Genomic DNA, 144,179 nt, shown 5'->3' with positions numbered 1-144,179 from the left:
TTTGTTGGAATAACAACAGATGGAGCGCCATCAATGACAGGGAGGAAACATGGACTGGTGGCACAAAACAAACTGGAAGAGGAAGGCGTGGAGGAGGCCATTGCTCTGCACTGCATCATCCATCAGCAGGTCCTTTGCAGCAAATGCCTGAAGTTTGACAATGTGATGTCTATTGTTGTGAAATGCATCAACCAAATCAGATCCAGGGGCTTAAAGCACCGAAGGTTCTGTGCTTTTTTAGAGGAAATGGAGTCAGAATATGGGGATGTGCTCGACTTCACTGAGGTACGTTGGCTCAGCAGGGGAAATGTATTAAAGAGACTTTTTGAGTTGAGAGCAGAAGTGAAGCCTTCATGGAGAAGGATGGAGTTAGTGTTCCTGTGCTAACTGATCCCAAATGGCTCATGGACTCAGCTTTTCTTGTTGATATGACACATGAGCTTAATGTACTGAACAAGACGTTACAAGGCCAGGGGCAACTTGTCAGTGCTGCCTATGACAACGTGAGAGCATTCTCCACAAAACTGGCGCTCTGGAAAGCTCAGCTCTCTCAGACAAACCTTTGCCATTTCCCAGCATGCAAGGCACTCGTGGATGCAGGCACACCATTCAGTGCTGACGAGTATGTTGATGTCATTTTGAGGCTACAGGAGGAATTTGATCACAGATTTGCTGACTTCAAGACACACAGAGCCACCTTTCACATTTTTGCGGACCCCTTCTCCTTTGATGTGCAAGATGCCCCTTCTGTGCTTCAAATGGAGCTCATTGAGCTGCAGTGCAACTCTGAACTCAAAGCAAAGTTCAGGGAGGTGAGTGGAAAAGCAGACAAGCTTGGACAATTTTTGAGAGACTTGAGCCCTAGTTTCCCTCGGCTTTCCCGAATGTTCAAGCGGACCATGTGCCTTTTTGGTAGCACATACTTGTGCCAAAAGCTCTTCTCCACTTTGAACTTCAATAAGTCCAAGTACAGGTCCAGACTTACGGATGATCATCTTCAAGACATACTGAGGGTCGCAACTGCTTCCTCCCTCAGGCCAAATCTGGCTCGGCTATGCGGGAGGAAACGCTGCCAGGTCTCTAGCAGCAAGGAGTAGGCAAGAGAAGCCATGTTCAGAAGAACAGTTCATTTTCTACAGTGTTCCATTCATGTTCAGAAGAAGGTTATAGAACTGTTAATACAGACATTTCAATCTAAACACAGCAGATATAGAAGACTGAAAAAAACACACAAGTTCACTGACTAAAAATATCTTATTATTATTTTATTTATGTATTACAGATTGATTTATTTTCTTATTAATTCTTAATTTGTTTATTTATTTTTCATATTTTGTGTTAAAAAATAAAAATAAAGAGATTTGAGAAGATTGGAATTTTTTAACCATGTCTTTCTTGTGGAAAACCTAATGCGGCCCAGCCTCACCCAGACTCTGCCTGCAGCGGCCCCCAGCTAAATAGAGTTTGAGACCCCTGTCCTACACCATAAATCAGTAAGAGAGGGTACGACCTCTCTCATGGCCCCAAGTGCTGTGTGCATGCCAGAGCACTCTGGAAGGCACACAGAGTCTTTACAGACTACTCAGGATCAAACCTCTATCATCATGCAATCGATTATACAACTCTAAGCATATATGAGTAAATATTTCTAAGCATCAATCAACAATATAAACCTTACAGCTGGTTTTAATAACAGAGTTCATTTGTTTCTCAAATGAGAAAGAGCTATCGAGAAACACTCCTAAATCTTTAGTTCTGAACTTTTCCAGTGGGCCAAGGTCAACATTATTAGATAATGCTAATTCTTTTCCCTTACATTATAACAATGTGAGGAGTTAATGCTAAGTATACTGCCATTAGCGGCTAATTCTAATTAGGGGTGAATAATTATTAGTAGCTAATGCTAATATCGTTTTCTCTTCCCTTTTAACAATGTGAACAACTAGTGCTAGGTAGGCTGATGCTAGCAGCTAATGCTAATTTGACGTGAATTAGCATTATATTAGTGAGGCGTTAATGCTAAGTAGGCTGCCATTAGTGGCTAATGCTAATTTTAGATGAAAAAGCATTAGCAGCTAATGCTCATATTGTTTTCCTTTGCTTTGTAAGAACGACAGCAGCTAATGATACGAAGTCTACCATTATTAACAATTGTTAATTTGATGTAAATTAGCATTATCTGATAATGGTAACCCTTTTCCCCTGCATTATAACTATGTCAGGAGTTAATGCTAACTAGGCTTCCATTAGGGGCTAACTCTAATTAGGTGAATAATTATTAGCAGCTAATGCTAATATTGTTTTCCCTTCCCTTTTAACAATGTGAGCAGCTAATTCTAATTTGATGTGAATTAGCATTATATTAGTGAGCAGTTAATGCTAAGTAGGCTGCCATTATTAACTAATGCTACTTTGACGTGAATTAGCATTATGTGCTAATACTAATACTGTTTTCCCTTACTTTTTAACAATGTGAGCGGCTAATTCTAAGTACGCTCTTGTAAATAGCTAATTCTAATTTAGTGTGAATTAGCATTATTCAATAATGCTAACACTGTTTTCTCTTACTTATTAAAAATGATAGTAGCTAATACTAATACTCTTTTCCGTTGGGTAACAACGATGTGAGGAGTTAATGCTAAGTAGGCTGCTTTTAGAGGCTTATTCTAATTAGGGCTGAATAATTATTAGTAGCTAATGCTAATACCGTTTTCTCTTTCCTTATAACAATATGAGCAGCTAATGCTAATTTGATATGAATTAGCATTATATTAGTGAGGAGTTAATGCTAGGTAGGCTACCATTAGCAGCTAAAGCTAATTTGAGGTGAATAAGCATTAGTAGCTAACGCTAATACCCTTTTCCCTTGTGTTATAATGATGTGAGACGTTAATGCTAAATAGGCTTCCATGAGTGACTCCTTTCCCTTGCATTATAAAGATGTGAACAGTTTATGCTAAGTAAGCTGCCATTAGCAGCTAATGCTAATACTGTTTTCCCTTTCTTTATACAACTTGAGCAGCTATTGCTAAGTAGGCCACTTTTCTCTGCTAAGGATTTGTGTGACCATGATGGAAACTCTGATAAGCTAATGCTACTAAGCTAATGCTGTTTATGGGCCCTGTTAGAATCAATATTTCATTCTCATTCTGTTGTTTGAGAACAATAACAGAAAAATGTGCACTTGAGAACAAATTTATTGTGACTTCAGTTGTGAATGTACAGTTTGTCATTATTTAAGCTTCCATTTCCAAATGTTAGCTGACACTTTATTAGGTACACTGGTATCTATATCAGGTACACCTGTGACCTAAATGTTCCTGCAAACAGACTCCTTGGAGACCCCTACATAAATATCCATGAACTATCCAGCTAGACTAGTGTGTCTGTCCCTGAAAATATTCCTGCATGTGTGATTGTTCATGTCTCATCTGCAGGAAACAAACAGGAAGTGAGTGAAAGACACGGGAAATGTTTCCAGCTCTTCCTCCTCTATCAGATTTTCTCTCCATACCTGAGAGTGTCCAGTCTCCAGCCTGGATCCTTCAGTCCAGCCGACAGCAGCTTCATTCCTGAGGGACCTGGATGATTGTAACTCAGGTCCAGCTCTCTCAGATGGGAGGGGTTGGAGCTCAGAGCTGAGGCCAGAGAAGTACAGCCTTCCTCTGTGATCAGACATCCTGAAAGACTGCAAACACACAAAACAACAATCTATCTGTCAACAGTTGTTTTCTCTTTGTCACAATAACATCTATCCATTTACATCCATTCAATGTAACTTTATTTATAAGTGACAATACCCAACAGACAACAACAGTCATCTGAAGCTGTTTAACAGTGTAAGGTGACCGCCTCCACTGTGAGCAGCACTTGGTGATGGTGTGAAGAAGAACTCCCTTTGACACAAAGATCCTCCCAGTGAAAACAGGCTCCAGGAGGAGCATCTACCATGACTGGTTGCAGGGTGAGGGGAAAGAGAAGAGATGAGCTCAGAGAGACAAGAACAAAACAGAGAGACAAAAGTTAAGGACATGCAGTAGTGACATATAAAAGCATCAGGAGTGAAAAGTGGGGAGAAGAAAGCAGAGCATCATGGGAAGTCCACCAACAGCCTGAGCCTATAGCAGCATAACTAAGGGATGGTTCAGGGTCACCTGATCCAGCTCGAACTATAAGCTTTATCAAAAAGGAAAGTTTGAAGCTGATCTTCAAAGTAGAGAGGGTGTCTGTCTCCTGAACTCAAACTGGGAGCTGCTTCCACACCCAGTCCAACATAGCCAGGCTTTCTTTGCTGCTTTGACAAAACCTCAAATCCCAGTCAGAGATGATGAGCATCATCACAGTGATGATCATTTCTCTGTAACCCAGGCTTTCTGCTTCAGGATCTGTGCACGCTCACAGAACAAGGAGACCTTTAAACATCTTTTCACTAAATGGATGGACTGAGCTCAGCCTACAGATGAACTGGTGCCAGAGATCATAAAGAACATCAAACAGTCAAATTCAACACTTTTAATGGAAATATGAGATTAATGCTGCAGACAATCATGAACCTGCTGAATTCATGAACATCAAGAATGCAGCGAGTGGTAAAATAAAGATTTGACCTCAGTGTGCTCAGTGTTCCTGTCTATTCCTAACATATTCCTAACATGATAGCTGCACTTTAGAGCTCTAAAACTGGAACTGACACATGTTTAAACTCTACATGTTACTCAGTACATTCAGCTCTGACACTCGCCCACAGTCCAACAAAGGAAACATGGAGATCACATCAGTTTGTCACCAAAGTCTAATTATTAGGGCAACTTAACCTGTTATAATCTCGTTAACTCATTAACTGATTAACGTCAGCAATTATTTTAATCACAGTTTTTAAAATCATGATTATTGTGAAAGTGCTCACTGGCTCTGAATATAAAAGCCATGGGTCACAGGAGGGATGTTGATCAGTGCTGGCTTGAAATGGGCGTCATTATGCGTCTCAGCCAATGGGAGCATTGAGGGTGGGCCTAATACTACTGCAGCGCTCACATGACCCAGGACAGAGAGAAAGGGGCGGGGACAGAAACATGGAGACAGGTACAGATCTTTGACATGTTCATTTTAAACTGTTCCAGGAGGCAGTGTTGATACAACTAAAGTTATCTGTTGTTGAAGAAGTCGGTCTGAGGAACGTTCTTAGGATCAACAAATGACGGCATGTATGAGCCTCAAGACGCAGCATCACAAGAAGAACACATGAGCTGTAGAAAAAGGAGAGACTACGAAAGCCACGGCGTTACAACATGAACCAGCTGTTGGTCTCTCTGGACACTACTGGACGTAGCTGTGTAACCATGGTTACCTGGGAGTTACAGAAACGTGCAGAACATGTGATTCATGTTGCACAGCAGTGGGACATTTGAAATAAAGTCAGCACACTCAGTACAGATAGTGCATCAAATATGATGCTGCTGCCAGACGTCTGCCTTTGAACACGTCCCTGCATCGCGCACAACACCAAGGTTGCCATGGCGATCACAGCTGACAGGGACAAAGTGCACAGCTGGAAGCCTGCAGGTATATTTAACATGATGTATTTCTCAGTGTCCTGTCTGTGTGTGAGAGACAAACAGCCTCTGTATGTGTGTGTAAATACAGCATGAATATGTAGAGGACATGTTTGTGGATATAAGTAAATGAAAGCTCTGCGTCATTTGAATCTTCTTGTTTCTGTTGCAGGTCTGTGACTGAACTTCTGGGAGGAGAAACGTTGGTTTCATGCTCTGTGATTCTGTGTTTTGTCATCTCTCTCAGGTGATGGACAGCTCAGATGATGACCCCGCCTACGTGGTCAAATTCAAGTCTACATTCAGAACAGACCTGGAGACACGCAAGCAAAATGCCAACATTGTATATGTGAAAACTGCTGCTGGAGCCAGATTCAAGGAGCTCAAGTGTTTACCCAGATCTTACTGAACTCACTGCAGGAACAGAGGGTTGTTGGAGGGAAACCTGTGGAAGCAACAACATCCGAGCCACCAGAGAAGAAGTTGGCCCTGTTGGTGCTTCATCAGAGTGTGAACAGGAGGAAGACTCAGCTGAGAACAGTGTGGTGGATACAGAGCAGAGCCCACCATCAGTACAGAGGCCTGTCCATTAGAGTGCTGCTCCAACATGCAGCACATGTACTTGGCCACAGCTGCAACATCTGTACCTGTGAAAGCTTCTTCTCTGTTGCTGCTCATATTGTGCAGAAGAAGAGAGTTTCTTTATCATCAGAAAATGTCAATGAGCTTGTGAGTCTTAGCAGCTGGCTCGGTGCAGAGGAGGAAGAACATGTCAGTCAGAGGAAGATAAATGCAGTTCATGTTGTCAACTCAACCTGGACTGTTGAAAGAGTTTTTCTTTGTCTGGTTTCTGACTGAGATTCTCCAAAGGAAATCCAGCACAAACACACACTTCACACACTCAAAGTCCTGCACAGTAAATGAGCTGATGAGCGTTTGTGCTGCTGCCTGATAACAGAACAATAGTTCTGCTGCTTCCTGTTCTGGAAACACACATTTATAAATGTTCACTTGCTGTTGATCAAAGGTATGTTGGTGGCTCTGGACGCTGAGGGAACTTTGTAAAAAACTAGATCAAATGTTAACGTCCTGGCAGAGGCAAAGAACTTTGATTTGATATTTGATTAGATTCATGTTTCAGCTCAGACTGACAGAAATATTTGAACTGCTGCTGTGTTAAAGGGAACACTGCTGTTAGAAAGCACCTGATCTGTTTCTGCACACTGAATGATGAGGAATCCAGGAGCAGTGGGTGGATGGCAGCATCAGCATGAAGGATCAGTGTGAGAACACATCATCATCCACAAAGGAAACCAGTCTGAGTGTCTGACGCTCTTGTTAGAAAGACGCAGTCCCAGCAGTTAGCTTGTCTGCTAGTTAGCTGAGAGCTAGCTCAGTTGTACATTGAATACCAAACTGTGTAAACCAGGGGTGTCAAACATATGGCCCGTGGGCCAAATCCAGCCCTTGAGATAATTTCATATGTCAAATATTGATGAATTTTCAGGCTTGCTGATAATCAATGTGAGCACGGCTGAGATGTTATTCTGATGAGCAAACCATGTGGCCAAACACTTTAAGAGACAGACTGGGATCATACCATTATGTGAAAGAGGACGGAAATGTCCCATAGACAGCAAGGGTAGTGGTAGAGACCAGTACACAGAGAAATGGGAGCTGTACTGAAATGCAAGCGTGTCAGGAAAGAGTGAAAAAGCAAAATGAGCAGCATCTGGCTGCATTTCAGTGATATTGGAGACCACAAAGCTGAGTGCAACATTTATACAGGAGATATACAGGAGACGCTGAGAGTAGAACTGATAAAATTAGGAGCTGGCTAAAGTGAGACCCATTTTTATTTCCACCCATTTTCCACTGTGGAGGACAAAAGGTTTCAAACTGGTCCAGGTCTTAAACCTCACGTGTTCTTCCTAATAGCAGTAAATGGATAAAAATAAGGCTTTTATGAAAACACTGAATAAAACTTGCTGCCTTTAAAAAGACTAAATGTACAGTTCAGTATTGAATACTACATAAAATAAACTATATATAAAGTGTGTCTGAATGGCAGAGATGCAAAAATATGTGCATGTAGCACAGAGCCACGGCTCAGTGTCTGAATGAGTCTCACAGACCTGAATGTGCTGTTGAAGCCATTTATAATTATAACGTAATTCTTTACTCGTTTGATCTGCTCCTTACCACAAGCCACCAGACGTAGAAGGTTTTGGACTTTTAACTATATTTTCTGAAGTTTTACAACTTTTCTTACTGTTAAAAACCTCGTTATGGCCATTCATGCTGTACAAAGTAATTAGACATGTGTGGTATCTACAGAAACGTCAGAATCTCAGCTAAAAGTTCACAAAACCATCTCAACAACCACCAAACAGCTAAAACAGCAGGTGAACAGATCACACAAAAAAGATGTAAACACAAATCCCCCTGATCATCTGTTTTTTAAACATGAAGCGTCGTTTTGGACGTTCATTTACTGCTGGTTCAGTGAATTTTGGTTGGACAGTGATGAAACCTGCAGCCTCAGAATCTGTGAGAAGTCTGCTTCCAGCACGCAACAGCATTGTTGTGTTGTGTTCTGTGGATCCACCTCTGCAAACTCATCACTGTTTCACCATCATGTTTCTACTTAGACAATAACAAAGGAAGCAGTTCCCAGGAACTACTTCCTGTCTTGTTAACATAAGAGTACGTTGCCCTTCAAAACACCTCCACTTCTCCTCTTATTAGAGGACTGCCTTATTATTAATCTGCTAATTCTGTCAGTTGATGAAAGAAAAATGCTTGATCTCACCTGAGAGTTTCCAGTGTACAGTGTGGACTCTTCAGTCCTTCAGACAGAAGCTTCACGCCTGAATCCTTCAGGTTACTGTTACTCAGGTCCAGCTGTCTCAGATTAGAGGTCTGAGAGCTGAGACCTGAGGCCAGAGCTTCACAGCTTCTCTCTGACAGGTCACAGTGACTCAGTCTGAAAAATAACAGATAAACAATTACAAAAATAAAACACTTATGTTGAAGTGTAATGAGATACTATTATATTTAGCAATATTTCATCTTGTTTTGTCAGGAAACTGAGCACTGATGCAGAGCAACATGTGGAGAGAATCAGAGGAGAAGAAGTGAAGAGAGAACAGCAGTAAAACAACACTGAATTGTTCAGTGTGCTTTTGATATCAACAAAATGTGTCAAACTTCTTTATTTTGTATTTGTTTTAGTAGAATTGATGATTATCACTTAGATAACAACCACAGGCCAGGTCTAAATTGCACTTTGGTGACAGTTACACCCAGAAATATTTCAGAAACGTGGACAATTTGTGCTCCAATGTATTCAGTATTGAACAAACTGAGTACCGATGACCACTTAATATTTTTGATATTTTATTTGAGTTGTTCCACCTGATCTGTGTTAACTAGAATAAACATTTAAAAGCTAAAGCTATGATCACATATGTACTTACAGAGCTTTGTTGGAGGCTTTGACCACTGGCAGCAGCCTCAGAAGAGCCTTTTTAAAGGCTCATGTTCTCACTTAGATCATTTATTTCTACTTACATTTCATTCTGGGAAAAATGGGGATTACTTTGAAAATGGGAACTATTTTCCCCAAAAATCAGCCCTGGATTAGTAAATCACTCCAACATGTTCTCAGGCAGAAGAAGCTGTCTTGTTATGAGGGAGAGAAGAAAAGCAGCTAAAATCAGGTGTAAAAGTAAAGCAGAGGATGAGCTGAATAAAGGACACTCAAGGCTGGCTTGGAAAGGAATGAAGTCCATGGTGGGGATGCAGAACAAGGAGCAAAGATGAATGTGATGCTGAATCAGCAGAAGACTTGGACTCATATAATTCCAGCTTTGATATCATTGATTTCAATGAAGAGCTTTGTGATTGTAGCAAAGGGCTGGTAGCTCTGAGAGTCCCACTGATGAGGTGTTTGTGAAGGTTCGCAGTTATCTAAAGAGCTTAGAAAAAAAGGCATCTGGACTTCTTTAAGTTCTTTGAAGACGTTTCGCCTTTCACCTCTCATCCAAGAAGCTTCTTTATTTCTAGGGTCAAATGGTGGAGAGTCCCAGATTAGCCTGTGTACAAACAGACTTCAGCCATATGAGAGTGAGTGTGAGTGAATGAGAGCACACACAGGACACTCTGATCTCTGAATGTGTGTGACGCAGTGAAAAAGAGGATTGTACTGGATATACTGTGACTGACAAACAGAGTTTAAAGAGAAAGGTGTTTGGATTAAAATGGATTATGCTAAAGTGAACGTGCTAATGAAATCTGAACTGACTGAAATGTGAAGTGAAGATAATTCAGATGTAAAAGAGAGAAACTGATAATAAGGTGGGGCTGGAGATCAGTGAATCAGAATCAGAATACTTTATTGATCCCTGGGGGAAATTATTTTTTGTTACAGTGCTCCATTTTAAACCAACATTAAGACAAGACAGACAATACGCTAACTAAGAATAGTACAATATATACATATATATATACATACATACATAAGTCACTCATAAATAAATAGTTGGAAAAGAAACGTGTAGTTGTAGCAGCAAACAGTGTGTTAAGTGGATGCGTTGTACAGGGAGATGGCCACAGGCAGGAATGATTTCCTGTGTCGTTCAGTGGTGCTTTTCGGTAATCTCAGTCTCTCACTGAACGAGCTCCTGTGACTGACCAACATGTCATGGAGTGGGTGGGAGGTGTTATCCAACATTGTCTTTATCTTGGACAGCATCCGCCTCTCCGACACCACCTTGAGGGAGTCCAGCTCCATCCCCACAACATTGCTGGCCTTACGGATCAGTTTATTAAGTCTGTTGGCATCTGCGACCCTCAGCCTGCTCCCCCAGCATGCAACAGCATAGAGGATCGCACTGGCCACAACAGACTCATAGAAAATCCTCAGCATTTTCTGGCAGATGTTGAAGGACCTCAGTCGCCTCAAGAAATAGAGACGACTCTGGCCCTTCCTGTAAAGTGCTGTGGTGTAGATGATGGCGTCCTCTGTTCCGAGACGAGGCTGATAAGCGAACTGAAGGGGATCCAGATGTGGTCTTACTATGGGTCGCAGCTGGTCCAGGATGAGCCTTTCCAGGGTCTTCATGATGTGGGAGGTCAGTGCCACGGGCCTGTAATCCTGGGGGCCACTGGGACGTGGCGTCTTTGGTACAGGGACGAGGCATGATGTCTTCCACATCACCGGGACCCTCTGCAGACTCAGACTCAGCATAAACAGTTTATGAAAGACTCCACACAGCTGGGGGGCACAGGTCTTGAGGACAAGGGGACTCGCTCCGTCTGGTCCAGCAGACTTGCCTGAGTGAAGTCTCCTCATTTGCATCTCAACCTGGTATTGAGTGAAGGTGATGGGTGGGGGAGGGGTGTCAGGAATCTCACAGGAGGCAACAGCGCCATGTGAAGAGAGAGGCTGGCACAGTGGTGTGGCTCTGGATTCCAGGCTGACTACAGGTGAGGTTGTGGGGGTGGAAGCAGACACTGTGGTGTCGAATCTATTGAAAAACAGATTCAACTCATTGGCTCTATTCTCACCTCCCTCAGCTCCCCTTCTGTTGGTTGGCCTGAATCCAGTGATGGTCTTCATGCCCCTCCACACCTCTCTCATGCTGTTCTGCTGGAGTTTCCACTCCAGCTTCCTCCTGTAATTGTCCTTAGCCTCTCTAATCTTGTCCTTTAGTAACACCTGGATCTTCCTCACCTCCTCTTTGTTGCCCCCTCTGAAAGCCCTGAAGGGCATGTAAACACCTGATTGGTTGAGTAGATATCAGATCGACAGTTTCACAGTTTTCCCTGTGGATTATAACTTTAAGAAGATGTGACATTCATCAAGGAATCCTGCTCTCCAGATTATTTCCACGAACACTGATCTGGATCACATCTACAGTGCTGGAAGTGCCCGTCTCACCACCAACCTCTCTGTGCACATTCACTTTTCAACCCTTTGTGAGACACTAAAGGTGTAAATCTGAGTATTTATCTATGTTAGTGCGAACACCTCTAATAGGTTGGTTTAGTCTTTCCAAGTCATATCTTCCCTTAGATCTGCGGTCCAGGCTCCTAAAATCATCCTAGTTTAACAAACACTACAATCTAGAGGAGAGCTGCACTAACAGGTGTGACTGATGAGATCTGACCTGCAAGGATACTCATGTTTACGTGTATCAGGACAAGCAGGGAAGACCTGGACATCAACTCTGTCAGGCTGCCCGAGTCCTCTCACCCACATCAGCTCATCAACTCTAAACAGGAACGAGCAGCTCATTTCAAAATAAAAGGTTGGAATTGTAAAGAAAACAAACAGAGCTCATAAACTGAAACTGATTTCATTTTTTCAGCTGGAACATTTTAGTTGTTCCTTTTTCAATACATACATAATTATATTTACAGTAAGTCTTATCAATCCCCTTTTCCCTGCCAGTCACCGCCAATGTTCCCTCTAATGTTTCATGTGTCTGAGCGAACACACAAACTCCCTGAGCGTCCCTTGGACCACTGTGAGCAACAGCAGACGTGTGCACTGTGGTCACGCCAGCATCTTATCCATCCAAGTTACATGGTTTATTAAAGTAATCAAATTACAGCATTTACATTTATGTTAGACTACTTTTAATTAACTGCTTTAGCCCACTTACAATGAAAATTAAAAACAACCTTGTTCATGACCTGTAGCATGTTAACACTATATGAAGTAAAAATAACTTGAACTCCAATTTTTAAAACACAACTTTATTTTTTCTATTTTTATAAAGCTCTGACTTGTATTATGAGTCTGTGGTCTGGGAGAGAGTCTGTAACTCTGTCTGCAAAATACAGGATATAATGACCAATGTTGGACAATTAATTATATAGTTACTTCTTCAAACAAGTTACTGAGTTTTGCAAACAACAAAGTTTGTTGCAATAAATACTGAATACTATCGTTGTTATAAAAAACGATAGTATTCAGGAAGAAAACCAAACATTGCAGATATTTTATCATAACTCTGGTTTTACGTGGCCGATCAACACAACTTAAAAACTGGTATAAAGTCCACACTTTGTCCGTCAACATGCAGCTACCAACCCAAATGGTGAGGAGGTGGTTAGTTATTACTGTTGTTTATGACCCCCTACATTATCCTACATTGAAATATATTCTCCAGCTACAATAGTGTTTGTGTTCTTAAAAGAATTTCATGAATGTGTTATTGTTCATGTCACATCTGTATGAAACAAAGAGGAAGTGAGGTTTATCCTTCATGATCACAAACTGTTCCAGCATGTAAACCTGAGATCTGTGTGGAGCAGCTGACCTGCACGATGTGCTCAACACAAACATTATTTACCATCAGTTACTGTGTGACTGAACCACGTGGGTGTATGAAACATCGCTTTCAGTTTTAATAGCACATGGCAACATTCAGACGTGAATCTATACAGTAACACTTTGATTTGTTACAGTGAGGAGACTGTTGAAGGAACGATGAGGGGAAACCTTAACAGCAGCAACAGAAACCAGGAGACAAAGCTGAGGTCTGGGTTCCTCTATGCTACACACAGCCTCCTGCTCCTGGACTTTAGTAAACACATAAATGTCTCCAAGTACACTTACTTCAGAAACTCTATTAAACTCATTACAAGTTTACTTCAGCTTTAAATTACTCACAACATCAGCACACATGAGTAAACAAAGCAACTCACAGCTACTGTTCAAGTTTAGTCATCTTTAATACAAATATACCTCATTATTATGAATCTCACAGCTACCTGCTCATTGAACTGAACAATAATTCTGTTTGACCATTAAAACAAAATATGTGACTGTAAAAAAATGTTCAGACAGTAATTAAGAATCTCCTAAGCAATCCAAAGATAAAGAAAAGTTCACCTGCCAATTCTATAAAGCTTGGTTGTTTAAACAATGATATCATTTAATGATATGTTTGGATCCTGACCTGAGAGTTTCCAGTGTACAATGTGGACTCTGCAGTGCAGCAGACAGAAGCTTCACCCCTGAATCCTGCAGGTCATTGTTACTCAGGTCCAGCTCTTTCAGACTAGAGGACTGGGAGTTGAGAACTGAGGACAGAGCATCACAGCTTCTCTCTGAGAGGTTACAGCCACTCAGTCTGGAAGAAAACAAACAAACAAACAATTAAATCAGTCAAATGAAACATTTTTAATGCCAGCATGCAATACAATTATTGGTTAACTAAATAGCTTCATTAAAACACAACTCTTCTTCTATAGCAGCACTTACTCCTTGTAAGCTCCACCTGCTCCACCTTCTGAGTCAGAAGACATGAAAACAAACTGTAAATCTAGTAGAAACAAGATTGGAAATCTTCTCAGATCCATTTGTACATTTAGAGCCTGATCCTGAAATATAGCAGCACGGACATTCACAGCAGCAAAAGGTTCTTGCTGATCTGAGCTGGCTTGGCCCTGGCTTATTGAAGATTAAAGAAAGCAGAATCAGCTGTTCAAACCCCCACAAGGCTGCCAGCTGTGACTGAAACAATGGGACGGGTCGTGACTTCTCAAAATGGGCTCATTGAACGCAGCACGGATAAGATCTTGAAGAAGCTCATGGTGGTCATGAGTTCTCAGACTTTGCTCTTTGAGCGCAAAACCAATAACCTCTCGGAGAAGCTCGTGGCTCTCCAACGGGAGATTGAGAGACGAGTGACGGACTGTTAGATCAGCTGTGAAATTGACATGCAGTTGTTCGCACCAAAGAAAGCCTCCATCATTTCATGCGGCTAACATACCGGTGCCAGTTGTGGTCTCAAGGCTGGAGCTGAACATAACAAATCTCACCCTGATAACAGACGGTGTTTAGACTGTTCCTTCCCATCCTAAGCATGCTTATCCCCTCCCGGTGCAGACGGTGGGTCGAGCGGACCAGCGCAAATGCTGCAGGCCCGGGTGCGCTGTCTACACCGGCTGTCTCTCACCTTTTACCCATCCCTGTTGCTTGTCATGTGTTTCTATGGCGCATTAAGAGTTTTCATGTGCTCTGCGCTAAGGTCATTTTTTTTGTCTGTTCTCAAACTGATCTCCCTGTTGGAGCTCAGTCTGGGGGGAGTTCTTTTTTCTCCTCATCTTTCCTGGTGTTGTGCATTTTCTGCTGTTCGGTTCCAGGTCCCTGCTCTAGTGGCTGACCGGCCAGCTACCTAGCCTGACCTGTCTCCCCAATGTGATGTATTTGTGTATTGTATGTACGGTTGGAAAGCTCAGTATCCTAATTGCCTCTTGAAAATAAATACAGTGTTCTGAATCTGAATCTGAAAAGATTACAGAAGATGACTCTGTTCAGTAAATATTACGCTCATGCTGTCACGAAATACCAAAGGTAGGTAAAACTCTGGTTGTTGCAGCCATCCAGTATGACATGCTTTGTACTGTCCTGCTGCAGTTTGTGACACCTGGTTGATGAGTTGTGAAGGATGATGAAACAAACACTTCACTCAATGTTTGTCTTCTAAACTGGATGTAATTTGGGCAGCCGATAGTTTTTCTTAATCTATCCCAGCTGCAAATAGGAACACAACAAATAAATAACTTTACCCACTTGGATCCTTATCATTCAAGATTGTGAAAAGATTCTCTACTCAGAGAATACTGGAGATTTTAGATGAGAGAGATGATTTGGAAGATGATGAAGGGGAAGAGTTTTCACAACTTGAGGCCTTTTGTCTTCACTGCATAGGACAAAGAAGACAGGAAGGGAGGGAGAAGTGAGGAGAATAACACAGGAAATGGTCTTGGGCAGACTCAAACCAGGCCCTGGAGTCACAACTCTAACCTTCAGTGCATGGGTCACCTGCTCAGCCAGGTAAGCTACAGCAGTCAGCAGTGTGTGAGTTAATTTGAAGACAATGATGACTATAAGTCAAAAAAAAAAATACTATCATCAACCAACAAGGGGAAAACAGTGAGCTTGAATGACCAAGCTTTGACCAAGGGTGGTTCACTCCTCGGTCTTCTTGCCCAAGGAGTGAACCACCCTGCATGGCTATCAATGTGGTGCAATGAAGGCCATCATACAGTACAGGCCATCCAAGCTGATTTTAACTTTTCCTCCCAGATACCACCTTAGAAATCATCTAGATTAGGATATGTTGGCTGTTCTAGATCCAATCACAACAAACAGAGAGCTGTTGTGTGTCCAAGGTGAACAGGAAGAATATATACATGCATAAAGTCAATAAAGTCAGAAGGTTTGCTTTAGACTGTGCTGCAGGTTATCATCAAAGACAAACAGGCACCATGCTGCCAACAAATGGCATCAAGTCTGACTTGAGGTTTTTTGTTCTTTTTTTTTTAAATCAAGATTAAATTTTATAGCAACCACAGCAGAGATGACCAGGGAAGGTGTGCTTGAGGGGATATAGCTACAACAGCTGGTTTCAGACTGAAGATGAACTGAGGTGCTGCACCCAAGTCTGCAGGTTCAGGGAGGGACAAACATCTGCTGCAACCAGATTGGAGTGAGAGGAGAGAGCAGGCCAACAACAACAAAGAAACAACAAACACACTGTGGAAGACCGAAGCAGAGTTTAGTTTAAAGTGGAACTAAGGATGTTTCTCTGGCTGCCAGGATTCACTGAGTAATTCAAATGCTTTCTTTAATGCAGGACCCACCATGCATGTAAAAGCAAGTGTTTCACCAACATTTGTGACTAAAATAGACCTGCAGTAGAAATGTATCTAGGATCATGCATGTGAATATAAAGTATCACAACATCAGGCACATGCAGCCTAAGTGTTTAAACAAAGACTGATAACATAACAGCAGCAGTGATGATCAGAGTTTATGGTGAATCCAGCGTCTCGAGTTCTGGAGGCATCAAAGAGGTCACAGTTGTATTGGAGAAATCCCAAAACTTTAGGATACAATTTCATACAGAGACAGAAAGCCTGGTGAAATAAATTACTGACACAGTTGGATGTTAAAAGTAAAGACATGAGTACAAATGTACTCACAGAGCTTTGTTGGAGGCTTTGACCACTGGCAGCAGCCTCAGAAGAGCCTCCTCTGAAGCAGAGTATTTCTGCAGGTCAAACACATCCAGATCTTCTTCTGATGACAGTAAGATGAAGACCAGAGCTGACCACTGAGCAGGAGACAGTTTATCTGTGGAGAGACTTCCTGATCTCAGGGACTGTTGGATCTCCTCCACTAGAGAACGATCATTCAGTTCATTCAAACAGTGGAACAGATTGATGCTTTTCTCTGCAGACAGATCCTCACTGAGCTTCTCCTTGATGTACCGGACTGTTTTCTTATTGGTCTGTGAGCTACTTCCTGTCTGTGTCAGCAGACCTCGTAGGAGAGTCTGATTGGTCTGCAGTGAAAGACCCAGGAGGAAGCGGAGGAACAAGTCCAGGTGTCCATTTGGACTCTGTAAGGCCTTGTTCACAGCACTGTGGTGGAAGTGTTTCTCTACAGATTTTACTTCTTTTTCAGGTTTTTGTTTCCAAAACAATATAGACCATATGGACTTTGTTTGTTGTTGTTCCAGCAGATTGAGTCCAGAGTTGATGAAGGTCCGATGGACATGAAGAGCAGCCAGAAACTCCTGAACACTCAGATGGATGAAGCAGAACACCTTGTCCTGGTACAGTCCTCTCTCCTCTTTAAAGATCTGTGTGAACACTCCTGAGTACACTGAGGCTGCTCTGATATCGATGCCACACTCTGTCAGGTCTGATTCATAGAAGATCAGGTTTCCTTTCTGCAGCTGATCAAAAGCCAGTTTTCCCAGAGACTCCATCATCTTCCTGCTCTCTGGACTCCAGTGTGGATCTGTCTCAGCTCCTCCATCATACTTGACCTTCTTCACTTTGGCCTGAACCACCAGGAAGTGGATGTACATCTCAGTCAGGGTCTTGGGCAGCTGTCCTCCCTCTCTGGTTTCCAGCACATCCTCCAGAACTGTAGCAGTGATCCAGCAGAAGACTGGGATGTGGCACATGATGTGGAGGCTTCGTGATGTCTTGATGTGGGAGATGATCCTGCTGGCCTGCTCCTCATCTCTGAATCTCTTCCTGAAGTACTCCTCCTTCTGTGGGTCAGTGAACCCTCTGACCTCTGTCACCATGCCAACACAGTCAGGAGGGATCTGATTGGCTGCTGCAGGTCGTGTGGTTATCCAGAGGCGAGCAGAGGGAAGCAGTTTCCCCCTGATGAGGTTTATCAGCAGCACATCCACTGAGGTGGACTTTCTAGGGTCAGTTAGGATTGTAGTTTTGTGGAAGTCCAGAGGAAGTCGACACTCATCCAGACCATCAAAGATGAACACAACCTGGAAGTCTTCAAAGCTGCAGATTCCTGCTTCTTTGGTTTCAGTAAAGAAGTGATGAACAAGTCCCACCAAGCTGAACTTTTCCTCTTTCAGCACATTCAGCTCTCTGAAAGTGAATGGAAATATGAACTGGATGTCCTGGTTGGCTTTGTCTTCAGCCCAGTCCAGGCTGTATTTCTGTGTTAAGACTGTTTTCCCAATGCCAGCCACTCCCTTTGTCAGCACTGTTCTGATTGGTTCATCTCTTCCAGGTGAGGCTTTAAAGATGTCTTCTTGTCTGATGGTTGTTTCTGGTCTGTCTGGTTTCCTGGATGCTGTTTCAATCTGTCTGACCTCATGTTCATCATTGACCTCTGCAGTCCCTCCCTCTGTGATGTAGAGCTCTGTGTAGATCTGATTCAGGAGGGTTGGGTTTCCTGCTTTAGCGATGCCCTCAAACACACACTGGAACTTCTCCTTCAGCTTAGACTTAAGGTTACGATGACAAACAGCAGCTGGAAGTTCTGAATGAGAAGAAAAATAAACACTCAATTCCAAAAAGAACTAATCTTTAAAACATGTTGCTCCATCTTCCATCTCTGGAAAATGTTCATTTATCCAGCAGCTTAAATCTTTAGATAAATCCTCTTACGTCTCTGCAGACGGTCAGCCAGCTCCTCCTGCTTCATTCTCCTCAGGAAGTCCACTGTGATCTTCACAAATGCCTCTCTGCTGCTGCTCCTCTGACTCTCTAAGCATTCTGGGTAACCTGGACTCAGAACCTTCTGGATCTTCTTCAGCTCGTTCTTCACAAAAGTGATGATGTTGTCCTCCAGCAGCTGGAACAGAATATTTATGAATGAGCCAATCAGACTGAAATCATGGAGCCAAACATCAGATCCATGTTGGACACACTGACGATCCACTGGTCTACAAAGAGCAGCATGGAGATGACTGTGAACAGAACAGATGTAACAGTAGTTGTTGTACATGTACAGACCATAAATATGGAGTCCAGCTGTGTTTGATGCTGCTGGGCAGACTGACCACTGGGAACCTCTGAGCTCTGCTGGTCCACTCTGTGGAGGAACCATGAAGGATTAGATCAACACAGGATAAAGATCCAGGAGTTTCTGCTCAAATAACTTCATCTGAATCAAGTCTGTCAAGTTTTAAACTCTCAGATTGTGAACATATCAGTAATTTTCAGTCTGTTTTCATGGACGTCCTTTCAGTGGTGATGTCAGGGATGATTTTGAAGAAGCTCATCAAACTGAACCATCAGCAGATCACTGCTCCAAAACCAGAACATGATCCGAGGTCTCCCTCCACCACCAGAACACCAGCTTTACTAACGTGGTAGATCAGTGTAGTATAGATCAATAACTGATGAGTCATTTGATCAAAATCACTGAGTGCTTCACGTCTGACCCTCTGATGCTTCTGTAGACATTTTGCATATTTAATGAATGTCTGACAGTTTTACATTCATTCTATGAACACAGTGGAAATGTTGTGTTATAGTCTCCATGTTGTTTCCAGCATCATAAATTCTTAAGTTCAGAAAATTAGATTCTTTCTTCACAGCTGAAAAACAACAACATTTATTCTCTATTGAAATCTGCATCGTCCACTCCAAAGGTCACAATCTGAAGGTAACATCTGGTTTTGTTCCCTGTGGTTAACTCTGAGCATCAGTATGGTGGGATTTATCCACTACATCCACACCACTGTGGTTCAGTGTTGTCCTGATGGAGTAACAGCAGCCAGTATGATCCAGGCTTTAGCTGCTGGGTCTCTGTGTGACCTCTCAGACTGTTTAACAGATCAGACACAAAGAGAATCAGAGCAGCTCTGTTCTTTAAAGACAAACATGAACCCACTCAGGTCACACTTTCCCCACAGATATGAGCATCACTGTCCTCAAACAGCAAATGACCAAGTCGAACATTTGGATCTTTTCTCTTTCATTGTTTTCTTTTTAATGAATCTTTGTAACAATCTGAGGATGTTTCAGGTCATATTTATCCAGGAAACACAAACATGTAAAGGAGTCATCACAGCTCTCTGACCTCGTTGCTCCAGGTTCACCACTGAAGTCTGGAATGCTACCTTTGGACCAGTCACTCCTCACAGACGGACAGCTGGACCCTGCAGACTGTGACCTCTGACCTCTGCAGACACAAACATGATTGAAGCAGCTGTGATCACACAGACTGCAGATAATGCAGCTGTTTCCTGTCAGTAACATCCTCTTAGATTAGAGTTCAGCTTTTTACAGGAAAACTGGACAAAACTGATTTTTGTTACAAACTCATTTTCATTTCCTCTCAGCTCACAAACACAGTCAGACAATCAACCAGAGTCAACACTGATTATAATGTCAGTGCAGAATTATTTCTGTTACTCAGTGAGTTCAGCTCTCTGACCTCGTTGCTCCAGGTTCACCACTGAAGTTTGGATTTCGATCTTTGGACCGGTCACTCCTCACAGACGGACAGCTGGACCCTGCAGACTCTGCTCTGTCCTCCTCTTCCTCCATCATCATCTTCAGTCAGTCTGAGAGGTAAACCACAAACACTCAGTGAGTTCACATTAACAGGAGGAACTGAGTTACAGTCGCTGACCTCTGACCTGTCATGTGACCATGAAACCAGGTCAATATGTCTGTAGGTTCAGTCATCCAGGTCATGTGATCTAAGGAGCTTGGAGAGAAAAGAGACGCCTTTAAGTTTCTGGAAGACGTTTCATCAGAGAAGCTTCTTCAGCTCTAAAACCAAACGGTGGAGAGTCCCAGATATTTAAACCTGAGAGGGAAAGAAAGCATGTCGCTGACCCACCACTGATGTTATTTCAAGGAGGAAACTGAGAGCCTTTGCACCAGGAGCACAAACATCAGCTCCAGCAATGATCCACTGATGTGTTTTTATTCCATGTATGAATGTTGTTATTGACAGAGATGACGTTTGTGTGTCAGTGATGCAGTGACTGTTGTTGTTACCTGTACAGGCTGGTTAGACTCTATGAAACAGATCATACAGATCTCTGCATGTTAGAAGAGACTATTAAAGGTCATGAATGAGACAAAGGCAGGGAGGCGTCCTTTACAGCTAAACAGCAGAGTGAGAGAACAGCCAGCACCTCTACATTTATCACATTATACAGCACATGTATGATACTGACAGGGATGAGAAGAATTTAGTGATTCTGATCCCATCATTGATATTACTTATTGATTCTCAGTAGCTCTGCTCTGACAGTCACCACCATCACTGAGCAGCATATCAAAGACATTTGTGCACATTAACTGCATGTTGTGGCTCAAATGTTTGTGCATGTTGGAGGCATTTCCTCTTTGTTGTGATCAGTGTTGGTCATTACTCAAAACAGTCATTATTACACATATTACACAGAACACTTTGATTAAAAGTAATGGAGTACGTTACTTCATTACTCCTCATAATATTACTTTGATGTTACTGTGTGAAATGAACAAATGAGCATGTAACAACATAAAGCTGAGGTACAGCCCCACACACCAACACAGATCCTGATGAGGTCACGTGATGTTTCTCTGAGTGTTTATGAACACAAATCAAAGATGAAACAGCACAAAGACACTTCAAAGTGATTCTACTGTAGAAACATGAACAGGTAGAAACCTGCAGCCTGACTGCTCATCACTTTGTTACCTGTTCAAGTTCAGCAGCAGCAGCTCACCTTATCACGGTGCTGGTCTGGGGTCAGTGTTTACTCAGCTTTAACCTCACTCTGGGTTCTTGGCTAGCTTAGCGTTAGCTTAGCGTTAGCTTAGTGTTAGCTTAGCGTTAGCTTAGTGTTAGCTTAGTGTTAGCTTAGTGTTAGCTTAGTGTTAGCTTAGTGTTAGCTTAGTGTTAGCAGCTGTGTGGCTAGCTTAGCGTCAGAGCTCTGCAGGTGTCTCGTGTGTAAATATTAATCACAGTGACAGTAAAGGAGGTAAAGGGCTGTGACGTCATCACGTACGCTGCGTCCTCTGTGGGCTCTGAGTGAACTCAAAGTACAAACTACAAGTACACAAACACGAACGTAGCTCAGAGTGGCGGACACACTCGGCCTCGTTGGTCCAGCTGTGAGTCCGTTACCGTGAACTATGGAGCGGCAGATTTGTGCTGAACTAAGCTGCACACAGCTGATGTTAGCCAGGAAACATTACACACTGACTTTAATGGAGAGACCGGAAATACAAACACACACAGTTTGTTGTGTGAAGAAATCAAACACGAGCTGAACAAACAGTAAAGTTCCTAAAGACAAACTGTTAAAGGAGGAAACAAAGCAAACTTACAGTTTCTTCACACCAACAACAAGCTCCACTGCACGAAGTTCAGGAAGTGAAATTAAACTTTGAGCAGGAAGGAAACACCCAAAGAGACGTTTGAGGACAATCAGGAGCATTGGAACACTGTGCTGCGTTCAGGTGCACCTGGGAAACTCCAAACCTCTGGCAGGCTGTGATTTATTTCTGCTGGTTTTCCTGTTTGAAGCACAAACATCCGTCATCACTTTGTTGTTGTTCTTCCTGCAGCGTTTAAATATTTCAGCACTGAACTGATGTTTCTTCAAAGCTCATTTCAACCTGTTGAAGTCATGAATGAAAGTGCAGACTGAGAGTGGATCACATGATGTTTGAGGTGTGTCATGTGACATGTTCAGTATTGTCACACATGTCTAGATTGTCCCTGATATCATAACTGCTCAAACACTGATGATTATATTTGAAGAATTATTCCTGATGGCAGCAAAGTTTGAATGGAGCTCTCTGTCTGTGCTGATTTGTCGCCCTCTGGAGGTCAAAGCACAAACTGCATGATGTCACTGTAACCACCACAGAGACAGGAAGTGTTTTTATGACTGAAACACTAACGGCTGTCGTTAGGCTCACTGACAGCAGTGCTGATGTGTTCATGTCAAACACTGGCTCAGGTCAGACTCCTTCATCCTTCTCCAGCGTGAGGCCGCCCTCAGACCCACAGGAGCCCTGACCTTTGACCTCCTGACCCTAACCATTTTAGTCTTGTTGCATCTTTAAATGCAAATCCTGTGAAATGGTCAGGGGCGGCTCTAGAGAAATTTTCTTAGGGTGGCAAAATCAAAGCCTTTTTCCTCCAAACACATATGCAGGTGGTTACATATGGTTAAAATGATTCAAATGCAGTAAGTATGCACGTTTTTCATATAAATATAGTCTATAACTTAATTATTGTCTGTAGCCCACATGATTACACACTTTAGTTACATGAAACATGTGAGTTTTGATGTTATGTACTGTACAGCCTGTATATTAAATACATATGTAGCCCAATAAGTATAAACTCCAGAAAGCTACACAACATGGGGCGCTTCATTTACAAACACAAGTCTAACTTAAGTTTCACTGTTTTTGTTAGAAAACAGTCACATTGTTGCAGCTTAAATGACACAAAATGTCAGAAATCTGCACTGTCATGAACAAACATGTAAACCTCATTTTTCATGATTTGTTGGATTCACCCTCTGAGGTCTGAAACACAACCGGACATTTGTGACTCCTTTGAGTTTACGTTTGTATTTCACCCTCAGATTGTTTCATTTTATTTTTTCCTCCTCTTGCTTTGTTTGGTATCTTTTCAGCTCAACTGAATTTAGTTGTTTTTTCACTGACATACTGCATTAGTATTACTATTACTATTAATGTAACTATTACTGATCTGAAATCACACAAAGAACCTAAAATCCTAGCAGTATTTTTTACTGTAAAAAAACCACAGACGTGTTGGGTAAATGTTTATAACTTGAAATGCAAATATAAATTGTACATTTTGTAAACAGATACAACTATTTATCTAAAAATGCAGCCAATACACCTGCTGTTTTTTCATTTTCTACAACCATTTAAAATAGCACTCACCTTCCTTCCATTTCCACAGTGTAACATCCACCCACCTGTGTAAAATCCAAAATTCCCATGGTGTTGTTCAAAATGTGCTCTGGCACAATCATAAGCATCGCTTGCTGCTGAAAACAAGAAAAAAGCCGTCCTGCTATGGGCTGAACCATTTGTTAATGTGGAGGGGGGGACACTATGGAATATATCCAGTTCTAGCATTTATATTCACTGCTGACTGTAACTACGCTCAAACTGTTAAACTTATTTTAATAAACAACACTGTCATATGCAAAACTGGGGTGGCACTTTGGGTGGCAAGGGATCATTTTAGGGTGGCACTTGCCACCCCATGCCACCCTTCTAGATCCGCCCCTGCTGATGAAGCCAACAGGTTCGCTTCATTTGCAAAAAGCAGATATGAGTTTCTGAGGCCACAGTCTTCTGTGGCAGAAGGGGAATCAGGGGAAGCCCTGGAGGAGTCCACCACCCACCAGAAACAGGTCTGAGCTCTCACTGCAGTTGTAAAGGGGCTACACAGCCCACATGAGGCTGAGGGATGCAGCCTTCTGTCAGACTGTCACTAACACAGAGAAACACCCGTGTACACTCATACTCATGGGCACATACACCAATCAGCCTCGACCCTTTCTTCCTTTGCATTTGTGGTTTGGTGCCATAAATGCACAACATAGAAGAGCCACCTCGACGGGACAACACTCAGCGGTTCATCTGTCTCTCTTCCACAGCATGTCTTTATCCTGTCTTCCTTCTCTCACCCAAACCAATCACAGCAGATGGCCCCGCCCCTCCCTGAGCCTGGTTCTGCTGGAGGTTTCTTCCTGTTAAAAGGGAGTTTTTCCTTCCCACTGTCGCCAAAGTGCTGCTCATAGGGGGTCATATGATTGTTGGGTTTTTCTCTGTATCTATAATTGTGCGATCTACTGTACAATATAAAGCGCCTTGAGGCGACTGCTGTTGTGATTTATATAAATAAAATTGAATTGAATTAAGAAGCTCAGAAACAAAAGTGTCTGGACTTTTTTAAGTTTCTTGAAGACATTTCATCTGAGAAGCTTCTTCAGTTTTACACTGTGTGCACAATTATTATGGCAGAACTATTTTTGAGGATTAATGTCATTATGGACCAAGGACAGTACTCTGGGTCTCCTGCAGAACAACTCGAGCTGTGATACCTGAATGAAGAGCCTCTGCTGCTTTAAAGAAGGAGGCTCGAGGCAGAGGTGAGGTGCAGACCAACCAGCTTTTATTCAGCAACTTTAACAGAAGGATGAGAAAAATAAAACTATACAGCACAGTGATGCTGACTGAAGCCACAGCATTAAACTAAACAAGCATCGGATCATCTTTAACAACATCTAATAAATAATGACAACTATTTAATCCTGTATTTCCTACAATAAAGCCTGTTCAGATATTTGTTGCTGATGGAAATGTAAAAGGCTCCCAGGAACCAAAGGACAAAAACAGAGGCAACAGTCACAGCTGCAAAGGATCCCCTAACACATAAACTGGTTCGAAGATATTTTCTAGCTCTGCAGAGGAGCTTGATTGCACGGACAGTAAAAAGTGGATTCAATAACAGCAGCGAGCGCTGAGTGATATAACGGTGCTGCGAGCAGCAGTGCAAAGGCTCACACAGAGACAGCAGCTACACTGTGTGTGGATGTGATCCACAGTCACAGCTGTGGGTTTCAGTCAGTGTGTCTCTAACTTCATGGTCACATTTCAAAGCTTATTGGAGCCAGAAGATGTTCAAGTAAAAGATTTATTGCTGTACTCGTCTACCAGGATAACAGGAGGTTCATAAAGCTGTGTAATACTTCAGCTTTCCATCATGGAGTAGTAGTTGTGTCCCTTTGTGTTTATTAGTGTGTTCACACGTCTACTTTAACTTCACTCTGTAATGAAAGGATTCAAATCACTGATAAATACATACATGCTGACTCTGAGTCTCAGTGAAGGAGGAAAGGATGGATGAAGGCAGCCTAGTGTGGGTCATGTGTGTCCAGCAGTCATCCAGGGCCTGGATCCATCTGTAACAGGAAGACAAAGTCCAGCCTGTAATCATCCTATCAGGCACAGCGTTTCCATCCAGCATCCTGACGACGCTAACAACCCGTCAAACGTCTCCTCTGGTCCACAGAAGTCACACTTCCTGTGTCATGTTTACCTTTTTAAGTGTGCTATTCAAGCCTGTGTGACCAACTCTGACTCTCCAGATTCCATCCTGGTCTCTGCTGCAGCTTCTTCTACACGACTGTTTTCTGTATAATAATATCTGCCTTTCCCGTCTCTGTCCCAGTGTGCCTGCCACTCGTCCTTCATCTTTACCTTCATTATACTCTTCACCTCACTTTCACTGTATTTTATAGTCAAACCTGCACGACTTCTTCTTGCTGCACCTTTTTAAACTTATCGTCCTGTTCATTGCATCAACACCGATATTCACAGGGAGCCATAAGAAATCCACTTCTATCCCTCTGTGTTTGATTCTATACAGTAAATGAAGTATATCAAAAACAATATGTTGCCTAGAGTCTGAAGACATATCACCTGTGCTCACTAGCACGCTGCTAGAGTCCCAGCAAACCACATACCTCCATATTAGTGCGTCCTCCACCCAGTTCAAGCCAGTAACATCACTACCAGCTCCCAGTATAAACTGCCACATCATCTGTAATTCTTTTACTCATCACCAAACTTATTTGTGGGAGAACAAATGCAGCAGCCGTTCTTTTATCTGACAGTGTTGACGCATCAGTAAATATCCTCACATGACCTGAGGACTTTCCCACTATATGAACCTGCTTTTAGTCGCCCCTCCTCCCTCGCCACAAGCTTCCTTTACAACATGACTTATAAAAAACAACTTTATTGACAATCAGCAATAACAATTACAGACAGTCTAGAAGAAGAATCACATGATCAAGGAGCAGAAGTTTATGGTTTTAATAGCTTTTACATTTTGGGAAAGTTTTAAAAACATTGTTTGGTTTTCTTTCTAAAGCGTTGAAAGGACGGCTTTGCATCAGAAAAGTAAGATCAGCAAATGAATCCATTAAAGTTCTTTTGCCTTGTTTGCAAAAGAAGCCAAACAACATTTGTGTCACAAAGAGAGACTTCAGAACAGATCAAAGATCACAAACATCAGGCACTGATGGAAACAGCCAAACACAGAAACAGAGGCACCAGCAGGTGAAGGAGGCCTGTTGTAGAAATGACTCTGAGTGCTCAGGTAGAAACGCATGAAGAACCAGTGCGTCTAATATTTGGAAACCAGTCTGTGTTTGAGCGTCCTGGATGAAACACAGATCATGTTGCAGAGCGAGGACGTCGTCTTTCCTCCCGAGTGTGTAACTACAGGATGTGTGCAGAAGGTTTAATCGTCCTCCTGACAGTTACTGATGAACGAGTCCTTCAGGGAGGCTCCAGGATCACTGTGGCTTTTACCAGCTGCTGCTAAACTGAGAGGTGTTGCTGCTTCATGTGTGAAGATGTTTGCATGGCTTTAACAGTGCAGACGTTCCTCATGTGCACCCATTTCATATGTTTTATTGTGATGTTTAGTAACATCTGCTTTCCTCCTTCAGGCAGACGATAAAGTGAGCTCAGCCTTAAACATGTGGAGAGAACGTTTGACCGACAGTCCTGGGACGACTGCAGAACAATGGTTTGTTTTTAATGATAAAGTTTCATAATGGAAATAAATGCTGAGCCTGTTTCATGATGTTGGCCCTGCAGCATCAGGCAGGATTAATACTGTAACAAACGTGTGTCACAGTTATAATGACTTTAAATGAAGACTTGGGTTGGATGGAGATGTCAGCTGGATTTGTGCTGACTGTCACTTTAAATGTTTTCAGTTCAGCTTCTAAATCTACTTTTGTATAATGTTTGCTGAGTTTTGCACTTCATGACGCTTTTAAGAAGAGCCAATAAATCCTGACTTTACACCAAAATAAAGGTTTAATGTGTTTAGTGTGACAGTGGAGGAGAGCGCACATAATAAGAGTCATTAACAGAATGGTGACAATTATAATCTGTCTCATTTTAGGAGCAGCTCACAGGCACAACAGACTACAGAGCAATCAAAGCACCAGTTAAACGTCCATGTGACCGGCTTACAGCCAATGAACAATCAGTCCCCACTGTCCCCACCAACATCACTGTACTGGAAAGACTGTGCTGCCATGGTCAGAGATGAACTGGTACTAAAATGTAAGGCAGCTGATGTGTGTGGCCTTAGCAGCACAAATGCATCACGGCTGCAACGCTGCAGTGTGTTTAAACATTTGAACATTTCTGTGGCTTCAAACCAGCAGCTGCTCTGTACTCAGTCGTGTTTGTGTGTCTGTCAAAGTGATTGTTGTCTCTAAAAAGCCTTTTGTGTTGAGTTTTGTGAGCAGTGCCGAGCTTCTCTGTAGTCTAAGCTGAGTCGATATATTTGATTCCATGTTTGGTGTGATTTTCAAAGTCAGCAGCAGCAAACGCTGAACAAGCAAAGTTTGGGCCCATCAGAGACAGCAGTGGATCTGCTGACCTGTAGGTGTTGGAGGTGTTTGTGTGCAGCTGTGGGTCAGTCAGCTTTATTTCACTTATCCATGACAGAGCGCTGTTAGCTGTGAGTTAGCATCCACTGAGCTGTTTCATCTACTCTGTCACTGCCAGCAAGCAGAGCCCAGGGTTGGCTTCATAAGCTGGACGTGGCCTTGCTCAAGGGCACTTTAGCAGCACGTTCCCAGCAGTAACAGAGGGATTCAAACTGGTGACCCTGGAGTAGGAATCACCCAGAAAAGTCACCTTATGCCAGAAGTTTTAGTGAGACGGGAACAACATTACAGCTCTGATGTCATTGACCTGTGCAGTGAGGACATATTGAACTGTGAGGACACAGCTTATAGGTTCAACACTGACCCTGGGTCAGCATGTGCAGGTGACATGGTGTTGGTGTCACCACTACAGACAGCTCAGGTTCAACTGGTTCTTCTTTGATTTGCTTCTATAGCACAAAGGTTGACAGCAGTCTGGTCCAGTTAGCATCTGAATCCATAAACGTGTGAGCTCGTCCCACCAGAGGACGTCAGCATCATGGGGATAATGTCTACAGCAGGAAAACACAGGGACAGTTGGGTTTGCTGCACATCTGGAACACACAGTTAGCTCAGATATGTTCATGTCGCTAACACCAATACAGTGACTGAGTGCTCTATAGCAGCTAATGCTAACAACTGTAACACTGCTGTTTGTCATGGTTTTCAGACCAAATGATAACAAAACGTTGGGAAAAGTGAAATATTGGAACATGAAATCATAAATTATTACATTTAAACAACAATAATACAGCTAAATTTCCCCTGTTGGCTCATAAGCTGCTCACCTGGATGCTACATCAGTGCAGTCCTCTCTGAACATTAGATAATCAACACACACACACTTATTGTTGAGAGGCTGACTTCACTAAACTCACAGAAACTCTTAAGAAGCTCCTCAAATGATGACTTTGGAGTTTTGTGTTACTGTCAGTGTATAAAAGCTAGAAAAGGAAGAAAAACAGGAGAAATGATCAAAGTGCTGCTGTGTGCAGGAAGAACTACAACATGTTAGTGAGAAACACAAACAGGGTGTGAAACACACTCCAGAGGAAACGCTGTGTGCAGGCTGTCTGTGACTTCCTGTATCTCTGCCACAGACTGGGACAGACACCAGTGAAACCAGTCACTGTGGTCATGTGCTTGTAGCCAGCAGCCTGTGATGTGAGGCTGCTTGAGTCAGTCGTCTGCTTCCACCATGTAAACCTTGGTGTCTCCTACATGCACAGATGTTTCCTGCAGACTGTGCTGCTCCAGCTGTCACACAGATGTTGAATAAGCAACATCTGCTGTCACGTCCTCCCTGGTCCCACAGATAACAGGCTGCATACAAGAGGCTCACCTCTGCTACCTGCTGCTCCACTCCCCATCGCTGTTTTGGCCACGCCTCCCGTTGGTCAGCAGGTAAAGGTGAAGCCTGGGACATGGAAGCCTTTACAGCAGAGCTTCATGGGCCTGTCCAACAGCAGGCTGAGGAGAGAAAGGTGACAGAGTTCGCTGTTACAAACAGTTTCTCAGCTTTGATCTAAAAGAGCTTCTTTCCTGTTAAAGCAGCTGAGAGTGAGCACATGTTCTCCCCCTGAGGTTCTCACGACAGAGGAAGAACTCACAGCTGAGGAGGACCAGGATCTCCATCCACTCACAGTCCCTGCAAACAAAACCACCATTTGAACTTTAACATTTGCTACGTGTGCACACAGTAAGTGATGGAGGATGAACTGGTCCTGTCTCTGTTGGTGGGCTCGTATACTGGCAGGAAGGAAGCTTCTCTGGGATTTCTCAGGCTTTTCCCCGCAGCACGCCGTGTGATAAATACTCACAAATACTCACAAACGTGTCGTTTCATGCGTCGGTCAAACACTCGACGCCCAGCTGGAAACACTTCAGGGAAGTTCATCTGCCCGAGATTCAGAAAAGTCACAGAAAATGTCAAATTGTTGTGATATAGATGTTTATCAAATCAAATCACTTTTGTTGTCACATCACATGTGCAGGTACACTGGTACAGCACATGTGGGTGAAATTCTTGTGTGCGAGCTGCACAAGCAACAGAGGTGTGCAGGACGATAGGATATGATCATGGTCACAGCGCAGCCCCAGTGATGTTAAACACAGAGGGTTCAAACCTGTCGTTGCTTCATCAGTGTGGACGTTTAACGATGGATGTAACCATGTAATTATGGTTACATCCATAATTAAACTCACGATCGGCCCACATATTGTTGTCTTTTGTTGCAGACACCAAGTGTTGAGATCCTGTCTCAACCTCCTACATTCTTCCAGCAGGTTACACATTATTTTTTGTATTTGGAATCAAATATATGTGTCAGTTGGGCCTAGTGCAGGGGTCAGCAACCTTTAACACCCAAAGAGCCTTTTGGACCCGGTTTCCACGCAAAGGGTCAGGGTTCGGGAAAACACTGGGAGCCGCAAATACTTTGTGACATCTAAAATGAAGATAACACTGTGTGTATTGTTTTTACCTTTATGCTTTGTGTGAACAACTACAGTGTGTTGCTTATGAAATCCATGAAGTGCTACAGAGAAAATTACATTTGATTTATGTAATGAACACATTTTGAGCTCTTAAAGAAATATAACAAAGGAAAGCTGAACTACAATGATCCATGTAGCAAACACAAACTGTTATATCGCCTTTGGGCTTTTGGAGCCTTGACCTGACTTTTAAAAAATAATTGGAAAAAAGCTCTATGCTGCTACAAAATGAAAAATAGATATTTGCAAAATTCTGCCCAAGTATGTATTTTACCTGGTTACTGCGTGTTGTGGGCGTGGTCTGCAGTGCCGCTGCAGGGGAGGCGGACGCACCTGAGCGGCACCCGCAATCACGCCTTAACGTCTGTGCTCTCTCTGCTGTTGTTGGTGTGTGTCGGGCTGTGAGCTGCAAAGCTACAGCCGGCTGTGTGCGCACAGCAACCGTGTGTGTAAAGTGGTCAATAAAGAGATGCTGAAAAGCGCGTTCATGCAAACATCGTCGGGTCTGCCGTGATATGTTTACAACGGGACTTCTGCTCCTGAACCTCTGCGCACAGCGTCTGCAGGTCGGGGCTGTACGAAGTCACTTTATCTCTACAGACTGTAAGCTGTCGTCTGTGAGGCGTCAGCGTGTTTGTTTGAACACAGTTCACGGTGGAGAACAGCTGCTGACATAATGTGGATCCAAGATCCATAACTGGCCTACCTGGGGCTGAAAGTCTCCATAAATGCAGGCGTTTCGGCGGCTACACCGGCTTCCACGAGTGTGACGCTTATTTTGAGAAAATAATAGAATATAAATGTATTTTTATATTTCAATATCACAATAATCTTCCAATGTAGAACTACAAGTTAAAAAAGAAGTAACATAAATCAAATCCACTTCAGCTAAATACTTCTCATTTATTTCCATCTTACATGCTGTGACTGCAGCCATTCCCACATCTCTGTGAATGGGACTCATGGACATGGATCAGTGGTTGTTGATCAATGGTCCTGAGAATCTGCATAATTAAGATGAAGGAACGGAGCTCCCAGCCCATCGTTCCTGCAGCTGCTTTCAGTCTTTATGCAAATGTCCTGTTTGTAAGACTGAAACCTGCAGCTGAGACTGAAGACGTCACCTGATGATGACGACACGTTTCTCCCACAAAACGCTGCGTCCAGATGAACAGAAGCAACAGACTCACTTTCCTGGATGATTGAGATGCATCAAGACTTCATTGTGTGTTACTTCTCATTCAGCACAGACACATTATTCCTGTTAGGTCATGTCAGCTGTCACTCAGTACAAGCACAACTGTGAACAACACAAACTTCTCTTCAATGTGTCACAGAAACACTAAGTGTGAGAGCCTGTATGACACACAGGACAGACTGTAAGCTCTGCTGGCTGCACAGCACTTTGTAGCAGTTTTCCAACATGTCCTCCACCCGTGATGTCAGTGGTGGGACCCCAGTCACAGCACTCAGCACCACCTCCTTTAAATGGATTTTATAGCAGTTACTCCCGTTACTCGGTGCAACGCTTCTTAAATGTGTTTTTGCAGGATAAAACACAGCAGGTGGTGTAGAGAGGACGTCAGCTGACGGAGCAGAGGGAGGCAGACTGTGGATAAATGACAGAGTGAGAGGAGAGCAACCATGACAGAAGCACAGGTGTGGCAGATAGAAGTGGCTTTATAGACACTTATTGTCAGTCCTCGTGCATGCTGTGGAAATAAGTGTCTGTGTCATGAGGTGACATGTGAGCTTATCTTTGGTCAATAAAGCTGAACGACCAGTTTTCACTTTGCTTGTTACGCTTGTTTAGTGACGTCTGGGTTTCTGTGGAGCCCGAATTTTGATGAGTTCTGGTGAAATCATCTGAGATCATCTGAGCATCGGTGAAGAGTCAGCAGAGAAAGTGTGGGACAGAAGTTTGCTTTGGACACATGGACTGAAATCAAAAAGTAACAAACAGGATTTCCAATGGACAGTATGGAGAAGTGAAAGTACACAAAGGCTGTGCTGGAACACGTGTGTTACACTTTTTGACAGCTGAGAACAAAACACAATATTTTGCATCATCTCTGCAGTGTCTCTTCTTTCCTCTGCTGTTGTGCTTTTAGCTCCAAACTGTTTCAAATGGTTTGTCAGCAAGCTGACCTCTGACCTCTGCAGTACTAACTCCTGACCCGTACAAAGAGCGGGCGTTTCTGACCTTTGACCTGCAGCTGTATGTCTCTCAGTCTCAGTTCTTCTCTCCGTCACTGATGGAGCAGGTGTAGTTGCTGCTGACAGTCAGTCGTTTGTTTTCTCAGAGTGAGGCTGAAGTCTGAACTGTTCAGAGCATCAGGTCTCATCAACGTGCGCTGCTGTAACGCCGCTTTGTCCTCTGAGATCACCAGGTATGAAACCTGAGTGCTGACAGAGCAGCATGTTCCCCCTCATTCACCTCCACCACCACAGCCAAGGCATGCTGGGAAACTGAGGACACACAGACGGAGAACTGAAGTGTCTGCTGTGTGTTCATCTCAGAGTCCTCACAGGTGACACATTAGCTCCAGAACACCAAGCCAGGTGTTTGAAGCCTGACAGGGATTCTTCCCATCCAGAGGGAGGATTTAGCTGCACAACAATGAACATTAGTGTGTAGTTTAGAAACACAGACTGTGCCTGCACTGCATCTAGTGAAGAAAAGTGTTACTGCGAGAGAACGAGGCTCCTTTAAAGCAGCTGATATTAAGGTTGAAAAATCAACAATAAGCTGATGTAATCAACGTTTCACAAAATGGTCAGCAGCTAAAATCTGGAGCCGTTCTTTGGTGGTAATTAACAGTTTGTTCTTGTTAGCTAATTATGTCATTAAAGGTAGCAGCAGAAGCCTTGTGTTGAAAGCCCATTCACTCACACATTCACACAGTATGTGTGTGTCTGTGTTACACTGTGGACATCCCTTCTGTTGGAGCGCCATCTTGTGGCAGGTTTAAGAAATGTTCTTCTTGTAAATCCAAACTGATGCACCTCCATAGCAGACTGTGGAGGCTTTCAGTGACATGAAGACTTGATTTATACTGTCATATTCTCCTGTTACACAAAGCACAGCACGCTGAACATGGATGAACTGAAACTCCCAGCATCTGACTGAGGAAAAGCACAAATCATTCTCACACTGACTCCTGCTTGATTTTAGATTTGCTTTCAAATCCTCACACTTTCATATGAAGCACTAAATGGGCTCCAGACTGTTTATCTCAGCTTCCTGTCAAACACACTGCTGCTCACACCGAGGCTCAGTTTACTCCTCCAGCCTGGCTTAACCTGCTGTCTGTTAAAAACAGTCCCACACTCCTCTGTTTAATCCTTCTGATCAGACTCTTTGATTTTGTATTGTTTTTACCTGAAGTTGTGTTTTTGACATGGTTCTGTCTGTGAAATAAAGCTCACACACACACTGCTACAGTCCTTCATACACTTAGAAACGAAGCTGCTCCTTTCCTCAGTGCTGACACATAAAGAAGAGTTGCTTTTATATCCAACACGTCTCTGTTCCAGAAAACAGCTTCAGCAGCCTCTGAGTCTGAACTTGGAGTTGGTTATAAGCCACAGGCCTGTGTGCACAGCAATGAGGAAATATAATGCAGTAAGTGAAACATGGATGTGTGGAACAGATTATCCCAAAGGTTGATTCTGTTCATCTGGACGTTCTCAGTGAAACATTTGGTCTCTCGGTCAGGTGACTCCTTTAGTCTCAGCTGACTGCAGCTTTCCAAACCTTTGTCACTGGATCACTCACTTCATCTCCAACGTGTCCCTGACACAGACAGCTGGAGCCGTTACAGCAAAATCATTGATCATCGTTTTTAGAACATTAGCTGGTGTTGGTGGGCAGGCTAGCAGTGCTAATTGTTAGCACTAGTTCTGCTGCTCTCCCTTTGTCTCTGTTATTGTTGGTCTTTAGTGAACAATAGAAAGTGTCTTCATGAGACTGTTGCCTAATGTTCAAATGTAGATAACACCACCTGCACCAACCTGTTACACAGCACAACCCTCTGGTGTAGCTTTGCCCATACGGTAAAAAAATATATTTTAAAATACATTTTAAAATATATTTATATATTTAAAATGTATTTTAGCACATATATTTTTTGGCCATTTTTTGTATATTTTGAAATATATTAATAAAATATATTTCAAAATACAATTTAAATGTATTTAAAATCATTCAAAAAAATATAAATTTAACCCTTCATATATTTCTAAGAAAACACATTCACATGTAACATCTGAAAGAAATCTTTATTTGATGTTTAAAACATACATATAGCATATCAATCAAGCAAGGAATATTCATTTTATAAGTTTATTCTCATTACATAATTAAACATTCTAAAAGAAACACACACACATATACATATATGTGTGTATATAAAAAACACCCAGCACGCCCCTGCGGGCGGTTTATCCTTCAAGCTCGGGTCCTCTACCAGAGGCCTGGGAGCTTGAGGGTCCTGCGCAGTATCTTAGCTGTTCCCAGGACTGCGCTCTTCTGGACAGAGATCTCCGATGTTGTTCCCGGGATCTGCTGGAGCCACTCGCCTATCTTGGGAGTCACCGCACCTAGTGCTCCGATTACCACGGGGACCACCGTTACCTTCACCCTCCACATCCTCTCGAGCTCTTCTCTGAGCCCTTGGTATTTCTCCAGCTTCTCGTGTTCCTTCTTCCTGATATTGCTGTCATTCGGAACCGCTACATCGATCACTACGGCCATCTTCTTCTGTTTGTCTACCACCACTATGTCCGGTTGGTTAGCCACCACCATTTTGTCCGTCTGTATCTGGAAGTCCCACAGGATCTTAGCTCGGTCATTCTCCACCACCCTTGGGGGCATCTCCCATTTTGACCTCGGGACTTCCAGGTTATACTCCGCACAGATGTTCCTGTACACTATGCCGGCCACTTGGTTATGGCGTTCCATGTATGCCTTGCCTGCTAGCATCTTGCACCCTGCTGTTATGTGCTGGATTGTCTCTGGGGCATCTTTACACAGCCTGCACCTGGGGTCTTGCCTGGTGTGATAGACCCCAGCCTCTATGGATCTTGTGCTCAGAGCTTGTTCTTGTGCTGCCATGATTAGTGCCTCTGTGCTGTCTTTCAGTCCAGCTTTGTCCAGCCACTGGTAGGATTTCTGGATATCAGCCACCTCCTCTATCTGCCGGTGGTACATACCGTGCAGGGCCTGTCCTTCCATGATGGTTCCTCATCTCCCTCCTCTTTCTTGGGTTTCTGCTGCCTGAGGTATTCACTGAGCACTCGGTCAGTTGGGGCCATCTTCCCAATGTATTCTTGGATGTTCGTTGTCTCATCCTGGACTGTGGTGCTGACACTCACCAGTCCCCGGCCCCCTTCCTTCCGCTTAGCGTACAGCCTCAGGGTGCTGGACTTGGGGTGAAACCCTCCATGCATGGTAAGGAGCTTTCTTGTCTTTATGTCAGTGGCTTCTATCTCCTCCTTTGGCCAGCCTATTACCCCAGCAGGGTACCTGATCACGGGCAGGGCGTACGTGTTGATGGCCCGGATCTTGTTCTTACCATTCAGCTGACTCCTCAGGACTTGCCTGACCCTCTGCAGGTACTTGGTGGTTGCAGCTTTTCTAGCGGCCTCTTCATGGTTCCCATTCGCCTGCGGGATCCCCAAGTACTTGTAACTGTCCTCTATGTCTGCAATGTTGCCTTCTGGTAGTTCAATCCCCTCAGTTCTGACTACCTTCCCTCTCTTTGTTACCATCCGACTACACTTCTCCAGTCCGAACGACATTCCAATGTCATTGCTGTATAGCCTGGTAGTGTGGATCAGTGAATCGATGTCTCGTTCACTCTTGGCATACAGCTTGATGTCATCCATGTACAGGAGGTGGCTGACAACTGCTCCGTTCCGTAGTCGGTATCCGTAGCCAGTCTTGTTAATGATCTCACTGAGGGGGTTCAGGCCTATGCAGAACAGCAGTGGGGACAGAGCATCTCCTTGGTAGATCCCGCACTTGATGGTGACTTGTGCTATGGGCTTGGAGTTGGCCTCTAGTGTTGTACGCCACATCCCCATTGAGTTCCTGATGAAGGCTCTTAGGGTCCCATTGATCTTGTACAATTCTAGGCATTCCAGTATCCAGCTGTGGGGCATTGAGTCATAGGCCTTCTTGTAATCAATCCAGGCAGTGCACAGGTTGGTCAGTCTGGTCTTGCAGTCTCGGCTGATTGTTCTGTCTACCAGTAGCTGGTGTTTTGCGCCTCTGGTATTCTTGCCAATTCCTTTCTGTGTCCCGCTCATGTATTGACCCATGTGCCTGTTCATCTTAGCCGATATGATGCCTGACAGGAGCTTCCATGTAGTACTGAGGCAGGTTATTGGTCGGTAGTTGGAGGGGACCGGTCCCTTCTTGGGGTCCTTGGGGATCAGGACCGTCCGGCCTTCAGTTAGCCATTCCGGGTGTCTCTCGTTAACTAGCAGCTGGTTCATTTGTGCTGCCAGACGCTCGTGGAGTGCAGTTAGCTTCTTCAGCCAGTAGGCGTGAACCATGTCGGGCCCTGGTGCTGTCCAACTCTTCATACTGGAGACCCTTTCTTGGATATCTGCCACTGTGATGGTTACTGGACCCTGTTCAGGGAGGTCGCTGTGGTCTGCCCTCAGATCCTCTAGCCACTGAGCATTGCCGTTATGGGTTGCATCCTTCTCCCATATGCTCTTCCAGTATTGCTCCGTCTCCAGCCTTGGTGGTGCTGTTCTCTTATTGTTCCCTTGCCACTGAGAGTACACCTTTGCTGGTTCTGTGGAGAACAGCTGGTTTATTCTCCTGCCTTCTATCTCTCTGGTGTACCTCCTCAAGCGGCTGGCCAAGGCTGTGAGTCTTTGCTTGGCAGTTTCCAAGGCCTCAGGTATGGACAGCTTGCTGTATTTCTTAGGCACCTTATTCGTCGCACCTTTCTGCAACTCCGTTAGTTGGCTAACCTCTCTCCGTGCTACTTTGATCTTGCCCTCTAGCCTCCTTCTCCATGGAGGGTACTGCCCCTTGTGGCTGTTCAACTTGTAGCCAAGCATCTCACTGATCACTGCTGCCGTATTGTAGATCAGCTTGTTAGTGTCGGTAATCGTGGTTGTAGGTATTGTCCGTAGTGCTGCATTAACATCATCTAGCAGACCTTCTGAGGGTACTTCACGTAATCTTGGTAACCGGCTACGGGGGATCCAGGTTTCAAGCTTGGCCATGATCCTATTTTTCAGGTCAGTTCCTCTCGCACTCAACGATCCTTCTCCTATCGCACTTGGGGCTATGTACCCAATCTCGGGTGGGGGTGATGATATCTCCCCCCTGACCTGGCGTCCTGACTCCTCCTTGCCGTAGCATTTGTGTTGTACCTCGTCAATCTCTAGCTGTGAGAGCAGTCCCTTCTTTCGAATGTTGGAACACTGAGCTACTAGTTGTTTCGCCGTCATTGTGGATGTTGGGTATCGAAGAATCCATAGGTCCCTCATCCTATTCATGTAGCCCCTTCCGCCGGGGTTACTTGCGTAGTAGCATTCCAACAACGCCCTGTTTTCGTCCCTTGCCCACCGATGCCTTCTTGTTCCAGTAGCCCACTTTTCGTCAGGGTGCCCTGGTTCCTCAACACCTGACGCGGACCTTGTTGATCCGGGCGACGTCCGAGCCGGCATGCCTTCATATTTATCTGTCTCGCTCATGTCTGCGGTAGGCTTGCTTAGCATAGGGGGTCTAGCCTTAGGACCCTTACTGGATACAGACGCCCCAGGCAGGAATCGAACTTGCGATCCTCTGTTCCAAAGGCGTGTAGTCTAACCACTACGCTATCCAGCTGCATATATATATATATATAGCCTGCACCTGGGGTAACCCCCGGCGGAAGGGGCTACATGAATAGGATGAGGGACCTATGGATATATATATATATATATATATATATATATATATATATATATATATATATATATATATATATATATATATATATATATATATATATATATATATATATATATATATATATATATATATACACACAGTCTCAGTTCCCCCAGCTTTCACGGCAATCCTCAAAGCCCTTCTGGACACGCTGGGAAACCCCTTCCTTACCCCCACTGTAACAAACAAAAGTCACAGTTCTATTACTTTTATCAGAGTTAAAATAAAAATGTGATTTATGTTAGCTGGCTTCATTTAGCAAACAGATATTTCTGTTTATATAGATACAGATATTAATACAGATATATTTTACGCATAATTTTACCTCTTTTTTTTCCTAGATGGGAAGTCTATCCAGTTCACATTACAGTAATGCTAACACCCCTTTTGGTCGTCTCTCCTTACCTTCCAGCATTCATAAATCTGTTGACCTTCTTTGTCTGAGACCAACCACTACAATGCATCATCACCTATTTGTATTGGTAACTTACTTTACAACCTATTTTAATGGTTGCAAAGTAAGTTACTTGTGGTGTATGCAATTTTAGATACACAGAAAGTCTTCACATACTATATATGGCTGTCATAGTGTCCTTATCAAGGGCAGTTCTTCACTCTGCGCCGATGTCCGTTTTGCTCTGTCCTCCTATAAAAAGCATGAACATTTGAGTGTTTGACTAGTTTTAGATTTCCAAAAATTTGATATTTGTACAACTAAACATTTGAACTACAATTATATGCTATTGAGCGATACTTTTATGGGTAATTTTTGGTAAAGAAACTGGTGACAGAGTTGTAGGCTTTTTAAAGTACTATTAGCTAACCATTTGAACTGACTTTCAAAGCTGATTACCTTTTAAATTGCTGTGGATCAAAACCTCCAGTGGGAAGGCGGCCATTAGAAGAACACGCACCATTGAACCTGAAAATAACAAAAACAAACAAAAAACAGAACAATATATAAGAGTCCGGTAGGGTAATAAATCTCTTCTGAAGCAATATAGTTATGTTGGGTGAAAAACAAAACATTCCTCTAAAATATATATACTGACATCAGCAATCAACATCATGATTGTAATTATTTCCTTTTTAGTACATCTACTGCTGTTTGCATGTGTCAAGCACTACGACTGTATCTATGCATATAAATTCACCATATATATCCAGCAAAAATGTTTTGTTATAGGAAAACAAACAAAGGCATTCAATCAGAGGTGAGAAATTAATTGGGAATATGAATTATAGGTGAACTATTCTTTACCTACTAGCAATCAAGCTTCTTTAACCAAGAAGCTTGAAATATTTGAATGTAAAATAAAATAAATAAATAAATAATAATAAAAATAACATGATGTAATTAAAATGCACAACTTACATTAAGGAAATCTGCATTTGTATCCACAGGCTAAAAGTAAAACAGTAAATGTGTTAGTAATAGTACAGGTATTTGTAAAAAAAAAAAAAAGAGGCAGTAACTGTGACGCTTCTAGTGGGATGCTAAATGCAGAGATTTATATTTACAGTATAATACTGCATGTACGGGTAACTGTGTTGTGAACTGTAACTGAATATTAGAGAATCTCAGAGAAATTAAATGTATTTATTTTTTTAATTTATCAATCATAAAACTGTGTGTTTTGAAGGCCTGTTACGATAACGACTTTTTGTTGGTCGGTATATTGCCCCATAAACAATTGCGACAAGTTATGTCATTGTCATTTTAAGACCATTTTATGTCTTTGAATGTATAATCATAATATAACACCACCATAATGCAAGATCTACACACTTTCAATTGACAAACCAACATCTAATTCTTAAAGTATTTAGATCATTGAAATTAGGAATCAAAATATTAGATACCTTAAAAACTTGAATAAATAGTAAATTTTCTAACAAATAGAAAACAATGTTATTTAATGTTATTGTTTTGTTATCATTATATTTTATTTTTGTAAATATAATGGCAGATAAATTACATCATCAACAATTATTGAGGTCATGTACATGTACTGTGTGTTAAGTCGATATATCGATTATTGTGATAGGCCTACTGTTTTGGTATCATAACGAGCTTGTCAAACATGCATGACCACTAAACAATGTCTAAGCAGTAGTATTGGTCTGAATGACAACAAACATAACTAGTGTTTTGGAAAATCTGTTAGAAAACAGTTATTTCAATAATTATGATTAGCATGTGACACAGACACCGCATAAAAAACCACAACAACAAATACTTACTTTAGGAGGATGGGGGAGGGCAGCATGAGATTGAGACTTTGACATCTGTAAGAAACAAATTCATGTATTACAAACAAGTCACTTGAAAATACATTAATGTGGCAGACTGTTCCCTGTTCAGATGCAGTGTATAAGTACAATCAGGGCTGTCACAACAATGGGGTGGGGCCAAGTGGCTGCAACCCTAGGTACAATGTGCAGGTATATATAATTACATATAATATATGTGAATAAAGCAAGAATCTGTTTAGGTTAGTCACTGTGCTGACTGATGTTTGCTAGGTTTATATGATTGCAAACTGCACAAAAACAACAACAGCAACAACATTAATGACAATGACAAACAAAATTACTTACATTTATGTAAATCTCACATTAGGAAGATCTGCATTCGATTTCATGGGCTGAAATAAATAGGCAGAAACATTACTGCTAAAAAAAATAAAAAACAAAAACTCTAAAAAGCCTAAAAATGACTTAAAAAGCAAGGAAATGTGGAACATTGTAATTAGCGAACATTAATAAAGCATAACTGTTCTTTGTTTCTAACCTTGGTAAGTACTCTGTAGCCAGAAGGAGAGGTAGGATTTCTGTGAAAGCCAAATTAAATGTGAATAGGCTTTGATAGTTATTGAGAAGGCAGAATAATAAGAAAAGGCAAAAGTACGTCACAATATAATTAATTAAGTTACATATTTTGATTACCAAATTATGGAAGCGTGGAGCTGCCACCCAGGCAAAAGAAAAATAGAGCTGTATCACGTTATGACGTGAAATGTTTATTGTTCTAACATTATGCTTTTCATGTTTGTATAATACAGTGGTTCTTAACCTTGTTGGAGGTACCGAACCCCACCAGTTTCATATGCGCATTCATTGAACCCCTCTTTAGTGAAAAATAAAGTGTGTTTTTTTTTCAAATTAGACGTAGATATGTTTTTTACTGGTGCACAAAATGAGCCGTGCACGTCACAGCGGAGGCTCTGCCGAACCCCTGAGACCAACTCACCGAACCCCTAGGGTTCGATCGAACCCAGGTTAAGAACCACTGGTATAATATACTATCACATTATTATAATATACATAATTGTCACGTTCGCACAATATTGTACGGATGTGATAATTATGTACATTTTTCGTACAATGTTGTTCAAACATGTTGTTCAAACATGATAGTATATTGTTAGAACGATAAACTTTTCACGTTATAACGTGATATACTTATATTTCTCTTTTGCCTGGGTGGCAGCTCTACGCTTCCGTTCCAAATACACGAGAATAAAGTAATATTATATGGGAAAAGGCACCTGCTAGCTTGATGATGGAGGCTTCTTAGACTGGCCACCCGCCTTGGCTTCTTGTCGCCACTCCATGAAATAAAGGTCCGTTTCCTCCATGCCGGCTAATTATTCATCCTCATTAAAATCTCGTATATGTTCAGTTGGCAGAATTGAGAATTTTACATCTTCCAACCACTTAATTAACGCGAACATAATCGGCTTGTTTCTTCCCGTCTCCTGTATCCGGCCGTTCCTCTCGCTGTCAGATTTCGTGCCTCAGAGACGTCGTTATTTTTCAAAAAAAAAAAAAAGAAGAAAGAAAGAAAGAAACAGCAACAACTACTAAAGAGAGTTTTTGCACGTTCATTGCACATTTGTGGGAATGTTTAAATATTTAATTTTTATTAATTACTTTTCATTATATCTTTATTTTTTAAACCACCGTGGTAATGCGCATGCGCATACACTCCTGCACGCAAAGGGCTTTGGAGTTGACGTAATGTCGCAATGCATTGTGGGAGCGCAGCACCATCTTGGCAGGTCACGAATCAAAACAAGTTTGCTACGAACCATTCTGAAACGTAGCTCAAAAGAAAATGACGGTATAGAGACAGATTCTGTCCAGATGCAAAGAGACGGTACTTGATTGTTGAAATGTGGACCCGTATGAAATATAGCCGTGGAGTAGAAACCCTGAAGACCAAACCGCTATTGACTTAGCATGATCTACTCTCATACCTTGTCTGTGGAGTCAGAGCATACATGGCGCACCAATTTCGCAATTATAAATCTCTGGAGGCGCACATCCAATTCACCAAGGACTGGGTACAAGATTTGGCTATTTTTAAGCCTCCACATTGTGAGTACGCCGTCATTCAAGCAAAGGTAAGTCAGCTTGAGTACTGCGAGTAAAATGCGTTTGATTCCCCCCAACATTCAAATTAGTGCTAGCAAAAATTCATTCGTGAGGGGGAAATTACAGTGAGAACATGTAGAGGCTCTGTTAGAGGGATAACATAGTGAGTTCAGTGCATTGATGTGACATTGTCCTGAAGGATTTAGTTATTCTTTATGGTTAAAGAAATTGCCCTAATTAATTCATATTTATTATAAATAATCCTAATTACACATCTTGCTTCCTTGTTTGTGTCCTGTGTCACTAAAAATACATTCTGTTTTAGTTTTATACATTGATTAATGACCTGCAGAATCTCCTTGTCATATTAGGTGTCCATAGTTGTCACTTAAAGTCGAACTTTATGTTTTCTCCCTCTTGAAAGTGATTACATCCTTGCATTACATACTTTAGGTTCATTTTTTGCTGATAGGTTTCTAAAAAGAAACATGCAGATTTAGAATATAACATGCAGCGTTCTATAGATGGATACATAAAAACACTTTATTTGTTACATTTATGATAAATGGATTTGAAAGTAAATAAAACACATTTGTGTCGGACTTGGCTCATAGTTCTTGTCTTTAAATGAACTTTGTCTGTGTGTGTTTTAGGTCCTGCACTCTTAAAGACTGAATTGCAGCATTGCAGCCACAGGTCATTGTGAGCATCACAGGGAAGGTTGAAGCCGCCCACTGCAGCTGTATGGCTAGAGTCGTGGAGACTTGCAGCCATGTCATTGCTCTTCTGTTTAATGTAGAAGCAACAGTGAGGATCTGTGGCACAAGGACTGTTACAGATGAACCTGCATACTGGGTTTTGCTGGGTAATATGACCAAGATACAGCCAGAGGTTGGCCATAAGATAGACTTCTCCTCTTCAGCTGCCCAAAAAAAAGGTTCTTGATCAAAACATAGACAGACCATCTGTAGTGACAGGTAAAAGAAGCCATCCTCAAAAAAGAAAAGTTCCACCTGCTACTGTGGAGGAGTTGGATCAACTGATGGGACAATATTTTTCCAAGCATAGTTCTGTTCTGAATAACCCATAATGTTTTAATTTAGGGGGCCATGTAAATACTTTGCATTTACTGAATATGTACTTACTAAATACCACTGTTCAAAAGTTGAATAAAGAAACAAAGAAATGTTTGCCTATTTTTAATTAAAAGCACTTTGTCGAACATCACATCAGTTACAATGTAGAAAAAATGTTATGTATAGTTTACAAATGACAAAATGTTCACATAAAATCATGACAGCATTTGTATAATATCACCCACTACTAGCATTCTGTAATTTACTGTCTCTTTTGAAAACTTATCACTTATCACATGGAGAAACCTTTGGAATGCAAGCATGCTGATCCACACAGGTATGCACACAGGTGTACACATGGGTATTCACAGACGCGGACTACAGCTTTCTTGGCTGCTGCCTCAAAGCACACTGTGCGCTGTCTATCCTGCGTGCTGCACAATATCGTTTATTATTTAGTAACTATTGATATCTATGGCTAGCTAGTTTATTGTGATGGTGCTTTTTTTTCTATTATTATGTTGCTCTTTGTTGTTTGCTGTCTCCTCTGTTTGTTTGTTTTTCTCCATACAGGTGACCCAGGAGTTTTTTTTTTGTTGTTTGTTTTTTTTTCTCTCTTCCCCCCCTTCTCACCGTCTCTTCCCCCCTTTGGTTTTCTTTCTTTCTCTCCCTCTCTTTCTTTCATTCTTTCCCCCTGTCCTGTCCCACAGTTATGTCTGTCCCGTTTGCAACTGAAAATAAAATAAATTCATAATTATAATAAAGGTCAATCAAATGGACCAATATGGCAAGGCCATGATGATCCACTTGGTAAAATAAATCCACTTGCCATCTTTCTTGGCCTCAAGACAACAATTCTGATGGCTATAGATCCAAACGGGACAAAAAAAAATAAAAAAATAAAGTAGTCTCAGAATAGTGAATTAAACCAACATTTATTGTTGATTTTTTTTTTAACAAGAAAAACATTTTTCAACTGAATAAAAACAATGCCAATAACCAAAATAAATAGAAGCGTACATGAAAACTACACAGTCCTTCACCTTTCTGTCTGATTTTTTTAAGGAAAACAGTTTTTCATTCCACTAAAAACAGGACAAACCCACCAGCATGAACATTAAATAAACTATTACAATTGTAAAACAAAACTCATTTACAAAATGTAATAATTATCAGTGGGTCCCAGGAAATAGAATGTGACATGGGATTTAGATTTCCATTACCAGGATGGTCGGGTTCAGCGTAGTCTTTATCACCACCTGTCAAAGACACATCATCAATATTCATGTTTGCTCAGGTTATTCACTTGTTCACATCTGTCTGAGATCATTCATACTGTTGTATGGATGTGTGTACAGTATGTATATAATTATCAGCTATGTAAAAGATATTATCATCTCTGTTCTTACCTAGTTGGAAGTCCTCCATTCAAACTCAGAGAGCCGCTGGAGGAAGGTGGTGATCCGAGGGCTGATTCTTGTAACCTTCCTCTTTACGACACGACCTGTCTTGCGGCTTGTACCAAGTTTTGCAGGGCATTTTGTTCCCATGTCTGGATTGATCCTCACAAAGAACCTTTTAACGGAAAAAAGGCTGCTTTAATTTCAAAATTAAAACATACGTTACAGCAATCACCTATATGTTTCTGCAACTGTAAAAAGAGAAGGAGAAAAAAAAAGAGAAAAAAGGAAAAAAAAAAAAAAAAGAAAGAAAACTTATCACTACATAAACAGCACAAGACTTAAGAGTATTTAACAAGAGCATTTTTCCCTGGTTTTACTACCACACTGGGGCACATGTTCACCAAAACGCAGCAAACCTTTGCCATCTTATCCAGGAAGGTCACCTTTTTACCCACACATGGAAGAAGTAATCTGATTGGCATGGTGGTATGTAGCATGTAGTTTGAAGCAGGGATTTCGTAGTGCCCCATGTGTAGTGTTGGAACCCAGTCAGGATTTGTTTCATTCATTTCATAGGCTGGTTTGTTGCAATAATGCCAAATAATTAGCAACTCTATAAATAGAAGGTAGTTCTGCATGTTTGTTCTAAGTTTGTGCTATGATCTCAGAGCGCATTGAAAATAAAATTAACAGGCTATAAAGAATAATATGAACTTATTTAGAACTTACCTGAATGAAAATACTGGAGCACACCAACAGATATCTGTGGCTGGTAGAGAACTGAATATCAGCTCGTCTCGCAGCTGCTATCCAGGCTAGACGCCTTCTTTTGGTAACATCCAACACATAAGCTCCCTCATGATGTTTCCAGGTGAGGAAACAATGAAAAGAGAGCCTGTTTTCAAGCTTATTCCTTTGTCGGTAGTGCAATCTAACATTACAACCGACCGCACAGCAAGCATTTGTTTGGCCTGCTAATATGGCGCCTTGACCAAAAATCCTGGCTACGCCCCATCCCGTAAGATCACGCTCCAGAGCCCTATTAACGTACGGATCTAGAAAGAAGACGCTGCATTTTTAACTCTGAGGGAGATGGAGAATGAGCCTATTTCCAAAACAGTGGAGTGTGTTCCTTTAAATACTAAATTGTATATATTGTCAAAAACTAAAGTGTACATAGCAGTTGTTGTATCTTGTTTACTGTATCACTGACAGATAATTTCAAAGTCAATGAACGCTACATTATAGTGAGATATTGTGTAATGTGAAATACTGTAAGCAAATGAATAAACAACCTAATTCGTGATAGACCTTTGACTCTGTTTTGTTTGAATCCAACTGTTTTTTGCAGATGTGCATAAAACATGTTACTTTTAGTATTGTTATCATTATCATTATCATCATTATTGCACTAAATATATTTTAAATAAAGGATACTTTGATATACATTCTACTGTAAGGTTGGAAATGTATTTTCTTCACCCTAAAATATGTTTTGAAATGTATTTTGGTTTGAAAGAAATATATTTTCAATTTCAAAAATATATTTTTTTGGAGCATCACAAATACAAAATATATTTACCATATATTTGAAATATATTTTGGCCAGGAAAAATGTATTTTTTTACCGTATGGGTTTGCTGCTGCTGACTTTGAAAATCACACCAAACATGGAATCAAATATATCGACTCAGCTTAGACTACAGAGAAGCTCGGCACTGCTCACAAAACGCAACACAAAAGGCTTTTTAAAGACAACAATCACTTTGACAGACACACAAACACGACTGAGTACAGAGCAGCTGCTGGTTTGAAGCCACAGAAATGTTCAAATGTTTAAACACACTGCAGCGTTGCAGCCGTGATGCATTTGTGCTGCTAAGGCCACACACATCAGCTGCCTTACATTTTAGTACCAGTTCATCTCTGACCATGGCAGCACAGTCTTTCCAGTACAGTGATGTCGGTGGGGACAGTGGGAACTGATTGTTCATTGGCTGTAAGCCGGTCACATGGACGTTTAACTGGTGCTTTGATTGCTCTGTAGTCTGTTGTGCCTGTGAGCTGCTCCTAAAATGAGACAGATTATAATTGTCACCATTCTGTTAATGACTCTTATTATGTGCGCTCTCCTCCACTGTCACACTAAACACATTAAACCTTTATTTTTGTGTAAAGTCAGGATTTATTGGCTCTTCTTAAAAGCGTCATGAAGTGCAAAACTCAGCAAACATTATACAAAAGTAGATTTAGAAGCTGAACTGAAAACATTTAAAGTGACAGTCAGCACAAATCCAGCTGACATCTCCATCCAACCCAAGTCTTCATTTAAAGTCATTATAACTGTGACACACGTTTGTTACAGTATTAATCCTGCCTGATGCTGCAGGGCCAACATCATGAAACAGGCTCAGCATTTATTTCCATTATGAAACTTTATCATTAAAAACAAACCATTGTTCTGCAGTCGTCCCAGGACTGTCGGTCAAACGTTCTCTCCACATGTTTAAGGCTGAGCTCACTTTATCGTCTGCCTGAAGGAGGGAAGCAGATGTTACTAAACATCACAATAAAACATATGAAATGGGTGCACATGAGGAACGTCTGCACTGTTAAAGCCATGCAAACATCTTCACACATGAAGCAGCAACACCTCTCAGTTTAGCAGCAGCTGGTAAAAGCCACAGTGATCCTGGAGCCTCCCTGAAGGACTCGTTCATCAGTAACTGTCAGGAGGACGATTAAACCTTCTGCACACGTCCTGTAGTTACACACTCGGGAGGAAAGACGACGTCCTCGCTCTGCAACATGATCTGTGTTTCATCCAGGACGCTCAAACACAGATTGGTTTCCAAATATTAGACGCACTGGTTCTTCATGCGTTTCTACCTGAGCACTCAGAGTCATTTCTACAACAGGCCTCCTTCACCTGCTGGTGCCTCTGTTTCTGTGTTTGGCTGTTTCCATCAGTGCCTGATGTTTGTGATCTTTGATCTGTTCTGAAGTCTCTCTTTGTGACACAAATGTTGTTTGGCTTCTTTTGCAAACAAGGCAAAAGAACTTTAATGGATTCATTTGCTGATCTTACTTTTCTGATGCAAAGCCGTCCTTTCAACGCTTTAGAAAGAAAACCAAACAATGTTTTTAAAACTTTCCCAAAATGAAAAAGCTATTAAAACCATAAACTTCTGCTCCTTGATCATGTGATTCTTCTTCTAGACTGTCTGTAATTGTTATTGCTGATTGTCAATAAAGTTGTTTTTTATAAGTTATGTTGTAAAGGAAGCTTGTGGCGAGGGAGGAGGGGCGACTAAAAGCAGGTTCATATAGTGGGAAAGTCCTCAGGTCATGTGAGGATATTTACTGATGCGTCAACACTGTCAGATAAAAGAACGGCTGCTGCATTTGTTCTCCCACAAATAAGTTTGGTGATGAGTAAAAGAATTACAGATGATGTGGCAGTTTATACTGGGAGCTGGTAGTGATGTTACTGGCTTGAACTGGGTGGAGGACGCACTAATATGCAGGTATGTGGTTTGCTGGGACTCTAGCAGCGTGCTAGTGAGCACAGGTGATATGTCTTCAGACTCTAGGCAACATATTGTTTTTGATATACTTCATTTACTGTATAGAATCAAACACAGAGGGATAGAAGTGGATTTCTTATGGCTCCCTGTGAATATCGGTGTTGATGCAATGAACAGGACGATAAGTTTAAAAAGGTGCAGCAAGAAGAAGTCGTGCAGGTTTGACTATAAAATACAGTGAAAGTGAGGTGAAGAGTATAATGAAGGTAAAGATGAAGGACGAGTGGCAGGCACACTGGGACAGAGACGGGAAAGGCAGATATTATTATACAGAAAACAGTCGTGTAGAAGAAGCTGCAGCAGAGACCAGGATGGAATCTGGAGAGTCAGAGTTGGTCACACAGGCTTGAATAGCACACTTAAAAAGGTAAACATGACACAGGAAGTGTGACTTCTGTGGACCAGAGGAGACGTTTGACGGGTTGTTAGCGTCGTCAGGATGCTGGATGGAAACGCTGTGCCTGATAGGATGATTACAGGCTGGACTTTGTCTTCCTGTTACAGATGGATCCAGGCCCTGGATGACTGCCCTGGATGACTGCTGGACACACACTGGAGTCAGCATAGAGGGAAACCTATCCTGGAGTGTGAATACCTCTGAGCTACTGAAAAAGACACAACAGAGACTGTACTTTCTGAGAGTGCTTAGGAAGAACAACATCACACAGAGACTGCTGGTGTCTTTCTACAGAGCCTCCATCGAAAGCATACTAACGTACTGCATAGGCATATGGTACGCTAGCTGCACAGTGGCTCAGAGGAAAGCACTCCAGGGAGTAATCAACTCTGCCCAAAGGACAATCGGCTGCCCTCTCCTCAAACTGAAAGACCTACACAGTTCCCGCTGCCTCAAAAGAGCCCATAACATCATAAAGGACACCTCACACCCTGGACACTCCATGTTCGAACTGCTGCCTTCAGGTAAACGGTATAGAACAACATACACAAGGACTAACAGACTCAAACACAGTTTCTACCCAATTGCAATATCATGTCTCAATGCTACTAAAAGCAGATGACTTTCATTGCCCCTGTTGTCATTTGTGCCCTTGATGTTGGAATGCTTTCAGACATGTTTTGTTGGATGCGCTAACAAATTGACTGAGTGATTGATTGTTTGAGTGATATATCAACTAGGTCGTATGTTGAGTGTCTGTATGGGGCCTTAGGCCTGGATTGCTTGGGTGTATCTACGGTATGAGTATACTGTATTTTATATGTATTTCTATCTTTTATATCCTATCATTATAGTTTTTAAGTATTTAATTATAGTTTTTAAGTATTTATCTTTTGTGATGTTGCACTGACCAGAGACATCTTTCAATTTCATTGTACCTGTGACAATGACAATAAAGAATATTCATTCATATTCATATTCACATGACCCACACTAGGCTGCCTTCATCCATCCTTTCCTCCTTCACTGAGACTCAGAGTCAGCATGTATGTATTTATCAGGGATTTGAATCCTTTCATTACAGAGTGAAGTTAAAGTAGACGTGTGAACACACTAATAAACACAAAGGGACACAACTACTACTCCATGATGGAAAGCTGAAGTATTACACAGCTTTATGAACCTCCTGTTATCCTGGTAGACGAGTACAGCAATAAATCTTTTACTTGAACATCTTCTGGCTCCAATAAGCTTTGAAATGTGACCATGAAGTTAGAGACACACTGACTGAAACCCACAGCTGTGACTGTGGATCACATCCACACACAGTGTAGCTGCTGTCTCTGTGTGAGCCTTTGCACTGCTGCTCGCAGCACCGTTATATCACTCAGCGCTCGCTGCTGTTATTGAATCCACTTTTTACTGTCCGTGCAATCAAGCTCCTCTGCAGAGCTAGAAAATATCTTCGAACCAGTTTATGTGTTAGGGGATCCTTTGCAGTTGTGACTGTTGCCTCTGTTTTTGTCCTTTGGTTCCTGGGAGCCTTTTACATTTCCATCAGCAACAAATATCTGAACAGGCTTTATTGTAGGAAATACAGGATTAAATAGTTGTCATTATTTATTAGATGTTGTTAAAGATGATCCGATGCTTGTTTAGTTTAATGCTGTGGCTTCAGTCAGCATCACTGTGCTGTATAGTTTTATTTTTCTGATCCTTCTGTTAAAGTTGCTGAATTAAAGCTGGTTGGTCTGCACCTCACCTCTGCCTCGAGCCTCCTTCTTTAAAGCAGCAGAGGCTCTTCATTCAGGTATCACAGCTCGAGTTGTTCTGCAGGAGACCCAGAGTACTGTCCTTGGTCCATAATGACATTAACTTTGATTCATGTCAACATGAAGCCTGAACGTCTGTGATGAACACACTATCAGCATCACTGACATATTTCATCATTTAAAAACACTTCCTGTCACTGTGGTGGTTACAGTGACATCATGCAGTTTGTGCTTTGACCTCCAGAGGGCGACAAATCAGCACAGACAGAGAGCTCCATTCAAACTTTGCTGCCATCAGGAATAATTCTTCAAATATAATCATCAGTGTTTGAGCAGTTATGATATCAGGGACAATCTAGACATGTGTGACAATACTGAACATGTCACATGACACACCTCAAACATCATGTGATCCACTCTCAGTCTGCACTTTCAGTCATGACTTCATGAATTTATGATCAGTTTACTCCTGAAATATTCAAATGCTGCAGGGTGAAGAACAACAAAGTGCTGACACATGTTTGTGTTTCAAACAAGAAAACCAGCAGAAATAAATCATCTTTGCACAACATGACAGAGATTAGTGAGTTTCCAACTTGCACTTGAATGCAGCACAGACAGATTCTGATGTTCGTGGTTGTAAACGTGTCCTCAAACGCCGCTCTGACTCTTTCCTTCCTGCTCAAAGTTCCTCTTTTCTGAACTTGGTGTTTGTGCCTGACGCTGATCGTCTCCGTGTGGAGCTCCGTGTGAAGGTAACGTTAGCAGTGTGTAATGTTTCCTGGCTAACATCAGCTGTGTGCAGCTCAGTTCCAGCACAAATCTGCCGCTCCATAGTTCACGGTAACGGACTCATGAGGTCGACCGTTAAACGCTCTCCCGCCATTTTGTCTGTGTGCGCGGATGTGTACGTTTTTGTTACCACTGTCATCTCATCAATAGCCTATTGGTAAAAGATCTCTGTTCATAGTTTAGTTGGATTTTAAAACTCTGTAGTTGGACAGTTTTATTTTGGACTGATGCTAAAATTCTTGCTGATTGTTTCTGTCGAGGTTTTGTACTTGACATCCGCCATTTTGGATGTGATAAGCTGTAGAGAGTGCGTCCAAAAAGAGAAACCAGAAAGAGAACCTGTTTTATTAATAACCTCTTGCAAATAGAAGAATATGAAAAAAACAACAACAAATAGGATAAAACCTTTAAATTACTTGAATTTCTAAAATCACCATCATCTGTTAACACAAATTTGATCATTTCAAATTTTTGTTTTCATTTTCTCTTCCCAGTTACTTCTTTCTCATTCTCTTCATTCTCCTTGTCACCTTACGTCTCACTCCTTAACTGAAGTTATAGTTCTAACATAAGAAGTCCCACCAACGTCCTTTATTTAATCTCTGTGTTGTCACAGTTATTATCATCAGATCAGACATGAGACCCAGACAACAACATAAGTTTACAAGCTAACATCATGTCAGCTAACATTAGACGATAGCATCATAAACTTTAAATTACTTTGCCTCTGATCAACAGTTTGATTACATTCTCACATCACAGGTTTATTTGCTAAGTGTGAGTCCGCCCACATTAGATCCACTTTTCAGCAGGTGGAATAATTTGTAGTATATAGGTAATACATCAACAATGCTGCCGTGGCTGAGTTAGGAATATTTATAATGTCATTTCCAAAACTTGCATATGATCTGCAATTTGTAGCAGATCTACTGACTGTCACAGAGCAGCTGGAGCAGTCTCGAATGCAGGTCAGTCCACTGCTGCCCCCTGTGGCCAAGTGCCATAGCTACTGCTGGATGAACTCGTGACACATCTGCACCTGTTTCTATGAACACATTGAGTCTGAGTGGCTGCACTTACACTGGTGCATTCAAACATATTGAAAGATGGCAGCAATGTGGATTGTCAAGACTCAAACCAACCATTGAGCAAAGACAGCAGCATCACTTGTTTCTGTTTGTTATACAGCCAGATTTACTCGTGACACACATGTGCAGCTGCTTTATCACCTATTCTGAATTTGTTTCAAGCACAATACATTTGTTACACATGTTGGGATATTGTGTTTGTTTTAAATGTTATATACCTGTGTGGTATGTGACTTGTGTTGCCATGACGCCAGGTCTCTCTTGGAAATGAGATTTTTAATCTCAATGAGATTTTTTTTTACCTGGATAAATAAAGGACTAATTTATAACTTTCAGTGTTTTCCGGTCTTCCAAAAGAAAAAAAACCTTCAACTACATGACATGCAGTTGTGTATTTGTTTTCACCTTATCATACACTTGAAGTTTTACAAATCCCCACTTCTTTAGTTAATATCATTTCAGTCTCAGACAATCTCGTTTCTCTTACAGAGGTTGAATGCACCTTCTGCGGATGGCGGTACCACACAGTGTGCGTGGACTTCCCCTGCACAGAAGGCAACTACAAATGCTGTGAATGCTAAATAAACAGAAACAAATGATCCCTGTTGTCTTTGCTTGATGATTGGTTTGAGTCTTGACAATCCACATTGCTGGCGTTGCATCTTTGGCAGGTATCAGTGCTCAAAGCTTTTGTGTTTGTTTCCAACAAGTTGCCCACCTCGGGAAACAAAAATGTGTTCTTTTACTTGTCAGATGAACATATGAGACACTTTGACTCTTCAGTGCAGTGTGGAGCCTAACAAAGATCTGTTTTGTGTCCCAGCTGATCAGCAGGAGGAGGAGAGTCTGACGGAGCAGCAGAGGAACATTTTCAGCTACTTGGACTCAGCTCAGCCACTACAGAGGAAACAATGAGCTCAACACAGAAGGTGACAGACAGAGCAGGACCATATGACCAAAGATATTTATCACCATATACATTTGAACATTTGCCATAACGATGTAGCTGACGATAGAATTGACACCAGACAAAATACTTTACAGCTGCACAACTTTATTAAAAAGCCATCAATGTATTTTCACTGAAACAAGCAGCTGTTGTTTATGTGCATTAAAGTTATATAAAAATGTAACAGTGCAAATGCAAATTCCTCGCTGACAGTTTAACCAAAAGGCGTTTCCAGTGGAAACTGGCCGACACATCCTGAGCATAACCATGTATAATATCCACTAAACTTCAGAAGAGGTTATACAGTCGTGGCCAAAAGGTTTGAGAATTGCATAAATATTGGAACCTGGAGAAGTTGCTGCTTAAGTTTTTATAATAGCATTTTGCCTGCACTCCAGAATGTTATGAGGAGTGATCAGATGAACTGCATCGTCCTTCTTTGCCATGAAAACGAACTTAATCCCCAAAACGCCTTACCACTGCATAGGGCTGCCACAAACGATTATTTTGATAGTCGACTAGTCACCGATTATTTTTGCGATTAGTCGACTAATCAGATCATCATCCATTGGACGTAAAACGTACAGCTTATTGCACCAGCAGCATCTGCTCTTATATAACTATCATTAGCTTACAGCTTTAAGTGTTTAAGGTATGTGCTAACTAAAAATAAAGACAAGATGGTAGTTTATTAAATTTTAATTAAATGTGCAGATTGTTTTGGTGAAGTTTAATAAACTCAGCCGAATTACTCAGGAACAAATAAAATACTGAAAAAAGCCAAACAATAACATTTTTAAGTTTATCTAAGTGACTTATATATCATGTTTAACCTGAGTAGGGCGGTGGGTTTGAAAACGATCTGCCGGGAGTCCGGTGCTCTCATGGCCCCCGGCTAGCTATCGAGCTAGTGGGTAACAGACGTCTCCGAAAACGTCGGAGCGCTTTTGAAAATATGTGATGTCTTGATAAACTGAGCCGATATTTGAGGTTTACACAGCTACATTCTCGCCTGAAAATATGTTAAACGTTTATTTTGTGACCCAGAAAGAATAATAAGAGTAATATTAAAACTAACTAGCTGCCGCCATTGTTGGAAACTGCGCTGGGCCGCGCTATGAATTCTGGGACAGAGCTTCTTCTTCTTCGGGGTTTAACGGCAGCTGGCATACTTGTACATGCAGTGCTGCCATCTTCTGTTTCAGTCCGTTATTACACTCTTAAATCCTGCTACTTATTCCTGCTTTTGGGATCTTACAAAGCTTCAAACGACGCGTCGACTATTAAATCAGTCGTCGACGATTTTGATAGTCGACGTAATCGTGACTAGTCGACTAATCGTGGCAGCCTTACCACTGCATTTCATTGCTGTCATCAAAGGACCTGCTGAGACCATTTCATTGATCGTCTTCTTAACTCAGGTCAGAATGTTGGCGAGCACGAGGCTGGAGATCATCATGGCTGTATCCCGATTCAGGTTCTGCAGCTTTAAAGTCCTCAAGGGCCGCAGACTCAAAGACCGCTAAGGCCGAAGTGCGAGGCTCGTAGGTTCGTGAAATGGGACGTCTAACCTCCGTCGCGCTGCCCAGGTTGCCTAGCAACCATGATACTAACAGTTATTTATATATATATATTTATATTATTTCTGAGAGTGTATCATGTAACACTATAGATCAACTTAGCTCAGAATATATAAAGCATATAAACAGTTACAGCAATATGATGCAACAAACACAGCAGCTGCTGATCCAAAATACTCAAAGCTTCATAGAACTGAAACCAACATTTATTTTTAGCTCCATCCTGCTGCTGATACATACTTTAGGTTTCTGAACATTAAACTTGTTGCTGCCTTTCATAGTGTGTAACTTGAAGGCCCTGAGTACTTTCTCCCACACTGAAAACACTGGGATGATCACATTATTTGAACATTACCTAATAAGACTGATTCAGCACAGACAGTTATGTTAAACTTTTCTAGCAGTCCTTCACAAACAGGGAACAGTCTGTCTATTCCCTCCATCTGTCAGCTGCTGCTGGCTCTTCCTCCTCCTCTTCCTCACACACTGCTGAGTTTGTCCTGGTGGATCATCAGGGCTGCAAAGCCTCACAGATGATGTGCAGCAGTGGCTCCCTCAGTCTGTCCTCACTCTGGACACTTGCAGTCGTCACACATGGAAATCAAATGTGTGATAAGCTGCAGGATTCAAACACAAGTGTAACTTATAAACACATGTTCATACTTTTATTCCACAATCAGAGAGAAAGAAACAGAGAGCGAGTGCAGGACAGACAGACAGGTGACAGTCTCAGGTGTACACACTGCTACACAACAGCACCAGAGAAGCAGGATTTAGTGTTTGTGTTATTACGAGTGTAAACAAGAAGAGTTCCAGATGGTGCAGTGGACACATGTGTGACTGCTGTGATTAAAGCATCTTTCTTTCAGCTTAACGAGTGAACCGTCAGCTCGTTCAAACACACGTTAAAGTGCGTTTGGCTCGACACCACCGAACAGAGGCAGCAATATAACACAGCTAACATTAACAGTGCAGTGAATCCTGCTTGTGCCGTGATGTTCAGGACTGCAAACCGAGCAGCATCACTGACTTTCAGCTTGTTGTGTTTGTGGATATATGACTGACTTTAATTATCCACAAAATCATCACATTCTCTGTCAGATTAAGGTCGACTATTGAACGGCGTATATTTTAAAGGCTTTAAAACCAAGTTAACGCTGAAAGTACAAACATCACTAATGTCACATAACTCTGCCGACAAGGCATAGCTATGGCTATGAAATGCTCTTTGTGTATCACTTCTTCATTATGAAAGATGTCATTAATGCACTAGTAATGTCTCATCTGGAGTATTGTTCAATCATTTGGTCAGCAGCTAATAAGACAGATCTTAACAGACTTCAGTTAGTCCAGAATAAGGCGTCCAGATTAGTGTGAAGATGTTCATACTATACTAATATTGATCAAATGCATAATAACCTTTCTTGGCTTCCTGTACAGGCTAAAATATTCTATGGCTTACTTGTAGTTCTAAAGAAAGCAATTCTGTTAAACACACCACATTTATTCTGCTCAGCTGCAGTATCCAGATGAAATACATCATCATATTACACAGTTTTCAACAAGCTGCAATTTAGTAAATGCTCGAGTTAAAAGTAACGTTTTGTAAAACTGTTATATTTAGAGCAACTTTTAAGTGGAATAAGTTGCCTTAAAAAATTAGAGAATTATTCAAAACTTCAATGAACACTTAAAAGCCGATTTACAGAGCTTTTAGTTCTTGTAAATATTGTAAGACATGATTTGTTTTTGAAATTTGTGTAATGTGCCTCAATGTTATTGATATTATTATTATTATTATTATTATTGATTGCTTATATTTGAACAATTGTGAAACCTCACTGTGGATGTAAGAGTGAAATTATGTGGATATCTTGAATCCACTTTATTGTGTAATATTTTATGTGAGTATTTGACGGAAGATGAGCAACATCTGTTGTGGAAGCTAACGGGGTTCCTTTAGAATAAACAAACATAGGATTTATTATCACTGAATAATTCTGTATAAATCTATACAAATTATAGAAATATGTAATAGGAAACAACAAAATAATCTAAATTATAAAATAATGTGTGTGTGTGTGTGTGTGTGTGTGTGTGTGTGTGTGTGTGTGTGTGTGTGTGTGTGTGTGTGCATGATTTTAGTGTTTGAACAGTCATGAATTATCTTTAACAGCAGGTTGGATGTAATGTGGTAGAACTACCAGCAGGTGGGGATAAGAGACCTTTAAGGTGTTTGGTGCCACGCTCCACCTTCAGGTTTAAAACTAGTGTTAATGGAGTTTGAAGGTTGAGTTTGTTCCACGACTGCATTTCACTCACTGCCTCTGTTTGTATCTCTGTCACTGCAGGACCAACATGGAGCCAGAAGTCAGCGCTCTCAGGAGGCCGACAAACCTCACAGAAGAAAGGGAGAGAAAAAACACACCTGTGACGAGTGTGGGAAGGGTTTTACTGTGAGGGCTAAACTAAAACAGCATCAGGTCATCCACACTGGAGAGAGACCGTTCAGCTGTGACTTGTGTGGAAAGTCTTTTTCCTGGAAGGGTTACCTAAAAACACACCAACTCATCCACAGTGGAGTTAAAGCGTACAGCTGTGATCAGTGTGGCAGAGCTTTTACTCACAGTAGCCACTTACAGAGTCATCTAGTTACCCACTCTGGAATTAAGGCATACAGCTGTGACATCTGTGGAAAAACTTTCAGCCAGAGAGGGCACCGAAATAAACACCTACGCATTCACACCAGACATGATGTGTACTGCTGTGAACAGTGTGGCAAATACTTTACAACAGACGCACAGTTACAACAACACATGTTTACCCACACTGAGGAGAGGCCTTATCAATGTGACCTGTGTGAGAAGACTTTTAAATCTCCACGTCACCTGAGACGACACCAACAGATCCACACCAGAAAGAGACTCTACAAGTGCAGCTACTGTGAGGTATGTATTTATATTGTTATCTTGTCATTTTAGCCTGACTGTTTGGAACAACTCTGCTCATTAAACTGTGTTAGCATGTTAGCAATTCTACTGCATGGAAAAGCAGCTCTGAGTGATTATTCAGATTTTCCTTTCAGTTATGATTTTAGTATTACTGTAGTATTATGGTGGTAGTATTGTAGTTATTGCAGCCCAGTAAACTGAGTGTGTTAACTGAAACAGTCAAATGTAGTTGGACGTCTGCAGAGATGCTCTTTATTTCAGGCGACGTTCAGGATACAAATGTTGAAGGACTGACTTACACTGTCTTTGTGTCTTTGTTTAGAAGCAGAGCGACACAGATGGATCCAGTTCTCAACCCTGTCATCACTGTGGTGGTGGGAAAGACTTTCATTGTGACCTCTGTGGAAAAACTTTCAGTCAGCAAATTACCCTAAAAGTACATCAACGTAGACACACTGGAGACAAACTGAAATACTGCAAAGAATGTGGGAGAAGCTTCACCACAACACATCACTTAAAAAAACATGAACTGATTCACAGTGGGGTTAAAAAGCACCTCTGTGATCAGTGTGGGTCATCCTTCACCACTGCAAGGGACCTTAAATTACACAAACGAGTCCACACAGGAGAGAAACCACACAAGTGCAGACACTGTGACAGAAGCTTCTCACAGTCAGGTAATCGTAACATTCATGAACGTGGACACATGGAAGGAAACTACAGCTGTGACCAGTGTGACAAGAGCTTCAGGAATCTCAGTTCATACTCTGAACACAAACGATCCCACGTTACTAATAAACTGTTTCACTGTTACCAATGTGCCCAAACATTCACCTCATTGTCTGCTCTGTGCAAACATCAGCGCGATCACTCAGGGCTGAAATCACTCCCATCACTGGATCACAGTGAATCTGAAGACACAGAAAGATCCTCTGGTTTCTGTGTCAGACTCAAAAAGCTTGAGATCAGGCTCCACAGAGTTCAGATAGAATCATTTAAACTTGTGTTGAACTGAACTGGTTGCTGGGCTGAACTTCTACATAATACAGATCTACATGGGATCTTCTTTTCTGTTTTTTACTGAGTCAGTTTTGTCCTTTTTTCTCTGTCCTGGTTTTGCTCGTCTGTAAATGATTGAAACTCAGTCAAATAGTTCATTGTTCTCCAGCAAAACGTTTTGGAAACTCATGTTTAACCTTTAAAACTCTGACATGTTTTAGCACACAAGGCTTCATCGGGGAGTTCACTCATGATTGGACCATGAGAACAAAGGTTTTTAGTTCTTTCAAAGAGAGTCTTGGAGATGTTTGATGTTTCTGTTTTTCTGAAACCACCTGAAAGAAAAACTATTTTTCTTGCTTTATGTAGTGTGGAAGTTTTTAATGTTTCTTCATCTGTGATGTTCTTGAATGTGTTCACGTGAAGATGGTATAAATAAACTGTCCTTTCAGCTTTAGCTCCTAATTTATTCATTATTTATGGATGTAGCACAGCAGCCGTCTCTTGATTAACACATGGAGGGCTCGGGATCTGATGGTGTCGTTTCCCTAATTTGCCCACTCAGTAAATCTCACTCATGGCCAAGAAATTGAAATAAACCTTGTTTCCCTGATGGATGCGGAGGCTTGTGCAGAGCAGTTCCAGACTGTTGCTCGCAGGTGGAGAATTGAGGAGAAGGTGACAACAGTAGGCACGGACAGTGCGCGCAATATGATCGCTGCGGCTCGCATCATGCCATTCAATCACATGCCGTGTACCGCGCACATTCTACAGAGATGCATCACAGTGAGTCTCGCAGACAGTGGCTTTGTCACTGCGCTGGCCAAATGCCGCAAAATTGTTGGCCATTTTAAGCACAGCCCAGCAAACACAGCAGAGCTGAACGCAGAGCAGGTGTCACTGGGGCGCAAGCAGGAGCCGTTGGCCCAGGACGTGCCTACGCGCTGGAACTCCACGCTGGAGATGGTGAAGCGCTTGATCCGCAACCAAACTGCAGTAACCGCGACTCTGGATAAACAAAAGCATAAACTTGTCCTCCTGACGCCTCCAGAGTGGGACAAACTCCAGAGACTGGAGACACTTCTAGAGCCCTGCAGGTGAGCCTGTCATTGTGACCATAATTGTAGGTTTAGATTAAATGTATCAAACATACATCTTAAATCAGTTTTGTTATTATGAAAATGTCTTAATACCTAGTAATAAAAAGCTTTTTTTAATTTGCTGTCTTATCTGTGTGTGTGTGTGTGTGTGTGTGTGTGTGTGTGTGTGTGTGTGTGTGTATTCCACTGCAGATATGTGACTGAACTGCTGGGAGGAGAGGCCTACGTCTCCTGCTCTGTAGTTCTACCAGCCTTCTGCCACCTGCGCCGTGTCATGGAAGTAACTGATGAGGACCCTGCATATGTGGTGAGGTTTAAAGAGAAGTTTAAGGAAGACCTTGCTTCCCACCAGGAACATACCAACTATGCATGGCTCCAGATCGCAACTGCACTGGACCCACGTTTTAAAGACCTACACAGTGTGCCCAAGACTGACAGAGAAGCAGTGTGGACCACACTGGCAGGCATGCTGCATGAAGACTCTCCTAGAAGATCACACACTGCAGAAGAAGGTCCAGCCAAGAAGAGGCTGAGCCTGCTGCAGATGGACTCTGACTCTGAGTCAGAGGAGGAGGTACAGCAGGACAGAGCCATACAGCGCTACAGAGCAGAGCCCTGCACTGCCTTAGAGGACTGTCCCTTACAGTGGTGGGCAGCTCATGCAGGAGCCCACAGCCAGCTGGCCCGCCTTGCTCGCAGATACCTGGCCACTCCTGCCTCCACAGTGCCCTGTGAGAGGCTGTTCTCTGTAGCAGGGCACATTGTGAACAAGAAGAGGTCTGCTCTGCACTCAGAGAACGTGGACAAGTTGGTTTGTCTCAGCAACTGGCTGAAGGATGAGTAGACCAGAGGACCGTGTGTTTAAAGCTTGTTCTATGGTTGAATGTGATTTAAACAATACTTTTCACTGTTGTTCATATTCTTTTGCACTAATCTACCTTACCCAAAAGGATGATTGGAGATTTTTTCTATTTTGCCTGTTGAATTAGGCCTATGTTCTGTGAACTTGAAGATGTATATGGATAAAACAATGTGCTAGATTTAAACGGGTGGAAAACATTCAGTAAAAATCCCTCACAATTATTTGAAGCCCTGTTCTGCTTGTACTGTTTGTACTCACAATTAATAATAAATAAAACAAACAAGTGTGTTAAAAACCACTATCTGTCCCGATTTTTACACATATATACACATATATTTCGAGTTGCGATTAATCAATTTTTAGGCTGTGATTAATTCGCTTCCAGCACAACACCCAGCCTACGTCAGACCACGCTGAGTGAACGCAGGCCACTCAGCGTGGTCTTAACATTAAATAACACTAACAAGTGTGTAAAAATCCGCTATCTGTCCGTATGTTTGCACACATTTTGGTCATATTTCGAGTTGCAATTAATCATGATTAATTGATTTTTAGGCTGTGATTAATCTGATTAAAAATTTTAATCATTTGACAGCCCTAGTTTTTAATTCAGTTAATGTCAAACTGTCATCAACACCTCTGTGTTGTCTCCGTCTCTGAGCAGATTCAGGCATTACTCAAATAATAAAGGCTTTTTTTCACTATTATACTTTTCATTAGTCTCCAGGTTGATGATTATAAACAGAATTATTAAAGTTTTTATCATTTCAGGCTGAAAATCAACATGAATTTGGTTCTAATCAAAGAAGCTCCTTTAATGTGTGTCATTAAAATCCTCACACAGACTTAAAAAGGCGACATTAACATTAAAATAAATGAAAGAAGCTTCAGCTGAGAGCTTCATGCAGTCATCATCAGCAGCTCATAGCAGTCACAGCTCTTTATTACGCAGCTTTGCAGGAATTAAAGTGGCTGAAGTGTCAGAGTTTGTGTGAGAAGCTGCTTCATGGACAGCTGTACACACGTCTTTATTATTTCTTCATAAATCAAACACACAGGTTTGTCTGCAGATGATTTAAAGTGTGTCGTTGTGCAGTTAAAGCTGTTTGTGTGACGCCCTGACCTCCTGTGAATGAAACAGCCAATCAGATCCATCAGAGAGAGAGCAGGAAGTGTTGTGTGTTTGTGACAGAACAAGGAAACAGTGATGATGATGAACATAAAGGTCCTCTGATGTTTCCTGTTACAGTAACGCTTGTTCATCTGTTGCTCTCCTACACTTTCCTATAAATAAAGGAGAAAAAGTGCATTTAGTTTCATTTCCTACAGCTCAGAGTTACACTTCACATTCCTGCTGTCACATCAAAAAGCTTCACTTTGGTCCAACATTTACATGTTAACATGAAACACAGACAGACTCAGAACATCTGGAACATCTGCACTTTGACCCAAACTGTTATAGCAGGATATTTTCTGCATATTTCTTATGTTGGACCTGTTTGAACTGTAAACGACCTGTAATCATCTGTAAATGGTGTGAGACACACTGAGGCCACCTACAGGGCAGCTGGGGAACAGCAGGGATCTGAAATCATATGAGACGTTAGTGAGTGAGAAGAACAAACAAACTTAAGATGGCTCGAAGTGATCAAAGTTGGTCTAAAACAGAAGATAAATCCACTGATTCTTTGTAAAGTTCATCTGCTGCTCACATGAATCCATGAAAGATTTATTTCACTGAATGTTTCTTCAAAGCTCATTTCAACCTGTTGAAGTCATGAATGAAAGTGCAGACTGAGAGTGGATCACATGATGTTTGAGGTGTGTCATGTGACATGTTCAGTATTGTCACACATGTCTAGATTGTCCCTGATATCATAACTGCTCAAACACTGATGATTATATTTGAAGAATTATTCCTGATGGCAGCAAAGTTTGAATGGAGCTCTCTGTCTGTGCTGATTTGTCGCCCTCTGGAGGTCAAAGCACAAACCTACAGGGCAGCTGGGGAACAGCAGGGATCTGAAATCATACGAGATGTTAGTGAGAAGTTAGAACAAACGGACTTAAGATGGCTCGAAGTGATCAAAGTTGGTCTAAAACAGAAGATAAATCCTAAGCAGCATCAGATGAATGTTACCATTTCCAGTTACGGTGCCCTTCATCTAATATGGAAATGTGTTGGGTTTTTTTTAGCCGTGTTGTTGTTCTTCCTATTGTGTTTAGGCCAGAGATGCTCTTCAAACAGCGGACAGACATGACCACATTACAAGAACATGGTGTGAGTCCGATTTGATATTCCAGTCAACGCTGAGAGACCTTAACCAGGAAGTCAGAGGTCAGCTGATGCTGCGAGCAGGAAGTGAACCAAGGGAAAGGTTCACTCTACTCAATCTCAAAGAAAATATGCTGGTGTTTGTTGATGTTGATGGTACAATAAAAATATATAATAAATAATAAAATATCATGTGATGATGAGATGTGTTGTTGGTGTTTGTATTTTCTGTAAATGTCTTTTTTAATGTAAATGCTTTGTTCCAGACGGACAGGGAATCAGTTGCTGTACGATGACATCATCTTGATGTTGACGAGGAGGGCGAGAAAAACTAGTTTTGTCCTGCAGATGGCGATCTTGCACCGTGTTCAGAGAGCCGACACTTTGATGGTGCTGCTCTACTCAGCTTACTTTAGCCTGGGTTGGACTCTATATGAGCAGCTTCCACTCTGGTTTCACTCTTAAACACACTTGTTTGATTTCACTTGTAAAAGTTAAAGAATAAATATTTTATTACAAAATTATTTGTTGATGCATTTTTTAGGGTCAAATATCTTGTTTGATTTGAGGAATGAACTGTTAGGGTGGAAAAAGTGAATCAGGTTAAAATAGTGGTGCTTTATATCAGTGAAGATGTATAATGTAATTTAAAATGTTGATGATGGGTTGTAGTGGGCTTGTACTTACAAAACTGTCTCATTTTATTGGAACGATCCACAGTTGCATCCATTCACGGATGACATCTGACATCATTTGACATCTGGTCTGAACACGTTTGTACACAAGATGCCTCAGTTCTGGATGTTCCCACAGACTCCTCTGTGCACCTAAAGAAAAGGTCAAGGGTCAGCAGCACATGTAGTTGGGACAATTCTTCAGTCGCACAAACTACACAATGATTTTCCTCCAATGACGACTTTTCACTTGCAGAAATGGTCCTGTGTGATTTCCAGGCTGTGATATAAAAACTAGTTCCTAATGGCAGCGACTCACTCAGTAAACATGTGTTTCCTTCACCAACCTCACACACAGATCCAATAAGATCAGGAAGTGGGCAGTATAGTACAATATGTGTTATTCTGTGCTGCACTGCCCAAACTAAAGATCTGCTGAAGTGTTGGAAATGATCCAGATGTTTATTTTGGACGATACAGCAGAAGATCAGACATGAAAGTGGAGATAACACAGAAGACCTGCAGCAAAGGTCAGAGGTCAGACTGGGCCCTGGATTCAACAATGAGCCAATGATCATCAAGCAGTGACTAAAGCAGAGCCCTGACGTTCTGACATTCATCACACAGTCAGAACAAATGTCTGCTGATGACTTCATCTCATGAAACGACTGATAGATGTCAGTTCATTGATCAGCTGAGCTGCTGATCTTCATCGTCACAGAAACATTCAGCTTGTTTCAATCAGTAAATAACTCCCACTACTCCCAGTTTGAACTGTTCCCACTCAAAATGCTGTGAGAACAATGATCATTGTAGAACTTCACAAACATCACGTGTTGTTTTCCACATGTAAGATCAGCAAACACACAGAAACTTCCTGTTGCCACACACGGCCTCTAAAATCTCTTCCACGCTTTCTGTCTGAAGTCCACTCTCTGTGTCGGATCCACAGGAAACAACAAGATCTTATTAACATGGTTTTCAACGTGTCTCCTTCCAAAAAGTCCAACCAATGAACAAATGTGTGTATTTGTGGAGGCCGAACAAAAGCATGACACATTTCTCTGTTTCTATAAACTGGAGTCAAACACAAACATGAAGAGTTTCACTGACAGACTCCAAAATGCCCCCACAGTGGATCAAAGGGAAATCCTACAGTGTGGCCAGAGACTCTTAATGGCTCCAACATCAACACATCCACAATGTTGGATCCAGTTCTGCCTCACAGAGTTACTAAGACACACCCTCTGCCAGCATCACAACAGCTCCACCTGCTTCACCTGCCTCCTCAGCATCTGTACACCTGAAGAGAAAAGAAAGGCTCCAACAGCTCAAATCTACAAAGGATTCATGAAGTTTCATCCAACAATAACATGTTTGCCTTCCACAGTGTGCTGTTAGACACCACTGTACCTCTGCCATTTCAAAAAGAGCAGCTTGGGAACATTTTGGCTCCAAACACTTTGTGTTTAAGTTCTTTGTTTTCTTTGTGAAGCCGACAACATCTGGAGCTTTGTGACTCATAGAAACATCATTTTGTTCTTTCGATGACAGCAGATTGGGACTGAATAATCAATCACTATCAAACCAATAAAGACAAACATGCTGATTTTACAGGAACTTTGTTGGAGAAGCTGCAAAGACATGAAACTGGTGGAGATCCCAAACCAGTTGATAGTGCTGGTTATTCCAAATAAAGCTGTTTCCCTTTGAGATGAAATGACTTTGTGTCCTGATATATAATAAAGATGTTGTTGTTTTTGAGCCCCTGTATTAAAAGTAGTTTAAAGTCAGCTTGAGTTTGATGTCTTTATGTCAAAGCTGCTCATGATGTTGAGCTGCTGATGGAATAAAAACAATATAAAAGCATGTAGTCCAGACTTAAATGCAGCCTGTTGTTAGCTGAGGTCCACACACAGTGTTTGACAGTGTAAAGTGTGTGAAAGGGCTGCTGGTGGAGCTCACTAGGATGAGCAGGTGACCACGAGGTGGAGAGCAGCTGGCCTGGCTTTGACCCGGGCCACGCCCCCTTTCTCTCTGCTTTGCTGTCACTTATCTTCACTGCTCTGTCCAATAAAGCTGAAAAAGGCCCCGAATCAAAGAAATCTGCTGCAGCCTCTGAAATGTCTTCTGTTTCCTTCCCGACGGCTTTTTCACCGTCAGCCCATCAGACAGTCCAGCAGCATTTATGATGATGTCATGATGTTGAAGAGGCTGCTACGGTGGCCTCCCATGACCCCCAGCCTCATCACAGCTGAGATGCAGACATTTGAAAACATTCAGCAGACAACTGAATAACAGTCCAACACAACAGTCTGTGTGCAGACACACACTGACCTTTCATATAGTCAAACACAGCTGGTTGAGTCATTTCTCTGTGAGTCTAAAGTGAATCTAGTATTTGAAAGTCCACTTCCTGTATTTGTTGTTGAAGACTTCTTCAGCTTCTTCTCAAGGACATCAGCTGCTTGTTTGGCAGCAGAGGCAGTTAAGAAGCTTCCTGAAAAACACTGAACAGTGAGTTCACTGTGGCATATGACAGATTCAGCTTTCTGTGTGCAAACGTGTCTGTGTCGACCTTTCAAATGCTGTTGAATCCAAAACATCAGCGGCTCCTCGGCTGCTCACTTCATGCACTTCTGTCTGTGTGACAGTCCAATGACATCACAGCTGTTTCCAGCCCCAGTGTCTCAGGACTGGACACCTTTAAACATGTCGAGGATCAAACAGCGTCCAGCTAAACACACATGAAACTATCAGAGCTGACAATCATTCCAATAACATCTAATGGTTCATGTATGTAGACACAGGACTACAAGGAAATGGCTCTCAGCATCTGGCTGTGGGAACACATGAGTCCCTGTTTGTGTTCAGATTGTGTGCATGTTTTAGACGTGTGTCACATGTAGAAACACAACAATCCCACAATGACACACAGATGTGTTTGACACAGCTGTGCAGCTGTAAGTTGTTTCTAATGATTCATTGAAGCTCTTCTAACATTCTGGAGACGATCAGTACATGAATCTGTTCAACACGACAACAATTTGACTTCAGTGTGAACGTTTGCATTAAATAACCTTCTTCATCCAGCTGACAGCATCTTCATCCTATGATGTGAACAGTTCCTCCTGTTGATGACAAACCTCTGACAGGATCTGCTTGAGGAGCTTTTTCATGTGCAGCTCTCTGAGCTCAGGGCTGAGCTGCTGTTTCATCTTTAAGAGCTGCTGCCTCCTCGCCGGACTTGTTCTCCTCTTCTTCTCCTAATGACACCATTTCTGCTTCATATTAAATTCAATAAAGATGCTGACATGTATCTGTAGCAGCAACATCATTGAATCTGTAACAACTGGAGCCAAACCAGTGGCTCTGCTGGGATCACTGGTGAGCCAACACTTCCTTGTTGATGCAGATTTCAGGGCTTCCTTTTGCTCCTCCGTTATAACTGTTCTCTCTTCTCAACACATGATGACACAAAGGAATCAGCAGTGACAAAGATGATGCTGAAGAGAAGCACACACTTCACACATATAACAGAGCAGTGCAGTTACACACACCTCTGCTCGACATCAGGCCTCAAACAAAGACACAAAACACTAACTTGACTCTAAACAGAAGAAACGAGCAGCTGTTTCTGTTCTGAGCTTATTTATATTTGACACACATGCTTCTCTTTGTGCAAACACACATCGCACTATAAGGGTAACCTCGCACACAATGATTGGACAGCACAGTGATGATGCTGGGAGATCCTATACGCAGCAACACAGAAACACTGAGAACTTTAAACAATGATGGAAAGTGTTATAAATGACTTGTTGGCCTCTGATCTGTCACAAACAGCTGAAACGTGTCTCTCATGAGTCACATGAAGGTTTTTGACAGAAAGGACAAAAAGTAGCTGCAGTCAGTTTGTGTCATTTTTATATTTATTCATCTGGGAGAAAAATCTGAGGGACATTAAAATGTGTTTTCAACAGAGACAAGAACATGAATATAACAGAACAGGTAAATGAACATGTTTCAAGTAAACAGCTGGACTGATCAGGTCCAAACACAGAGTGATAAACTTGTCAAACAGCTGTCATATCTTTATATAGAAGCTCTTTATAAATGCTGCTCACTGCAGGCTGTTTACTAATAATGTCAAAGTGTTAGAAACACAGAAACATCAGAATGGTCTTTGTTCACAGAAACCTGTCTGGGATCCTTTGTTGTTCTTTTGATGCAGAGTTACATTATAAATATAAAGAGTTATTTCAGAGTCTCATCAGTTTTCCTGCATGTCTTTATTTAACACATCAGCAGGGCTGAAGCTCTCATGTTAAACACACACTGATCTATGGACACGTTCATGTGTTTCTAACAGAACCAGGCTGTTATCAGCCTGCACTAACATTATGTCACACACACTGAATGTAACAGTGACAGTTTACATCATCACACAATCAGCTGTGATTGTTTCACTGTCATCAAACGAGTCAACAGGAAGTAGAATCAATAGAAACCAATCATTTACTGACAGCATGTCTGATGGAAATAAGTGCAGATTATGTATGAAGTCTAACTGCACACAGTAACTGTGTTACAATAAGGACTTAACAGCGCCCTCTGCTGGAGTGTTTCAGTACTGCGTTAACTAGAATACACCACCTCCTCCTCACACCACCTGCTACAGCTCTACTCTTCTATGACTACAGTCATCCACAGCACTGATGTGAGGTCACATGGTTCATATGTAAGGAGCACAGCTGACCTCAGGTCAGTTTAATGACTGTGAGCAGCAGCTGTGTTATTGTCACTGTGACAGGGAGACACTCTCAGACACAGCGCTCATGTCAGCTTGTTCTCATGCAGGAGGATCAGGAGCTCCATGTTTGTCTTTCTGTTTGAATCATGATGTGTTTGTGCCATCAGAGTCTGTCATGAGTACTCAGGGTTTCACAGCAGCTCTTCTGGATGCTGACGAGGACTCCAACCTCATGTTTCACCTCTCTGAGCTTCTGATGTCTGTGAACACTCGTGTTTCTTCTCTGGGCTCATCTGGACAAAAACACCTTTCTGTGTTTGGCTGCAGCCTCATTCTGACTGACAGGAAGTGTGTTATCCATGAGCTGCACTTCTGTGAGGAAGTTTCCTGCTGTGTTTCCTGTCTGTGGACAAACACGAGTGTTCCAGCTGAGGACTTGGTTCCTTCCACCTGTCCATACAGGACATCACGCTGTCTGCAGCTCTGTAAATGCAGCTCCAGGTCCTTCCACGTGCTGCTCTGTATTTGTGCAGTTTGTAGTGTGTCCTGGGAAACGTAGCACACATGGTGTTCTTCTGCTGTTTCCTCCTTTCACTGAGTGTGAAACACTGACGCTGTGCTGTTGTTCACAGAGGGGAGCTGATTCTAGCTGCAGCTGGACTCTGTCATCTAACTGAATGTGTTGGTGCTGATCACGGGGCTCTGAGGGGGGAGCAGCAGGAGGACTCTGGATGCTGACGTCAGTGTATCTGTGGAAGCTCCCACAGCGTGTCTGTCATTCAATATTGTGCTGTATATTGTATCTATGCAAAGATGAACAGACTGTGTGTTCACTGGTCTCTGTGCTGCAGCTCTGATGTCATCATCACTCCCTCCTCCACCCTCAGCAGTCCCAGCATGCTGCTGTGGTGCACCCCACCCTCACTCTACACCTGAGCCACAGACCACACCCTCCACCTCAATATACACCACAGTTTTCTCTGCTGTGGAAATGAGATCAGGAGGAAATCATCATTATTATTATTTAATAAACGCTCACATTAATGTGGGCTTATTTGTTTCATATTAGAAACATTAGTTGAGTGTTTTTAGTATAAAATGGTCAAAGTCCCTCTTTTTGCTCCTCCCCTCACCTGTGGATGGGCGGTGCTGTTACCGTGGTGACAGCTTGGATGTGTTTCAGTCCTGCCTGGTTATCACTGCAGGAATCTTTCACATTTATTACAGGTAATAACTCTGATTTTTCTGTGTATTATGAACCAAATGTATCCTGATACACACAGAGATGGATGAGCAGAGGGTTTTTTTGCAGTTTATGTAGTTACTATGGACTTAATGCACACATATTATTAAAATTAAGGCTATAACAGTTGTATTGATGTATAGCAACTTGAAATGCTCCCACAAATGGCTCCACAGCATGTAAAAATATAACAAAAGCTCTGGCGGACTTGGTTCTGTGGTCAGTCTTAAAGGGTGAAGTTAAACTCTGTAATCTTCACTGTGTCACAGAGTTCAGTGAGTCCCGTTATTCACAGTATCAATCAGATCATCAGAGAACAGCTGATCAGCAATCAGTGGTGCCAACAGCGCCTCCTGTGGTGAGAGGATGCAATAATGCAATGTAGCATTTTTCCACTCAACACTTGCAGTCATGGAAACTGTCTGTTGGATCTGTGTGACGTTGCTTTCTTGGTTAGAGTTCCTCACAAATGTCCAGATGATTCTTCTAATGAGGCGTCGACCATGTTTGCAGCTCTTTGGAAGAAAACGTCGCCCTTTGCCATCCTTACTTTTCTTTGACTTCTTCAAATGCAGCTGAACTCCAGCTGGTATTTTCTTGGACTTTGCAGCTGTTTCTGGTCATCAGTTCATTCCTGCAAACCTCTGAAGCTGAACAACAATGATGCTGCATTGCTGGCTGATCCCAAAAGGTTGATTCTGTTCATCTGGACGTTTTCAGAAACGTTTGCTCACTGATCAGGTGACTTCTTCAGTCTCAGCTGACTGCAGCTTTACAAGCTTACAAACAGCACATTTGCACAATGACTGAAAGCAGCAGCACCTGATATATATGATACTAATATAATACATATACATATATAATCCATACTAATGATGAAGGAACTGAGCTCACAGTCCATTGTTCATTCAGTGAACTACTCAGTTTATTTTGGGCCTCAGAAATGCTCACTCTGTTTGTACATCACTGTCAGCAAGACTCATTCTGCTGTGTGGACAGGAACACATGTGACATCACTTCCTGTTTGTTTGTGACTGAAGAAGTTTACAAGGAATCATTTAGAAGAGTTTCAAACATCAACTGATTGAATCCATGAATCTGAAAACGTGTTTGTGAGTGAAAGAGACAGACATGTACAGACTGAACTATCTGTTCAACAGTCAGAGTGTTTCTGTAACAGGAGACACTCTTTACACTCCACTCAGCACAGGGACACTGAGGAACCAGACCAGACCATAAACCCAGGATAAAGAGTTTGAGTGAATGTGGTGTTGAAGGTGTGGAGGTGGATCAGAGTGTCAGAGGAGACTCTGTAGAAGGACAGAGTGCCAGCAGGACAGTCCACATACACTGCTGCTCTGTTAGAGACAGAGGAGGAGGAGGAGGAGGAGATGGATGAGTTTTGTATGTATCAGAATCAGAATCAGAATCAGAATACTTTATTGATCCCTGGGGGAAATTATTTTTTGTTACAGTGCTCCATTTTAAACCAACATTAAGACAAGACAGACAATACGCTAACTAAGAATGTATTGTGTGTAACACAATAATGTGTTTAATATGCAAAAGAAGAAGAAGAAGTAAACACATATGGGACAAATGGAGACCATTGCAGCTCATCCACTTTGTCACACAGTAACAGTATAACTGGAACACATTTGCAATTTAGATCCAATGTTTCTGAGAGAAAGAAAAACTGATAGAGATATATGCATGTGTTATTATATTTATGTGTCCCAGATAATTGTTTTTCATCTAGTCATGGGACACCCACCCCTTCCTCCCAAGTTAACTGCAGCCAAAGCGAGCTAGTGGGGGTATTTAGACACTCACAACCAGTGGGGTAAAAAGAGCAACCAAGAAAGTGGCAGCCTGCACGGCCACAGATGTGCTGGAGGAGCTAGAAGCTCTACCCATGGAGAAACTCCTGGAGAACCTTGCTAAGCCTAACAGGGGACAGGTACTTCTGCCCAACCTGGCAGCCACAAAGTGAACTCATTTAGGTAAAGATAACCACATGCACCTAACCAGCCTGCACCAGCCTGACATTTCTTCCTCCTAAGTAAAAACCAATGGATGGATTGAACTTAGAGTCTCAGCTCAGTTTTCTATTTTGACCACCTACACCCCAAGATACTCTTTTAAAAAGTGTTGTTTTCAGATCCCTTTGAAGTTCATAAAGGGCCTGTTCATTTTCATTCAGATGTTTTATTACATAAATGTTACTGTTTTCTTTTGATTTATGCTCCCACTACACTGCACCTCTACAAACAACAATGCCACGGACTGTCAGCTGCTTTTACATGCTGTGAACATGAGTAGGTTTGATCAGAGTTTCAATTATCAAAGAAAAGACAAACTGAGCAAAAAGAAGGAAAAAAAGACCAACTTCTTCCCAACTGACAAGAAAAATACTCGTCATGTTTTCATAATAAAGGATCAGGCTCCCCATTTATGACAGCTTGGACCAATAATGTATGTTACACTGATGCTACTGTAGAGACAGGGTCAACATCTCTATTTAAATATAATTAATATACAAAACACAATCAAAGTTATACATGAATTATTCATTATTTTTACTATTGATAAAATTCATGTATACTAATCAAAGTTATACATGAGTAACGACATTATTAATAATGATTAATAATAATAATTCTAATGCCAACATGATGACTGTTCATAGCTCCTGCTTTGAAATACTGAACTTAAACATTGACCTGATGAAAGATCACAATTCACAGTGGCCCACTGTCAGAATCATTCTGAATATAAACTCATCGAGTTAATCTGAACCTTTCTCAAATGTGCTGTGAATAAATGCTGCTGCAAGCCACTGTGGGAAAGCTGTGTTATTATCATGGAAACATCTGTGACACATTCACAGAGGACGAGGACACAAAGGGACGACACGCAGAGGCTGTGTTAAAGTCAAAAATCCAAATCTTTAGTCCTAAACAGGCAGTGGTTACAAACAGGAAGACGAGCAGTCCATTAAACAGTCTACAGGGTCAAACATACAGAGAATTCAAACAGCTATTAAAAACAAATAACTGGACACTGAAAAACTTCAGTGATGTGTGAGGCACCAAAGGGAAGCAGCTGAGTATATTCAATGAATTATCTTCAAATACAAAGACAGAAACTCCTACAGGCAGCATGCAAACTGAGCAGGATACACAAAGATCAGAGATTACAAAAGAAATCAGAAAAGATTTCAAACTTACTGAGAGCAAGGCCTCTGTTACAAATCTGTCTAATAGAAAAACATGCTGTACAGATACAATACGCTCAGTGTTCATGGTCATTTAAAAACTGGCTCTACCTGAACCACTTCAATATTTTATGAAGTCACTGAGTCGACCATTTCTACAGTTTGTTTCCTTCATTGCAGTTAGAGTGCGGCTGGTAAGGATGAAAACACACACAGAGCGTAAATTGTCTTTGTTAGTAACAAACGTCAGCAAAGAAAAGACAAAACACACAAACACTCTCATGATATTCATGAATCATTAGAAAGCATCCAAACATTCTGCTCGTGGACTTTTACAGTCTTATTTGCACTCGCTCATCTTCATAATCATCCTGATCAATACATGACAGGGGAGGCTTTGAGGTAGGCGGGGCTCTCTGCTGATGTCAGCATGAAAGGCAGGACCAGCGTCTGCCACATGTTGGTGAAACATCACAGTACACTGGCGTGGTTTCCTTTCCAGATGTTGGACGTTTGACACTTCAACGTTGAGGCCAACAAGAAGACACAGTTTTGGGTCGGGTTGCTGCAGGGTTTCTAACTGAGCAAAAGCAGAAGCACACAGACCAACAGGGATCAGATGCTGAGTGTTAGAGGAACATCTGTGCTGATCACTGAATGCTGCTGTGCTCTCTTGTTGAAGTTGGCTGGTGGGACAGTCTAATAGTGATATCCTGCCCATCGGAGGAACACTTTTAAAAACACATGCAATACTTTGTTTGTATTACAGTCACAGTTTATCTTATTTTTGTCCTTTAAAAGTGTTGCTGTACTATAAAGTCCTATAATTTGAGGCTAAAATGGCTCAGAGAGTCTCTCTCTCAGAGGATCTCCTTTGAAAGTGGAGACGGCTTTATCCGCTGATCCACGTCACTTTACCTGGATGTTTTCTTTGAAGCTGGATGAAGACTCCTCTCCCTCACTCCTGCTGCAGCTGTGTGGTCCAGTTGGCCTCTGAGGTCACAGTCAACATCTGTAGCAGAAGAGGGGAAATAAAAGTCCAGGTTACCAAAACTGGGAGCTTTTCCAAAATAGAGCGTAACTGGACTTTTTCAGCCTTACAGGCAGATAGTCGTCTGAAGCTGCAGCTTTTTCTTTTTAGCTTTTTCCAATCTCTGCTCTCGGCTTTCTTTGAGAACATGTCTGCTTTCTTGGCATGGGTCTGTCTGCTGTTGGTGAAGAGACTAAATCCACATACTCGCTACTAAGATCTCCTCAAGTAGTCTCAACCAGATTACAGTTTAAGAGTAAATGTCTCCTGAGAGTTTCACCTTGGGGAGATGCTGTCTTGCTAACATGCAATCATGAGCATTAATCTATGAGGTGAAAAAGTCATTTTAAAAGCTCCAGCCACAAGTTTTATTTCATCTGTGTTTTGGTCAGAGTCCCATCAGACCTCCAGAATGGTGTCAGAGTGTTTTCTATCCACGTGATGAGCACAGGCCTCAGGTCCAGACCTCCAGGGGCACCATAGCCTCTTTGGAGCTAATAGGTGCAAGAAGGTTTTGTTGGGATAGGAACTGAAGAGGAAACTGACGAGGAAGGCAAGGATCTTCTTCAGCTCCTCCGAGCCGGGACCTCTTTGTGTAGGCCAGCATTGGCCAGGTAGCCCTCCAGCATCGCTGGATGGCCGACAGTGGAAAACCTGGAGGAGTAGGAGAGAAACAGCAGCTTGGAGCATGTCTTTATACTGTTTAGTTTTTAGAGCCACAGACTTTCTTTTAATGTCATTGTTCAGGATCTATGACTGATTATGTATTTATTGTATTCCTCCATGACTGTGTGACAGCAAGTGGAAAAAACCAGCTTCACCTTTGTTGATATGCTTGTAATTTTAATATTGATTAAATGGCCCATGAAATAATAGAAAGCTCATATATGAAAATGTATTTTAAGAAGTAAAATGTTAATCTGAGTACAAAGGAGTACACTCACCTTCTGGTAGATGGAGGTGTAGCGAGCGCTGGTGAACATCCAGGCCTCCTCGTAGAACTGATCACTGATTGGATCCAAAACATCGATGGAGGATCTGTGTAAGCGCTGAGGATCGTCCTGATGGACAGAACAGAAGGAGAGTGAGACAAGTGAAGATATACTAAACAACACTGTGACATGAACTGAGCCACACACAGTTTGATTCACAGGTGATTGACACATTATTTGACCACGAGCAATCTTTTCTGGTTTGACGCCGTCTTTGTAGCCAGAAACCAGCTCTCTCCTCGGCTTCCTCCACTACACGCTTCCCCCACGCCAGTCTCCTCCGTCACTATAAAGGGGAGAGTCATGAGCTCCATCACCCTCACCTGTGCCGTCCAACGTCCCGCCACCAGCCTCCACTGCAGCAGGCCAGAGACCACACCCCTGCCACAATAAGTAAAAGTACATCCTTGCTGTACCCTTAATGCTAAATGTGCTAAATTAACCGCTGCCTTTGCCCCTTTGGGATTATTCTTATGTCACTGGGATGTTGACCTTTGACCTTCACATTAGAGACATGGGCAGACATAATTAGTGTATGAATTTTAAAGTAACAGGTAATAAAGAGAGTGCAGCAAATGTAGTCAGGTTTATTACTCTGTATCACACATGAGTGCCCGAGGGAGGCGGGGCTGACTGGGGAGACACAGGAAACAGAGAGACAGGGCTGACTCGACATGAAACGATGAAACGTGGGACACGGGAACAGAAACTAAACACAGGCTGAAATGAACACTGAGGGAGGGAGAACTAAGATTACTGAGAGCCTGATAAATAAGAAGAACAAAAACCAAGAAAAACAAGAGCCAAAGAAAACCAAAAACACAAAGCATTGGGCCAGGACCCACTGCTGTGACATTTATATGTGATAAAAACATTAAAAACTGCTCAGATGTTGAAATCTTTCTACGTATACTTTAGGTTCAGCTCTCCAGCCTGGCATTTGGTTAAGCATGATTCAAACATTTGATTTTGTTTAACTGGTTTTAATTATAGTTACTTTTTGTGAACATTTGTTGCAGCATTTAAAAATACATCATTTATTTTCAAACTTTTATTTGATTTAGAGCATCATATTTGACCAACGTAAATGTTTTAATTTCATATAAAATAACTGAAACAGTGAACTAAATATCTGAAATCTTTCCTTCCTTAAAAGTTATAATCCTACTTAAGTTATAGTGCAAACGCTTAAGCAACAAATATACTTGATGCTAATTAATTAATATTTCCCTTTGATGTTGCAACTATGCGGTCACTTCTGTCTTTAAACAAAATAATATTTTCCAGTTACAGAAATCATAAAGTCCAAACTAAAGTGCTACTGTTGCTATATGCATTTTATATAAATCATGGATGATGGTCCTGACATGAAGGAAGAGAAAGTTACAGGTTGCATCCTTTGACTTTGTCTCCGTGCCTTTGGGCGATTTTCAGAAGGACAGATGTTTCTGTTCAATTCTTAAATCAATTTTTTCAAACACAAACACTATTTTAAAGCTTCTAGAGAGTAAAATATTCATGATAATTATAATAACAATAATAAAAACAAAAGCTCTCAGATCCATCAAACCAAGCAGCAGAAAGAACAATAACTGAAGAGAAAACTTTAACCTTGTAGACTTCATTATGTTCCAGCTGCTCTACAGACGCTGTGACCTCGAACTTAAGCAGGTCGTAACGTATGTGCAGCTCAATAACTTCATAATCAGACCCTGTGGTATTTAGGCAGCAGAACAACTAAGAATAACAACTACAAATAATGTTTTTAGGTTTCTGTTGTACTGCAAGGTTCTGTACAGGAGAACCAAACCAAGAGCAAATATTACGTCTCATTTACACCTGAGCACGAAGAGCCATCAACATTTAGCAAATTGAATCATCTTTGTTTAGATGCAAGAAGAATCATATAGAAATGAAAAAGTAGAAATAGAAATCCAGAGCAAAGATATCCTCTAATTCAGCGTAGCACATGTGCAGCTGCTGCGATTCACGTAAGCATTCGGCTCGTCGCTGTTGCAGATTTTTCTCTCGCTGTTCTGGCTCACAGCGCTGCAAACACAAAAATAAATATCCCCAAAGCTGTGAAAGGCAGCTAATTAGTAAGAGTATTGTTACTCTCCGCAGGAGTCGTCCAGCAGTAGAAATCAGTCCAATAACAAGGTGTGTAACATCTAGCAGGGTGACAGAAAAACCCAGGGTAACTTCTAAGGACCTCAACGTCTCTCTCACATTGTGTTTTTTAAACATGCTTCCATTTGTCACTTCAGTCTTTACTCTGAAATACAGGAAGAGAAATCATGGCTGAAACAATTTCTCATGAAACCAGGGGTGTGGTCCAACAGTCAGTTTGGTGAGGAAGGTTCCTAACTGAGAGAAGTGACCCAGAAGTATCTGTGTAGCAGCCACAATGAATCCAGATCATGAGCTTTATTAACTGATCAAAGTCTCTTCTTTCATCTTCTGTATCATTCAGTTTGCATTGGTAATGCCCATTATTGTAATGCTTTTTTCAGACGAGCAAAACTTTATTTCACTTTGGGTTAGCTGGGATAAGTGATGGATGGAGGGAATTTTACTTCAGCCACAGAAATCCTAAACAGGAAGGAGGAGCAGAGTTACAGTGGATCACTATCCAGCAGGGAAACAAGGTTTATTTCAATTTCTTGGCCATGAGTGAGATTTACAGAGTGGGCAAATTAGGGAGACGACACCATCAGATCCCGAGCCCTCCATGTGTTAATCAAGAGACGGCTGCTGTGCTACAACCATAAATAATGAATAAATTAGGAGCTAAAGCTGAAAGGACAGTTTATTTGTACCATCAGTGAAGATATTTTACATTTGAATTTTTTATTTAACATTTGCAAGATTCAATAACATAAAGAACCTGAACAAGAAAACATTTATGTGGATCAAAATACATTAAAACAAAAACTTTATAATAATAAACTTTATAATGTTGAAACTTTTCAACCAACTGATGAAAACAAAGCTAACCACTTGACATGAACACTACAGTAGGACAGTTTTGAAAGCTTAAAATGGAACTAGGGGAAGAGTTTGATTCACAGCTGCCTCATCAGATTTTTACAGGAGATTCTATCTGAACTCTGTGGAGCCTGATCTCAAGCTTTTTGAGTCTGACACAGAAACCAGAGGATCTTTCTGTGTCTTCAGATTCACTGTGATCCAGTGATGGGAGTGATTTCAGCCCTGAGTGATCGCGCTGATGTTTGCACAGAGCAGACAATGAGGTGAATGTTTGGGCACATTGGTAACAGTGAAACAGTTTATTAGTAACGTGGGATCGTTTGTGTGCAGAGTATGAACTGAGATTCCTGAAGCTCTTGTCACACTGGTCACAGCTGTAGTTTCCTTCCATGTGTGTACGTTCATGAAGGTTACGACTATGTGACTGTGAGAAGCTTCTCTCACAGTGTCTGCACTTGTGTGGTTTCTCTCCTGTGTGGACTCGTTTGTGTGATTTAAGCTTCCATGCAGTGGTGAAGGATGACCCACACTGATCACAGAGGTGCTTTTTAACCCCACTGTGAATCAGTTCATGTCGTTTTAAGTGATGTGATGTGGTGAAGCTTCTCCCACATTCTTTGCAGTATTTCAGTTTGTCTCCAGTGTGTCTACGTTGATGTGTTTTAAGGGCAGCTTGCCGACTGAAAGTTTTTCCACAGAGGTCACAATGAAAGTCTTTCCCACCACCACAGTGATGACAGGGTTGAGAACTGGATCCATCTGTGTCGCTCTGCTTCTAAACAAAGACACAAAGACAGTGTAAGTCAGTCCTTCAACATTTGTATCCTGAACGTCGCCTGAAATAAAGAGCATCTCTGCAGACGTCCAACTACATTTGACTGTTTCAGTTAACACACTCAGTTTACTGGGCTGCAATAACTACAATACTACCACCATAATACTACAGTAATACTAAAATCATAACTGAAAGGAAAATCTGAATAATCACTCAGAGCTGCTTTTCCATGCAGTAGAATTGCTAACATGCTAACACAGTTTAATGAGCAGAGTTGTTCCAAACAGTCAGGCTAAAATGACAAGATAACAATATAAATACATACCTCACAGTAGCTGCACTTGTAGAGTCTCTTTCTGGTGTGGATCTGTTGGTGTCGTCTCAGGTGACGTGGAGATTTAAAAGTCTTCTCACACAGGTCACATTGATAAGGTCTCTCCTCAGTGTGGGTAAACATGTGTCGTTGTAAGTCTGTGTGAGTTATAAACTCTTTGCCACACTGTTCACAGCAGTACACATCATGTCTGTTGTGAATGCGTAGGTGTGTATTTCGGCTCCCTCTCTGGCTGAAAGTTTTTCCACAGATGTCACAGCTGTATGCCTTAATTCCAGAGTGGGTAACTAGATGCCTCTGTAAGTGGCTACTGTGAGTAAAAGCTCTGCCACACTGATCACAGCTGTATGGCTTAATTCCAGAGTGGGTAACTAGATGACTCTGTAAGTGGCTACTTTGAGTAAAAGCTCTGCCACACTGATCACAGCTGTACGCTTTAACTCCACTGTGGATGAGTTGGTGTGTTTTTAGGGAACCCTTCAAGGAAAAAGACTTTCCACACAAGTCACAGCTGAACGGTCTCTCTCCAGTGTGGATGACCTGATGCTGTTTTAGTGAAGCCCTCACAGTAAAACCCTTCCCACACTCGTCACAGGTGTGTTTCTTCTCTCCCTTTCTTCTGTGAGGTTTGTCGGCCTCCTGAGAGCGCTGACTTCTGGCTCCATGTTGGTCCTGCAGTGACACAGATACAAACAGAGGCAGTGAGTGAAATGCAGTCGTGGAACAAACTCAACCTTCAAACTCCATTAACACTAGTTTTAAACCTGAAGGTGGAGCGTGGCACCAAACACCTTAAAGGTCTCTTATCCCCACCTGCTGGTAGTTCTAACACATTACATCCAACCTGCTGTTAGAGATAATTCATGACTGTTCAAACACTAAAATCATGCACACACACACACACACACACACACACACACACACACACACTTACTTTTATAATTTAGATTATTTTGTTGTTTCCTATTACATATTTCTATAATTTGTATAGATTTATACAGAATTATTCAGTGATAATAAATCCTATGTTTGTTTATTCTAAAGGAACCCCGTTAGCTTCCACAACAGATGTTGCTCGTCTTCCGTCAAATACTCACATAAAATATTACACAATAAAGTGGATTCAAGATATCCACATAATTTCACTCTTACATCCACAGTGAGGTTTCACAATTGTTCAAATATAAGCAATCAATAATAACAATATCAATAACATTGAGGCACATTACACAAATTTCAAAAACAAATCATGTCTTACAATATTTACAACAACTAAAAGCTCTGTAAATCGGCTTTTAAGTGTTCATTGAAGTTTTGAATAATTCTCTAATTTTTTAAGGCAACTTATTCCACTTAAAAGTTGCTCTAAATATAACAGTTTTACAAAACGTTACTTTTAACTCGAGCATTTACTAAATTGCAGCTTGTTGAAAACTGTGTAATATGATGATGTATTTCATCTGGATACTGCAGCTGAGCAGAATAAATGTGGTGTGTTTAACAGAATTGCTTTCTTTAGAACTACAAGTAAGCCATAGAATATTTTAGCCTGTACAGGAAGCCAAGAAAGGTTATTATGCATTTTATCAATATTAGTATAGTATGAACATCTTCACACTAATCTGGACGCCTTATTCTGGACTAACTGAAGTCTGTTAAGATCTGTCTTATTAGCTGCTGACCAAATGATTGAACAATACTCCAGATGAGACATTACTAGTGCATTAATGACATCTTTCATAATGAAGAAGTGATACACAAAGAGCATTTCATAGCCATAGCTATGCCTTGTCGGCAGAGTTATGTGACATTAGTGATGTTTGTACTTTCAGCGTTAACTTGGTTTTAAAGCCTTTAAAATATACGCCGTTCAATAGTCGACCTTCATCTGACAGAGAATGTGATGATTTTGTGGATAATTAAAGTCAGTCATATATCCACAAACACAACAAGCTGAAAGTCAGTGATGCTGCTCGGTTTGCAGTCCTGAACATCACGGCACAAGCAGGATCCACTGCACTGTTAATGTTAGCTGTGTTATATTGCTGCCTCTGTTCGCTGGTGTCGAGCCAAACGCACTTTAACGTGTGTTTGAACGAGCTGACGGTTCACTCGTTAAGCTGAAAGAAAGATGCTTTAATCACAGCAGTCACACATGTGTCCACTGCACCATCTGGAACTCTTCTTGTTTACACTCGTAATAACACAAACACTAAATCCTGCTTCTCTGGTGCTGTTGTGTAGCAGTGTGTACACCTGAGACTGTCACCTGTCTGTCTGTCCTGCACTCTCTCTCTGTTTCTTTCTCTCTGATTGTGGAATAAAAGTATGAACATGTGTTTATAAGTTACACTTGTGTTTGAATCCTGCAGCTTATCACACATTTGATTTCCATGTGTGACGACTGCAAGTGTCCAGAGTGAGGACAGACTGAAGGAGCCACTGCTGCACATCATCTGTGAGGCTTTGCAGCCCTGATGATCCACCAGGACAAACTCAGCAGTGTGTGAGGAAGAGGAGGAGGAAGAGCCAGCAGCAGCTGACAGATGGAGAGAATAGACAGACTGTTCCCTGTTTGTGAAGGACTGCTAGGAAAGTTTAACATAACTGTCTGTGCTGAATCAGTCTTATTAGGTAATGTTCAAATAATGTGATCATCCCAGTGTTTTCAGTGTGGGAGAAAGTACTCAGGGCCTTCAAGTTACACACTATGAAAGGCAGCAATAAGTTTAATGTTCAGAAACCTAAAGTCTGTATCAGCAGCAGGATGGAGCTAAAAATAAATGTTTGTTTCAGTTCTATGAAGCTTTGAGTATTTTGGATCAGTAGCTGCTGTGTTTGTTGCATCATATTGCTGTAATTGTTTATATGCTTTATATATTCTGAGCTAAGTTGATCTATAGTGTTACATGATACACTCTCAGAAATACGAGAGAGAACAAGGAGAGAGAAGAGAGAAGAACATTTTTGGTCTTTAAATATTTGGTCTATAGGAACATACTGGCGTTTAAAAGTCCAGAAATGCCCCTTTAAAGGTTCAATCTGAAATAAAGTACAAATCTGTATTATAAAATCTTAAGCAGCAACTTCTCCAGGTTCCAATATTTATGCAATTCTCAAACCTTTTGGCCACGACTGTATAACCTCTTCTGAAGTTTAGTGGATATTATACATGGTTATGCTCAGGATGTGTCGGCCAGTTTCCACTGGAAACGCCTTTTGGTTAAACTGTCAGCGAGGAATTTGCATTTGCACTGTTACATTTTTATATAACTTTAATGCACATAAACAACAGCTGCTTGTTTCAGTGAAAATACATTGATGGGTTTTTAATAAAGTTGTGCAGCTGTAAAGTATTTTGTCTGCTGTCAATTCTATCGTCAGCTACATCGTTATGGCAAATGTTCAAATGTATATGGTGATAAATATCTTTGGTCATATGGTCCTGCTCTGTCTGTCACCTTCTGTGTTGAGCTCATTGTTTCCTCTGTAGTGGCTGAGCTGAGTCCAAGTAGCTGAAAATGTTCCTCTGCTGCTCCGTCAGACTCTCCTCCTCCTGCTGATCAGCTGGGACACAAAACAGATCTTTGTTAGGCTCCACACTGCACTGAAGAGTCAAAGTGTCTCATATGTTCATCTGACAAGTAAAAGAACACATTTTTGTTTCCCGAGGTGGGCAACTTGTTGGAAACAAACACAAAAGCTTTGAGCACTGATACCTGCCATTGCTGCCATTGAAAGACGCAACGCCAGCAATGTGGATTGTCAAGACTCAAACCAATCATCAAGCAAAGACAACAGGGATCATTTGTTTCTCTTTATTTAGCATTCACAGCATTTGTAGTTGCCTTCTGTGCAGGGGAAGTCCACGCACACTGTGTGGTACCGCCATCCGCAGAAGGTGCATTCAACCTCTGTAAGAGAAACGAGATTGTCTGAGACTGAAATGATATTCACTAAAGAAGTGGTGATTTGTAAAACTTCACATTTTGATCCGGGACGTACTCTGCATGAAAACAAGCGCTCACTCTTCCTGCTCAACAAATGACAAGGGCGGAGCCTTATACCACGTGATACAGAAGCTGTGCCGTGTGATGCTAAAATTAGCAGGGAAACAACAACGGAGAGCACGTCAGGGACTGTGCAAAACGAGGGATTTAGGAAAAGGAAGAGAGAGAGCAAGCAAGAGAGAGAAATAAAAGAGCAAGAGAGAGAGATGGAAGAGCAGGAGAGAGAGATGGAAGAGCAAGAGAGAGAGATTGAAGAGCAAGAGAGAGAGAGCCAGGGCATCGATTATGGTTAGTTTGAGTCTTGACAATCCACATTGCTGGCATCTTTCAATATGTTTGAATGCACCAGTGTAAGTGCAGCCACTCAGACTCAATGTGTTCATAGAAACAGGTGCACATGTGTCACGAGTTCATCCAGCAGTAGCTATGGCACTTGGCCACAGGGGGCAGCAGTGGACTGACCTGCATTTGAGACTGCTCCAGCTGCTCTGTGACAGTCAGTAGATCTGCTACAAATTGCAGATCATATGCAAGTTTTGGAAATGACATTATAAATATTCCTAACTTAGCCACGGCAGCCATGTTGATGCATTACCTATATTGGCTGAAAATGTTCATTTGCAGAGAAAAGACACAGGCAGACTGTGCTTACAGGACAACAACAACAACAATCTTTATTTATAGAGCACATTTAAAAACCAACGGCATGCCAAAGTGCTTAACATAGAACAAATTAACACAAGTATAATCAGAGTCATAAAAATAAAAGTGTAGAATTATGTTCACAGGAAAAAGCCACCAATAGAAAAAATATAACTATAGCACATAGCTATAGCACAATATAACTGTGCCATCAACACACAATGGGGATAAGACATACACAGTGCAAATAAAAAGCAAGATAGGAAAATTAGTAAAATAAATCACTGCAGACAAGGCCAGCATTTAACCGGTAGAAAACGCAAGATTAAACAAATACGTTTTAAGCCGTGATTTAAAAGATTGAATAGAGTCAGACGCCCGAATGCCAATGGGAAGGTTGTTCCACAACTCTGGTGCGGCCAGGGCAAACGCTCGATCACCTCTAGACTTCAGCCGAGATCTAGGCCGCACCAACAGTAACTGTGAGGATGATCTTAAAGCCCTAGCAGGACATATAAGCTTAAGAGTTCCTTAAGATAGCTCGGTGCTGTGTTATTAGTGATTTTAAAAGTAAACAGCAGAATTTTAAATTGGATACGGTATTTCACAGGCAACCAGTGCAAATCAGCTAGGACGGGAGTAATGTGGGCAAACTTCTTAGTTTTGGTTAGAATGCCTGCAGCAGCATTTTGGACTGTCTGTAATCTATGGAGGAGGGAGAGTGGAGTCCAAAATAGAGTGAATTGCAGTAATCCAGCCTCGAAGTTACAAAGGCATGGATGAGTTTTTCCAGGTCTTTATGCGGGATGTACTGCCTGGCCTTAGAAATAAGGCGGAGTTGGTATAAACTGGATCTAACAACAGCAGACACTTGTCTATCAAGTTTAAATGAGCTGTCAAGTAACACGCCCAAATTCCTAACAGTGTCGGAAAAGGAGCTAGTGAGAAAACCAAAAGCATCACGAAGTTTGGCACGAAGGACGTCACTGCCAAAGACCACAATTTCAGTTTTCTTATCATTAAGGATAAGAGTATTTGCCAGGAGCCATTGCCTGACCTCACACATGCACTCTCGAAAACTATTCAAGGACAAAGCTAGGTCATCATTTAACTCAAAGTAGATCTGAATGTCATCAGCATAATAATGAAAAGCGATGTGATATTTCTCAAAGATAGCGCTTAATGGAAGCATGTACAATGAGAACAGAGTAGGGCCTAACACAGATCCCTGAGGGACACCACAACAGACAGGTACAGCGAAGGAAGAGGAAGTGGCCAAGTGAACCGAGGAGAGCCGATTGGACAAGTATGATTTAAACCAATCCAAGGCAACACCCTTGATGCCTACAGCGTGCTCAAGTCTCGCCAATAGGATTTTATGATCAACCATATCGAAAGCCGACGATAAATCCAATAGCACTAGGACCGAGGAGCGCCCATTATCAGCCATTAGTAGAAGGTCATTGAGAACTCGGAGCAGCGCTGACTCAGTGCTATGATGTGGTTTGAAGGCCGATTGGAATTTATCATTAATGCTATTCTCATCCAGGTAGGCCTGGAGTTGAAGCAACACTATCTTCTCAAGAATTTTGGCCAAGAACGGAAGCTTGGAAATCGGCCTATAGTTCGCATAATCATTATAATCGAGGTTCCTTTTTTTAAGAAGAGGCTGAATTATAGCATGTTTAAAGGCTGATGGTACGCAACCAGAGAGCAAAGAAGAGTTCAAAAGGGACAATATACTAGGTCCAATTGCACTAAAACAGTCCTTAACTATACGAGATGGAAGAACATCATATACGAGATTAGTATTGTTCAGTTGTTCAACCAGACGCTTAAGAGTAGGGAGTGAAACGGGTTCAAACTGATAGAAGAGGAACAGTCAGGGGTAAACGCAGGGCCTGTCAAGGAAGAGCAGATTTAAGAGATGAGACTTTATCTAAAAAATAATTTAAAAATTGTTCGCAAAGAACCGTGGAGCACGGCAGCGGCATAGTGGGGCAGGGGTTGACCACAGAGTTAAAAATTTTAAATAAAATTCGAGGATTGTTACCATTGGTAGAGATAATTTTTGAAAGAAAAGCTGCTTTAGCCATTTTGGCAGCAGTTTGAAACTTCAAGCGACTAGTACGTAGGATGTCGTAAGATGCCTGGAGTTTATCTTTCCTCCACCTTCTCTCATCCCGCCGACACGCACGTCGTAGAGCGCGAACAGAGTCACTTAACCAACATTGTGAGTAAGTTCTGGGGCGCTTCATTTTAATAGGTGCCACAGTGTCGAGGATGGAGGAACATGTAGTTAACAGGGTATTGGCAAAATTCTCAACCATATGAGGGGTAAGACAATCTGACGTAATAGATGCAGAATACACAAAAGAAGCAGAGAATTTCACCACAGTATCAGCATTAACAGTACGCACATCACATAATAACGTTACATGTTATTATGTGATGTTACTGAAATCATCATGAATAACAGGAGTGGTGATTCCTGTAACTTTGTGTATATAATTTGGCATTTCTTACTGATGTAGGCCAAAAATAAATACATAAACTGAGCACCTGATGGCTTTGAACTTTTGTTGTCCATCTTCCATTGGTTTGAATTTTGCGCTCCAGTACAAACACAAATCCCCCAACCCGAGGATCAGCACAATTAACCTAACAGACCTACACCTTAGTTCACAGATTCACTTTGTCTAAGGTTGATTTCTGGGATTTCACACAACCCAGGATTCAGATCGTGAATCCATGATGGGCTTGGATTTACATCATTATAAATGAAATGTGCTCTACTTGGAAGCAGCCGGCCCCGCCCCTTTTGACGGGTTGTGTGAGACTTTAAATCATCAAACTGTAAATTATAAATTTAAATTGTTATTGATCCTTTACCCCGAGTCCTAAAGTGTAGATTTATTTTCTTACTCTTCTTATATTTATTGTTTGTTTACTCGCACCGCTGTAACTGCAGCCTCGTCGTCTCGTCTCTCTATATGCTGGACTGTCTGTAGCGGAGATGACAATAAAGTTTACTTTGACTTCAGCAGCGCGCAGGCGCACCGAGGGCTCTCGCGCTCACTTTATATAATTTAGAAAAAACATCGGTGCAGATTATAAGTCTGTATCATAATATCTGTTTGTTGTGTTGTTTTTATTTTGTTTTGCGAGTTGGTTATTAGATGCCGCTCCAGCCAGCCAGAGACTCCCCGCCGTAATAAACTACGTATTCTCTTATTGCTGTTACCAAGTTCCTGTGAAAAGCAGATTTTTCCCACTGCTGACTCAGCTGGATCAGGGAGAGTGACTGAGGCAGATATTGAGCTGTCAGTGTTTTTATATAACATTAAAGTCCCTGAGGGTATGGCACCAAGCACCATTGAGAATTCCCCAACACTGTTTGACAAGTTTGACGAGCATCTTGACTTTTGGTCTTTGGATATTAACAGTCCTGGATATGTGACTTCTTGTTTAACAGAAATGTTACAGAGAGCATTTGCAGTGCAGCCTTTAATTGCTAGTAATTCACATTTTTTTTAGATTTCGACATAAAGCAGATGCCTCAGAGAAATCACTAATAACACTAAGGGCTGGACGGATTTGATTTGCATTCTTCAAGAAGAGTGTGGTGTCATCAGCTAGCTGGCTGATGATGAGCTCCTTATCAGCTGTGCTGATTCCTTGTATAACAGGTCAAATCTCGGGGTGGAGTCTTAATCGTTTTAATTGAGCTATTGCCATTCGTGTACAAGGTTTTGATAGCTTTACAGAAAAATGCCAAATTTTTCCAAAGAGTGGAAAATAAATTGATGTTCAATTGTATCAAAAGCCTTTTAAAAATCCAGGAAGAGAATGAAGCTATAGTCAGATACCAAATCAGAGTAATCAAGTAGATCTAAAACCAGTCTCATGTTCTTAGAAAGGTGTCTGTTTCTCATAAAGCCTGATTGTGTCTCATCGATAATTGTGTCCAAGAACTCTTTCATTCTGTTAGCAAGTACTAAAGCCATAATCTCATAGTCATCATTGAGCAGACAGATGGGTCTCCAATTATCAATAAGAAGTAAGTCTTTGTTTGGCTTTGGAATAAGTGTTATGAGACCCTGAGTAAGAGTAGGAGGGAGGATGTTATTCTCTACACTTCCTATGAAAAGCTGCAGTAAGAACGGAGCCAGGAGATTAGAAAATGATTCATAAAACTCTGCAGTTAAACCATCTGTGCCGGGAGATTTGTTGGCCTTAAGTGCAGGAATAGGATTACAAACGTCCTCCACAGTCAGAGGGCTGTCACAGTGACTTCTATCTTCCACAACAATAGTTTTTAGGTTTTTAATATTATTGAGAAACAGCATTGAGACATATATATATATATTCTACTTTTCTAAATGATTGACTATTTCAATGGAGAACCTAAATGACACGGACCCGTGTTTGTTATTACATATCTCTATTTTGAATGTGACAAGTCTATCATTGCCTGTTATTCATAGGTATTAACAGAGTTTTTGGCCTTTTTTTCCTCTGTAACAGTTAATTGACTCTTTACAGTGGCCTGCTATGGTTAATAATAACATGTTCAGTCATGAGTGAAATCAAAGCTTTTCTTCACTTTAGCATTTAACATTCCCAACAATATAATGTGATACCTTAATTAAAACACAGCTAATAAAACACAATTTTCTTAATGCAAACATCAGTGACTCAACATTAGCAACCAAAGGGTTCAGTCTGCAGCTCACACTCATGTGAAGCTACAGCCTCCCCCTTTAGTCTCTGTCATCCTTCTGCTCCTGCACAAACAAAGCAAGACAAAACCTCCACCCTTCTTCTACAGGCTGGGTGAATTGTTGTGGACATTCACTAATCCTAAAGTCGGCACCGTTTTTGTCTCAGTATCAAGTCAGTTAAACTTTTAGTCGTCAGTCCATCACAGTCCAGTCACATGCATACATCCACACACATTCATACCAGATATTGCTGATAATGGAGTCTCACGCGCAGCCTATTCGAGCCTCCATCACCAGCAAGATGACGTCATCATTTTAAAGGAAAACAGCTCCTTGTTTTTGGACTGGATTGACTCGCTGCAATCCTTTTAGGCTCAGGACTTCTCATGTGATCAATGTCACATATAAGTGAATTTCTCCCAAGCCCATTATAATCATGGAGAAAAACACTTTGCCACTGTTTCCAGTAAGAATATTTTATAGCGCTTTAAAGTTCAATCTCTCAGGTCTGGATTAAAGAGCTGATTTGTTAAATCGGGAACTCACAAAATACTAAAATATCACCACCGGTGGATCACACCTCTCAGATGTTCTTATCTCAGTGCACTGTAACAAAAGCACAAACAAACGCAACCAATAAAATACTAATAAAGTAACAAATACTGGGGCCCATTGCAAACATGTCCAAGCATAAAACCATCTTTCTCTCTCTTAGAGAAAGAAAACAATCCAAACCTCACTGATAAAATCAACCTAGTGTCAAGCAAAACCCAAAAATCAACCAAAACTTCACCAGAAAGTTTTCCTCCCTCCCGGGACAATATTGTGCAGGAATACAGGCACCGTAACTCCTTTTGCACTGACAAAAACATGTTGGATTTACATGATTCAATAGTGGACACTGGTTGCACACAAAGGTTTTGCTTTGGCAGAAACTTAAACAACTGAGTTAAATCAACACAACCTTTTCATATTCAGTAAACCTGCATGTTGTGTTCATAAAACACGATTGAAACATGTTCAGATGGAGTAAGTTGAGCTCCTGGAACATTTTAATCCTTCAATTGAAATTGAATGGGTCTACAACAACTACCATCCTCCTATCTCTATCCTGGTTGCAGCAGGGCTGGGAAATAACCCTGAAGTGATAGGTTACCAGGCAGGGTACACCCTGGACAGCTCACCAGTCTATCAGATAGAAACACACAGCCGTTTACATTCATGGATAATTTAGCCCAGGACCTTCTTACTGTGGAGCAACAGCACTAACCAGCATGCCAACAATGGAGGAAATACAGGAAAGCTATGATTTCCTGTATTTGAGGCAGAATTCTTTTGTTCTTGCCCTTGACAGGTTAATCCACAATAAATAGCAACAGCATGCATGTGGTGTGTGTGTCGTTGTCTGCCTCTTATAACTCCAGTGATTTTCCTGTAGTTTGAAATCTTATGCGGTGTTGACACAATAATTTGTTGTAAACCAGGAAATTCCCAACTGTGGTAGAAAGCACAGCTTAGCCTTAGCAAATGTTCAAAGAAAAGTCGTCACTTCCTGATTTCTGCTTCACTGATAAATATTGTCACACTGGGGTTTTTGCAAATGATATCAGTGAGCACTGTGTGGCAGCTGGAGTCAGACAACTGAAGCTCCCACAATCAAGACCACAAACAGCTTTCAAAGGAGATTTGAAGCTTTTCTGGCAGCAAGCTTCATGATTTATGGGACTGGAACTGGAACAGAAACTACCTGATCACCAATGGTGAGCTGGCATGGAATTATTTTTATGACATTTTATCAAAGTTATAAATAAGCATGCCCATTAACACATAGTGAGTGAGCATGTTGTCTTCCCACGCAGTGAACAGCGGATGCTAATGTTTTTGTCACTTTTTACAGAGTCAAACTCAAAGTAAGGTCAGTGCTTCCACGCTTTAAACGCTGCACGCTCACACTCTCTCCACACTCGATAGATTATCCATTGTTCATCTGCACACAGCTGCGGTTTTAGTAACGCAGTAACGCAGCGTGCTTACGGGAAAGTAACAGTAATCTAATTACCTTTTTTGCAATAGTAATCCCTCACTTTACTCGTTTCTTGAAAAAAGTAATCGGATTACTGCCCATCTCTGGTTGGAGCTGTGCACTTGTGGGTTCAACCTTGTGTACACGTTTATCTTTGCTGTGTGTACTTGTACCTCTGAGTGGAAGCTGAACTCTTGAGTTCGAGTATCGAAGCATCAGCTGTGACGTTAAAGTCCAAACAGCTCGTTCATTTGACGTGCAAATGAACGAAGGTAACGCCGTTTTCATGTGGATGTGTCACTGAGACACTTTCCACATCCACAGCTCACAAAATGGGAAAACTATAGAAGTATAACAATGAAGAAGTTACTATGTTACGGGTCCCAAGGATGAAGACCTCGATGACAAATATGTTACCTGTAAAAGCAGGTGAAGAGCAGAGTAAGGAAGACACGATGCGTCTCTGCTTTCCTCCAGAACGTGTCTGAGTCTGATTTATTTCACACAAATAAATGCTATAAAACACTAAACATGAGCTTTCAATATACTGTTCAGCTGGTTCCTCATTCACATCAATTACATTTACTTATTTCACAACATCAGTGAAATATACTCTTTTTAACTGGTTCAGTTTCTCAAGTTCACACTTCTTTCCATAACAGCTACATCCTTTTATCATATCAATAAACACATCACATTGTCTTCTGCAGTGTCTTACTGGCTAAACAGTTCTATTCAATAACAGCATTGGTAAATACATTACATTTGTTCCCTCCAGTAATTTACTGGCAAAATCACTATTTAGTGCATCATGAAACACAGCTTGTTGAATCAACCCATGAATGCCTCTGTTAGCTACACAGAGTTGCTCAGAGTGCTTGTGTTACACTAGCTAATCTACTCAGTCACTTTAACAGAACTATTAACATTCACATCTCACAGAACTGATTTGATTGGAGCATTACAACACGTTTGCACAGAGCATAGGAGCGCACTGACTCTGCTTCACGAGCGCTCCACCTAACGAGCGGGCTCGCGGTGCGGTCGCGCGGGACACTCCTCTGGTTTTCTCCCGTGTTTACATATAAATAACTTTGGCGGACCGCCTTAACTCTCCCATTCACATTAACGTGGGTAACCATGGTGACAATAAACAACATTTTCGGTGCGAGCACCGTGTACCGACCTGTAAAAGCAGGTGAAGAGCAGAGTAAGGAAGACACGATGCGTCTCTGCTTTCCTCCAGAACGTGTCTGAGGAAGCAGCGGAAGGTGGGCTCCACTTACTGCTCCCCGAAACCCCGGAGCAAGCACCAAAGTTCCGCCTCACTGCTTTCTAACATAAAATGAATCCCTGTTACATGGATTTTCTATCCTCTTAAAGAAACTGAAAATAAATACATATAGCAATGAAAAATGTCCCGTTACATGAGTGTTTTACACAAAATAATATTAATGTGGTCATTCCCTCACAGGGGTGCCACAACTACACTGCTGTTTTGACAGAGACACAGTGTGTTTATCTAACTTGGCTGAAGCCAAAGTTCTCCAGACAAATTCAGTCTGTTTCTGCCAAGTGTGAACTCACTGGATGAGCGCCAGATACACAGAATCAAAAAGGGATAAATTACTTTTCTTATGTCATGTTCCCGTCACAAACTGGCTCAAGGAGAGGGGAAGCAGGAGTCCACAGATGAAATGTTCCTATAAATAAAGTGGAATTTATTCAAACTTTACCAAAACTTCAACACATCAAATACAAGCAGCTCAGCAGGGAGTGGATGTGTGTTGCATGTGCCAGGTGGATGCAGAGAGAGGCCAGGGCCACGTTCAAACCTGAACACGCTGCACAGTGTTTTGTTCCATTTGTTAGGGATGAATGAAATGCTTCCTTGAAAGGATGTGTGCAGTCACCAGTGGGCGTGGAAGCATGTGCGCCCTCATTTGGTGGGTGTGCAAGAAAAGTCATCCTGTCACACAGCAATGCCTACATAAATCACACCACTCTGCTTAAAATAATAATGTTTAGTGAAGCAGGTGAAGCAAAGGGCTGCTTTTAATAGGCTGGGAGACCCAGGTGTGCTGCTTTAGCTGCTGAGCCTCTTATGACAGAACAGCGGAGAGTGGTAAGAAGGGAGGAGGGGGTCTGGCTGTGTTTGTGAACGATAGATGGTGTAACTCTGGGCATTTCTCTATCAAAGAGACGCTATGCTGTAAGGACATTGAGCTGCTAGCGGTTAGCATGAGACCGTACTATCTACCACGAGAGTTTACACACGTGATTATGATAGCTGTGTATGTCCCGCCCTCTGCTAACGCTGCAGCAGCCTGTGAGGTCCTGCACACTGTAACCAGCAGACTCCAAACACAGCACCCTCAGGCCCTTTTCCTGATCTCTGGGGACTTTAAAGATGATGTAACCATTTAATTATGGTTACATAATTAATTATGTAATTAATTATGCAAAATGCAAAGCGCTCAGCTGTGTCTCCAATCAAAGCTCTGTAACTTCAGAGGTGATGTTCATATGTTGACTAATGGTTTTCTTTCATTTTTGATGTACTGCAGAATATTTGTATAAAATCCAGGCCAGGAAAATCTCCTTCATGTGTTTCTGTGTTTTGTCTTCAGCTACGTTGACACAAAGGCCTCTGCTGTGACGCTCACACCTTTGATAAAGTCTGGAGAGTGTCAGCTTCCTGTTTATAGATACAAAAATATGTAATGTTGTGAACTCTGGCTGCAGCGGCGCAAGAAAAAGGAGAATTACGGGAAGCACTCACAACAGGTAAAATCAAAATAACAAAGTAAAGTAGGATAAAATAAAAACCAACAAAAGAACAACACAATATACTTCCCCGTACTGTTACTGCTAACCTCTGTTAACCTAGTAACTCTTACCTTCTAACTGACAGCTGGTCAATAAACGAGCTCCATAAACGCTCCATATTCACCTTTACATGGAATATAAAGGAAAAGAAGAAACACAGTGCTGTGTCAGCGTTAGACATATAGATATATCCTTGCTTTTAATACATTTGAAGGTGGGTGGGAGAGGTGCTTCTCCGCGTAGTCTACGGTCTCTTTGGGATGGGTAAAGCTTTTCCTCACATCACCATGGGTCACTAACAGCTTTGCAGGGTATAGCAGTCTGTACCTGACGCCGGTCATCCCACGTAGTCTTCCTCTCATATTTGCAAATGCGGCTCTGCGTTTCCAACAGAGGGAGGGAAATCTGGGAGGATGTTTATTTTAAAAACCCTTATACATCAGGTTCTTGTTCTCTGCAGCTTTCAGCAGAATTTCCTCACCAATGTGGTAGTAGTGCAATCTCAAGATGATGGGCCGAGGAAGATGACTTTGTTTGGGACGCTGGCGATTCGCTCTATGTGCTCGATCGATGAGTGGCTTCTCCTCGAGAGATAGCGCCTCCGCCAACAGGTGTGAACCAACTCAGTCATCTTGGGTCCCTCTGTGCCTTCTGGTATTCCTGCAGTTCTTAAATGATTCCTCCTGGAGTGCCTCAAGAGCTCCACATCTCTCATCTAACTTCTTTACCTCCGCAGACAAACGCTCCACAGTGGCCTGGAGAGTGGCGATGGTGTCAGAGTGGTTCGAGGCACAGTCCTGCAGTTCAGTCAAAGTGTTATCATGCCTGGCCACGTCGCTTTTTATGTCCGAAATTGAGGGCTGGATGCTCTGGTTCAAGGATGATATCTCGCCTCCTATGGTGGTAGAAATCTCTAATATGCAAGTGTCCAGTGCTAGTTAGTTAGTTCTAGTTCTAGTGGTTAGTGGGGCTTTATTTGATGATTCTAGTGTGTGTTACATTGTTGTCATATTGTTGAGTCGCAGAGCTGTACAGTGTTACAGTTTCTGTAGAGTCTGGTATAAGGAACTCAGATCCCTCTGTGAATAATGTTCACTGAAACTGATCTGTAGTTAATGAACTAGTCAGGATTTACACTAGAGAACGTTTCTGCCATTACATGGCCTGTATTTGTAGAGCGCTTTACTCGTCCCTAAGGACCCCAAAGTGCTTTACACATCCAGTCATCCACCCATTCACACACTGGTGATGGCAAGCTTGTAGCCACAGCCACCCTGTGACCACCACCAGTAGGCAACGGGTGAAGTGTCTCGCCCAAGGACACAACGACTGAGACGGTCCAAGCCGGGGCTCGAACCGGCAACCTTCCGATTACAAGACGAGCTGCCAACTCTTGAGCCACGATCGCCCCACATATTGTAGATTTTTGTGACATGTTTCACCCGCTATCTTAAAATGTCTAAATCAAAAGCATCCAATGGTCCTGCATAGTTAAATAAGTCAAGCAGCGAAACAAACATGTTGATCAACTTTCTATGAAAAAAAACTATATAATCAGGTGCAACACTTTGACCAGATCTGTAACTGTTTTCAGATCGTCCTGCAAAATAACTCAGAGAATGAAGAGCAAATAAAGCAGAGTCTGCAAGATCTCCTCACAGACTTGGACTTAGAAGAGAATAATAAAAAAACAGTAACTGTGCTGAAGCTGAGAGCCTGAGCAATTTGCTTGAAAATGAGAGAGAAGTTGAAACACATGTGGATGAATACTCAGCTGAAAAGGACAACAGGCAGAGAGCTGAGGATGAGGTTGGTAGGGTTCTTAGAACTGTGTTGCAAAGGATTCGGTTTAACTGGACAGGTGAATTTTACAACCCAGAACAAGAGTGAGATTTCATGAAATCATTTGCATTCATCATTCTGATAAATCAAAGATTCTCTGCTCTGACAGCATCTGTGTGGATTTTCTGTAATCACAGAGACGTATAAGCATGTTTACTTTCCATCTCCATGTAATTGTCACATTTAATAATTAAAACTGGCTTCTATGGGTTTTTGTTTGTTTGCTTACATATCTAGTGTTTAATGCAATATGAAGCATTATCAGACAGCATTTATTGGGAAGAATCCCATATTTATACTGGTCTGTACCCAGGGTACACAGAAAATAAAAACACATGTTTTCTTATTATGATCCCAACTATAATTTACTTAAGCAAAAGCACTACATGTGTAGTTATAATATTTATAGCAGTTACTGTTGAGCTTTAAATTTATCATCTTAAATGTTTATATGCTGATTATATTGCTTTATATAAGAAAGGCCTAACTCTGAGTACACTCTGTGCCAAAAAGTGCTGACAGGAAACTGCATGCTTTTGCAGAAACGTGCTTTTGCAGCTAGAAAGTGAAGCTGATATATATCAGTTTTAATTAGTTTTTACCAACTGCTTGCTAGGGCAATCCCACGAGTTTGGTGTTTTTGTATTGAACATGATTCCAAGTGCTTTCTATAACACATAGCAGAGGTGCCACAACAAAGACTGAGAAGAGGACAGGAAGAGACAGTGAAAGAGATGCACTCCTTCGCCATTCATGTTAAAGCGTTGCATAGCTTTAATTTTAGAGAGTGTTGCATAACTTTAGTCATTTTTCTACCACAGGTGAAGCCAAGAATTGTGAAGCTCTCTTTTGGCCAAATACCAGAATCTGTAAGAAGAAGAAAAAACAAACAATCAAATAGGTCATTATTAAGAGGACAACAATCTCTTGATGATTATCCACAGTGTCTTTGATAACTCTGAGATACAAACTGTCAAGTATATACACATCCCAGCAAACAATAGCTGTGTTTGACTAAAGCGATTAATAACAAGGACAGAGCTACAATCACTACAGTCAAACATAAAGGGCTTAATCCTGAATCCAAGTCTGAGCTGTGATGCCGTTGGTGCTGAAAGCTGCTCAGATCCTGAAGCTGCACGTTTTGTCTCTCTCTAACCAAACCAGCAGCAAAAGAAGACACATTTCGCTTGACATAAACATTGTCATGAATTCCCTCTTACTTTTGCTGGTTTGCTTCCACCACCATTAAAACACACACAGAAAAACAACACAGCACAGCTCTCTGCCTCTCTCAGTGTATTCGCTTGCTTGTTATGAAGCAGTCTACCGTTGTTTACAGCCATTTTTTTTAATGACTTCCGACAAGACAGCCTCATTTCTGCTGTTCAATACCAAATTTTATTTATTTTTTTCAAATTAAGTGAAACTGCAAAATGCTCTGCTGTGTCTCTATTAAAACCTCTTATTAAAACCTCTGAATCACTTCAGCAGCATCAGCCAATGTACATTTGTTGAGTCGTGGTTCTCGTCTGCTTTTGTTCTACTGCAGAATAATATTTTTAAGGTTATCTACTGTAAAAAGCTAGGCCAGGAAAATCTCCTTCATGGTTTTGTGTTTTATCCTCAGTTACTTTGACACAAAAGCATCTGCTGTGATGCTCACACATCTGATGAAGTTTCACAAGTGTCAGTACTGATAAATGATCAGAATTATAATGTTTCTGACTCTCTGAGTAAGAATTAAATGGAATCTAATTGGGACCTTGTGAATTGGAATTGAACAGGTTCTAGAAATCAGTGATGATACTCAGCTCCAATACCCACCTATGATATTAGGCTGACGAACGCTGACTGGGTTTCATTTACCAGCTTTTCATGTTCTTCCTGCAGTTTCCTCCCCACATCACTCATCTTAACTTTTTTCCAGTCCTCCTCAGTCTAAACAGAACACACAACAATACAAAGAAAAGCTCAGGTGATTGATCTCTAACACTAGGCATCCCCAGTCTTATTCTTAGCAGTCTAACTTCTCACCATATCTTTGAAGGCCTCTCCATTGTAGTAGCGCTTGGATGCTGGATACTCTATCGTTTTGTCACATAGTTCCAGGAAACTGGAAGCCACCAGATGCAGCTCCTCTCCGTCATAGCCGTACAGCTTTTTGTCCTCACGCGTCATCAGCACAAGCTCGTCACATGGACATGAGGTGCCCTTTACCACACCAATAACCTGCATTTTTACAATCTCGGGAAGGTAGAATTTTCCCCAGGCGTTAACTTCATCATCATCCCCGTTGTATTTGGTGTTCTCAAGCTCTTCTATCCACAGGTCAGCACCACTTGGCTTCTTCAGGTGAACGCACATGCTTTTGTTTTTGGAAACAAAATCTTTCACCCATTTCAGGTACTTTTCACCTGGAAAGAAGCAGACAAGGAAATATGGATGAATGTAGAAGTGTTGGAAAAGACAAATAGCAAGGTTATCCTACAGCAGTTTGTGAAAATGTTGTATCTTGAAATAAGCAGGCAAAATGAGGATCTCACTTATCTCATATGTTCTGACTACCGACTTTCTTCAGTTAAAGGACAAAAAAAGGGCACACTGGAGGCTGACAGAGTGTGCAATGGTGGGAATCATTTTGCAGAACTCACTAAAGTTTGTTTCTCCTGGAACAAGCTTTTTACACTTCGGCAAATGAAAATACTGTGTTAAACTAAAAAAGAGCACCAGACCAAGGTCTACAGTACTAACAGAAAAGCATGCCGTTACCTGTTGCCTGTCGACACAGCTGCTGATCTTCCTCACCAAAAAAATGAGGATCCCTGAAAGGAATAGAAAGGTTATGTTAAAATGAATGACTGTCACGGTGATCATTGGAAGCTCCGAAATATCACAACAATAGCTACGAAATCACAAAATGCAGTGTGATGTCTGTAAGCACCAAACATGACATCTCTGCAAATTCATCTTGAAATATGTAGGTACCTCACACGTACAGCTGCAGCCATCTCAGCCATTTATCACTGTGGCTGCCAAGTGGCTGCCACTTCACAAGCGCATGGCACAACATAGAAGAGCCACCTCCACAGGACAAGACTCAGCAGTCCATCTGCATCTTAAGGATAAAGGACACTCTTTCGAGGATGCTAATGTTCACATTTTGGGCAGAGAGGACAGATGGTTTGAAAGAGGAGTGAAAGAAGCCATCTATGTCCACTGTGAGCGACCATCTTTGAACAGAGGCGGGGTTTACGACACCAACTCTCTGCCATCTATAATCCAGTTTTGAGATCCTTCCCAGACGCCTTAACGCCCACTCACATCCTGGGCCATCTGACCTCAGGAATTCGCATGATAAGGTGGGGCCAGGTTTCACAATGAACTCACCCGAAACTGGCTGATTGGGGCCCACACCCAGTTTCACACCTTGGCTCAGGTGATTAGAGGATCATCAGGGGGTCCTTTTGTCCCTCTGTGGGGGGAAACTCCCACTAGGTTTATATCTGGGACTCTCCACCATTTGACCTTAGAACTGAAGAAGCTTCTCGGATGAGAGGTGAAACGTCTTCAAGTAACTTAAAGAAGTCCAGACGCTTTTCTTTGCAAGCTCCTTTGACTACGATGACCTGGATGACTGAGAACCTTCACAGACATAAGGTGAATGTGACAAACAAAGCGCCTTCTTGTTCTCTGTGATAATGTAAAGTTATTAATGAAAAAACAAACGAGTAAAAAACGGATTGGAAACATGTCTTCAATCAAAACTCGACAAAAACAAAGAAACAGCCTCACTTCTCTGCGACGCTCCCTAAAAATGACGTTACGTGTTACGTACCAGAGATTTCTATACAGCCCTTTATCAAGCCGAGAGAAAGTGACGCAAAACCCTCCAACTAATAACGACTAGCAGAGAGGCTCAGCTGAGTGTAGTTACCTGGTTTGCAGACGCATACAGACGTTTCCTGTCCTCTCGGACGCAGCTGTGATAGAACATGTGGTGCATTACCGCCACCAACTGGCTTGGAGTGAGGACCGGAAATCGCTCATGCCAAATCAAAAAAAAAAAACATAAAGAAAGATTAAGTGAAGAGATAAATGAATACATTAAATCAAGAAGAAAAAAACCCACCACCGGACATATACATCTTCATATCCTTCTGTACAAATGAGTTTGTTTTAGAAACTGAAAAAAGCCACAAAACCTTCACATCTAGAAATCCTTTGCAGTAAAACTTGTTTTTTGGCAGGTTCCACAGGTTTTGAATCAGTTTTCTTCTTTATTCCTGATAATTTTGACAATGAAAAAGAACATGTTCTATAGGGCTTTGGAGTTGACGTCACGCCGCAATGCATTGTGGGAGCGCGGCACCATTTTCGAGGTCTACGAATCAAAACAAACACACTGTGTTGGAACGACGATTACAAGATGCTTAAAAGCAGCTCAAAAGAGAACGGACTGTATAGAGACCGATTGCGTCCAGAGGCGAAGCGGCGGTACTTGCAGAAAATAGCGTGCAGTGGAAATGTGGACCCGTATGAAATACGGCCGTGGAGTAGAAACCCTGAAGACGTAGCCTGACATATTCTCGTACCTTATCTGTGGAGTCAGCGCGTACAAGTCGTCATTCAAACAAAGGTAAGTCAGCTCGAGTACTGCGTGTGAAATGCGTTTGATTTCCCTGCAAACATTCACATTAGTGCAGCATAAATTCATTCATGAGGGGAAATTACAGTGAGAACATGTGGAGGCTGTTAGAGGGAGAAGATAGTGAGTTCAGTGCAGGGCTGTGCAGAGAGGTTTAAAGGGGCGGGTGCTCAAAGTTAAAAAGGGGCACATTGAACCAGGCTGAATAACAACAACACACATTCATCAAGAATCTAATATGGGAAGGGCAGGGCTGTGTTGGTCCGAGACTGTAGACATTAAAAAGTCCACAGGAGAGATGGTAGCTGATTAAACAAGTGTCATGAGATAATAACAAAATGCAAAGATTGGTGACAGCGCTTGGAACCATAAGGCAACAAAAAACTATGTAAAAAAAAAAAAAAAAAAAAAAAAAAAAAAAAAAATATATATATATATATATATATATATATATATATATATATATATATATATATATACACACAGTGGGGCAAAAAAGTATTTAGTCAGCCACCGATTGTGCAAGTTCCCCCACTTAAAATGATGACAGAGGTCAGTAATTTGCACCAGAGGTACACTTCAACTGTGAGAGACAGAATGTGAAAAAAAAATCCATGAATCCACATGGTAGGATTTGTAAAGAATTTATCCGTAAATCAGGGTGGAAAATAAGTATTTGGTCAATAACAAAAATACAACTCAATACTTTGTAACATAACCTTTGTTGGCAATAACAGAGGTCAAACGTTTACTATAGGTCTTTACCAGGTTTGCACACACAGTAGCTGGTATTTTGGCCCATTAGCACTTTTAATTCTTACTCTTATTTTTATTTTTTCATGTCTATTTAAACGTAATTTATAACAGTATGTTTGCACTGAAGCACCGTAGCAATTTCCTAATGTTGTAAACCTGCTCAACATTTTGGCAATAAAACCCTTTCTGATTCTGATTCTGATTTCCAGTAGAAATGGGCTGACATATCCTGAGCATAACCATGTATAATATCCACGGAAGTTAAAAAGAGGTGCTTTGCAACATTAAACTGCAGTGTGCAGTACGTATTTTTCGGACCATAACGTGCACGGGATTATAAGGCACATTAAGCGAAACAAAGCAGTCAGATAAATCAAACTTTATTAAACTCATTCTTCTTGCTTCCTCCACTTCTGTACCATTGATTCATTAATGTTGAATTCTCTGGCAGCTGCTCTATTCCCATGTTGTTGCAGTATATTAATGACTAACCTCGTATTGTGGATGGATTATCTCAGTTGTTCTCCTGACTGAAGTTTGGTCCGTTTACAGCATCCTGCCATGCGATTGCATTTGTCTCTAACCATGAGGAACCTTCACGTTAACTTTTATAAGTGGAAAAAAGTGTTAGTGTTCGTCCTCCAGCTTCACTGTTTATGTTATGCTAACATAGCTGTGTCGCTAGCGATCACGTAGCACATAATTATATACCAGCTAGCCCAACTTCAGTAACCCTACAAACGTCACTGCTGTTTAGTTTCCTGTCTTCATTTATGTTGGAAGTGATAGCAGAGCTGTACGTTTGATTTTTTTCAGAAATCTCTCAGTCAGAACATGCAATATCATGCTTAGGTAACTAGCGAAACTAGCGAGCTAACTTCCGCTAGCTTCCTGCTAACTTCTAACTCCGTTAAATGTAATAAATTTTGTTTTCATGGATGCCTGGAAGTTAAACTTCATAGTTACACCTGGTAAAGCAGCAATGCTGATCGTTTTATTAAAGATGAAAGAATTTAGACAGTTTTTAACTTTCAGTGATGCTGCAGTGTTGTTTGACCTGAAGCATACGGAGTTTAGGACCCAGATTACTCCCAGATTTAAGAGCATCTTAGTCCGACAAATACGACAATAATGACGGCCGCTTGCATGTTTTGCAAAAAAAATGTGCTTTGTCGTGTATCCGATGGACAAACACCAAACCAGTTCCACATCACTGAAGTTGCACCATTTTTACAAACCAATTCTGGTTCATCTGTTTCACTCAACAATCGGCCATGTGCGTATGAAAACAAAGGCACTGCGCATGCGCGTTTTACTCATATTCTATCGCGATATTTCATTTTCCTATCGTTGCCTAACATTATACCAGTATTACCGTGAACGGTATAATATGGCCCAGCCCTAGTATCTTGACAAAATTTTATCCCATTCATTAAACTGTTTCTGGTTAATTTCTATTGGTAATGTTTGAAATAAATATAATAATTTAGGAAGAATATTAATTTTAATTGAGTCTATTCTCAAATATAAACTTAAATATGGAATTAGATTCCATCTCGCTATATGTTCCTTGATTTTTTTCTGTATTGGTAAATAATTTCGTTCTAATAGTTCTGTAAGATCCTTAGGTATTATGACTCCTAGATTTTTAAAGTACTCTGTTTGCCATGCTAATTGATACTTATTTTTAATTTCTTCTGATGGAATATAGTTGTACTTAAGCAATTGTGTTTTACTCATATTAACCCTATATCCAGATAGTCGACCAAAGTATTCAAATGATTGCATTAATTTAGGTAAAGAGTTTGATGGTTGACCCAAAAATATTAAAATATCATCTGCATAGCAGGCTAATTTATGCTCCTTTTCATGGATATTAATACCTTCTACTTCTTTATTTTGTCTTATATATTGAGCCAATGGTTCCAGATATAACGCAAATAATAATGGTGAGCACGCACAGCCCTGCCTTGTTCCTCTTTGCAGCTTAATACTATTTGATAGGTAGCCATTAATTTTAATCCTTGCCGTAGGGTTATCATAAAGTGCCTGTATTGTCTTAATTATATTTTCGTGAAAGCCAAATGTATGCAAGACTCGGTAAAGAAAGTTCCAATTAACTGAATCGAATGATTTTTCTGCATCGATACTGATTACCATTGCTTCTATTTTATTCTTTTGAATATGATTAATAATTTGTAATGTCCGTCGTACATCTTGTATTTGGCGCTCTCGAATAAAACCTGTTTGATCGTTATGAATTAGATTAGGTAAGAACTTTTCTAATCGTCGAGCCATGATAGATGTAAACAGCTTGTAATCTGTATTAAGAACAGATATTGGTCTATATGACGCACATTCTAATTTATCCTTGTTTTCTTTTGGGATGGCAGAGATAATTGCTTCTTTGCAGCTAGCAGCACGGACATTCACAGCAGCAAAGGGTTCTTGCTGATCTGAGCTGGCTTGGCCCTGGCTTATTGAAGATTAAAGAAAGCGGAATCAGCTGTTCAAAACCCACAAGGCTGCCCGCTGTGACTGAAACAATGGGACGGGTCGTGACTTCTCAAAATGGGCTCATTGAACGCAGCACGGATAAGATCTTGAAGAAGCTCATGGTGGTCGTGAGTTCTCAGACTTTGCTCTTTGAGCGCAAAACCCATAACCTCTCGGAGAAGCTCGTGGCTCTCCAACGGGAGATTGAGAGACGAGTGACGGACTGTTAGATCAGTTGTGAAATTGACATGCAGTTGTTCGCACCAAAGAAAGCCACCATCATCTCATGCGGCTAACATACCGGCGCCAGCTGTGGTCTCAAGGCTGGAGCTGAACAAATCTCACCCTGATAACAGACGGTGTTTAGACTGTTCCTTCCCATCCTAAGCATGCTTATCCCCTCCCGGTGCAGACGGTGGGTCGAGGGGACCAGCGCAAATGCTGCAGGCCCGGATGCGCTGTCTACACCGGCTGTCTCTCACCTTTTACCCATCCCTGTTGCTTGTCATGTGTTTCTATGGCGCATTAAGAGTTTTCATGTGCTCTGCGCTAAGGTCATTTTTTTTGTCTGTTCTCAAACTGATCTCCCTGTTGGAGCTCAGTCTGGGAGGAGTTCTTTTGTCTCCTCATCTTTCCTGATGTTGTGCATTTTCTGCTGTTCGGTTCTGGGTCGCTGCTCTAGCGGCTGACCGGCCAGCTACCTAGCCTGACCCGTCTCCCCAATATGATGTTTGTGTATTGTATGTATGGTTGGCAAGGTCAGTATCCTAATTGCCCCTTGAAAATAAATACAGTGTTCTGAATCTGAATCTGAAAAGATTACAGAAGACGACTCTGTTCAGTAAATATTACGCTCATGCTGTCACGAAATACCAAAGGTAGGTAAAACTCTGGTTGTTGCAGCCATCCAGTATGACATGCTTTGTACTGTTCTGCTGCAGTTTGTGACACCTGGTTGATGAGTTGTGAAGGATGATGAAACAAACACTTCACTCAATGTTTGTCTTCTAAACTGGATGTAATTTGGGCAGCCGATAGTTTTTCTTAATCTATCCCAGCTGCAAATAGGAACACAACAAATAAATAACTTTACCCACTTGGATCCTTATCATTCAAGATTGTGAAAAGATTCTCTACTCAGAGAATACTGGTGATTTTAGATGAGAGAGATGGAAGCTGATGAAGGGGAAAGAGTTTTCACAACTTGAGGCCTTTTGTCTTCACTGTATAGGACAAAGAAGACAGGAAGGGAGGGAGAAGTGAGGAGAATAACACAGGAAATGGTCTTGGGCAGACTCAAACCAGGCCCTGGAGTCACGACTCTAACCTTCAGTGCATGGGTCACCTGCTCAGCCAGGTAAGCTACAGCAGTCAGCAGTGTGTGAGTTAATTTGAAGACAATGATGACTATAAGTCAGGTAAAAAAAATACTATCATCAACCAACAAGGGGAAAACAGTGAGCTTGAATGACCAAGCTTTGACCAAGGGTGGCTCACTCCTCGGTCTTCTTGCCCAAGGAGTGAACCACCCTGCATGGCTATCAATGTGGTGCAACCAAGGCCATCATATGGTACAGGCCATCCAGCTGATTTTTAACTTTTCGTCCCAGATACCACCTTAGAAATCATCTAGATTAGGATATGTTGGCTGTTCTAGATCCAATCACAACAAACAGAGAGCTGCTGTGTGTCCAAGGTGAACAGGAAGAATATATACATGCATAAAGTCAATAAAGTCCGAAGGTTTGCTTTAGACTGTGCTGCAGTTTATCATCAAAGACAAACAGGCACCATGCTGCCAACAAATGGCATCAAGTCTGACTTGAGGTTTTTTGATCTTTTTTTTAAAATCAAGATTAAATTTTATAGCAACCACAGCAGAGATGACCAGGGAAGCTGTGCTTGAGGGGATATAGCTACAACAGCTGGTTTCAGACTGAAGATGAACTGAGGTGCTGCACCCAAGTCTGCAGGTTCAGGGAGGGACAAACATCTGCTGCAACCAGATTGGAGTGAGAGGAGAGAGCAGGCCAACAACAACAAAGAAACAACAAACACACTGTGGAAGACCGAAGCAGAGTTTAGTTTAAAGTGGAACTAAGGATGTTTCTCTGGCTGCCAGGATTCACTGAGTAATTCAAATGCTTTCTTTAATGCAGGACCCACCATGCATGTAAAAGCAAGTGTTTCACCAACATTTGTGACTAAAATAGACCTGCAGTAGAAATGTATCTAGGAGCATGCATGTGAATATAAAGTATCACAACATCAGGCACATGCAGCCTAAGTGTTTAAACAAAGACTGATAACATAACAGCAGCAGTGATGATCAGAGTTTATGGTGAATCCAGCGTCTCGAGTTCTGGAGGCATCAAAGAGGTCACAGTTGTATTGGAGAAATCCCAAAACTTTAGGATACAAATTCATACAAAGACAGAAAGCCTGGTGAAATAAATTACTGACACAGTTGGATGTTAAAAGTAAAGACATGAGTACAAATGTACTCACAGAGCTTTGTTGGAGGCTTTGACCACTGGCAGCAGCCTCAGAAGAGCCTCCTCTGAAGCAGAGTATTTCTTCAGGTCAAACACATCCAGATCTTCTTCTGATGACAGTAAGATGAAGACCAGAGCTGACCACTGAGCAGGAGACAGTTCACCTGTGGAGAGACGTCCTGATCTCAGGGACTGTTGGATCTCCTCCACTAGAGAACGATCATTCAGTTCATTCAGACAGTGAAACAGATTGATGCTTTTCTCTGCAGACAGATTCTCACTGAGCTTCTTCTTGATATACTGGACTGTTTCCTGATTGGTCTGTGAGCTACTTCCTGTCTGTGACATCAGACCTCGTAGGAGAGTCTGATTGGTCTGCAGTGAAAGACCCAGGAGGAAGCGGAGGAACAAGTCCAGGTGTCCATTTGGACTCTGTAAGGCCTTGGTCACAGCACTCTGGTGGAGAGATTGTAGGTTTGGTTTGCTAATTAACTTAGACAACATCGAGATTCTCTGTTGTTCTTCCAGCAGATTGAGTCCAGAGTTGCTGAAGGTCAGATGGACATGAAGAGCAGCCAGAAACTCCTGAACACTCAGATGGATGAAGCAGAACACCTTGTCCTGGTACAGTCCTCTCTCCTCTTTAAAGATCTGTGTGAACACTCCTGAGAACACTGAGGCTGCTCTGATATCGATGCCACACTCTGTCAGGTCTGATTCATAGAAGATCAGGTTTCCTTTCTGCAGCTGATCAAAAGACAGTTTTCCCAGAGACTCCATCATCTTCCTGCTCTCTGGACTCCAGTGTGGATCTGTCTCAGCTCCTCCATCATACTTGACCTTCTTCACTTTGGCCTGAACCACCAGGAAGTGGATGTACATCTCAGTCAGGGTCTTGGGCAGCTGTCCTCCCTCTCTGGTTTCCAGCACATCCTCCAGAACTGTAGCAGTGATCCAGCAGAAGACTGGGATGTGACACATGATGTGGAGGCTTCGTGATGTCTTGATGTGGGAGATGATCCTGCTGGCCTGCTCCTCATCTCTGAATCTCTTCCTGAAGTACTCCTCCTTCTGTGGGTCAGTGAACCCTCTGACCTCTGTCACCATGCCAACACAGTCAGGAGGGATCTGATTGGCTGCTGCAGGTCGTGTGGTTATCCAGAGGCGAGCAGAGGGAAGCAGTTTCCCCCTGATGAGGTTTATCAGCAGCACATCCACTGAGGTGGACTTTCTAGGGTCAGTTAGGATTGTAGTTTTGTGGAAGTCCAGAGGAAGTCGACACTCATCCAGACCATCAAAGATGAACACAACCTGGAAGTCTTCAAAGCTGCAGATTCCTGCTTCTTTGGTTTCAGTAAAGAAGTGATGAACAAGTCCCACCAAGCTGAACTTTTCCTCTTTCAGCACATTCAGCTCTCTGAAAGTGAATGGAAATATGAACTGGATGTCCTGGTTGGCTTTGTCTTCAGCCCAGTCCAGGCTGTATTTCTGTGTTAAGACTGTTTTCCCAATGCCAGCCACTCCCTTTGTCAGCACTGTTCTGATTGGTTCATCTCTTCCAGGTGAGGCTTTAAAGATGTCTTCTTGTCTGATGGTTGTTTCAGGTCTGTCTGGTTTCCTGGATGCTGTTTCAATCTGTCTGACCTCATGTTCATCATTGACCTCTGCAGTCCCTCCCTCTGTGATGTAGAGCTCTGTGTAGATTTGATTCAGGAGGGTTGGGCTTCCTGCTTTAGCGATGCCCTCAAACACACACTGGAACTTCTTCTTCAGGGTGGATTTAAGGTTACGATGACAAACTGCAGCTTGAAGTTCTGAATGAGGAGAAAAATAAACACTCAATTCCAAAAAGAACTAATCTTTAAAACATGTTGTTCCATCTTCCATCTCTGGAAAATGTTCATTTATCCAGCAGCTTAAATCTTTAGATAAATCCTCTTACTGCTCTGCAGACGGTCAGCCAGCTCCTCCTGCTTCATTCTCCTCAGGAAGTCCACTGTGATCTTCACAAATGCCTCTCTGCTGCTGCTCCTCTGACTCTCAAAGCATTCTGGGTAATCTGGACTCAGAACCTTCTGGATCTTCTTCAGCTCGTTCTTCACAAAAGTGATGATGTTGTCCTCCAGCAGCTGGAACAGAATATTTATGAATGAGCCAATCAGACTGAAATCATGGAGCCAAACATCAGATCCATATTGGACACACTGACGATCCACTGGTCTACAAAGAGCAGCATGGAGATGACTGTGAACAGAACAGATGTAACAGTAGTTGTTGTACATGTACAGACCATAAATATGGAGTCCAGCTGTGTTTGATGCTGCTGGGCAGACTGACCACTGGGAACCTCTGAGCTCTGCTGGTCCACTCTGTGGAGGAACCATGAAGGATTAGATCAACACAGGATAAAGATCCAGGAGTTTCTGCTCAAATAACTTCATCTGAATCAAGTCTGTCAAGTTTTAAACTCTCAGATTGTGAACATATCAGTAATTTTCAGTCTGTTTTCATGGACGTCCTTTCAGTGGTGATGTCAGGGATGATTTTGAAGAAGCTCATCAAACTGAACCATCAGCAGATCACTGCTCCAAAACCAGAACATGATCCGAGTCTCCCTCCACCACCAGAACACCAGCTTTACTAACGTGGTAGATCAGTGTAGTACAGATCAATAACTGATGAGTCATTTGATCAAAATCACTGAGTGCTTCACGTCTGACCCTCTGATGCTTCTGTAGACATTTTGCATATTTAATGAATGTCTGACAGTTTTACATTCATTCTATGAACACAGTGGAAATGTTGTGTTATAGTCTCCATGTTGTTTCCAGCATCATAAATTCTTAAGTTCAGAAAATTCGATTCTTTCTTCACAGCTGAAAAACAACATTTATTCTCTATTGAAATCTGCATCGTCCACTCCAAAGGTCACAATCTGAAGGTAACATCTGGTTTTGTTCCCTGTGGTTAACTCTGAGCATCAGTATGGTGGGATTTATCCACTACATCCACACCACTGTGGTTCAGTGTTGTCCTGATGGAGTAACAGCAGCCAGTATGATCCAGGCTTTAGCTGCTGGGTCTCTGTGTGACCTCTCAGACTGTTTAACAGATCAGACACAAAGAGAATCAGAGCAGCTCTGTTCTTTAAAGACAAACATGAACCCACTCAGGTCACACTTTCCCCACAGATATGAGCATCACTGTCCTCAAACAGCAAATGACCAAGTCGAACATTTGGATCTTTTCTCTTTCATTCTTTTCTTTTTAATGAATCTTTGTAACAATCTGAGGATGTTTCAGGTCATATTTATCCAGGAAACACAAACATGTAAAGGAGTCATCACAGCTCTCTGACCTCGTTGCTCCAGGTTCACCACTGAAGTTTGGAACGTCGCCTTTGGACCAGTCACTCCTCACAGACGGACAGCTGGACCCTGCAGACTGTGACCTCTGACCTCTGCAGACACAAACATGATTGAAGCAGCTGTGATCACACAGACTGCAGATAATGCAGCTGTTTCCTGTCAGTAACATCCTCTTAGATTAGAGTTCAGCTTTTTACAGGAAAACTGGACAAAACTGATTTTTGTTACAAACTCATTTTCATTTCCTCTCAGCTCACAAACACAGTCAGACAATCAACCAGAGTCAACACTGATTATAATGTCAGTGCAGAATTATTTCTGTTACTCAGTGAGTTCAGCTCTCTGACCTCGTTGCTCCAGGTTCACCACTGAAGTCTGGCTGTTGACCTTTGGACCGGTCACTCCTCACAGACGGACAGCTGGACCCTGCAGACTCTGCTCTGTCCTCCTCTTCCTCCATCATCATCTTCAGTCAGTCTGAGAGGTAAACCACAAACACTCAGTGAGTTCACATTAACAGGAGGAACTGAGTTACAGTCGCGGACCTCTGACCTGTCATGTGACCTAGAAACCAGGTCACATGATTCACATCAGCTCACACACACTTTCTACCTGCAGAGGAAACACAAATCATTCATGTGCATCAACTGAAATCCTCCTTTCCATCATGTGTGCTGTCCAAATATATTTTTAGGGTGGCTGTAGCTCAGGTGGAAGAGCAGGTCAGCCACTAATCAGAAGGTCGGTGGTTTGATCCCAGGCTGCTTCCTTGCTGCATGCCAAATATCCTTTGGCAAGATACTAACCCCATGTTTGCCTACTGGTGGTGGTCAGAGGGTCCGGTGGCGCCAGTGTCCGGCAGCCTCGCCTCTGTCAGTGTGCCCCAGGGCAGCTGTGGCTACAATGTAGCTTGCCATCGCCAGTGTGTGAATGTGTGTGTGAATGGGTGAATGACTGAATGTAGTGTAAAGCGCTATACAAATGCAGGCCATTTACCATCAGCTGCTTCTTTCCTGCTTCATCTCAGTGTCAGCTGAATGCAGTCAGACAGCAGTGTGAGGCAGAGGAAGCTGCCATCAGCTGCTCTGCTATCAGGCCACTAGATGGAGCCTGAAGCACACACGATGCATTCACTGACACACACTGATTCACTATTAATAAGAAAAATTAGAAGTGACAGTTTGTTTCTGTACTTGTGTTGATGTTGTGTTGACGTTGTGGAATGTTTCCTCTGTCAGTGCGCCCCAGGGTGGCTGTGGCTACAATGTAGCTGCCATCACCAGTGTGTGAATGGGTGGATGACTGGATGTGTAAAGTGCTTTGGGGTCCTTTGGGACTAGTAAAGCGCTGTACAAATACAGGCCATTTACCATTATCTGATTAAGTCAGTCTAAATATCAAACCCAACAACCTTTGTATTGTTGTCATAATTACTTCCTGTTGAAGCAGATCCAATATTTGTAATGAAGGGATTTTTAAACAGATAACGTCAGCATGTTTAATTCAGTTCTACACTACATTCAATTCAATTTTATTTATATAGCGCCAAATCACAACAAAAGTCACCTCAAGGCGCTTCATAGATATGCATGCATACACAGCAAATCCAGCATGTCCAAATTAACACTGTCGGATTTGATTTCAACACTATTAAAGTGTCTATATGGGTCCACACCAGAGAGTGTTAATTTAACTCTTTTTGGAGAGTTGGTACGTTAACTCTGATTTAGTGTTAAACACCAAATCTGTCTGGAGTTGATAATTTAACACTTGGTGTTAAGAGTTTATATATTAACTCTCAAAGAGTATTTTAGTTTAACTACGTAAGAGTTATCTTCTAATTCATTCTAAAAAGCGGGAATTTTACTGTTCTGAACTTCTAGAAATTTCTTTTGGAAATAAACATTTACTAAAAAGATGCAATGGTTTTTGAAAAACATTTATTCTGAACTGTGCACCACAATTTCAAAACATTTTCTGAAAGATGTAACAGTATACATGTTCTCACTTTCATTAGAATTTTGTTTATCAAAAGGTCTGACATGGTAAATGCAAATAACAGCATTCTCATCACTTATTTCTTCAATACAATATGCATGTCCTTCATTCATCCCTTTGTGGAACTTCAACGCACTTCTGCTCTCCCCCATATTCCATCTTCACAAGCATATCCTGTGTGGAGATTGAATAAAAATTAGTTGACAGTAATTAATGGCACAAATAATCCAGTAAACAATTGCAGCACAGTTAAAAAAAAAAAGGAATCCTCTTTGAGCCATTACTTGTGTAAAGTATTTTCCCAAAAGACAAAGACACAGGCAACAGGTAATACTGAACTAAATGTAAAACCTCAACCTTTTTAATTTTTACCTAAACCGTGTGCACAAAACTCTGGAGGGATCTATGCTAACGTAGAACCCAGTCAGGACGTCTGCTACTGCTGTTTGCTCGTTTTTTTTATGGGCGATCGTTTTCAGGCTTCAAGTAGCACCATTATACCAACATTTCACATTCTAGACATTGTTTTAGGTGTATTTGACCAAAAGTTTGACTGAAAATTCACATGCAAGCTTTTTTCAAGGCTGTGGTATTTGCCCGCAAACAATACCTTTCAGCTAGCTAAAACAGAATATTATGCTATCAGCGAGCAACATGGCTAATGCCTTTCACACAGCTTTGTCTCAACTCCAAAGAGCCACAGAAGTAAAAGCTAATAACAATTGAAACAATCTTTGAAAAAATGACTTACCAAGCATGGCAAACAACTCAAATATGTAGAGCAAAATGTTCTGAAACGGCTTCACTTCAGCTTCGATTGGAGCCGTGCTGGGGGCGGAGTCTGTGAATTTACTCTGTTGGTGTCATAGCCCCTCTAGGAGTTCAGAGTTAAGAGGTCAAGAGTTAATGTTTCCATTGTAACACCTCCAGATTTGAAATAGAAACACTCATTTTTAACACTCGATTTTAACTACTATCATTTTACACCTCAGAGTTACATTAAAAGAATGTGACTCTGCTTAGAGTAAAATTAACTCTACTTTTGCAAGGAGACTATTAACACCAAAAAATTTAACACTTTTGAATTTGCTGTGTATGGTGCAGTAATTATAAAGACCCCTGACCTCCAACAGCTGTTGACACAGTAACTGTTATGGTCAAACAGATGTGTCCACCTCGCAGCAGTTACTGTGGAACAGCAGCTGAGCTCATTCTGCAGTCAGTGTGTCAGTGAGAGCAGCAGCTCCACCTCCTCCACAGACTGATGGAGGCAGGAAAATCAGTGTACTCAGTTCTGTGAAATACTGTAAATGCAGTTTCTTTTACTGTTTATGTACAAACTGAACTTTGAGTCTCACTTCAGATTGGATTTAAGTGTGTGTGTCACACCTTTATGTGTTACTCCAAAAAAAAAAAAAAAAAAGCCGTCTGACTGCTCAGACTGAGTCAGGGTAAAGTTCACATGCTGATTTGCTCTGTTCGGGTTCTTCTTCTTGCTTTTCTTAAAAGTACTGCAGTACATTACTAAGTTACTCACTAGATTAAGTAGTGTGTTGTTATATTCTGTTCCTCAGACCAAGAGTCTATGAACCAACTGTTCTTAGACATTTTTAGATCTGGGCCCTATTTCAGGAAGCCGTTTTAATGCAAACTCTGAGTAAGTATACCCTGAGTTAACGAAAACTCTGGGTTTTCAGTTTCACAAAGCGAGTTTAGATTAATCCTGAGTGAGTTACTATGACGACACACTCCGTGAAGCTAACCTGCCCCCTAGCAGGTTTACTTCAACTAACCCTGACGTTCTCCGCCTCTGTGTCGGAAACCTGACTGTAGGAAGTGTCAGACATGGCGTGCCCCTTCCTTGAAGAGCCAGTAGATGTTGAAGCCCAAATTCTCCGCAGAGCTGTCCGCCGGGAGAGAGTGATTAGAGCGCGTTTGGACATTTTATCATTTCCTGATGATTTTCTGTGTGAACGTCACCGTTTGTCAGCACAATCTATAATTTATTTGAATAACATCCTCAGGCCTAATATTGCTCATGTGACACATCGCGGACATCCTCTCAGTTCATTACATATTATTTGTACCGCACTCCGTTTCTTTGCAAACGGGAGCTTTCTGTATAATATTGGTGACGCTGAGCACGTTTCCAAGGCTACCGTCTGTCGGGCAGTCAGGAATGTTACAGTTGCACTGAAACGTCTCCTGTACTCGTCTGTGGTGTTCCCCGGTCCCAGACCCACAAGATTTATCAAAGAGGGATGCCACAAAATTGCAGGTAGCAGGATGAACAAAACTTAATTCATGATGTGGTGATACTTGAACTACTACTTAAATTGCACATTTATTTTCACGGTTCCCAGGCGTGATTGGCTGTACAGATGGCACTCACATTCCAATTATTGCTCCTTCAGTAAATGAAGGAGACTATGTGAACAGGAAGTCTTTCCACAGCATTAATGTGCAGGTACATAGTTCCCTGTAGCATTTCAAACTAACAAATTATTTCATCATAGTAATGGATGCTAATTTGTGTTCTCTGCACTGTGAAGATCATATGTGATGCTGCCAACATTATGACAAATGTGGAAGCCAAGTGGCCAGGCTCTGTGAGTGGTGGTGGTGGAGGACCCCCACCTGTTTTTCGGGCCTCCGCTTTTTTTCTGTTGGCTATAACGGGTCACATTTGAGCATACAGAGTAAGCAAATATGTACTTGTAATGTGCTCAGATAATTTCAATAAGTGCTTACAGAAAGAAAGTTAATGTAGCCTCTAACTGCAATTGATTTACATGGGACAAACAGACCAAGCACTATGGCTCATAATACAATTACACCTTACCTGTTTGGACTATATTTTTATATTTCATTTTTACTTGCTGCCAGGAACGTTTGGGGCCTGTTGGGTTGCACTTGTGCTCACATCATGTCACGAAATAAAATGTATAAAATACAAAATGAAATATAATAAAATAACGTGTTAAATGGGTGGAAATCCCTAGATCAATGTTTACATTAACACTCACGCATTGACTCTGTCGGCTATGTTTTGCCATGCATGCTCCCTTTCTTTTGCAGCTGAGGCTGTGTTACTTTTTTTTGCAAAATTTGCATGTTATCGGCATATGCTGCCATCAGAATTTCGGCGTCAAGCGCTGTGAAATACATTGACCGCGCCTTCTTTCCCTCCGTCTCCATGGTGACTCGCTTAATCTGTGCTCCACTAATCAGGGCTTTATGTATCCTCGTGCGCGCGCTTAACTTGGGGTTAAAGCAACTCCGCGTTGATTGAACTACTTGTTATCAGCCTTTCTGAAACCGAATATTCCGAGTTGGACAGTTCGGGGTTACTCAACCCTGAGTATCGTTTTTCACTCTGAGTTTTCTAAACCGGCTTCCTGAAATAGGGCCCTGGGCTCTAAAAATCTGCTTATTGGCTCTCAGCTATAGTTAAGCAAGATGTCTTTGGTGAATTGAGGCTGTTTTATACAAGCTAAAGACACTGACTTATTCTTCACTCAGATATGCTGTGACATTCAAATGTTACAATGTTTTTATTCTGGGACTACAGGAATGATTTTATATGATTCAAAGTTCAAAACAATCCTTTCTATCCTCTCTGTCACTTAGCCCAGTTCATCCTGTCTGGAAGCCTTTTGAAGCCTCCTTTAAGTCCGGCCTTTCCACTGAATCTGCTGATGGAGACACCATCTCCTCCACCTGCAGCTGTGGAGGTTCAGAGAAATAAATCTAACCTAGAGGTATATCTCTATATCTACAAAAGAAAGAAAGAAAAGTGAATCAAACAGATTTTCTCTTTTGTTATTGGAAACATTGGAAACAATATCAGTCTACAAGAGAACAAAGGTCCCCGCAGGATGTCTCTGTTTGGGAAATACTCCAGTCATCCCCCTGAACCTGGTTAGTGACCTGAATCAGTGCTTTTTCCATGAATCCTACCGATGCTACCATGAAAACATGTTCAGCTTGTGTTTGAAGATGACTCACATGCTGACATTAGATACAGAAGAACTGAGAACATAAAGGGAGCAGCTTATTGAGGGAAACCCAAAAAAGCAGAACACAAGCAGCTCTGTCCTCTGTCTCACATCATGTTCATGAGGAGAGAAAAAGCCCCTAAAGTTCCTAAAGACAAACTGTTATAGGAGGAAACAAAGCAAACTTACAGCCGTCCTGGAAGGAGGCAGGACTCCACCTGAAGCTTAGCACAGGGGGGGAGGAGGCAGATTTTCAGAAGAGTTTCTGACAGTTTAACTTCGTGATGTCAGATTTAATCTTGTCTCATTTGTTACGTTCCCCTGAGGGGTCTAGGTGGTGAGGGGGAAGTAACTAGTGATGGGTCGTTCGCGAACGAAATGGCTCTTAGAGCCGACTCTTTGACATGAACGACGAGAGCCGGCTCCTTATCGCGAGCCGTCACGTGTTTTTTTTTTTTTTCTTTCTCTCACCCTCTCTCTCGCACTTTTTTTCCGCTTCACTCTGCACGCGAGCCTTGTGCTTTATGCTGGGCAGAGGGGGGAGGGGCGGTAGTTACACTCAGTAACTCAGGAACAGAGCCAGAGAGAGAGAAAGAGAGGCAGGGACAACAACGTCACATTAGAAAGGTATAGTAATCATCCACAACTATTTTCGGTTGCAGATGATAAAGGATTCAGAAAGTGCGGATTCATGCAGGCCCATATGACAGAGAATGTGCATCTTCTTTTTGTTTTCATATTATAATTTATATTAATTGTGTTGTGTTTTGCAGTGTTTTGTGTTGTTTTCACTTTAAATTTGTAAAAGGAAACAGCTGAAAATTTAAATAGTTAAAAGTTGAAATGTGAATAGTTGATTTTTGTATTATATGATTTATTACATTTTATGTGGCGTGAATAAACAAAAGTATATTTACAGTGGTCCCTAGAGACAAAGCACATACAAACTTCAAATCACGTACGAACTCTGAAGCATGTACAAACTCCAAAACACGTAAAAACACGTACAAACTCCAAAACACGTACAAACTCAGAAACACGTAAAAACTCAGAAACACGTAAAAACTCAGAAACACGTAAAAACTCAGAAGCACGTAAAAACTCAAAACACGTAAAAACTCAGAAGCACGTAAAAACTCAAAACACGTACAAAAGACAACAGACGTGCTCCAGGATGCTGGGCGCAGTGTTGAGCTTTTGTTATCTTGTGGCTACACAAGCCAGCAAGTACCAACGACCGGATTTGGTGTGTGGTAGTAACAGGTAAATGAACTTTTTTTTTTAATTATTTGAATATATTTGAGTGCCTGTGTATAAATACACAAACAATACACACATGCTTTCAATTGTGTAATTTAAGTGATCTAGTAGCTCTGCTTTGGAAGTTCAGTTCATGCTAGAAATGTGTTTTGGAGTTTGTACGTGTTTTGTCTCTCGGGGCCACCGCATATATTTATATATAAACATATATAAATAAAACCACTTTTTTTTACATTAGTAATTCCTTTTGTGCATAATTTTATATTATTGTGAATAATAAATTAATTAAAGCAACAAAACAACCTGAAGAGCCGGTTGGGAGCCGAAAGATCCGGCTCTTTTTAGTGAGTCGAGCCGAAAGAGCCGGCTCTAAAAAGAGCCGGAAATCCCATCACTAGAAGTAACAAAAAGTGTCCGGGTCAGAAAAAGGAGACAAGAAGGCAAAGGGGTTAAATTAAAGAGTTTTATTAAAGTAGCTCAACTAAATGAGACGGACAAGCCGCTATCACCATTTAAGAAAACAAACAAAACTCAGGCGTTGGTCAATAAAGTAAAATGTAAGCCAGAAAGAAAGAGAGCAGCTCACTAGCTGTAACCACTCACATGGCACTCTGGCCCAGAGCTCACCTTTCCCTGGGATTAAATACTTTTGATTACTGACGAGAGTCAGCTGTGTAAAAGGGAAAGCTGGCACCTCAGGCAGAAGCCATTGAAGGACACTCCCACACAGGCACCTTCAGGAGGAGGCCCTGCTAGGGCCGTAACACATTTCTGTTTTTCCACTGAGCAGGTTCAGCTTTTATTAAAATAAATATGTCTTTCTCTAAATTCTAAATTATCAGTAATGTTCCCTGAGAAATCAACATTTCTTGGTTCTGATACAAGAATGTCGTTTTCATGGCCGCCATTCATGTGACCCAAAGTGTTTCTAATCTCTGGAGAACCGAGGTTTTACTGGTGCTCCTGAATGCAGCATAAGAAGCAATTTTCCACAGTTTCATGTGACATGAACACAGACGGATGACGTGTCTGTGTCAGTCTTTTTCTTTTGAAACAAACTTTATTGAGACCTATGAACAGTCCAACACCTATGAATGAAATTTAGAGGATTCAAAGAAATATTGATAAAAGTTCTCGGAGCTGCTGTGCAAATATTTTTAACTCACTATGGAAACTCCTGGTTTCAAACTTTAAGCTTTTTTGCTCAAGCAGTTGAACAGAAATAATATTAAACTATAACAGTACTGATATACAGTGATCCCCTCAAAAATAAACACAGAGATATGAAACTTCTGTCCATTCTGCCATTAAAACGGTAAAATAGATCCACTGATCTGATTTTTTTACTGTTTATGAAGAATAAGCAAATATATTATAAGATGATGAGGTGAGAAAAAATGCTCAGAATCACTCGTTTGTATTCAAATGTCAGAGTTAGTGTTCATCTGTTGCTCTCCTACACGTCACTATAAAGTTTAATCTTCTAAAAGTCAAAGTTTGAGTTCATATTCACTGCAGTTTAGTACAATATCTACATGTTAACGTTTGTTTGTGCTAAACTGTTCATTTGTTCCGTTTCATAATAAAATATATAAACATCTGTAACATCTGCACTTTAATATCTGGTATTTTGTACAGACAGAAGACAAAAGGTTTACTTTAGTATTAAAATATGAGTCCCGTACAAATCAAATATGTATATATAAAACTTAAAACTGATTTTTTTCAAACTTTTTTCCTCACCAGGAAAAAAGAAAAACTTTTTTCACGTCAAAGCTCAACATCTGACTTACTATTAATATAAAAACCGTGACTGAAGCATCTTTAAATGTTCCGATTTATTAACAGTGTTTTAAACTTAATACAGTAACTTTTGTTCAGTCTGAGAAATGTAAAACATGTTTTATCCTCCATCTTTGTTTCAGTGTGAACAGTCTGAGCGGACAGTTCGTGATATTTTTAACAGAGGCCGACCTGCTGAATCAAATTTGTTTTAAAAAACAAAGTCCTCTGCTGTCCCTCCACCTGCTGCCTCTGAACACAAAGGGTGAGAACTTTAAATTAACACTGTGGCAGATATGTAACCATCTTTAAATGATCTCACTGACTTACAGACAAATGAAGGAAGACGTCTGTGGTGGCTGAAACCTCCACCCGAAACATATCCACAGACAGCAAGGTTTTGTAGTTTTGTAATTTTTAATTAGTTTTTATTTCCATTTCTTTTACACTTTGTGTTTTTAATTCTGTTTAGTTTCAGTTAGTTTCCACGGTGAGTTTACTTGTCCATCATAGGGCGAGAGGCAGGGTACACGCTGGACAGGTCGCCAGTCTGTCGCAGGGCCAACACACAGGGACAGACAACCATTCGCACTCACACCTAGTGGCAATTTGGATTATCCAATTAACCTATCCCCACAAGCTGCATGTCTTTGGACGGTGGGAGGAAGCCGGAGTACCCGGAGGGAACCCACGCAAACACGGGGAGAACATGCAAACTCCACACAGAAAGACCCCGGCCTGATGGTGGAATTGAACTCAGGACCTTCTTGCTGTGCGGCAACAGTGCTAACCACCGTGCCACTGTGCTTACTTGTTTCAGTTTATATTTGATTTTTTATTTATTATATATTTACGGGGTCAGAGGCTGGACTGACGTAGATTAATGCAGATTTTATGATAAAAACTGAACTTTTTGAAAGCAGTGACTCAGTCTTTTTTTTAGCCAAACTAACAACACTAACAGGCCATTTCCTGTAAAATGTTAATCAGTTTTACAAAATCATTTCATTGATCATTCTCAATAATTTAGTTTTAGTTTGTGTGTGCAGTTTTTATTTCTACTTTAACTTTTTTCAGATCTAGCTGTAGTTCTAAGTTGAGTTTCAGTTTCGTGTGTTTTGTAACACTTCTTCCTGTTGGAGAGGAGCCAACAGTTTGTGACGCAGTATTTTTAAGACCGACATGTTGAGCCTGTATCTAACACACATCTATACGAAGTATTCATTTACAAAGTGCGCTCTCTGTCTCCTGCTGTGCGTGTAAATAAAAACATCCGGAGCTCAGCGGCTCTCCGGTTGAGCTCAGGCCACATTCAGTGTGTTTAGTCTGATTCCCGGACTCTGATCACACAAGGCCAGAAAATGGCAGAGACACTCGGCCTTGTTGGAAAACATTACACACTGACTTTAATGGAGAGACCGGAAATACAAACACACACAGTTTGTTGTGTGAAGAAATCAAACACGAGCTGAACAAACAGTAAAGTTCCTAAAGACAAACTGTTAAAGGAGGAAACAAAGCAAACTTACAGTTTCTTCACACACCAACAACAAGCTCCACTCCACACCTGGACACTAAACACGGACACACAGGTGAGCTGCTTCCTGGAAGGAGGCGGGGCTCCACCTGAAACTCAGCACAGGTGGGAGGGGCTCAGCTCTGTGTGTGCTGATGTGTTAACTTTAAAAATATGCCGTCTGACTGCTCAGACTGAGTCAGAGTAAAGTTCACATGCTGACGTGTGGAGACATGAAACCTTGTTGTAGCTGCAGGTGTGAACACACTGATCCCAGATCAGCTCTGCTGTATTTGTAACATGAACATTTCTGCTGCAAAGCTTCAAATGTTCAGCATGTTTCTCTGTTTCCAGTCTATAGATCCAGTCACACTTTCTACCTTCACCTGTGCAGTAAAGACTGAGAGCAGAGCTGAAAGCAAGCGTCCAATCAGTGAGCAGCATCAACACCTGAGCTTCATTCAGACTCTGTTATTGAAGATGTTGTTGGTACAAAGTTCATCTGCTGCTCACATGAATCCATGAAAGATTTATTTCACTGAATGTTTCTTCAAAGCTCATTTCAACCTGTTGAAGTCATGAATGAAAGTGCAGACTGAGAGTGGATCACATGATGTTTGAGGTGTGTCATGTGACATGTTCAGTATTGTCACACATGTCTAGATTGTCCCTGATATCATAACTGCTCAAACACTGATGATTATATTTGAAGAATTATTCCTGATGGCAGCAAAGTTTGAATGGAGCTCTCTGTCTGTGCTGATTTGTCGCCCTCTGGAGGTCAAAGCACAAACTGCATGATGTCACTGTAACCACCACAGAGACAGGAAGTGTTTTTATGACTGAAACACTGAAATGATGCTAACGGCTGTCGTTAGGCTCACTGACAGCAGTGCTGATGTGTTCATGTCAAACACTGGCTCAGGTCAGACTCCTTCATCCTTCTCCAGCGTGAGGCCGCCCTCAGACCCACAGGAGCTCTGACCTTTGACCTCCTGACCCTAACCATTTTAGTCTTGTTGCATCTGCAAATCCATCCAAACTGTAGCCGAGCAAAAGAAGCTGGAAGTTGTTCTATGAATGATGTTGTTGAAGGAGCTTGGAAAGAAAAGCAAATAAGTACAAATAAGTAACTGAAGACACGTGTGGTCTGCAGATGTCGATGTACATGGATGTACATGGAGTTTAATGTGCAAAATGAACTTAGTGTGCAAAGTGACCTGATGTGCAAACTGCAGTTTGAGGTCGGTCAGCTGTTCAGGAGTCTGATAGCAGTGGGGAAGATGGAGTTGTTGAGTCTGGATGTTCTACATTTCACACTTCTGAACCTTCGTCTCGAGGGCAGAGGTGTGTCTCTCCTCTGGACTCTGTGATGGTAGCTGCTCTGCAGAGAGGGCAGCGGGGTCCTGATGATCTTCTCCACAGTTGTTATCACTCTCTGCAGGCGTTTGCGGTTTGCAGTAGTGCTGCCGTACCATGCAGTGATGCAGCTGTAGAACCTGCTCTCCACAGTGCAGCTGTAGAACCTGCTGAGGATCTTGGCCAACATACCAAATTTCCTCAGCCTCCTCAGGAAATACAGCAGCTGCTGAGCCTTCTTGACCAGCTGTGTGAGTTTGAGTCCCTCACTGACTCAAACTCCTTCAGTGACACTTGCAGCCTTGCAGATTAGTTTGCTGATCCTGATGCATCTCTGGAGCTGATGCTGTCCCCCAGCAGACAACAACAACATAGATGCTCTCACTAGTCCACTTTACCCTCTAATCACATCTCTGACATCTGCAGGTTGCTCCATAGAGACTCTTGTGCAATGCCAGGTGTTTGTGTTTGTCTGTAGGTACACATTAGATATGACCATAGACGCGCACACACAAGTGAACACAGCAGCACAGATGGTTTCCACCTGCTTCCCTCTTTCTTCACACAACTGTGAGGATGATGAAGAGGTTTCAGGACGAGGTGGTCAGCAAGCACAGGATAAAGCAGGGCCATGAAACTCTCTGGTGCAGCAGATGTTTAATCAGACTCAGCTTTAGGCTTCTTTTCCCACCTGGCAGCAAAGTAACAGCTTCACTAATGTGAACAGTCACAATGTTAAACGTTTCTATATCTTCATATATTTTTATCTGTTGATGCTGCAGAATAAAGTCTGTTAACAGAGTGCAGGATGTGTAGAGCAGGTCCAGCTCTCCCTTTACTGTGTCCACTTTCATCAGCCCCTGTGAAGTGACACAGAGTGCATGTGTGTCTGTCAGCTGTTGTTTGTTGTGAAGGATGGAACAAATGAACACACACTTTTAGAGAAATCTGAAAAAGCAACACGTGCTTGGGCTCCTTCTGTGCTCGTCTTCATTAATGCTGATCTTTCTTTCCTGTTTGTTCTTTGGCACAAGCTTCAGTCTTTTCTCCCAGGGCTCCTTCACACTTAGAAACACACCTACATTCATTTATACACAAACATCATGAAACAAAGGCTTTGTAAAAGAGGACACGAGATCCTCTCTGAACAGCACATTCATATCAAACACAGGACTGAACAGGATATACTGAGTCTGTGCTGTTTTCATTGTTACTTGCTGAGTATTTTTCCAGTGTTTGAAATGTGACTCAAGTCTGATTCTTCTACTGTGTGTGAACTCTAAGCAGCTGCATTAAACAGCTGCTTTTCAAACCAGGCTCAATCCTATGACTCTGTGAATGTAAACTTTTGTCACCTGCATGAATAACAATCCTTGATCTAGTCAGGACTGCAGTGCTCCTGTGATCCCAGCTTATAGATGGAGGCTAGCATGAGAGGCTCAGCAGCTAAAGCAGCACACCTGGGTCTCCCAGCCTATTAAAAGCAGCCCTTTGCTTCACCTGCTTCACTAAACATTATTATTATTATTTAAGCAGAGTGGTGTGATTCATGTAGGCATTGCTGTGTGACAGGAGGACTTTTCTTGAAACAGCTCGTGTGACGTGTGACGTGAGCTGACGTAAAAACAGTGATGTTAGCTTGATTCTCTTGGCTAAAACTATTTTAAAAAGAGGGTCAATCATGCAAATCTGCCAATAGAAGCCAAAGTTACAGCCCCTCAGAGTTTAAAGAGAAAAGGCCCGTTTCCAACACTCGGTTGTGCAAAGGGAAACAGGCCCACAGTGCCTGAGTGTGTGGGTAATTCTTCAAATAATATTCAAAAGCAAACATTTTTAAGCATGTAAATAAAATTCAATCATTTCTGCTCTTCAATACCTAAGAAATGAAAACTGGCAGATGGTCCCAAAATGTGAAACGCCTGGCTATCTGTGCATTTAGTGCTGCAAGTTTTCACTGTTTACCTTCAGAAGCATAAATCTCTGCACAGATAATGTTCATATGTGGATTCCTGGTTTTCTGCAGTTAATTGTGACCCAAAGCGTATTTTTAAAGTGGTTCCAGGCAATAAAGTCTAAAAATAAATACATCTACTTCCTTTTTCTGTGTTCCAGCCTCAGTGACTCTGACACAGTGCTGTAATATTTACACCTCTGATGAAAGCAGAGTTTGTAGTTGCAGAGAAATACTCGACTCATTTTGGGCATTTACGAGCAGGAACCTCAGAAAGCCCCTCGCTGCTTCACTGGTTAAGAAGCAAAGCAAACATTAGTTCACAGTGATGTTAATTAAGGCCCAAAGTTTAGGAATGAACGTCAGCACTTCACTAATGAATGTAATGCTGATTCATGTGCTTGTTTTGTAATGTGCATGTTGTGCGTTGCTATTTCCCATATTCTTTGGCACTGATAGATGAAGAGTCTCAGGCAGGACCGAGGCTGCCAGCTGCTGACAGTGAGCAGGGAGAGAGCAGCAGAAGCTGGGCAAGAGCAGGGCACCTTCAGCCCCCTTCATCAGTCAGAAATCATTTGGGTGTCTGTGTGAAATGTCTGATTTTTAAAATCTTTTTGTAGACATATTTATTAAATGTTTAACAATTATATAGAAGAAAGACAATGTAAAGAACAAAACATGACAAAACAAAAATGAGTTGAAGTTATGAACTGTTTCTGAGAGACAAATAACACCAGGATCCTTTTTGTGTAGCTGACAGCTGGTAACTGTGCAGGGGCGGGTCTAGCAAAGTGTTGCCAGGGGGGCAGGTAGGGCATTAACAGGGAGAGGGGGGCACAAAGACATACTTTTCTTTCTTGTTCTCATTTAAAATGTCTCACTTTTAATAAATAATTATCTGAATCTTACAACAAACGTTTTCACCTGATGTAAAATGTATAGAAATCCATTATTGTACATAGTCATTTTTTAGGGTCCCATCATAATTTCTTCAGAAGTAAGTACTGCATATGATGCCAGTGTTTCCCACATTTTCTAGATTCTGCACCAGTACTGTGTGTAAAATGCATCAAAAAGTCAGTTTGATTCTTTCTCAGCTGTCTTTCTGTCTCCTTTCACTTTTTAAAGGTTGCCATGTTAGAAAACATATTTTGCCCTGCCGTGCTGTTTATTGATGTGGCAAATGAAAGGTTTATGAAAACATATCTAAATCTGTCATCAGTAATCAGCAATGATCATGTCTCACCTCTAGTCTCTGTCTTAATGTCAGGTTTCCACCGTGTGTTGTAGATGTTCAGGAGGTTAACTCGACCAACAGTCTACTTCCTGTTTAGAATACCAGGACAGGGAGGATGGTGCAGGTTTAAGTTTATTAGACTGATGGATATATACCAACAAGACAGCGTCCATCACTGTGACAACAGCGTTTGTTTTCATTCAAAGGCTTTATGGTTTTTCCTTTAATACCTGGGGGGCCGGTCTCCAGTCAAAATGCCCGGGACCATTTTTTGTCCCAGTCCAGCCCTGGTGTCAGATCTGCATGCAGTGTCAATGAGACGATCAACAACAGATCAGACAAAACACTCAGGCGGACACTCCTCTGTAGAAGGAAACATGGAAAGTGTGAGGTAATCAGTGCACAACATCACTTTGTATTTCAGGCTGTTTTTATATAGAACTTCAGCACCAATGTAAAAGTTCTGGTTTGAGGAAGATGAAGAACATTTTCAGGAAGGATGCCGTCTGCAAGCAGAGCTGCTTGAACCTCAGCGCTGAGGTCCAGACTACTTCCTGTGAAGCCACGTGATGTAAATCTGCTGCTGTAACTTCACAGTTTACTGAAGCTAAATGCAACGTTACCATATAATCTGTTTTCAACAAAGGTTTCACTCCGTCCGGTGTTGATGGAATGATTCAGGCCGTACTCGTCAGGCTTCCCGTCGACCACACGCATTTCAGTCACAAACCCGTGACTGACAACAAGGGAAACAGCAGAAGAAAAGATGTGAAAAATACTGGATGATGATGATGGAGGATTAACCGCGGTGGCTAAACTGTTTCCTGTCTTTGTGGGCGTACTCACAGGGAAGTTTCCAGGCACGTCAGTCTTGGTGGCTAAAGTCTCCATTTTCCAACATGTATTGCTACAGGTGCAAAGACACAACATTAATCATCAGTGTAAATATTTTAATGCTGTCCAAACTGTGTTTGCTTTGTCTGTCCTCTCGCACTCACAGAGGAAACGAGGACGCCACCTTCAACCCATCTTCAGTTGGCTCAACCATGGCCGGACTTCCTGTTGGCTTTGTGACAGCAAACCACTTGAAATGAGAGCAAACTGCAGTCAAGCACCACTTACAGCAACCTGTGGACACGCAAATGGAAAGCACTGAGAATCATACAGAAGCATAAGAGCTGTTTATTGTAACACGTGTGTGTGTGTGTGTGTGTGTGTGTGTGTGTGTGTGTGTGTGTGCACATTAATAACACACTGATGTATGTTAGTTTGATTTATGCTATATCTGAGAAAACAACTGCAGAATTTTACATCAAAGTTTCCAAAGCTGATGTTTTGTTGTTCACTCTGTTTTATATTCATATAGTTTGTTGTTTTTAAATCAGTGGACAAAATAAATATTATCACACAAAATCCAGGGTGAAACATAACCAAATAACCTAAATGGTGAAGTCATTATAGAAGTACATGTTGCAAAGGTCAGCCTCCTGTATAGACTGCTAAACTGTCTGGGGGGGCCCTGCCTGTCCTCGTTGGATAAGCTCCACCCCTTTTCCATAAGACGGAGACATTTGTATGAAAATAGATGGGCAGTAAAATAAAAAATAAAAAATATTATGGATGACTCTGTAAATCAAAGTCCGCCTGAGGCAGAAGCAGAAACCATGAGGAGCACAGCACCACTCCCACAAGGGCACGAAGTGAAGCCATAGCTGCTGAAGAGTGAAGACGTGATGATGGAGGAGATCACAGATGAAGATCTGCTGCCTGCTGACTCTTTATATAGAAGAGTGAGACTATCTCCCCACCAGCAGCTGCACTTATACAAACCCCAGGTGCTGGGATGGCTTTGAACATGTGACATTTTCTGCAAACACATGGACAGTTTCATAAGCACAAAGATTATTCCTGCAGCGGCAGAATCGTATCCACTGTGTGAGAGGTGAACGTCAGACAGTTCTTAGAAAATGTAGTTTCTCTTTAAGCTTTTAACGTCTCTTTTACCCCCATTTGTCTAAAACTACTTGACAGCCCTTCATGTCAGAGGTTTATTATCTGTGCAGGATGGAGCACATGGTCTCAGTCAGGCTGGACACGATCACTCCTACAGGAAGTAAATGTGATTTTATTTCACCTGTGAAATGATGAAAAACAGCAGAATAGCTCACGCTAACAAACGGGTGTTGAAATGTTTCATTTTCTGCTGTTTCACAGGTCAAAAAGGGCGTCGAAGCAAACTGAAGCTGAGCTGCTGCTGCTGTTGTAGTGCAGCATCTGCTGTGTGCTTCATCAGAGAACCTTCTGTACACAGCAGACAGAGGCTGCTGCCACTGAAGTCCATCTGCTAGAGAGCTTTAAACACTGGTTATTGAAGTGGCTTTGATGATACTGATACACAGTCTTTGCTGCTGTCACAGGACAGGGATCCACCAGGGAGTAGTTGTCAGGATAAAGAGCCTTCGCTTCTCTAAATATAAACTGGATACTTGTAGGAAACTTTGGGAAGCAGCATTTTTCCTCATATCGTCTAAACTGAAGTTAGCTCAGGTGCTTCTTCCATACTTGCTCTGCAGAAAGCCAAAGAGTTTGGAGCTCTGCAAACATTTGCAGCACAGCTGGATGTTTGTAACTTTGGTCACCTCTGTATCATCCCTCAGATTCTTTCTGCACAGCTTTGAAACCATGACAGCACGAGTGATGCTGAGGAGACGTCCAGTTTAAACAGACCTTTATTCCTGGAACACAAACACATGAAGTGATGCTGCTAAAGAAGAACATTTAATCGCACTAATGAATCAAGCATCTGTTTGTCTGTCAGTCTGTCAACAGTTCCTCTGATCGACTTCAGACTTGGTGGGTATTTTGTTTTTGCAGCGGTCAAAGTCGATCAGCGTGTTGCTTTGTCTGCTGTAAATCTGCCTGTACAAAGGGAAACATGCATGTTTTAGATGCAAACTCACAACATGGCTGCATTTTTGTGATTATGTGTATTTTATATTGATTTATTCTATTATGTTTTGTATATGAATCTTTACAAGTGTGTCGATACAAAGGCTTGATTAAAACAAAGGTCTCAGCTGTGCTGTTAGGGATGCTCTCATATTTGTTTCAAATGTAATAAATCAAAGGATTTCAGGCTTTTCATCCTTTTATTTGTTTGGTTCTAACAGCAGCTGGATAAAAACATGCAGGTGATGAATATAATTGTGTGATATTATGAGCATTGTGAATAAAGAAAGAGCAGAGATAGTAAAAAGGAAACAGGTGATGGACGTGAGATTTTCAGAACAAAAGCTCCTCAGTGAGACGATCACCTGGACACAAGGTCAGGCAGCTGGGACTCATCTAGAGAGCAAAATGGAAAAGTGATCTGTGCAGAACATCACTGTTGATTGCAGTTATTTACATCAGACTTCTTCTCTGAGATAAGAGCACCATTTGTGGGAAAGATGACAGTATTTCCAGGCTGGATGCTGTTTGCAGGGAGAACTGAATGAAAGTCTCCTGCACCTCAGCGCTGAGGTCCACACCTGTGAACACAGATGAGGTCAATCTGCTGCAGCACGTAGAGCTTTACTGATCAGCAGGTTCAAAGGATTCAGCAGAGCGTAGAGTCAGAGCTAAACCTGGGAGTCACTCACGCAGTCCGGCTGGCGCATCTCCATCTGAACACCCCCGGTGTCGCGGCGCGGACGTCTCAGATGGCCAACAGCCCCCGGTGGCACCTCCTCTCTCCACGCTGGTCCTCGGGGATTCCATCATCAGGAACGTGCGGATGAGGGGGACGCTCACGCTGTCGTTCCCGGGAGCCACTGTTGTTGACATAGTGGACAGAATTCCCAACATTCTGGCGTCCCACCCACAGGTTAACCGGCTCATCATCCACATCGGCACCAATGACATCCCCAAACAGCAATCTGAGCTGCTGAAGTTGGACTTCCTCCAACTCTTCAGCCTCCTTGGTCAGTTGCAGGTGAGTGCTTTTATCTCTGGGCCCACCCCCACCTGTGGCAGAGGGATAGGCCGTTTCAGCCGGCTGCTCAGCCTTAACACCTGGCTTTCCTCCGCCTGTGTCTCCCACGGCGTGGGTTTTATTAACAACTTTGATGCCTTCTGGGAGAGGAGGCATCTTTTTGGGGCAGACGGGCTCCACCTCAACGCCTGGGGACGCCGTTTGCTGTCCGCCAATTTGGCATTTGGCGTACAGCACTGCCGCACATCGCCCTGTCACTACCCCAAACTGACATTACCTGCTGATCCGTCTGCTACTGACTGATGTTCCCCCTGGTCCCAGCTCCTATATTTGTTCCACTTTTAACAGTAATACACAAAACTCTGGACTCGGACCTTTCTCTCCCACAGTCAACACAATACCCGTCATAATCACAAACAGAGAGCAACAGAATTATCATAAATCTAGTAACTCCAAAAACATTAATAACCTCCGGCCTCTTCAAAAATATCAACATCCATTCAACTCTATTGTCAAAAATCCACCAGTCTCAATCAGTATGGCACTTTTAAATGTACGCTCTCTGTCGAACAAGTCTTTTATTATTAATGATTTAATTTTAGATAATAAACTTGACTGTTTATTTTTAACTGAAACATGGCTGGGCTCGGATGCACCAGTTGTTCTCACTGAGGCCTCCCCACCAAATTTTAATTTCTCTTTTTCTATTAGAAGTGGTGAGAGAGGTGGTGAGACTGCATCTTTAACCAACAACACACTCACCTCCAAACAAATTTTATTTGATCATTTTACCACTTTTGAATTCCATGCTATTGTTTTCAGCAGCCCTCCAGTTTTATCTGTCACAATTTATAGACCACCTAAAGACAGCGCTGCTTTTATCAAGGAATTCTCAGAATTTTTAACAAACATACATTCAAAATAATACATGATAATTTTAACCGGTGATTTTAACCTGCACATAGATAATCCTTCTGACCCTGCAGCAAAAGAATTCTTAAACATTCTTCACTGTTTGGATTTTACCCAGCACGTCACGCAGCCGACTCACAACAGAGGACACACTCTGGACCTGGTCATCACCCATGGGCTGTCCACCAGCGTGTCCTCTGTTGTTGACTTGGCTGTCTCTGACCACTACTGTGTGTTTTTTAACATCACCGGTTTTATTCAGCGGAAGACCTCGGTGCGAACTGTGAGGAGGCGCTATCTAACCTCTGAAGTGGCTGCAAATTTTACCAGGGTTTTAGTCAAATGCCCCCCTGTGATTTTACTTGCATCCTGCGATTTGATTTTTAGTTATTTCAACAGCAAACTGAAGAAAAGCCTTGACTCCGTTGCTCCACTCACCACCAAAAAGATTAACGTAAAACATGCATCACCCTGGAGAAACGAAGAAGTCAAAAAACTCAAAAGAAATTGCAGAACAGCAGAAAGGAGATGGAGGAAAAATAATAATACTATCAACCATCAAATATTTTGCGAGCAACTTAAAATGTACAATAATACATTAAGGAAGTCAAGAAATTCATACTTTGCCAAAATAATCAGTAATAACAAAAATAATCCCAAGGTCCTCTTTTCCACCATAGATCATTTATTTAACCCTGATTTTAACAGCTCCCAAAGAAGCCCCACAGACTCACTCTGTGAGCAGTTTGCAGACCACTTCAGGGGAAAGATCAGCGCCATCAGATCTGATATTTTATCTAATCGCGATATGTTTGTAAACACATCTGAGGGCTCGATTGTACCTGAGGAGACACTGGACAGCTTTGTCCTGGTTAATGCTGAGAACCTTCAGAAAGTTTTCTCCACAGTGAGACCCACCACATGTCTTTTAGATCCAATCCCTTCTTCACTCTTTAAAACACTTTATGGATTTTTTGAGGCTGAGCTTTTATACATGATGAATTGCTCTCTTCAGTTGGGTGTCTTCCCTGCTGCCTTTAAAACGGCGGTGGTGAGGCCCCTTCTGAAGAAGAGCAATTTGGATTGTAATGATTTTAATAACTACAGACCTGTATCCAACTTACCATTTTTAAGTAAAGTCTTAGAAAAACTTGTTTTTACTCAGATTACTGATTTTCTGAATGATAGACAGATCCTGGAGATATTCCAGTCTGGATTTAGGGTGAACCACAGCACAGAGACGGCTCTCCTAAAGGTTTAAAGGTAATAACCTAAAGGTAATAACTATTGCATTTATTAAACTGATTTGCATTAGACTGCTGATTTATTGTGAATGAATGATATTGTTTTATGATGCATTATACTGCTGAGTTATAAGAAATACTGTTCACAGAAAGTCATCGCCTTATTTGTCTGATTAGAAGAGAACAGCCTAACTAAGCCTAACAGGGGACAGGTACTTCTGCCCAACCTGGCAGCCACAAAGTGAACTCATTTAGGTAAAGATAACCACATGCACCTAACCAGCCTGCACCAGCCTGACATTTCTTCCTCCTAAGTAAAAACCAATGGATGGATTGAACTTAGAGTCTCAGCTCAGTTTTCTATTTTGACCACCTACACCCCAAGATACTCTTTTAAAAAGTGTTGTTTTCAGATCCCTTTGAAGTTCATAAAGGGCCTGTTCATTTTCATTCAGATGTTTTATTACATAAATGTTACTGTTTTCTTTTGATTTATGCTCCCACTACACTGCACCTCTACAAACAACAATGCCACGGACTGTCAGCTGCTTTTACATGCTGTGAACATGAGTAGGTTTGATCAGAGTTTCAATTATCAAAGAAAAGACAAACTGAGCAAAAAGAAGGAAAAAAAGACCAACTTCTTCCCAACTGACAAGAAAAATACTCGTCATGTTTTCATAATAAAGGATCAGGCTCCCCATTTATGACAGCTTGGACCAATAATGTATGTTACACTGATGCTACTGTAGAGACAGGGTCAACATCTCTATTTAAATGTAATTAATATACAAAACACAATCAAAGTTATACATGAATTATTCATTATTTTTACTATTGATAAAATTCATGTATACTAATCAAAGTTATACATGAGTAACGACATTATTAATAATGATTAATAATAATAATTCTAATGCCAACATGATGACTGTTCATAGCTCCTGCTTTGAAATACTGAACTTAAACATTGACCTGATGAAAGATCACAATTCACAGTGGCCCACTGTCAGAATCATTCTGAATATAAACTCATCGAGTTAATCTGAACCTTTCTCAAATGTGCTGTGAATAAATGCTGCTGCAAGCCACTGTGGGAAAGCTGTGTTATTATCATGGAAACATCTGTGACACATTCACAGAGGACGAGGACACAAAGGGACGACACGCAGAGGCTGTGTTAAAGTCAAAAATCCAAATCTTTAGTCCTAAACAGGCAGTGGTTACAAACAGGAAGACGAGCAGTCCATTAAACAGTCTACAGGGTCAAACATACAGAGAATTCAAACAGCTATTAAAAACAAATAACTGGACACTGAAAAACTTCAGTGATGTGTGAGGCACCAAAGGGAAGCAGCTGAGTATATTCAATGAATTCTCTTCAAATACAAAGACAGAAACTCCTACAGGCAGCATGCAAACTGAGCAGGATACACAAAGATCAGAGATTACAAAAGAAATCAGAAAAGATTTCAAACTTACTGAGAGCAAGGCCTCTGTTACAAATCTGTCTAATAGAAAAACATGCTGTACAGATACAATACGGTCAGTGTTCATGGTCATTTAAAAACTGGCTCTACCTGAACCACTTCAATATTTTATGAAGTCACTGAGTCGACCATTTCTACAGTTTGTTTCCTTCATTGCAGTTAGAGTGCGGCTGGTAAGGATGAAAACACACACAGAGCGTAAATTGTCTTTGTTAGTAACAAACGTCAGCAAAGAAAAGACAAAACACACAAACACTCTCATGATATTCATGAATCATTAGAAAGCATCCAAACATTCTGCTCGTGGACTTTTACAGTCTTATTTGCACTCGCTCATCTTCATAATCATCCTGATCAATACATGACAGGGGAGGCTTTGAGGTAGGCGGGGCTCTCTGCTGATGTCAGCATGAAAGGCAGGACCAGCGTCTGCCACATGTTGGTGAAACATCACAGTACACTGGCGTGGTTTCCTTTCCAGATGTTGGACGTTTGACACTTCAACGTTGAGGCCAACAAGAAGACACAGTTTTGGGTCGGGTTGCTGCAGGGTTTCTAACTGAGCAAAAGCAGAAGCACACAGACCAACAGGGATCAGATGCTGAGTGTTAGAGGAACATCTGTGCTGATCACTCAATGCTGCTGTGGTCTCTTGTTGAAGTTGGCTGGTGGGACAGTCTAATAGTGATATCCTGCCCATCGGAGGAACACTTTTAAAAACACATGCAATACTTTGTTTGTATTACAGTCACAGTTTATGTTATTTTTGTCCTTTAAAAGTGTTGCTGTACTATAAAGTCCTATAATTTGAGGCTAAAATGGCTCAGAGAGTCTCTCTCTCAGAGGATCTCCTTTGAAAGTGGAGACGGCTTTATCCGCTGATCCACGTCACTTTACCTGGATGTTTTCTTTGAAGCTGGATGAAGACTCCTCTCCCTCACTCCTGCTGCAGCTGTGTGGTCCAGTTGGCCTCTGAGGTCACAGTCAACATCTGTAGCAGAAGAGGGGAAATAAAAGTCCAGGTTACCAAAACTGGGAGCTTTTCCAAAATAGAGCGTAACTGGACTTTTTCAGCCTTACAGGCAGATAGTCGTCTGAAGCTGCAGCTTTTTCTTTTTAGCTTTTTCCAATCTCTGCTCTCGGCTTTCTTTGAGAACATGTCTGCTTTCTTGGTATGGGTCTGTCTGCTGTTGGTGAAGAGACTAAATCCACATACTCGCTACTAAGATCTCCTCAAGTAGTCTCAACCAGATTACAGTTTAAGAGTAAATGTCTCCTGAGAGTTTCACCTTGGGGAGATGCTGTCTTGCTACCATGCAATCATGAGCATTAATCTATGAGGTGAAAAAGTCATTTTAAAAGCTCCAGCCACAAGTTTTATTTCATCTGTGTTTTGGTCAGAGTCCCATCAGACCTCCAGAATGGTGTCAGAGTGTTTTCTATCCACGTGATGAGCACAGGCCTCAGGTCCAGACCTCCACGGGCACCATAGCCTCTTTGGAGCTAATAGGTGCAAGAAGGTTTTGTTGGGATAGGAACTGAAGAGGAAACTGACGAGGAAGGCAAGGATCTCCTTCAGCTCCTCCGAGCCGGGACCTCTTTGTGTAGGCCAGCATTGGCCAGGTAGCCCTCCAGCATCGCTGGATGGCCGACAGTGGAAAACCTAGAGGAGTAGGAGAGAAACAGCAGCTTGGAGCATGTCTTTATACTGTTTAGTTTTTAGAGCCACAGACTTTCTTTTAATGTCATTGTTCAGGATCTATGACTGATTATGTATTTATTGTATTCCTCCATGACTGTGTGACAGCAAGTGGAAAAAACCAGCTTCACCTTTGTTGATATGCTTGTAATTTTAATATTGATTAAATGGCCCATGAAATAATAGAAAGCTCATATATGAAAATGTATTTTAAGAAGTAAAATGTTAATCTGAGTACAAAGGAGTACACTCACCTTCTGGTAGATGGAGGTGTAGCAAGCGCTGGTGAACATCCAGGCCTCCTCGTAGAACTGATCACTGATTGGATCCAAAACATCGATGGAGGATCTGTGTAAGCGCTGAGGATCGTCCTGATGGACAGAACAGAAGGAGAGTGAGACAAGTGAAGATATACTAAACAACACTGTGACATGAACTGAGCCACACACAGTTTGATTCACAGGTGATTGACACATTATTTGACCACGAGGAATCTTTTCTGGTTTGACGCCGTCTTTGTAGCCAGAAACCAGCTCTCTCCTCCACTTCCCCCACGCCAGTCTCCTCCGTCACTATAAAGGGGAGAGTCATGAGCGCCATCACCCTCACCTGTGCCGTCCAACGTCCCGCCACCAGCCTCCACTGCAGCAGGCCAGAGACCACACCCCTGCCACAATAAGTAAAAGTATATCCTTGCTGTACCCTTAATGCTAAATGTGCTAAATTAACCGCTGCCTTTGCCCCTTTGGGATTATTCTTATGTCACTGGGATGTTGACCTTTGACCTTCACATTAGAGAGATGGGCAGACATAATTAGTGTATGAATTTTAAAGTAACAGGTAATAAAGAGAGTGTAGCAAATGTAGTCAGGTTTATTACTCTGTATCACACATGAGTGCCCGAGGGAGGCGGGGCTGACTGGGGAGACACAGGAAACAGAGAGACAGGGCTGACTCGACATGAAACGATGAAACGTGGGACACGGGAACAGAAACTAAACACAGGCTGAAATGAACACTGAGGGAGGGAGAACTAAGATTACTGAGAGCCTGATAAATAAGAAGAACAAAAACCAAGAAAAACAAGAGTCAAAGAAAAGCAAAAACACAAAGCATTGGGCCAGGACCCACTGCTGTGACATTTATATGTGATAAAAACATTAAAAACTGCTCAGATGTTGAAATCTTTCTACGTATACTTTAGGTTCAGCTCTCCAGCCTGGCATTTGGTTAAGCATGATTCAAACATTTGATTTTGTTTAACTGGTTTTAATTATAGTTACTTTTTGTGAACATTTGTTGCAGCATTTAAAAATACATCATTTATTTTCAAACTTTTGTTTGATTTAGAGCATCATATTTGACCAACGTAAATGTTTTAATTTCATATAAAATAACTGAAACAGTGAACTAAATATCTGAAATCTTTCCTTCCTTAAAAGTTATAATCCTACTTAAGTTATAGTGCAAACGCTTAAGCAACAAATATACTTGATGCTAATTAATTAATATTTCCCTTTGATGTTGCAACTATGCGGTCACTTCTGTCTTTAAACAAAATAATATTTTCCAGTTACAGAAATCATAAAGTCCAAACTAAAGTGCTACTGTTGCTATATGCATTTTATATAAATCATGGATGATGGTCCTGACATGAAGGAAGAGAAAGTTACAGGTTGCATCCTTTGACTTTGTCTCCGTGCCTTTGGGCGATTTTCAGAAGGACAGATGTTTCTGTTCAATTCTTAAATCAATTTTTTCAAACACAAACACTATTTTAAAGCTTCTAGAGAGTAAAATATTAATGATAATTATAATAACAATAATAAAAACAAAAGCTCTCAGATCCATCAAACCAAGCAGCAGAAAGAACAATAACTGAAGAGAAAACTTTAACCTTGTAGACTTCATTATGTTCCAGCTGCTCTACAGACGCTGTGACCTCGAACTTAAGCAGGTCGTAACGTATGTGCAGCTCAATAACTTCATAATCAGACCCTGTGGTATTTAGGCAGCAGAACAACTAAGAATAACAACTACAAATAATGTTTTTAGGTTTCTGTTGTACTGCAAGGTTCTGTACAGGAGAACCAAACCAAGAGCAAATATTACGTCTCATTTACACCTGAGCACGAAGAGCCATCAACATTTAGCAAATTGAATCATCTTTGTTTAGATGCAAGAAGAATCATATAGAAATAAAAAAGTAGAAATAGAAATCCAGAGCAAAGATATCCTCTAATTCAGCGTAGCACATGTGCAGCTGCTGCGATTCACGTAAGCATTCGGCTCGTCGCTGTTGCAGATTTTTCTCTCGCTGTTCTGGCTCACAGCGCTGCAAACACAAAAATAAATATCCCCAAAGCTGTGAAAGGGAGCTAATTAGTAAGAGTATTGATACTCTCCGCAGGAGTCGTCCAGCAGTAGAAATCAGTCCAATAACAAGGTGTGTAACATCTAGCAGGGTGACAGAAAAACCCAGGGTAACTTCTAAGGACCTCAATGTCTCTCTCACATTGTGTTTTTTAAACATGCTTCCATTTGTCACTTCAGTCTTTACTCTGAAATACAGGAAGAGAAATCATGGCTGAAACAATTTCTCATGAAACCAGGGGTGTGGTCCAACAGTCAGTTTGGTGAGGAAGGTTCCTAACTGAGAGAAGTGACCCAGAAGTATCTGTGTAGCAGCCACAATGAATCCAGATCATGAGCTTTATTAACTGATCAAAGTCTCTTCTTTCATCTTCTGTATCATTCAGTTTGCATTGGTAATGCCCATTATTGTAATGCTTTTTTAAGACCAGCAAAACTTTATTTCACTTTGGGTTAGCTGGGATAAGTGATGGATGGAGGGAATTTTACTTCAGCCACAGAAATCCTAAACAGGAAGGAGGAGCAGAGTTACAGTGGATCACTATCCAGCAGGGAAACAAGGTTTATTTCAATTTCTTGGCCATGAGTGAGATTTACTGAGTGGGCAAATTAGGGAGACGACACCATCAGATCCCGAGCCCTCCATGTGTTAATCAAGAGACGGCTGCTGTGCTACATCCATAAATAATGAATAAATTAGGAGCTAAAGCTGAAAGGACAGTTTATTTGTACCATCTTCACGTGAACACATTCAAGAACATCACAGATGAAGAAACATTAAAAACTTCCACACTACATAAAGCAAGAAAAATAGTTTTTCTTTCAGGTGGTTTCAGAAAAACAGAAACATCAAACATCTCCAAGACTCTCTTTGAAAGAACTAAAAACCTTTGTTCTCATGGTCCAATCATGAGTGAACTCCCCGATGAAGCCTTGTGTGCTAAAACATGTCAGAGTTTTAAAGGTTAAACATGCTTCCATCAGTGAGAACTTTGAAGATGAAACGAGGCTGGGTCTTCCAACATGACAATGATCCAAAACACACCGCCTGGGCAACAAAGGAGTGGCTCCGTAAGAAGCATTTGAAAGTCCTGGAGTGGCCTAGCCAGTCTCCAGACCTCAACCCCATAGAAAATCTGTGGCGGGAGTTGAAAGTCCGTGTTGCTCGGCGACAGCCCCAAAACATCACTGCTCTCGAGAAGATCTGCATGGAGGAATGGGCCAAAATACCAGCTACTGTGTGTGCAAACCTGGTAAAGACCTATAGTAAACGTTTGACCTCTGTTATTGCCAACAAAGGTTATGTTACAAAGTATTGAGTTGTATTTTTGTTATTGACCAAATACTTATTTTCCACCCTGATTTACGAATAAATTCTTTACAAATCCTACCATGTGGATTCATGGATTTTTTTTTTTCACATTCTGTCTCTCACAGTTGACGTGTACCTCTGGTGCAAATTACTGACCTCTGTGCAAGTTCCCCCACCTAAAATGATGACAATCGGTGGCTGACTAAATACTTTTTTGCCCCACTGTATATATCAGCAATCAATCAGAAAATCATTGGTTCATATTACAATTAAATATGAACAGGCTCCTTAGATGTAAGCAGTTCAGATCTGATGTCATTTACATTCTTCACACAGCACATTCGTCCAGGCTGACAGGTAAACATAGAACTAATCTCAGGTAACATGACTCATAGTAGAGATCCAGTAAGAAAGATTGAGGCTCTAATATTATTACCACACAATCCAAGGACACACCAACAGCTCAGATTTGTAGAACTATTTAAACAAATGTCTTCTGAATATTCAATTCAGGTTCACAGTGGGAGGGGGGGGGTTTCGTGGAATTTTTTAAATAAAGTCTGCAACACAGAAAGAGCTGTGATCAAGCTATTTATTACTGCGCCAACACACATCAAACATCACAGTTCAGTCATGTCAGCGCTGCCACAGAGGTCGTGCTCCTCCTCCTTTACGCCTTCCAAGGAAGAGGGAGGAAGTTACAAACTGATCCTACCACACTTCACGTGTCTCGCTATGAAACCTAACGCATCAATGGTTGTGCTGTTTTGTGCCCTTGGCCTTATCAGCACCTGTAAAGGGAGTTGTTTTCTCAAACTGCTGAAGTAAGTTCATCTAGTTTTAGCAACTTTCACTGAACAGTAACAGTGTCACAACTAAGCACATGCATAAGCACTTAAACACTTTAAATGAGAATAACAGAACATTTCTATTACAGAGGCTGGAACCTGTCCCAGTAGTAGGTAGAGCACACCTGGACAGGTCACCAGTCTGTCAGAGGACTAACACAGAGACAGACATCAGAGTAACAAATCTATTTAAAATTAATGTAAGTTTGCTGCAGCTGTATGTATGACCATGTGTTTCTGTGCTCACAGTCCACCTCTCAGGAACCTGCAGTTCACTTTTAGTCTACTTTAAACAGACCTCACAAAAGGCTGATGTGGCTGGATCAGTAGTCTGATTTGAGTACGATACCTTTGGCCAGGGATTCATCTGGTGCATCGCTTCACTGCAGTCTTACGTATTTTCCCCACACCTGAATAAAAAAATACTGATATATACAAATAACAGCTTCAGCTGATGCAGCCTGACTCAATCCTAGATGTTCAGCACACAGAGACACAGAGGTGCCGTTTAAAGTTTAGTGTTAACCTGAGTCACTGATCATTTGCAGTATTACAGAGTCTGGCAGTCTTTGCATGATGTCCACGTCACTGTAAGTTTCTAGCTGACTTCACTGCAATTTCAATTTCAATTTCTGCTGTTCACAAACGCTGTCCATCTAATCTGACTGAGCTGGAGCTGTTTTGCAAAGAAGAATGGGCAAAGATTTCAGTCTGTAGATGTGCAAAGCTGGCAGAGACAGACCCTAAAAGACTGGCAGCTGGAACTGCAGCAAAAGGTGGTTCTACAAAGTGTTGACTCAGGGGGCTGAATAATTACGCACACCCCACTTTGCAGTTATTTATTTGTAAAAAATGTTTGGAATCATGTATGAATTTCGTTCCACTTCTCACGTGTGCACCACTTTGTGTTGGTCTTTCACCTGGAAGTCCAATAACATTGATTCATGTTTGTGGCTGTAATGTGACAAAATGTGGGAAAGTTCAAGGGGGCCGAATACTTTTGAAAGCCACTGTATATGTAGACACAGGACTACAAGTAGAAGATCAGACATGAAAGTGGAGATAACACAGAAGACCTGCAGCAAAGGTCAGAGGTCAGACTGGGCCCCTGGATTCAACAATGAGCCAATGATCATCAAGCAGTGACTAAAGCAGAGCCCTGACGTTCTGACATTCATCACACAGTCAGAACAAATGTCTGCTGATGACTTCATCTCATGAAACGACTGATAGATGTCAGTTCATTGATCAGCTGAGCTGCTGATCTTCATCGTCACAGAAACATTCAGCTTGTTTCAATCAGTAAATAACTCCCACTACTCCCAGTTTGAACTGTTCCCACTCAAAATGCTGTGAGAACAATGATCATTGTAGAACTTCACAAACATCACGTGTTGTTTTCCACATGTAAGATCAGCAAACACACAGAAACTTCCTGTTGCCACACACGGCCTCTAAAATCTCTTCCACGCTTTCTGTCTGAAGTCCACTCTCTGTGTCGGATCCACAGGAAACAACAAGGTCTTATTAACATGGTTTTCAATGTGTCTCCTTCCAAAAAGTCCAACCAATGAACAAATGTGTGTATTTGTGGAGGCCGAACAAAAGCATGACACATTTCTCTGTTTCTATAAACTGGAGTCAAACACAAACATGAAGAGTTTCACTGACAGACTCCAAAATGCCCCCACAGTGGATCAAAGGGAAATCCTACAGTGTGGCCAGAGACTCTTAATGGCTCCAACATCAACACATCCACAATGTTGGATCCAGTTGTGCCTCACAGAGTTACTAAGACACACCCTCTGCCAGCATCACAACAGCTCCACCTGCTCCACCTGCCTCCTCAGCATCTGTACACCTGAAGAGAAAAGAAAGGCTCCAACAGCTCAAATCTACAAAGGATTCATGAAGTTTCATCCAACAATAACATGTTTGCCTTCCACAGTGTGCTGTTAGACACCACTGTACCTCTGCCATTTCAAAAAGAGCAGCTTGGGAACATTTTGGCTCCAAACACTTTGTGTTTAAGTTCTTTGTTTTCTTTGTGAAGCCGACAACATCTGGAGCTTTGTGACTCATAGAAACATCATTTTGTTCTTTAGATGACAGCAGATTGGGACTGAATAATCAATCACTATCAAACCAATAAAGACAAACATGCTGATTTTACAGGAACTTTGTTGGAGAAGCTGCAAAGACATGAAACTGGTGGAGATCCCAAACCAGTTGATAGTGCTGGTTATTCCAAATAAAGCTGTTTCCCTTTGAGATGAAATGACTTTGTGTCCTGATATATAATAAAGATGTTGTTGTTTTTGTGCCCCTGTATTAAAAGTAGTTTAAAGTCAGCTTGAGTTTGATGTCTTTATGTCAAAGCTGCTCATGATGTTGAGCTGCTGATGGAATAAAAACAATATAAAAGCATGTAGTCCAGACTTAAATGCAGCCTGTTGTTAGCTGAGGTCCACACACAGTGTTTGACAGTGTAAAGTGTGTGAAAGGGCTGCTGGTGGAGCTCACTAGGATGAGCAGGTGACCACGAGGTGGAGAGCAGCTGGCCTGGCTTTGACCCGGGCCACGCCCCCTTTCTCTCTGCTTTGCTGTCACTTATCTTCACTGCTCTGTCCAATAAAGCTGAAAAAGGCCCCGAATCAAAGAAATCTGCTGCAGCCTCTGAAATGTCTTCTGTTTCCTTCCCGACGGCTTTTTCACCGTCAGCCCATCAGACAGTCCAGCAGCATTTATGATGATGTCATGATGTTGAAGAGGCTGCTACGGTGGCCTCCCATGACCCCCAGCCTCATCACAGCTGAGATGCAGACATTTGAAAACATTCAGCAGACAACTGAATAACAGTCCAACACACCAGTCTGTGTGCAGACACACACTGACCTTTCATATAGTCAAACACAGCTGGTTGAGTCATTTCTCTGTGAGTCTATTGTAAAATGCTGAGATGATTATTAGACAGAACCCAGCGGCTCACCAAAAGCCTGCATTGAAAATCTATATGAAAGTCATCTATGCTCATATATGGCAAAATCCTGTAACTGTCACTGTGTTTTTCATCTGTGCTCTTGTTGGTTGGACAAGTTTGTAAATGACAAAGAGCTCAGTGGACTTTGCATCCATCACATCCTGTTAGATGTTTGTTTTTCCTTCACAGCTTTGTGATGAAGGCTGAAGAACAGAGATATGAACTATTGCCAACATGAATCCTGATGCATGACTTGGGCAGAGACCCACCAAAGCAACACTCAGCTCACCTCATTCCAGGCGCTGGTCTGCTGGAGACCATGAGCCTTGTTAGTCACACATCAGCACCGTGGTAGGAAACAGCCTCCATCATTTCATTAGATCTGAATTTGGACTGTCTCCCTCTGGATGAACCAAGTCTGTCAAATCTATTGATCCAACACAAACAAACACATTGGCTCACAGTCAGATTGGCTTTGTATGGATGGTGTAACAGGGGGCTGGGAAAGGATGCTGAAAGCTGAATATAACACAGAACAATAACAGGACATATAATAATGTAGAAACATGATCTTCAACAGGCACACTTCTGTTATTCATGATCACAAACACAAAGAACTTGTGCAGCCCTGATATCAGCCCTAATATATGAGTGTGTTTGCCCAAAGACTGAAACAGCATCAACATGACAGCTGTAAGAAATCTTCTCTCAGCCTTGTTTGGCAGAAGATCCCTGCAACAAAGATTGTAGCTGAAAGATGACGTGTGTAAAGTTTGCTCTGTGGGAGGGTCGAGGCTGTTTTTAGACCTTTGATAGTTTCCAATCCAGTTCTGACAGACAGGAATAAAAACAACATCATTAAGATCAGATCATGGAGCTGTTTGCTGCCTTGTTTCTATCTTCACATTACAAGACTTTACTACAATAAAGATGCTGACATGTATCTGTAGCAACAACATCATTGAATCTAGAACAACTGGAGCCAAACCAGTGGCTCTGCTGGGATCACTGGTGAGCCAACACTTCCTTGTTGATGCAGATTTCAGGGCTTCCTTTTGCTCCTCCGTTATAACTGTTCTCTCTTCTCAACACATGATGACACAAAGGAATCAGCAGTGACAAAGATGATGCTGAAGAGAAGCACACACTTCACACATATAACAGAGCAGTGCAGTTACACACACCTCTGCTCGACATCAGGCCTCAAACAAAGACACAAAACACTAACTTGACTCTAAACAGAAGAAACGAGCAGCTGTTTCTGTTCTGTGCTTATTTATATTTGACACACATGCTTCTCTTTGTGCAAACACACATCGCACTATAAGGGTAACCTCGCACACAATGATTGGACAGCACAGTGATGATGCTGGGAGATCCTATACGCAGCAACACAGAAACACTGAGAACTTTAAACAATGATGGAAAGTGTTATAAATGACTTGTTGGCCTCTGATCTGTCACAAACAGCTGAAACGTGTCTCTCATGAGTCACATGAAGGTTTTTGACAGAAAGGACAAAAAGTAGCTGCAGTCAGTTTGTGTCATTTTTATATTTATTCATCTGGGAGAAAAATCTGAGGGACATTAAAATGTGTTTTCAACAGAGACAAGAACATGAATATAACAGAACAGGTAAATGAACATGTTTCAAGTAAACAGCTGGACTGATCAGGTCCAAACACAGAGTGATAAACTTGTCAAACAGCTGTCATATCTTTATATAGAAGCTCTTTATAAATGCTGCTCACTGCAGTCTGTTTACTAATAATGTCAAAGTGTTAGAAACACAGAAACATCAGAATGGTCTTTGTTCACAGAAACCTGTCTGGGATCCTTTGTTGTTCTTTTGATGCAGAGTTACATTATAAATATAAAGAGTTATTTCAGAGTCTCATCAGTTTTCCTGCATGTCTTTATTTAACACATCAGCAGGGCTGAAGCTCTCATGTTAAACACACACTGATCTATGGACACGTTCATGTGTTTCTAACAGAACCAGGCTGTTATCAGCCTGCACTAACATTATGTCACACACACTGAATGTAACAGTGACAGTTTACATCATCACACAATCAGCTGTGATTGTTTCACTGTCATCAAACGAGTCAACAGGAAGTAGAATCAATAGAAACCAATCATTTCCTGACAGCATGTCTGATGGAAATAAGTGCAGATTATGTATGAAGTCTAACTGCACACAGTAACTGTGTTACAATAAGGACTTAACAGCGCCCTCTGCTGGAGTGTTTCAGTACTGCGTTAACTAGAATACACCACCTCCTCCTCACACCACCTGCTACAGCTCTACTCTTCTATGACTACAGTCATCCACAGCACTGATGTGAGGTCACATGGTTCAT

General features: G+C 41.6%; 4 protein-coding genes and 4 long non-coding RNA genes across 17 annotated transcripts; 2 read left to right on the top strand and 6 right to left on the bottom strand.

Moving 5' to 3' along the window:
- Positions 1-13,315: 13,315 nt before the first annotated feature.
- Positions 13,316-18,450, bottom strand: LOC143413416 (protein NLRC3-like). Its single transcript, XM_076876438.1, has 3 exons — positions 18,426-18,450; positions 16,560-18,384; positions 13,316-13,699 (listed from the first exon to the last, which is right to left on the bottom strand). Exons 1-3 carry the CDS (start codon positions 18,448-18,450, stop codon positions 13,498-13,500), a joined length of 2,052 nt encoding a protein of 683 aa, XP_076732553.1. The 3' UTR covers positions 13,316-13,497.
- Positions 18,451-39,383: 20,933 nt separating this feature from the next.
- LOC143413564 (uncharacterized) lies at positions 39,384-41,094 on the bottom strand. Of its 2 annotated transcripts, XR_013094166.1 has the most exons (4): positions 41,076-41,094; positions 40,207-40,236; positions 39,685-39,753; positions 39,384-39,477 (listed from the first exon to the last, which is right to left on the bottom strand). It is a non-coding gene; the product is annotated as an uncharacterized LOC143413564 (long non-coding RNA). The 2 variants fall into 2 exon arrangements; XR_013094165.1 differs by lacking the exon at positions 39,384-39,477 and having other exon boundaries at positions 39,613-39,753.
- A 364-nt stretch (positions 41,095-41,458) lies between these two features.
- Positions 41,459-42,603, bottom strand: LOC112432692 (uncharacterized). The gene is made up of 3 exons (XR_003023182.2): positions 42,383-42,603; positions 41,626-41,665; positions 41,459-41,479 (listed from the first exon to the last, which is right to left on the bottom strand). It is a non-coding gene; the product is annotated as an uncharacterized LOC112432692 (long non-coding RNA).
- Positions 42,604-51,876: 9,273 nt separating this feature from the next.
- LOC143420777 (uncharacterized) lies at positions 51,877-55,652 on the top strand. Its single transcript, XR_013100514.1, has 3 exons — positions 51,877-52,201; positions 53,816-53,997; positions 54,150-55,652. It is a non-coding gene; the product is annotated as an uncharacterized LOC143420777 (long non-coding RNA).
- Positions 55,653-58,102: 2,450 nt separating this feature from the next.
- LOC143413560 (uncharacterized) lies at positions 58,103-60,262 on the top strand. The gene is made up of 2 exons (XR_013094161.1): positions 58,103-58,803; positions 59,129-60,262. It is a non-coding gene; the product is annotated as an uncharacterized LOC143413560 (long non-coding RNA).
- Positions 60,263-73,635: 13,373 nt separating this feature from the next.
- On the bottom strand, positions 73,636-91,925 carry LOC112432711 (phospholipase D1). Of its 6 annotated transcripts, XM_076889007.1 has the most exons (6): positions 91,868-91,925; positions 83,513-83,618; positions 75,904-76,020; positions 75,365-75,613; positions 74,848-74,941; positions 73,636-74,509 (listed from the first exon to the last, which is right to left on the bottom strand). In XM_076889007.1, the coding sequence occupies exons 2-5, from the start codon at positions 83,528-83,530 to the stop codon at positions 74,888-74,890; spliced, it is 438 nt and encodes a 145-aa protein (XP_076745122.1). In that variant the 5' UTR covers positions 83,531-83,618; positions 91,868-91,925; the 3' UTR covers positions 73,636-74,509; positions 74,848-74,887. The 6 variants fall into 6 exon arrangements, 4 of the variants coding, with proteins under 4 accessions (XP_076745122.1, XP_076745120.1, XP_076745116.1 ...); XR_013100511.1 differs by lacking the exons at positions 83,513-83,618; positions 91,868-91,925 and having other exon boundaries at positions 75,031-75,613; positions 75,904-76,358; XM_076889005.1 differs by lacking the exons at positions 83,513-83,618; positions 91,868-91,925 and having other exon boundaries at positions 73,636-74,505; positions 75,904-76,374.
- Positions 91,926-105,934: 14,009 nt separating this feature from the next.
- Positions 105,935-120,540, bottom strand: LOC112432487 (protein NLRC3-like). Its single transcript, XM_076876786.1, has 6 exons — positions 120,452-120,540; positions 110,232-110,361; positions 109,875-109,976; positions 108,807-108,885; positions 108,459-108,645; positions 105,935-108,330 (listed from the first exon to the last, which is right to left on the bottom strand). The coding sequence occupies exons 2-6, from the start codon at positions 110,348-110,350 to the stop codon at positions 106,526-106,528; spliced, it is 2,292 nt and encodes a 763-aa protein (XP_076732901.1). The 5' UTR covers positions 110,351-110,361; positions 120,452-120,540; the 3' UTR covers positions 105,935-106,525.
- Positions 120,541-132,289: 11,749 nt separating this feature from the next.
- Positions 132,290-134,786, bottom strand: LOC112434086 (phospholipase D1-like). 4 transcript variants are annotated; one of them, XM_024801918.2, is made up of 4 exons: positions 134,558-134,786; positions 134,019-134,267; positions 133,502-133,595; positions 132,290-133,163 (listed from the first exon to the last, which is right to left on the bottom strand). In XM_024801918.2, the coding sequence occupies exons 1-3, from the start codon at positions 134,777-134,779 to the stop codon at positions 133,542-133,544; spliced, it is 525 nt and encodes a 174-aa protein (XP_024657686.2). In that variant the 5' UTR covers positions 134,780-134,786; the 3' UTR covers positions 132,290-133,163; positions 133,502-133,541. The 4 variants fall into 4 exon arrangements, 2 of the variants coding, with proteins under 2 accessions (XP_024657686.2, XP_076745100.1); XM_076888985.1 differs by having other exon boundaries at positions 132,290-133,159; XR_013100509.1 differs by lacking the exon at positions 134,019-134,267.
- Between the last annotated feature and the right edge of the window lie 9,393 nt (positions 134,787-144,179).

Source organism: Maylandia zebra, linkage group LG2 (genome assembly GCF_041146795.1).
Source record: "Maylandia zebra isolate NMK-2024a linkage group LG2, Mzebra_GT3a, whole genome shotgun sequence".
Taxonomy (NCBI): Eukaryota; Metazoa; Chordata; class Actinopteri; order Cichliformes; family Cichlidae; genus Maylandia; species Maylandia zebra.
This window is presented reverse-complemented; position numbering and strand designations above follow the sequence as displayed.

Excerpts from the sequence above, each read along its gene's own strand:
- LOC143413416 (XM_076876438.1), bottom strand. The coding sequence starts at position 18,450 with ATGGAGCAACATGTTTTAAAGATTA. Across the intron at positions 18,385-18,425 it reads GCAACATGTTTTAAAGATTA|AACTTCCAGCTGCTGTTTGT; the intron begins GTTCTTTTTGGA and ends CTTCTCATTCAG. Across the intron at positions 13,700-16,559 it reads AAAGCCTCCAACAAAGCTCT|ACTGAGTGGCTGTAACCTCT; the intron begins GTGAGTACATTT and ends GTTTTCTTCCAG.
- LOC112432711 (XM_076888995.1), bottom strand. Across the intron at positions 79,718-80,042 it reads ACAAGTGCAGCTACTGTGAG|AAGCAGAGCGACACAGATGG; the intron begins GTATGTATTTAT and ends GTCTTTGTTTAG.
- LOC112432487 (XM_076876786.1), bottom strand. The coding sequence starts at position 110,350 with ATGATGATGGAGGAAGAGGAGGACAGAGCAGAGTCTGCAGGGTCCAGC. Across the intron at positions 108,886-109,874 it reads GGTGAACCTGGAGCAACGAG|AGTGGACCAGCAGAGCTCAG; the intron begins GTCAGAGAGCTG and ends GTTCCTCCACAG. Across the intron at positions 108,646-108,806 it reads AGCTGGACTCCATATTTATG|CTGCTGGAGGACAACATCAT; the intron begins GTCTGTACATGT and ends ATTCTGTTCCAG.
- LOC112434086 (XM_024801918.2), bottom strand. The coding sequence starts at position 134,779 with ATGTGTCAATCACCTGTGAATCAAACTGTGTGTGGCTCAGTTCATGTC. Across the intron at positions 134,268-134,557 it reads ACACCTCCATCTACCAGAAG|GTTTTCCACTGTCGGCCATC; the intron begins GTGAGTGTACTC and ends CTACTCCTCTAG. Across the intron at positions 133,596-134,018 it reads ACTCTGACACCATTCTGGAG|ATGTTGACTGTGACCTCAGA; the intron begins GTCTGATGGGAC and ends CTTCTGCTACAG.